Source organism: Xenopus laevis, chromosome 9_10S (assembly GCF_017654675.1).
Source record: "Xenopus laevis strain J_2021 chromosome 9_10S, Xenopus_laevis_v10.1, whole genome shotgun sequence".
Taxonomy (NCBI): domain Eukaryota; kingdom Metazoa; phylum Chordata; class Amphibia; order Anura; family Pipidae; genus Xenopus; species Xenopus laevis.
In genome coordinates this window covers 16,502,786-16,642,325 of record NC_054388.1, presented here as the reverse complement: position 1 = coordinate 16,642,325, position 139,540 = coordinate 16,502,786, and the positions used below count along the sequence as shown (strand labels likewise).

The window sequence follows — 139,540 nt, the reverse complement described above, 5'->3', positions numbered from 1 at the left end:
ACCCCTGCAGACTTCTGTCCCTCCAATAACAGAGCAGTATCAAAACGATTACTAGCCAGCAAACTTTCAACTGTCCCTGAAATCACTAACAGGCAGCAGCTCTCTCCCTACACTATCTCTTCAGCACACACAGGCAGAGTGAAAAAACGCTGCAGGGCTTCGGTTTTTATAGGGAAGGGGAGTGGTCCAGGGGAGAGCTTCCTGATTGGCTGCCATGTACCTGCTGGTCTGGGGTGAGAGGGCAAAAAAAAGCGCCAACAATGGCGAACCCAAAATGGCGAACGTCGCGCGACGTTCGCGAACTTCCGGCGAGCGCGAACACCTGATGTTCGCGCGAACAAGTTCGCCGGCGAACAGTTCGCGACATCTCTATCTACAATAAATCTCTAAGGATCATTTGCAGGAACAGGGATCAGTATTAGTTGGACCTTCTCTGATTAACTGGTTAATGGTTGACAACTTGCTTATCAAACTAGGCTACTGTAGTCTTATAGCTATAATGCAGTTTAATTACTCTCCATTCTCCTTATCTGTTAACAGCCCAATGGCTATATGGTCTCTCTGGGTAATAGTGTAGATAAATGATTAATTAGGTATACAACACTTAGGGGCAAGGCATACACTATGAACTTTGATTAATTGTTGTAATGGTAGCAAATGGTCCTGTTTCCTATTGACTTTAATTGGATATTGACATACAGATGCCCCACGCATAAGTTTCTAATAACATTAATCACTTAATTAGTACGTTAGGCTGTCCCAGACTGTTATTAAGATTTTCTAATTATCAGTCAATAAAACTGTCCTCTAATGAGCAACATGTGCTTTCATTATACTGTACATTACAAGAAGCTTTTGTTAGGAAGACAAATTAAACCAGCGTGTGTTTAATTAGCCCAGGCTTCAGGCCACATGCATACTTTCCCTTTATATGTGATATCGCCAATCATTTTTAGAGTGCTCACAGGGGAACACACCACTCAGATCTATAGCTATGCACTGAAATCAGTCTGAATGTTCTAATTCTGCATTTTAAAGAGCATCACCTGCTTTCAAACCAAATATTTCTTGCAACTTCTAAAAGGTATGAATCATTTTGTCCAGTCCATTGACCAATGGACTAGACAAAATTATTACCAAAACAATAAGCCACCAGCAGACACTGGTCTCTCATGCTGTACCCTATCAAACCCCATAAAGCAATACAATCTGCTGTTTTATCCTTTTATAAGTTGTAAGGAACTTGCGGGGTCTGTGGAACCTTAGTAACGCCACTGTATACACATGTGAATCAAATGTTTTTCGGAAGGGCTGTACAAGTCCCAAAACCTTTCATCCACATACATGTGCCTGGATGCACCTTGAATAAATATTGGGAGCACCCCACTTGTAAACTACAGGCACTGATCATTTCTGTTTAGTGAATTATATAGACTGGCGTTGAAGAGGCCAGGGACTGTACTGGCTCCCTTATTTTGTATATTATTGTCCACATAATGAGATGATATTAGTTATAGTAGAGTTGTTCTTCCAGCACCATTTAGAATTTTGAGAACTGCATGGTGTAACGGGCAGCTAAGAGGCTGTTTAAATGTCCCGAAACCTGTTCTAACATTCTGTAGGTTCTATGGAGGGCCTGACCCAGCCGCTGTTCCCCAAGGTTTCATAGAGAGCTTCATAAAGAGAATCTTCTCTTCCCTAATAGATACAGAGGTATTTATAGTAGAGTATCACAGCTCCATGAAGTGATACAGAGCAATGTGACAGAGAAGAGCTGGTTGCCTCAAACAACCAAAACAAATCAATAGTAAACAGAGTGTCCTCTTCGCTTACCCTTGGGCCAGGCGAACCAGCAAGCCCAGTAGTCCCCTACACTCCTTTTATACCCTGAAAGTACAAGGAAATTACTTGACCCATTCCTCAGAGAAGCCATGAATTTATTCCTTAATTTAGTTGTTTCTCTGTGGGTGCCCCGGGCTAGTTTCCCTTTTTACATTGTCCCCAACAGGGATAGCTCTGAGTGCAAAAGGAGCCTCCTGGCATTGTGACAAATAGTTGTGATTTGCTTGACACAGTTACACACTTCATGCACATACGCAGCACATACAGGACACACCAGGCAGCCCTGTTGCTCAGTTCTGCATACTTAGTTGCAACACTTGTTGAACTGACACAACAATTAATTGAAGAGCGGTGACTTTCTCTGCAGTAAGAAAAATTGAAGTGGATTTTGGAAAGGTCACATTTGTCTGGCAAATTCATAAGTCATAATGAGCTGTCGAGTCAGTGTGTTAGAATCTGGAGATAATGAATATTTCTGCTAAATTTTGAGCAGCTTCAGTATCAGACAGGTTTGTAGAAAAACTGAATTTGGATTGCAGGTGTCTCAGGGGATTATGGGAAAGACCGATATACTGTTGCCAGTGTGGGGAGTGCTTAATAAAGGGTTACAGTATGTGCAACAGGAATGATTATTTTACAATCCAAAGGACATGCCCATTTCTGTTCAAATAGGGTTACAGTATTCATATTACTGACTGCTCAGAGTCAGCAATAAGAATAAGTAAAAGATGGATAAATTAAGTAAACCAAGTTACAGAAAGACAAGATGGAGACAGCAGGGCAAGATGGAAACATCAGGACTAAATAGAGACAGTAGAGCAAGATGGAGAAAGTAGGGTAAAATGGTGACAGTAGGACAGTAGGACAAGATGGAGACAGTAGGACATGATGGAGACAGTAGGACATGATGGAGAAAGTAATGAAAAAGTGCAGCAAAATGTTGACAGTAGGGCATGATGGAGACTGTTGGACAGGATGGAGAGAGTAGAATAAGAAGGAAACTGCAGGGCAAGCATGACATGATGGAGACAGTAGGCCAAGATGGGGACAGAAGGGCAAGTATGTAACAGTAGGGCAAAAAAGTGATAGTAAAACATGGTGAGATAGTTGTACAAGATGAAGAGAGTGTGAGGGTGTGGGATTGGTAGTTTAACAATGAGGTGTCAAAGGAGACTAACAATATAAGCAGCATTGTAGTCATGGGTTAGCTCTGCTCTTCAAACAGAATGCAGATGCCTTTGGCAACAATTTAAATAAGGAAAGCAGTGTGCAGAGTCCAAAAATAAGGGTTCATTATTCCCCTTTTTTCCACTTTGCACACTGCTTCCTGATAATATATGACACCTATATTGTGGGACCACAAAGTTTATTACTGATAATGCAATGTAACAATCTACAGACAGATAATGACTGGGGCCTGAACCTTGGATACCATGATACCATCTCTCCCTGACATTCCCTCAGAACCAGGCAGGCCCTAAAGTAATAGGAAAATAGTTAATGGACTGGATGCACACAGTTGGCTAACAGGACCCTCAAGAGAAGAATTTACCTGAAGTCCAGGACTTTCTGTGTCCCCTTTTTCTTCTTTAATTCCCAGTGGGCCCTAAATGAAAAAAAAATAATAAAAAAATGAAGATAACAAGAGAAATACAGAAACAACCCATCATCCCTGGCATAAATACACATGCAAAGTGCCTGCCTTATGGATACCATTGGTCCAGTAACATCCCTTGCATGGCCAGGTGAGCCCATATGACCTCCAGTATCATCAAGTCCCCAGGGTCCATGATTCCCCAGTTCACCCTGAGAACAAGAATAAAACGAGGCGACAAGTTAAACTTGTACAGAGCAAAAATGAATCTAGGTCTGGCTACTTCCCCCTTACAGATCTGACAGAGTCTATTCCCCATGGTGGGCATTATGGTTCTCCAGTAGTGAAATGGAGAGTAAGTCACATCTCATTGCTTCCCCTCCCCTTCTCAGTGACTTACAGAGGGAATAAATCCACATCTCACTTTGTAGAACAATGAGTGCCAAAAATACCTGGTCTCTCTGGAAAATATCACATGATCTGTCATCTGCAATTACAATGGTCCGGCAGTGCTAGAGAATGGCAACAGGGTGCTGACATTACCTACACAGACGATGGGCTTTAACATATATACTAAATTGCAGTGTGAAGCATTCAACAGGCAGTTTGTGTCAGATGCTATCAAAGTGTATCTTCCGTGTTATCGATACTACATTTAGGGGGTTAAATTGGGACAAATGTCCAGTACACCACACCAGTTCTACGTAGGAAGATTGTAGTATAGCAGTGGTGTACAGCAAAATGGTGCAAGAAGCTCAAGTTGTCAACATTAAGGCAAAATAGAGACAGTAGGACTGGGTGGACAGTAGGGCCGAGTCAAAGCAGTAGAACTAAACAATAACAGTAGGACAAGTTGGAGACAGTGGAGGAAGATGAAGACAGTAGGACATCATGATAACAAAATAGGGCAAGATGGACAAAGTAGGTCTAAGTGGTAAAATAGGACATGATGGTGAGAGAATGGAGGCAGTAGGGCATGATAATATCAGTAGGACAAACCTGGAGACAGGTAATACTGTGTCACCCAACCTATATCAACCTATCCTCCACCTTTGGTCCAGGATGTCCCTGTTCACCTTTAGCACCTCTCAGTCCTGTAGGTCCCTGTGGAACAGAAGATGAATAAGAAAAAACATAATTCCAGAGCTTCCAGCCCATTAAGCTTACACTATGATGAGCCCCAGAGCCCAGACTCCACCGACACACAGATATACTGCCTAAAATCCAACTTCTATAGAACGTTTACTGGGGTCCAGGGCATATCTTTCATCTCTCTGTAAAGGTGAGGGAATAATTGAGAAACGGGACAATAGCATGAGATGTCTGGAAGTGGGTGTATGGGAAAAGTGGTTTTATATCATTTCCAGTTTCCAGCACAGATAAGGCAGAAGGCTATTAGAAAAGTACGGATGAGGACATCACAGCAGTTGTCTCTTTCTGGCCAGTCCTCATTGCAGATGGTCCAGAAGGACTGGAGCTGGATCTAGGAGAGAAGCAAAGGAACCTAATAAATGATCACTATCCAACGCTATTTGCCATAGTTCCTCATATTAACATTGGCAGGACGAGCAACAACCTCCAGTCGCCTGCTGCTCTGGAGCAGTTGTGTTAAGTTGTGTTAAGCCTGGTTGCTTCATTTCTGTAAAGCAGATTTTGGTCAAATATTACGTACATTTGTACCTGGTCTGGCAGGATGAGCGATGTCACTAGAATCTGGTAGTGGTTGGGGTACTTCCCTATCATGCATACTCAAATTGCACCTTCATACATTTTGAAGCATCATCTATGTCCACAGTGAAAGATTCTGAACTATTATATTTCTGCCAAAGGGGAGAAATGTGGGGCTATGAATTGTATAGGAGAAAAACTGGGGAGCAGCAAACCCAGCAGTTGTTGAGGGGCCCCAGGTTTTGATGCCCAATGAGAGTCCTAAGTGATGCACAATTTTAATATATGTATTTGACCAGTTTCCCCAAGGTTTAGAGGTTGGGGTGTTTAAATATCAACTTTTAATCTGGGAAGCAACAGATTCAAGTCACTCAGGGGAAAGAAATTCCTTGTTGATCGAAATCTAATATGAGCTGTCAGCACCACGGAAGGAAGGGAGGCCAAGCCAAGAAACACCAGAGCTAGGAAGATTATTCCTGCGAGTAGGAGGGCAGAACATATGTTACTGACTGCACAAAATGATTTCCCCCTCACCCCTCAAGTGAGGTGTTCCATCTCAGCAGGATTTGAGCCAAGCAGGAAAAGGAAAGACCCATACTGAACTCATCTCTAACATTTGTTTCGGTGAGCATTTAGGGAATAGTGATCATAACATGGTCTCCTTTGAGATTCTGTTGCAGAAGCAATTCTATAAGGGAGGAACTAAAACACTAAATTTCAGACGTGCAAACTTTGACAGTATAAGGGCATCTCTGCAACATATTAAGTGGGAAATGCTTTTCACATGGTTAAACACAGAACAAAAATGGGAAGTCTTTAAAATTCTGCTTAATAAATATACTTGTCAGTATATTCCACTTATAAGCAAGGAACTCGTATTTTTCATCTGTCTACACAAATGAGGAACCAGTAAGTGAAGGTTTTCTTCTTAACAGTCCCAATTCTAGTAATACAACTAATGATGCATGGTTCACACATGAAGAAATTCAAAAGAACTAGAACATGTTAAGATTAACAAAGGTCCGGGGCCAGATGGTATTCATCCCAGGGTAATTAGCGAGTTTAGCTCTGTGATTGCCAAATCTCTTTATTTAATTTTTCAGGATTCATTGAGATCTGGCATAGATCTTATATTACCTGAGACGATGTCACAATTTACATTGCACTGGGTCTCATACCTTTGCGCACTCTCGTCTCAGGTAATATAAGATCAGAATATGTTTACATAACTATATAATATTTGATTGTCCTAAGAAGATTGTTATGGACTCAACATATGGACTAATAATCACGAATACACAATATAGCATGTCAATTAATGATGTCACTGAGGAAGGGGAGGAGATTGTGACCACACCCCCCATGATGAAGGTAGAGCACTCCTAATAACCATTATCAACAGAGGCATCAGGCACACATTATTATTATTAGAATTAACATGTATTTTTAGAGCGCCATCATATTGCACAGCGCTGTAGTGCTGTATGTTAGTAAGTATGCCTCCACAGCTTTATGTGCCCCACTCAGTTGTCTGGTCATGTGGACCCCGACTTCATTGATCTCATCTTGTGGGACTAGTTTTAATCAGAGATTATTTCAGATTATGGCAGAGACTGCACTATAGCTCCTTTCTGAGTTAATAATGAAATATGTTTATATATATGAGATATATATATAGCAGGTCCCTCTTATCTTGCCCCCCAGAGTACCCCCCCCCCCCTGCACACTGGGCTCTGCTGAACCACACAGCTATAAATAGAGAGATGTTATCACCTCTTTATAGAAATTGGCTTTTTGTCAAGCTCTACCAAAAGATTCCGCATGAGTTGGAATGAGAAGATACTCCAAATGAGATCCATTGATCATTGGGAATTTAAAATGTCTCAAGTTAAATAAAGTCTGAAGACAGGGAAAAATGAGCCACTCTATCTTGTGCCTAATGGGCAGGGAGAAGGTGGTGGTGACACCACGGTGACATTGTAATATGAAGACAAAAAGAAAGTTGGGAAAGAGGCTAGCTACTGTGCATTTATGATATGGGGGTTACACTGTGACAGTGGTTGGAGGAAAGATGGGGGTATATCATTGTCTATATATTATACAGTTACATTATGTGCATATATGATATGGGGGTTACACTGTGACAGTGGTTGGGGGAAAGATAGGGGTATATCTGTGCCTATATATTATACAGTTACATTATGTACATATATGATATGGGGGTTACACTGTGACAGTGGTTGGAGGAAAGATGGGGGTATATCTGTGCCTATATATTATACAGTTACATTATGTGCATATATGATATGGGGGTTACACTGTGACAGTGGTTGGAGGAAAGATGGGGGTATATCTGTGCCTATATATTATACAGTTACATTATGTGCATATATGATATGGGGGTTACACTGTGACAGTGGTTGGGGGAAAGATGGGGGTATATCTGTGCCTATATATTATACAGTTACATTATGTGCATATATGATATGGGGGTTACACTGTGACAGTGGTTGGAGGAAAGATGGGGGTATATCTGTGTCTATATATTATACAGTTGCATTATTATGTGCATATATGATATGGGGGTTACACTGTGACAGTGGTTGGAGGAAAGATGGGGGTATATCTGTGCCTATATATTATACAGTTACATTATGTGCATATATGATATGGGGGTTACACTGTGACAGTGGTTGGAGGAAAGATGGGGGTATATCTGTGCCTATATATTATACAGTTACATTATGTGCATATATGATATGGGGGTTACACTGTGACAGTGGTTGGGGCTGTGGGAAAGATGGGGCTATATTTGTGCATTATACAGAGCATGATGTCCCTCCACCCCTTGGTTACAGAAACTTCCTACTGTATTTGTGGTCGGTAGAGTGTGGGTCTTGGTGAAAGAGAGGACTAGTTAGTGGATCTTACAGTACCTTATGAAAAAAATGTGCTGTAGCTGAGAGAGCAATAATCCGGCAAGGGGCAGCGTGGGGCAAGTACAGATGAGAGAGGAGGGATATCACAGGAATGGCAGAGGGAACAATGGCAGCCTTACAAGATGAAACCAAATCAAAGGGGCATTAATGTTAATTTCACACTAAGGATAGGAGTGTTGGGATACAAAGGGTTTGGAGATGATATTGGGGGTATATTTAGCAATAGCAATGCAGAAATGTTTCTTTTATATAAATATTGAGGTTAAGGGTTGAGCAATTGCAAAGCTTTCCTATAAACAATGGAGGCACCCAAAAAAACTTTGGGACAAAACCCTCATTATGCAAAGCTGAAATCAAGTAAAGTTAAAGGAGAACTAAACCCTAAAAATGAATATTGCTAAAAATACCATATTTTATTTAATGACTTTATTGCACCAGTTTAAAGTTTCAGCCTCTCAATAGCAACCAGGGCCGCTTCTGCCATGAGGCAAGGTGAAACCCTTGCCTCAGACGGCAGCTAGCGGCCAGTTACAAGGGGCGGCAAAAAGCCGCCTCTTGTAACTTTAAGAGCCGAACTTCCGGGTTTTAACCCGGAAATTCGGCTCCGCTAGTGCAAAGAGCACTATTGCGCTCAATGCACTAGCGATACTGCCCCCTGAAACCCGCTCCGACGCAATTTTTTAAGCGCGGAGCGGGAGAGGAGGGGGGCGGCATCTGGGCCTCAGGCAGCAGCAGCCCCAGAATCGGTGCTGATAGCAGCAATGATCCAGGACTTCAAACTTGTCAGAGGGGGTCACCATCTTGGAAAGTGTCTGTGACACTCACATGCTCAGTGGTCTCTGAGTAGCTGTTGAGAAAATGAGGCTGGTCTGTAATATAAGCTGATGCTACAGGGCTGATTATTAAATTCTGGTGCTAATTGCACTGGTTTCTGTGCTAATTATTTGTATTAATTACTCAGCCTTATATTATGACATTTTCTATTCTATGTAAACTGTATATTTTGAGTGGGTGCCTAAGCTCTGTAAGTGGTAGCAGCACAGAACATGTGCAGTAAACCAGCAGAAAAGAAGATGGGGAGCTACTGGGGCATCTTTGGAGACACAGATCTTTACTGCTAAAGGGCTGTGGTTGCCTTTGGTTGGTACAGAAGCCCAAAACATAATGTATAATATTTCTACCTACTTCCTTTAGTTAGGCTTTATTTCTCCTTTAAAAGGTTAGTCAATTTAGTTTAAGCATAAGCCAAATCATAACAACAGCAACTGAACCCATCCCCACCTGTACTCCCAACATCTCCCCTCCCATTGCCCTCCCAGTGGTGGCAATTGGAAGAATTGCAAAGGAGGTGAGCGGGTGATGGGGTGAGCTGGTTGGTGGTGGGGGGATGAGCGGGTAGGGGGGGTGAGCAGCCTAGGGGCGCACATTTTAGAAATCCGGCGCTGTTCATACAGTATGTAGTCTGATGCAGGCCCGGGCTGGTAATATGTCCATACGGGCAGTTGCCCGAGGGGCCGCTGCATAGTTAGTTCAAGTGGGCCGCTCGCACAGGGTCGCATTGGGTCGGTGGACCCAGGCTCTTTTGGGCCCCACCAGCCCAGACCGCTCCTGCACTACCTCTTGTACCGAAAAACTTGCAAGCGTGGATGCGCGTGTATGCGCGCGCATGCACGCACAGGAGATGCTCAATAGTTTGCCACTGGGGGGCCCGGACCTGCTCCTGCAGAAAAAACTCACAAGCGTGTATGCGCGCACATGCAGAGGGAGTACAGGAGATATCGGCGGCACCTAGCGCTGGGCCCTCAGTTGTGCGTATTTTCTATCTATGCGTGTCCCAAGCACGTCCCTGCACTGAAAGGAAACCATGTCTCATAGACTTATGGATCCCAATCCGGCCCAAACACGGCTCGCGCTGCAACCTTCTATTACCAGAATAGTGAAAGAACAAGTGAGTAAGCCACACGTAAACGATATATCCACTATATTTTCTCTGCTCTGGTGCCACAGAACCGCCACAATACAGAAACAGTTAATGTAAAAATACCTTGCCAGTTTAAATAAAAGTACGTCAAATAAGGAGTATAGTGCCATAGAACTTAGAATACCCCAATCTAAATTATAAGCAATGTAAGCAAGAGGCTAAGCATGAGGAGCATAAAGTCACAAATGACCCTCACCCCACTTAAGTGTATATGCTCATCATTCATGTCATACAAATAATGTGAGTCTCCCAAAATGTCATAAGCAATAGTTATAACAACAGAATCATTTTATTTTAGCCTTATGTCCAAATAAATATTTCAGATATGGGATCCTTTATCCAGAAAGCTCCGAATTATGGCATGGTCGTCTCCTATAGACTCAATTTTATCCATTTTATCCAAATAATCCAAATTTTTAAAAATGATTTCCTTTTCTCTGTAATAATAAAACAGTAGCTTGTACTTGATCCCAACTAAGATATAATTAATCCTTATTGGAGGCAAAACCAGCCTTTTGGGTTTATTTAATGTTTATATGATTAGTAGATTTAAGGTATCAAGATCCAGATTATGGAAAGTTCCATTACCCAGGTCCCGAGCATTCTGAATAACAGGTCCCATACCTGTAATGCTTTTGACCAGGCCCAGACTGGCAATCTGTACGTACGGGCAAATGCCCAAGGGGCCGCTTTATATTTAGTTCAAGGGGGAGCTGCTCCCAAGATAATTAAGAAGGTGAACACGCTCAAGTACCTAGGCTTACTAGTGACCAAACCTTAGTGTCATTGAACTTCCCGAAAAGAAGTCACTGAGGGGTTGTTCTGTGACCATATAAAGACACAAGGCTGCAGGCTGAGTTATACAGGGAACTCTGAGTATCACTCATGTATTATAAGGAATAATGTACCCCCTACTGTAAATGATAAGGATATTAGAAGTCACTGAGGGATTGTTCTGTGACCATATAAAGACACAAGGCTGCAGGCTGAGTTATACAGGGAACTCTGAGTATCACTCATGTATTATAAGGGATAATGTACCCCCTACTGTAAATGATAAGGATATTAGAAGTCACTGAGGGATTGTTCTGTGACCATATAAAGGCACAAGGCTGCAGGCTGAGTTATACAGGGAACTCTGAGTATCACTCATGTATTATAAGGGATAATGTACCCCCTACTGTAAATGATAAGGATATTAGAAGTCACTGAGGGGTTGTTCTGTGACCATATAAAGGCACAAGGCTACAGGCTGAGTTATACAGGGAACTCTGAGTATTACTCATGTATTATAAGGTATAATGTACCCCCTATTGTAAATGATAAGGATATTAGAAGTCACCGAGGGGTTCTTTGACCACATAAAGGCTCAGGCAGCAGAATCTTTAACATATTTTACATTAATTACACTTAAGTTAGAAAGGCAGCTTTTTTGCAGTTGTACCCCAATATATGAGTGGAGGACCATCACATGTTTACATGTGGGCTGCTTTGATTTTTTTGCCCGGGCTGCTTTTTATTCCCAGTCCGGCCCTGGTGGGGTTCGACAAATCCACAAAATCATTTGAAGTATACATAAACAGGTATACTTCAAATGATTTTGTCCTTGGGGTACACTAGTTGTGGCTTCTCAGGTCATGCCTAATTCCCATCGATACACTAGTCTAACAGTGTGCTGAATACTGAGGTTTATGCCCCATCTAATTGGCTCTTTGTTGAGTTAAACAATCTTGGAACCTAAAACTGGGTTAACTTCTACTTTAACAGTCCATTGCCCTATATTTGGGGCAGTGCTGATGCCAGGGCATCTGAGATATTATGGAATAAGGTGGCAGGGCAGGTTGCTAGGCAACTGTTTGCTCTGTAGATTTATGGAAATTAAATATAACCTCATCTTTTATACTGTGTCTTGCTTGCCCATCAGATATACCCTTACAACCCCTCCAGCAGAGCATATAGTACAGGGTACCCCAGGGATTCTGTATGAAAGTTCCAGCCTCTCTGAGCTAGGTGTTCCCTTAGGAAAGCCTAAAGATGGAGGAATTGGGAAACCAGCCTGGTTGAGGGTTGGTTGGGTGCTAATTGGAAACTGGTAGAACTATAGGAAAGTGTCTCAAGGCACTAAAACAAGGAGGCGACACAGGCCAAACATTGGACCACAAAGGAAAGACTGTAGTCTTTAAATGAGACATAGGATAGATGAAAAGCCCTCACTGTGTGGGCAACAATGTGGTGCCGCTTTTACTTTTGGTTGTAAATGAATATTGAATTCAAAAATGGCCCCTTCATTGGAGCTCCCTATAGATGTCCTCTAGTCCCTGTCTGTGTTTCAAATGAGGGGTGGGTGTGTCCTATTGGTCACTGCCAGAAGAAGTAGGAGGGGAACCGCCAATCACAGCCTTGCAGTCACACAAGCAAACACAAGCTTCAGTTCCCTATCAGGTCAGCCTAGCTGCTGATTGGTTCCTGTCCAACAGTGCAATGTGCTGAGTGCCACCAGCTCCCCTGCACAGCCAAAGAATTCAGGGAGCAGGAAGTTGAAGAGAAGGGAGGGATTTATTAGGGTTTTTGAAGAAATATCCAATAAATCAGCCTGAAACACTACTTGGTAAAGCACACTTCTTCTATACTGTATTTTAAAGAGTATAATGCACTGGTACATTCTTGTGTTTTACACAAAATGTCTCCTTTAAGCCTATTTCAAATGAATATACAGAGCCATGTATCAATTGGATGAATCCTTGCACAATGTCCCATGTATTCTAGCAGGGTTTGGGACACATTCCTTACGGTTTACACCTCCCAGAATTGACTGTATACAATGACCATGTTTCCACCAGCCACCATGACCTATGCTAGAGTAACGTGAAATGGCATTTTCTGATTGGCCACTTCTGGAAGTGACCATTGGATTGTTGACCTGTTTGGACTGTCAGTCAGTCTGGTGATTATTTAAGTACTAAATCAGTAATCCCCAACCATTGCTCATTAACCCCTTGGATGTTGCTCCCAGTGGCCTCAAAGTAGGTGCTAATTTTTGAATTCCTGGTGAAAAAAAAGGTTGGGGACCCCTGCTCTAGAGGGTCCTGAGAGGGGACTTAACCTACTTGAATGTACCTTAGCAACAGTCACTTTGTATCCAGTCTGTGACTGGCTAACACTTTATCAATCAATAAGATTATCAAATGCTCATGAATTAAATATGACCCAGTCTCATTTCGATTGAGCTCTTGCAGAAGGCACGTGTTTGGGGGGTAGATAATAAGCCCACCCTCAGATCAAAGAAACTGACTTATTGAAATCTAATCCCCAAGGCAATAACTCCCTTGAAGTAAGTGTAAGGCTTCTAGTCAAGGGTTCAAAAGATATACAGATGCAAGCACTCCGTGGTCGATGGTTGACCTACTGCTTCCACTCTAGATATTGTGAACCCCAAAGCAAATTGGTGCATAAGGTCACCCCCTCCAAGTGTCATGTAGAAAGGTCAGATACTGGCTTGTAGAGCAGAAACCTTGTTTTCCTTTCAGCGGCCGTGTTTATAGCAGATTTGTCTGTATAAACAAGACTGTGCTTGGTCTGTGCTTTGTGGGATTAAGTGCTGAGAGTGAAAGACATGAAAAGGAGCAGCCTATTCCCTTCCCAGCAACTCATACATCCCACGCTCCTAATTAGTCCCATCCAGAAGAGGAACATTGTGGCCGGACCAAGAAATGAAACGTTCCTATCACACAGAACTTGAAAAGGGAAATGGATATTGAGTTGAAATGAACAGAGAACAGGCAACAGGTTTGTGAGAAGGGGGTAGGGAGAGAGATTGTGATGGAGGAAGGAGAAGAATGGAATGGAGATTGAGAGTTGTCGTTCAATAACAACTGGAGGGTTGGTAATGATGAGATACGTGAAGAGCACTCTCTGTACCTGGTCCAGATCAGCAGATTTAGACAGGGTATAAATTCTAGGGCCTCCCGAGACAAAGGCACCAATGGAGACTCCGCTGACAGATGCATAACGCTTCTCATCCAGGCTGAATGCTGCCATTATTTTGTACCCTGGCACAGAGAGGGCATTGAGCAAGTTAAGGTGATGGTAACCCAACTAATGAACTGCTCTCATACACCCTCAAATGCACCCCCCCCGCACAGAGACTTCACTCTCAAGCAGGGTATATTTGCCCCACCCCTGTATATAAATATTCTATATATCATGGTATCATGCATATGGGAACAGAAAAAAAATTTCCTGTCTGCCTTGCATCAGACGTGCCAAACAAGCATTAATTGGTTCATAAATGATACATTGGCAGTTTGCCCTTCCTAATGAGTTTGCCCTGCAGTTGGAGTCAGGGCAATGCTGTCAGCTGATCTATTATCCAGAATCCCATTATTCAGACGGCTTATATATTTTGCATAGATTCCCTGTCCAACAAATGATAATGAGGAACAAATGATAATGAGAAATACACAAGCAGGAGAGTTTTCATTTCTGCAGATCGTTAGTTAATGAGTCAAATTTGTGGCTCTCAGCCCCCCCCCCCCAATCAGACAGATATTACTGTGTTTCCTTGAACCAGAGGAGGCACATATAGCATCAAAACTATGTGCCATTTCATTATTGAATTTCCCCATCTCTTGCCTGGGATCCTACAGCTCTGCAAATGGCATTCTCACTACAAAGCCCATTCTGCTCCTCAGGAAGCCATCGTGCTATTGTCGCAATTACTCAGATAGTTACTTACCCACTGCGCCGTCTGGTTACTCTAAGATGCCGTGTATTATTAAACCCAAACTCCCACATACTGTACAACTCAAATCTGATGCAGAAACCTTTATAACAATGATTAACTTATTGTATATGCCTCCTTCTTATTTAACAACTAGCTGACGAAGGCAGCTAGGGGCCCATGATAAACCTTACACCAAAGGAACCCTCTCCAAAATATTCCTCCTCCCCTCTCCCGCCTTTCTTTCCCAATTTTTTTCTGGCTGCATCTTTCCTCCATTTGTACACTTATAGGGAATGCCCATGGCATGGCCAAATGGCTTGGAAAGCAAGAGGTTCTCCTGAAACCGTCACCAACTTGTGCTACAGCTGCCATTTTGCTTTAATGTTCCCAACTTGCTCTACTGTCTTCATTATATTGTCTTTCCCTACTGTGGTTATTGTGCCCTTTCGTCTCCACCTTGCCTCACTGTCATCATTAATTATATCATCTGTTCCTTCTGTGCCCATCTTACCCTTTTCCTCCACCTTTTCATGCTGTCTCCATCTTGTTTTGCTGCCCATATCTTGCCCTAATGTCTCCATTGTATCCTGCTAAATCCAGCTTGTCCTACTGTATCCATATTGTCCTACTGTCTCCATCTTGCCCTTCTGTCTCCATCTTACCCAATTGTTGCCATCTTGTCTTACAGTCTCCATCTTGCCCTACTGTCTCCATCTTGTCCTACTGTCTTTATCTTGTCCTAATGCTATCATCTTTTCCTTTAATTTCCATATTGTCCTGCTGTCAACATTTTTTTCTAATGAGTCAAATTTTTGTCCTGCTATTGTCATCTTGTTCTACTGTCTCCATCTTGCCCTACTGACTTTATATTGTCCTACTATTGTCATCTTGTCTTAACATTTCCATCTTGTCTATTCTTTTGCCAACATTTTTTTTGTCTGTATTTTGTCCTGTTTTCTCCATTTTACCCAAATATTGCCATCTTTCTCAAAGTCTCCATCTTGTCTTACTGTCTTCTTCTTGCCCTACTGTCTCCATCTTGCCTTGCTGTGTCCATCTTGTCCTGCTGTCTCCATCTTGTCCTGCAGTCTCCATCTTGTTCTGCTGTCTCCATCTTGTCCTGCTGTCTGGATCTTGTTCTGTTGTCTCCAACTTGGCCTACTGTGTCCATCTTGGCCTGCTGTGTCCATCTTGGCCTGCTGTGTCCATCTTGTCCTGCAGTCTCTATCTTGTTCTGCTGTCTCCATCTTGTCCTGCTGTCTCCATTTTGCCTAACTGTCTCCATCTTGACCTACTGTCTTCATCAGTGTTCATCTTGCCCTGCTGTTCCTTTATGTTTTCTGCACTTATAAGGCACCAAAAAAATGTAGGGCTACTGTAGTGCCAAAATATTTCCAATCGCAGTTTTAAGAGGTTGAGTATACTGTATAAATGGTGCATGAATTTGTGCAAATAACCGCTCAACATCAGCTGCAGCCTGCTCCCATATGCTTGTCCCTTCACTGGCTCCCAATCTCCTCTAGAATCAAATTCAAATTACTAACACTCACGTTCAAGGCCCTTAATAATGAAGCCCCTCCCTATATTTCATCTCTGATCTCCAAATACATTCCTTCACAAAACCTTCGCCCTGCTTCTTCTCTCATCACTTCTGCCCATTCTCGTCTACAAGACTTCTCTCTGACTTCTGCTTTTCTCTGGAACTCTCTGCCTCGAGCTGTCAGACTTTCTCCTTCTTTCCAAACTTTCTTAAAGACCCACCTGTTTAAAGAAGCTTATTCAATGTACCTTAATTAACCAATCATTGCTGTATCATAAATCACAAAATTGTTTGAATAAAATCCTAATGTCTCAATGGAACCCTATCCTTTAGTTTGTAAACTCTAATTTGTAGGGCCCTTTAATCCTATTGTACTCTGTAACCCTTGTTTGTTATCCACCAATTATCCCCTGTTTGTTATAACTAAGGTAAAGCACTGCGTATCTTGTCGGCACTATATAAATAAATGATGATGATGATGACGAAATGTCCCTATTTGGACTCCTCTAAAGTCCTTTTTTTGCAGCCAGGGCAAAGTTCCAGGCAGCACATATTACATTCCTCCCTTAATCCCACCACTGGGGGTGCTTTCCTATCCCTGAGCTCCTGCTCCATTCTGTGCCTTATAAAATTAGAGAATATTCTGTTTTACTTTTCCCTAAAGCAATCCCCATGCTGTTAGTCAGCACAGATCATTAATCTTTCATTAGGATAAAGTGACTGGCACCCCTCACTCCTGAAATAAACATGTTTTCTCCACTAAGAGCTTCCAGTCATGTGCTTGTGCCTCGCTCCTTCCCGGCGTGGGTGAACGACTCAGTATCATTTGCCTCGGCTTTGGCAGAAAATAGCAGAAAATCAGCATCTGTGGAGCCAATGTGCCTGTAGCGCTGCTGACTGTGAGAAAATATCAACTAATTGTTGCAATTTCCCCTCTTTGTTTCAGTGCAAGGCTGCGAGGCAGCTGCATTGGATAATGTAGTGCTATAGGAAGGGGGGATAGAGGGGCCCTTCCCCCAATCTTCAAAGCATCTATTAAGCAGAGCTACTGAGAGTAATGACCATGTAGGCCACTTGGGTTGGGCACAGCTGTATGGTTTATCTGGGTACAGGTAGGAGCAAACTTAGGGGCTGCTACTGATGAATTGTGCTTAGTACGGGGAATACTTATGCTGCCATAGTTTTATTATATCTCTCTGTACAGACTATGAGAAAACTTAGGGGCTGCTCCTGCTGAATTATGCTTATTACAGGGGAATACCTATGCTGCCATAGTTTTATGGGATCTCTCTGTATAGGCTATAAGCAAACCTAGGGGGCTGTTCCTGCTGAATTGTGCTTGATACAGGGGAATACCTATGCTGCTATAGTTTTATGGGATCTCTCTGTATAGGCTATAAGCAAACCTAGGGGGCTGTTCCTACTGAATTGTGCTTAATACAGGGTAATACCTATGCTGCTATAATTGTATGGTATCTCTCTGTACAGACTATGAGCAAACTTAGGGGGATGTTCCTGATGAATTGTGCTTAGTGCAGGGGAATACCTATGCTGCTATAGTTTTATGGTACCTCTCTGTACAGGCTATGATCAAACTTAGGGGACTGTTCCTGCTTAGTACAGGGAAATACCTATGCTGCTATAGTTTTATGGGATCTCTCTGTACAGACTATGAGCAAACTTAGGGGGCTGTTCCTGCTGAATTGTGCTTAATACAGGGGAATACCTATGCTGCTATAATTGTATGGTATCTCTCGGTACAGGCTATGAGCAAACTTAGGGGGGTGTTCCTGATGAATTGTGCTTAGTACAGGGGAATATCTATGCTGCTGTAGTTGTATGGTATCTCTCTGTACAGGCTAGAAGCAACCCTAGGGGGCTGTTCCTGCTGAATCGAGGTTAGTGCAGGGGAATACCTAGGCTGCCATATTTTTATAGTATATATCTATTTAGGCTATAAGGCTATGCAAGTGTTGGGCAAAGGGATGCTGTTTGGGGGCTCTTCACACTGTAGCACTTGTTCCTACAGTACAGAGGAATACCTATGAGGCCCTAGTTTTATGGTACAGGGTATGAGCAAACTAAGAGGGCTGTTCCTACTGAACTGTGCTTAGTACAGGGGAATACCCATGCTGCCATAGTTTTATGGTATCTCTCTGCACAGGCTTTAAGCAAACCTAGGGGGCTGTTCCTGCTGAATTGAGGTTAGTGCAGGGGAATAGCTAGGCTGCCATATTTTTATAGTATATGTCTATTTAGGCTACAAGGCTATGCAAGTGTTGGGCAAAGGGCTGCCGTTTGGGGGCTCTTCGCACTGTAGCACTTGTTCCTACCCATTTATAAATGTTAATTTCAGATATAAATAATCCAATTTTATTCTGGTATCAGTCTCCCTTTAAACACATAAGAGTGAATCTTGGCTTTCATGAGAAGCGGGGGACGTTAGTAAGTGGCGGGGTGAGTTAATTGGTGTCGCTGACACTCTCCTTGTTGGGAAATGAGGCAAAGACATCAGTGCCCATAGATTGTATTTAAAATGCAATAAAAGTGCTTACAGTCTAGAAATAAACCCTTTTCATGTGCCACATCCAACATTGGGGAGGGGGGGCAAGAAAAGCAATTATAACATTGGTGTGAGCCATGTAGGAAAGGGAATCTTTGATAGCACGTGTGGGGGGTGGACAAACTGGCTTTTTACCCATTACAGCGTCAGCGCAATCCTCCGTCTGCACATGGGGGCACATCCCTGCAGAGCCAAAGCCAAGAGAGAACAAAGGAATTCATTTTGAAGCATAAATACTGAGCGTTGCCTTCCATGTTCACCCGCAGTGTAAATGCACCCCAGTGTTGCTTCTTATATAGAATAACTCATAACTTCTTGGCTGGACAGTAGGTAGGGCACATCCCACCAGTGCAAAGGTCAGAGGAACAATAAGTTATACCCTCTTGTTGAATGTTTATTACATAGCCAAGATAAGCTGAAGCAAGGGGAAATTTGTTTACTGGGCATATGGCAGGACAAGGCAGCCCGGGTCAAGTACTGGGCTGATAAGGACAATGTACAGACTGAATGGATGTGTTCTGATCATGAGAGGGGCATGAGGAGTGACTATGAACTGGCCGGGGGTTGGGGGTGAATAAGCAAACACTGGATTTTACTCTATGTCAGATCAATGCAGATTTGGGAAATGTTTTGTGACACTAAATCAATTGTTGTCACTGTTTTGAACCATCGGGCGGTCTCAGAGGGTTTATAGGGGGGGGGGTTTATAACCATGTCAATAAAGCACTCAACCCCTCTCTAAAGCCATACTGGATTATTTCCTCCTACTGTGAGGTCTGGGGGGTGGCACAGTGGGGGTCTCAGAGCACATGACATGAACAATTTAAAATACATTTTTGATGTTTGTCACTTTTAATGATTTTCCACCTTTCCTCATCAGCCTGAAGAGTGGCACCCCCCCCCCCCCCCAGTGGCTGCATAAATAAGTTCTCCTTTCATGGTTAAAATGCTGGATACAAAAAAACATTATTTTTCTTCTTAAAAAAAATTAAAATCACAGAAATGTCTTCCTTCCTCTGCCCCACACTATCATACGCATGCAAATATCAACATATGGGCCAATGAGATGTTGGCTGTCATTGTGCCCATAGTTGTAACCTTCTTATGTTGCTATTCTTCTGCCATTGGTCAAAGAAGGATTTCTCCAAATCTACTCCAACCTGCTCAACAAACTGAGTGACTTACCATCCAACGTAACACGGAACAACGAGCCATGTTCTGCCGGCAGCCTCCAAGGAAGAACCTCTGCACCAAAAATACAAAAAGATTTGGATTAATTCAATGGAAATCATAGGCACTGTGAGGAGCACAAGATTGTTATCTCACTCCCCATCCCCATGTCTCTCGCACGTTCCCTGCTCTTTCCCTTGTCGTCTGGGGATCAGTACCCCAAGAAACTACTTTCAGGATATTTTGCTGAAAGACCAAAGCTGATGGTTAAACTGGGTACCAAATGGAGAGGTGATGGTTAACCTGGATACCAGGGGAAGAGATGACAGTAAAGTTGGGTACCAGAGTGAGAGCCAATGGTTAAGCTGGGTACCAGAGGGAGAGCTGCTAGTTGAGCTGGTTACCAGTGGAAGAGGTGATAGTTAAGCTGCGTACCAAGGGGCAAGATCATCATTAAGGGGGGGGTACGAGAGGGAAAGATGACAGGTAAATTCTGTACCAGAGAGTGATCTGATGGTTAAACTGGGTACCAGAGTGTGAGTTGATGGTTAAACTGGGTACCAGAGAGTGAGTTGATGATTAAGGTGGGTAGGAGACAGATTGGATAGTGAAGCGGCACATTCCCAGTCCCTCAGGTACCAGCGCAGATCCTCATCTATCTAATTAGTTCAGAACCTCTTATTCCTTTGTTCTGCCCTTTGCTCCTCATACTTTCCATGAAAAATCAATCTCTAATGCTGGAGTCAATATTTATTTCCCAGTCAGGGCTGCAGTTTCCTTTTCTAGAGGAGGAAGAGGGGTGTTCTATCTGGGTTCTAAACACATTGGCCCTCACCCTCCCTCCTGTCTAAGAGCCCCAACAGATCTAGCAATTTTATCAGCAGTAATGAAAAAAGGTGATGGGTCTGGGGCCACTAATTGACACCTGGGCTATTGCCTGGAGCTGCCTCTTGGCATCAGTTGAAAGTTACTGATTGATTAGAGTTATATTGGGCTCTAGGGGAAAGAAACAGGTTAATTAGAAGGAAGGGGTATGTACCCAATACATATATAGAGAATGCAGGCATGGGAGGCAGCTAGGGGTCTGTGATTCCTACTGTACATGTACTGATCCATACACATGCTTCACACAAGCAGTAGGCCCCATACTAAGTTGGAAGTTGGACATTAATTATAAGCCTATTGAGCATCTAGGCTCCCTGGGCAGTGGGTCCTGACAAGTACAACTGAGCCCCAATGAATAACCAAATGTCCCAACCCCACCCACTCCACCAGCAAATCCTGCCCCTTGTGACTCTCAAATCACGTTTGCATTTCTTGGGGTCCCTGACTGTATAGGACCCTTTACAGAAGTTTAAGGCTGGCGCACAGAAAACAAAAACATCCTCTACCGCTTATTCCAACCTACCAACATATATGTGGCTCTCCCACTGCACAGGGACCACTTACCTGTACGGTACCTCCCTGAAGAGGCATCACTGAGGGCCCCATCCAAATACAGTGCTGAAATGGAGACCTGATACTCCGTGTTGTACTCTATCTGGGACAGTAAAGCTGTTTTCTGCCCACCAAGCACAGACACCTGGTAGGGTAGAGAAGAGGGGCAAATTGCATTTAATCTCTGAATTCTGTACTGCTTAGAAGAACAGAACCCAAAGCACATACATCAAACTGAAGGACTAATCCGTTGTGTGGGGCATTGTATCAGCAGTGCCACTCAGATTCAGGGGCATCCACTTGATCAAATAAGAGGCGACATCAGTTTCCCCTTGATCCCATGTTGCTTTGGATCAGTCTCCGGAGAGATGAGTCACACTTAGCCCAGTTGGGGGTGGAACCTTCAATGTAAAGCTCCCCATAGACACGACAATTCTTCTTGCAGAACGACCGATTTTAGGGAAGTCCGACCAATCCTTCAAAATTATCATGCAGTTAGTGGGATTCGAACGATCGTACATCTTACGATTTTTCGGCCGACATCTGTCAGGAAATTGATCGGCCAGGTCAAAAAATCTTTTTCGGCCCCAATGCAATCTACCTATATTTGCAGGGCCAAGCAGGCAGCTCCCCTTTGTTTCCCTGGCAAATTGGTCTTTTTAGTTGATGGTAAATTCGTACGATCGTACGATCGTTCCGAGAAAATTGTAGTCTCACGATGAGGATCTGATCTTTTAAAAATCTCAACATCTATGGCCATCTTAAAAGGGGATTCTTGGTAATAAATAGCTGCACAGCCTAAACATTAAGGATCAGGGTGCAGGGCACATGCGTCCCACAGATATTACACAAATATACACCTTTGAGTTAACTTTTAGCATGATGTATTGTAGAGAGTGATATTCTGAGACAATTTAATTGGTTTTCATTTTTTATTATTTGTGGTTTTTGAGTTATTCAGCAGCTCTCCAGTTTGCAATTTCAATCATCTGGTCGGTAGCGTCCAAATTATCCTAGCAACCAAGCATTGATTTTAATAAGAGACTGGAATATAATTATTCTGAATAGTAATATAAGTAATAAAAAGTAGCAATAACAATACATTTGTAACCTTACAAAACATTTGTTTTTTAGATGGGGTCAGTGATCCCCATTTGAAAGGTGGAAAGAGTCAGAAGGAAAATAATTAAAAAACTATAAAAAAATAAAATAAAAAAGACCAGTTGAAAATTTACTTAGAATGCGCCATTCTATAACATAATAAAAGTTAATATAAAGGCGGACCACCCCTACACAATCACTCAAATGTGCCCCCCCCAACACACACAGCCTAGCCTCACACAAACTACTCCCACACACACAACCTACCCCCACTCATTCTACCAGCACAAACACAAAATAATGGGAATATTTAGAAGCCGATACAGCCCTAGTCCGGCTCATTTACAAAACCGCGCACCAACATCCGAGCTCGGCAGACAGGCCACCATATGTCTGTGCACCTCCCAGACAGCTGCCTGTATGTCTTGCTACCCAAGGGGCATGCCATTTAAATGTGACATTCTGTTGCTTTTAACTAACTAATTGGCCCCAACACAGGAGACTAAGGTACAAGAGCAGCCCAGTGGCACAGGTAGAAGCCCCATTTATCAACACTGGGCAAATTTGCCCAAGGGCAAAAACCCATGGCAACCAATCAGATTGTTGCATTCATTGTTCTACTTTCAGTTGGCTTTAAAAAGCCTGACACAGTGTGACCTCTTAGCAGCACAATTGTATTCCCCCATCCCTATACTGTATATCCAGTAACTGATATGCACTCAAGCAACTGACTATAATCCAAAGGCTTAGTTACCCTTTATCTAAAAGCTCCATGTATAGTTAAAGTTACAGCAGCTCCATAGAGAAGAGCTCAGGGGAGCCAGTTCTATATTTGCCCGCACATGGGTTAAGTGCTCGGGTATAAATGGAAGCTGTTCCCCTCTGGGAACCCCCAATGTGCCTGAGGATTCAGAATATAAATAGAGATCCCATGGGGGTGGATAATTTAAGGAAACTCAGTCATCACAAGGATCTGATGTGACAGGGGCCCCCAGGATGCTGGAGTCGCCCCCCAGAGGGAATCTGCATGGAATTGACAGGATTTCCCACTTGAATTTAGACTGATAAAGGCAAAGTATAAATAGTTCAGCCTTTATCCTCCAGTGCAGGATAATGGCACATATTACTAGCACATATCATTGGCATGTATTCTCGGCACATCCCTGGTAAATATTACCGACACAGGTAGTAACTATTACTTCAAAGGGGATGCCATGCCACAGAGCTGACAATCTATATACAAACCTCTTGGTGGACTGAACCACCTGTGTGAGGAAATTAGGAGACACAGTGGGACTTCCTCTCAGATGATGGTAACTGCCAGTGCACAGTGACACTGCTGTGAGTGACTTCAGAGAAGCACAGATCATGGGGTGGGATGGGAGGCTCTAGGCAAATGAATGAAAGCAAAGAGCAGAATAAACTGAACAGAATATGTCACTTTTATTAAGATTGGACGCCCAAGAGTGTTATTCATGCTATGGGACTGGCAGGCACATTAGACAGGTACAAGGAAGGGCTGGATGCTACCAATATATATACTGCAAATAGAACAGTTTTACCTGTGATTTGCTGTAAGGAGGAGTCTCTGGTTTCATCTCCAAACACTGCATAGACTGTCAGACTATAGAGGCTGCTGGGCTCAGTCAGTAGGACCTCAGTGCCTTCAACCTTTACCTGAAGGGAAATTCATATTATTGCGGTAATTACTATTGTACATTTGCTGCGCTATAATATAGGGCAGTTTTCATAGAAACAGAACCCCAAGCTATGAACTTTGGAACACAGGAAAAAAAGCAATAAGGGGAAATAAACAGATACAGTACCTGATTCACCTTTTCTCCTGGGTCAGGCTGAGCAGTGCAGATAACCAGGTACTGTGCAGCTAGCAGAGCTATGGTGGTGTCTGTAACGTGCTCCACCAACAGGGTGCGGGCAGAGGCACAGGTGAGAATCAAATGAAAGAAACTGGCCTTATAGAGTGGTTAGAGGTTTTCCTCATCCTATTAAGATGGAACAGATTTGGTGCAGTCCCAGATTTAAACACCTTCTTTGCTACTCTTGATAGTTCAGCAGGGATAAATGACAGAAGAGATGTGCTCCCTCTAGGACAAGAGATGGGAGCAACAACATGGAAGTGCAAATAGGATGGCACAGGGGTGTTTGGGAGAATATACCCACATGTGGAAGTGATGCCCCTCAGAACAGAGCCAATGCCACAGCCACAAATGGAGAAGACAGACATTAGGTAATCTGTAAGAGAGCTCAGGTTTGTAAGGAAGGCAGAAGATGCCGAACCATCTAGCACCACCTGGGGGTAGAGAGGGAAATGGGAGAGAGACAGGTTATTGGGGTTACTACTGTAACATAGTGGCAGTGAGGAACATAGAGAGAGTAACAAAAGAGGGGGGAGCGGGAAAACAATGGAAGGTTAGTGGAGTAGGTAGAACAGGATAGCAAAACAGGGGTAACTGGGGCTTATTGAAGATAAGATTAGAGGGGTGATTGTAGCAAATAATGGGAGATAGCATGAGTAAGGTCACTGGGGCATATAGAGGATGATAACAAGAGGGGGGTGATTGGGGTAGAGTTTATACATGAGGTTGGTAACGGGTTCAGATATAGGAATATAAGTGGGGTTACAATACAGAATGGGGTGAGGAAAGGGGACTAAGAAGTCTTGGGCAATAAGAGCAGGAATGAGCTGTAATAATTTCCAGATACCATTGCCCCTCTTTTTCTGGAGTGTGACACAAATTTACCTCCTGGGGTGTCCCTCCCCATGATGGGTAATACACAATACGATATTTGCGGACTTGGTGGTGTGGAGGGGTCCAGGAGAGGCACATGCTCTTGGCTGTCACAATGAGCTTCTGAAGGGCCACACTATGGGCCCCTGTGAGATATGAGAAATGACATGGAAAGATAGGACAAAGTACAGTTTGCACAGTTGAGTACAGGAGCGATAGGAGTAGAGAGTAAATTATTGGCACATTGATTACATTAAACTAATCCTCTATCCACTATGGAGACCAATCAGATACCAATCAAGTACGTACCATAAGAACATACCAGCAGGTTAATTGGGTTCTGATAAAACTAACCATAGTGAGTGTAAATGGGGTAGGGATCTTTTATTGTAAGCTCCACTTGGGGTAGGGCCTTATGGGAATGGCATAGGGACTTGATAGATTGTAAGCCCACTGTGAAAGGGACTGATGAGAGTAATGCATAATCTCTGTAAAGAGCTGTGAAATATGTTGGTGCTTTATAATAACCTTGAACTAAATTTTTTCCCTACTTGCAATTCATTTGGGCACTGTGGTGCAGTTTGTAGGTGGGGCTCAGCCAAGAGCAGGAAGCAGAGTAGGAATACAGAGCTGGATAATTGTGAGCACTGCTGCCAACTGCTCTTATTTTTCTGGACTAACTGCAGTTATTAAGTGTGTCTTACCTACCTCCTCTTCACCTTCACCTTCACGCCTCACAGTGAGACGTGTCCCACCAGGGATCTGAGCAGGGGGAAGTCAGCCTCTATTTGTAAGATCCGTGGGCCCCGATGCCATTTCTCTCAGCTCTGCCTCATCAGCATTCTTGACACCTGTGTAACAGCACCAGTAATTGAGATGGGGGAGCTGCAATGGGGAGCACAAGAGCCCAGGCAAGTAACGCCCACAGCAGGATACCCCCTGGCATTACCAATAGTGAAGATATACAGTAGATTCCAGCCTCTTTCAAGATTTGTGCCGCTGTGATGGCATCATCTTGGGACTTCCCATCTGTAAGTAGGATCAGCACTTTGCCAGCTTGTTCCCTGGCACCAGTCACAGCCCTGATATTCTCCGCTAAATCATGAATGAAAGCCAAACCTGTACACATACAGTAATAATACTGTGTTACCTTAGGGCAACTGTACAGACACATTACTTTTCCTAAGTATCCAAGAACCTAAATGACTATTCCAGAACCCCAACATGAGAATCACAGCACCCTTCCTCAGTGCTGCAGAAATCTACTGCGTACCACAGTAACCTTCCCCTACTACTGAATGCCACCCTTCACCCTACTCCTGAATGCCACCCTACTACTGAATGCCACCCATCACCCTACTCCTTAATGCCACTCTTCACCCTACTATTGAATGCCACACATAACCATTCTCCCGAGTTCCACAGGGCACTGATCTCCTGAATGCACCACAGCATCATTCTCCTGAGCTCCCAGAGCACCTATGAACGTCAGTCATTATACCAGTGAAAGTATTTCCTCCTCCTGTATTTCAGTCTCTTCACTGCCTTCAACACTTCAACCTTAGATGAATAGGTGTTTAGATCCCATTCTGTCTGTGGCTCCCCGCTGTATTGGGAGACACCTGTATGGGAACAAGGGGAGAGAGATGGTAAGAAATATCATGAATAGAAATCTAAGCTCTACCCGGCTTTCCTGTGCATTATAGATACTAACGTTAATGTTCTAGGTCTGTCTCTGAAGGATTCTAGGTGTAGCTTGCTATGAATGCTCCATACACAGAGATGTATCTGAAAACCTAATGATGTTTGATCTCTATATACTAAATACATGTTCCCTGCATATTGCACATTCTGGTTCTGTTGTAGTAATTTTCACAACACAGCATTGCAATGGGCTGAGTATTCCCCCTAGGAAGTTCTTGACCAGCCTGAATTTAGTTCTGCCCACACTCCATGAACTGTAGCACTATGTCCTACTCCGAAACAATGTCACAATGGTACTGATGCCCCCAGCCTGGGAAGACACAAAAAATTATGACACTGTAGGCTGCCCGAGGATTCTAAGAGACGTAGTTTAACAATATAGAAGAAATATTGCAGCAATGGTCTACATCTACATTATCTGTTACCTTTCTTTGGGGTGCTGGGGGTTGCTGGGCAGGGCCGAATTTACATAGTGGGCACCCCTAGGCCCTTTGCCATTCGTTGCCCCTGTCCCCTCCCTTTTATCCATGCAAATTTTCATCTTCAATGGGGATTGGCGCATGGGAAATTTAAAAAATTATTATCTCCAGCGCATCCCCAGTGTTTTTGAACCAATGTGGGTGTGGTTGGGAAGCATGCCACTCCCCTAAAATCCTGCCGCCCTAGGCCCGGGCCTTGGTGCCATTTCCGCAAATCCGGGCCTGTTTCTGGGATCGCCCTCTTGGCCTTGGATTGATTCCTCTGGGCTATTCTGGGTGGAATTGGTCTCTTCCCATCTGGGCTCTGGGACCCTTTGGCTGAGGTCACTAGCTGCTTCTTCTCGGCTTCCCTATATAGCAGAAAGTACTAATGAGTATTGGAATGTTCCATCCTGTCCTTACCATTCCCCTTCCTGGGGCATTAGTTTGTGAGCAGCATAGACCCGCAGCCCCCCATCTGATCCAAGTCACAGACCCAAAGCTCCAAAGCTCCACTTGGGGTGTAGTTCTCAGTTTCATCGGCCCTGGTAACAGTAGGCTCCTCCTCATTTGTCTTCTTGATGCTCCTCACCTGTGTCTTTAAAGGGATCCTGTCATCCGAAAACATGTTTTTTTCAAAACACATCAGTTAATAGTGCTGCTCCAGCAGACTTCTGCAATGAAATCCATTTCTCAAAAGAGCAAACAGATTTTTTTTATATTCAATTTTGAAATCTGACATGGGGCTAGACATTTTGTCAATTTCCCAGCTGCCCCTGGTCATGTGACTTGTGCTTTCTGTCAGGCTGCTGTTTTTACTTCTCAATGTAACTGAATGTGTCTCAGTGGGACATGGGTTTTTACTATTGAGTGTTGTTCTTCGATCTGCTAGGCAGCTGTTATCTTGTGTTTGGGAGCTGTTATCTGGTTACCTTCCCATTGTTCTTTTGTTTGGCTGCTGGGGGGGGAAGGGAGGGGGTGATATCACTCCAACTTGCAGTACAGCAGTAAAGAGTAATTGAAGTTTATCAGAGCACATGACTGGGGGCAGCTGGGAAATTGACAATATGTCTAGCCCCATGTCAGATTTCAAAATGGAATATAAAAAAATCGGTGCTGCTCTTTTGAGAAATGGATTTCAGTGCAGAATTCTTCTGGATCAGCACTATTAACTGATTACTTTTTCCCATGACAGTATCCCTTTAAATCTTCTACTTTAAAGAGAAAGCAGAGGTTGGGTGTAAAAGTTGGGGTCCTGGATCAGGGCAGGTAGGCAAATCCAACTACAAATCCAATTTACTGCAAGTGATTAGTTCATAAGCAAAGAGATAAGTGCCAGTAATTGTCAAGTCTGGGACACACATTTTTAACAATTATATTATATACCCAGTGCTAGGTGTCACTGTGTGTTACTATGTGTGACTATGTGGTTTTGTATGACACTGTGTTATAATGTGTGACTATCTGCTATCTATGTGTTATTGTGTTACTATGTGTTATAGAGTGTGACTATGTGTGACTGTGTCTCTAAGTGTGACTATGCGTTGCTATATGTTACTGTGTGTTACTTGTTATGACTATATGTTACTAAGTTTCTGTGTGTTACTCTATATTACTATATGATACTCAGTGGTACTGTGTGTTACGATGTGTTACTGCAAATTCAGACTATAGCAGCTGAGCATTAATAGGCCATAGGTACCGGGCGGCTAATGAAGCAAACAGACAGTAAAAGGGAAAGGAAAGTGACCAGTGAGATGTAATATTTGGCTTCCCAGGACTAATGAGAGGCTGTTGGCAGTGTTTAATTAGGGAGAACGAATGTGCTGCCTTTCCATGGAATAAGAGCAATAATGATGAGTTCAGAGAGTTGCCCTGAGCACCAAGGAACCAAGTGCTGACCCGTCTCTCCCATAATAAAGACACAAACTGCTCAGATAATGATCCCAGCACGGTGCTGCCGTAATAACAATCCAATAAAGTGACAAAGTTCTGAGCCGAGAAAAATCTCACTGCAATAAAATAAACATCAAAGGAAACAGTTTCATGTACAAGATGCAAATATCTGGGGTGTCGGATTAAACGGATCATTTGTAGAGTTCAGCAGTGCTGATCCAGTAGAGGAGAATGAGGTACTGGCATCTTGGGCATGTGCCAGCCAACAGTGTGCTGCCCAAGCAATTTTCATTCATACCCTCTCTATGTACAGGCCTACAGTCTGCTGCCCATGCAATTTCCATCCACAACCTGCATCTGTGTCAGTCTATAGCCTGTTGCCCATGCAATTTACATTTATAGCCAGTTTTGCAACCATCTGTATATGGTTCTTACCATAGGTCTCCCTTGGCCAAGCAGTGACCGTTCTCCATGGATATTGGAATTTGCCACATTGGATTAAAGGGATGCCCCACTCTGCCTGCCTGCATGTCCTTTTAGCCAGCAGCACTTCCTGCCCACCCTGAATCACATGGATCTGTAGGGTGTATTCCTTCTCTGGTGCCAGGCCCCCCACTGTCACTCTAGTGGTTTTGGTTTTCAGCATCACTTCTTGTTCAAGGTCCCCTGAAATCAGAGTTTGTGTTGGGGTGTGTTATAGAGCTTTGAGGGTGCGTGTGCAGCCCTTCTTCTCCTTTCCTCAGTCCCTCCACACCAGTCACAGGTTTCAACAGCACCGTGTAACCACTGCCGAGTCCCTCAGCTTTCACTTCATCTGCAGTCGGTCCTCAGAGAGCACAGCAAGGCGTAACCAGGCACAGCCTGCGGGATAAGAGGGTCAGTGCTGTAACCTTAGTCTTTTGAAGGCCCCCAAGAACCTCCAGGTGGATGCACTGACATCCCATACTCTGCTTCAGTTTAACCTCATGTAACACGAAAAAGGCCATCTACACAAAGGAGTACAGTGCACAAACCTTCAGCGAACTTCCAGAATCCTACTAAACTCAATGGGGCAAATTCCCTAAAGGACGAAGCGCCTAACGCTAGAGTTAATTCGCTAGCATAGCGCATTTTCATTAATTCGCTGATTCACTAACGGACACTGGCGTAAATTCACTAGTGTTACTTCGCACTTACGCCTGTGCAATGGACGTAACTACACAAATTCCCTGACGCGCGCATTTTTCTGAACGCTACCTTTTACGCTAGACTTCCTTCGCCACCTCAGACCAGGCGAAGTGCAATAGAGTAGATAGGGATTGCTTCAAAAAAAGTTGACATTTTTTCGAAGTCCCAAAAAACACTGGCGTTTTGGGTGATAGGCTGAAAAAGATCGAAAATGTTTTTTGGGGCTCCCCTCCTTCCCCCCCTACTTTTCCTAACTCATAGCACCTTAACTATACAGTGGGCACATGTGTAGGGCAAAATAAAAATTTTATTTTTGATGTTTTGAAGGTTTCCCAGGCTTGTGTAGTGCTGCTACGAATACTTCCATTGTAAATTCAATTTGGCGCCGTATGCAAATTAAGCATCGCTAGCGTAACTTCGTTTTGCCTGGCGAATTAACGCTAGTGCAACTTCGCAACCTTTCGTTTCCCCTGAGCGCAACTTCGGATTTTGGTGAATTTGCTAAGTGCTGGCGAAAATTCGCCTGGCGAAGTGCGGCAAAGCAGACGCTGGCGCAACTACGAATCTTAGTGAATTTGCCCCAATGAGTTGCAGTTAATAGTAGTTCCCCAACTAGTGAACAGTCCTAGGCTATCATTAGTTATTATACAGCACCACTCTGACATCTTGTGGCCAGAAAGCAGAATGCTGGCATTTATATGGTGTTAGTCAAAACTTCCCAGGAATTCGGATATTTTGTCCCTTGTCGCATGTAGGTAGGTGAAAGTGTAACTGTGTTTTCCTGTCTTCTGGTGTCCTGGTGTAAGGCTACTTCAAATTATTTTAGAATCAGGCAGTTCCCAGTGTAAAAGAAAACTCTTCCTGCCAGGTCTGGACTGAGAATTAAAATAGGCCCTGCCATTTCAGGTACACAGAGGCCCAATCAGCCCACACGGAGGCCCAAACAGCCCAGTAAATACTGACTTTCTATGGCACCTTATAGCAGCACTCTGTCATTTGACAGAACCCACAGATTGCCAGTCCGGGCCTGCTTCCCGCTCTTGAGTGAAAATGTTGCATAAAAGAATTGAATGAACACGGGAGTTTTCAGTCTGTCTGTGCTCTAAGCAGGTGTCGGTCATCACAATGCATTTTAGTGCCAGGCCAGCTGCAGGGGTTACCTTCTTATCAAGATCCAATAGCAAAGGATTTCTAAGAATCTGCTGATGGTGGCATTCTCGCCCTCTTAACTGCATATTAATGCTAATGATAGGCTAGAGCAGTGGTCCCCAACCAGTAGCTCGCGAGCAACATGTTGCTCTCCAACCCCTTGGATGTTGCTCCCAGTGGCCTCAAAGCAGGAGCTTATTTTTGAATTCCTGGCTTAGAGGCAAGTTTTGGTTGTATAAAAACCACGTGTACTGCCAAACAGACTCTCCTGTAGGCTGTCAGTCCATATAGGGGCTACCAAACAGCCAATCAAAGGCCTTATTTGACATCCCCCTGGACTTTCTCATGCTAGTGTTGCTCTCCAACTCTTTTTACATTTAAATGTGGCTCACGAGTAAAAAAGGTTGGGGACCCCTGGGCTAGAGATAATACTTCTTGATCTTAACAAGACATGTATGATTCTGCTTTAAGGGGATGCTGGGACTTGTATTTAAAGTGATGCTGGGCATTGCAGTACAAAACATAGGCATCATGACAATACTGCAGAAATAACCAAATGCTGTGTAAGACATTAACAGAGAGACAACCATAGTAATATAGTAAGTAAGGTTGAAAAAAGACACGTCCATCGAGTTCCACCTTTTTTTTTTTTTTTTATTAACTACCTATCTGTCAGTTGATCCAGAGGACGGCAAAAAACCCATCTGAAGTCTCTCCAATTTGCCTCAGAGGGGGAAAAATTCCTTCCTGACTCCAAAATGGCAATCGGACTAGTCCCTGGATCAACTTGGACTATGAGCTATTTCCCATAATCCTGTATTCCCTCACTTAGCTAAAAAGCTATCCAACCCCTTCTTAAAGCTATCTAATGTATCAGCCTGTACAACTGATTCAGGGAGAGAATTCCACATCTTCACAGCTGTCACTGTAAAAAACCCCTTCCCAACATTTAGGCGGAACCTCCTACTTCTAATCGGAATGGGTGACCTTGTGTCAGCTGGAAAGACCTACTGGTAAATAAAGCATTAGAGAGATTATTATATGATCCCCTTATATATTTATACATAGTTATCATATCACACTCCATGAACTGCCCACACTCCATGAACTGTAGCACTATGTCCTACTCCGAAACAATGTCACAATGGTACTGATGCCCCCAGCCTGGGAAGACACAAAAAATTATGACACTGTAGGCTGCCCGAGGATTCTAAGAGACGTAGTTTAACAATATAGAAGAAATATTGCAGCAATGGTCTACATCTACATTATCTGTTACCTTTCTTTGGGGTGCTGGGGGTTGCTGGGCAGGGCCGAATTTACATAGTGGGCACCCCTAGGCCCTTTGCCATTCGTTGCCCCTGTCCCCTCCCTTTTATCCATGCAAATTTTCATCTTCAATGGGGATTGGCGCATGGGAAATTTAAAAAATTATTATCTCCAGCGCATCCCCAGTGTTTTTGAACCAATGTGGGTGTGGTTGGGAAGCATGCCACTCCCCTAAAATCCTGCCGCCCTAGGCCCGGGCCTTGGTGCCATTTCCGCAAATCCGGGCCTGTTTCTGGGATCGCCCTCTTGGCCTTGGATTGATTCCTCTGGGCTATTCTGGGTGGAATTGGTCTCTTCCCATCTGGGCTTAAGCGCCTCTTCTCCAGCGTGAACATCCCCAATTTGGCCAGTCTTTCCTCATAGCTAAGATTTTCCATACCTTTTACCAGCTTAGTTGCCCTTCTCTGTACCCTCTCTAATACAATAATGTCCTGTTTGAGTGATGGAGACCAAAACTGTACGGCATATTCTAGATGGGGCCTTACAAGTGCTCTATACAGTGGAAGAATGACCCCCTCCTCCCTTGACTCTATGCCCCTTTTAATACAGCTCAAGACCTTATTTGCCCTTGATGCTGCCGACTGGCATTGCTTGCTACAGCCAAGTTTATCATCTACAAGGACTCCAAGGTCCTTTTCCATAATGGATTTGCCTAGTGCAGTCCCATTAAGGGTATAAGTGGCTTGGATATTTTTACATCCCAGGTGCATGACTTTACATTTATCAACATTGAATCTCATTTGCCACTTAGGTGCCATGTCGCTCTCTCTCTCCCTCCGTCCCTTTCACGGTTTCGGGTGCTGATTTCTCGTCTCAATCTGTACTGCACTGTGAGGCTGCCATAAGGAATTAATCACACCCCACTGCCCTGCAGCTGCACAGACCCAGCTTGAGAGCCCTGTCTGTGGCTCTGAATTAGCCTTGTACCCATGGGGCTTCCTAAATGAACCGTATCTCTGTATCCATGCATAGCAAATATGCAGGTGCCCCGAATAATAAGCAGCTCAGATGCACTTTTACATTCTGCCTCCGTGTAACGAGGAATCACTTCTCTGATCTGCAACATAGCCGAGAGACTGTGAGCCAGCACCGCCGCCTCTGATCTGTCAGTCTGTCTGTCCCACCAGGGGATATTAACATGCACTGTAAATACAAATATGCTGCCGGCTCTGAGAGATCAGTGTAACCTCCATATCATTTATGCACATAATGTAACTGTATAATATATAGGAACAGATATACCCCCATCTTTCCCCCAACCACTGTCACAGTGTAACCCCCATATCATATATGCACATAATATAACTGTATAATATATAGGCACAGATATACCCCCATCTTTCCTCCAACCACTGTCACAGTGTAACCCCCATATCATATATGCACATAATGTAACTGTATAATATATAGACACAGATATACCCCCATCTTTCCTCCCACCACTGTCACAGTGTAACCCCCATATCATATATGCACATAATGTAACTGTATAATATATAGGCACAGATATACCCCCATCTTTCCTCCAACCACTGTCACAGTGTAAACCCCATATCATATATGCACATAATGTAACTTTATAATATATAGGCACAGATATACCCCCATCTTTCCTCCAACCACTGTCACAGTGTAACCCCCATATCATATATGCACATAATAATGTAACTGTATACATACAAATCTGGACATTGCTGCCATCATGTGGTGTAAAACAGAACACTTCTAGGTTTAAAGGGGTATTTGCAAATGTGTAAAAATGTTAGCATTCATCTTAGTTAAGCCAAGGTAAAAGATTCAACAAGCAGTATCCAACAGCTACAGCTCTTTGCAGAGGCTATTACTACTGCTATTAAAGGTGCCATCTCTCCCTACTATACCTGCTATCCCACAGTCACACTCCCTTCCCAGAGACTATTATCCCAATGTTACTATAGGCACCATCTCTCCTTACTATACCTGCTATCCCACAGTCACACTCCCTTCCCAGAGACTATTATCCACGGTTACTATAGGCACCATCTCTCCCTACTATACCTGCTATCCCACAGTCACACTCCCTTCCCAGAGACTATTATCCCACTGTTACTATAGGCACCATCTCTCCCTACTATACCTGCTATCCCACAGTCACACTCCCTTCCCAGAGACTATTATCCACGGTTACTATAGGCACCATCTCTCCCTACTATACCTGCTATCCCACAGTCACACTCCCTTCCCAGAGACTATTATCCCACTGTTACTATAGGCACCATCTCTCCCTACTATACCTGCTATCCCACAGTCACACTCCCTTCCCAGAGACTATTATCCCACTGTTACTTACTGCTATAGGCACCATCTCGTCTTAGTATGTCTGACAATGTGGCATCTTTGGATAGAAAATGTATAATTTGCCCAGGTTACGGACAATCCTGGAAAAGTCACATTGCAGGAAACAGTTTGGTACAGACAGAGCCATTACACATATGTACAAAAGCAAATCTCTTTATTTCAGCAGCACCAAGAGTCCCACCCCGTTACACAAGTCCGGATACACGACTATAGGTTTGGCATGAATGACATGTGAAGAATTCTTTGGTACAAGCCAAAAACCTGTTCATGGATACAGACACTCAAAATATTGTTACAGTCAGCATCCACATATTCGGATGAAATACACCTGCATAGTCAGAGATCTATGGTGATATAACACCAATGGCTGATTATTGCACTTTTTCCTCACTTGTAGCAAAGAGGACTGACAATGGCAGTGATCGCTGTTTAACCCCACACAAGTGAGAGCTCCTGAGGGAAGGCAAATTCAGCTGAATGGCTCCAAAACTTCAAGGATAAGGGCCCGTGGTCCAGCCACGATGAGTCGGTTGATTGTTTGGCAGTCGTAGCGCAAGCAGCAGTTCCCATTCACGGCATAAATAAACTGACATACCTGTTGGGAATAGAGAGGTTAATTTAATACTAAGATATAGCCCAATAGCAGGATCTTAAAGCAGCCCATGAGCCATTAATTATAGGTGCTTGATAATTGTTCAGGTGGATTGGTCTGGGTGCATTGAGCCAATTGGATGCTCCAGGCCAACAACTGGATCATAATGAAGTTCTAGGCAGGTCCACTGGGACATCATCACCAGTCCCATGTTTTTCTCACCCCTATTGGATTTTCAAACCCACCTGATAGATATCTCTGCCCAGTAGTTGACCATATAAGGGTCAGGGAGGTTGTTGGGAGACCTCCATATACCGGCTAATAAGCTGCCGACTGGGTCTGGTCTATAGTCATGTGCCCAGCTTTAGAGCCCTCTTCAGATCCAGGGAGGAAACGAGGAAAGCCAGAGCAACCCACATCCAAATACAGAAAATCTCAGCACATAAGTCCCCAGCATTGCAGTTTTCAGAGTGTTCCATAACTTGGGCTGCAGATTTGCTAAGATCAAATAAGTTGCACAGAGAAAATATCCATGAGACATTACCTTCATGCCAGCAGCAGCAGCGGGTCCTCCGGGGTCAACAGCTTGAATGTGACAGGGACCAGACCCACGGATCACAAACCCCCAACCAACATCATCCCCCATAATCTGGGAGAAGCAACAGGAAATAAAGGACAGCATTAAAGATAAATTACTTCCACGCAATCCTCATGCACAGTGTAAGGACAAGTCCCCAAATCCCCCACACACCCTCACTCGTCTTACATTCAAAATCTTCTTGGTGTAAGGTGCTCCTGGGGACAGCAACTCCTCCACCGTTACAGGTTTTTTCAGCACTTGGGGAGAGGGAAAAAAATAACATAACATTTTCTAAACCCACCATATACACAACATATATATCTATATCTCTATATCTCTATCTATCTATCTATCTATCTATCTATCTATCTATCTATCTATCTATCTATCTATCTATCTATCTATCTATCTATCTATACACTCCAGCTTTTCCAAGGCTGTAAAACAAAACAGGACCTTCCTAGGTCTAGCAACCTATAGCAACCAATCTATTAGCTATTTATTTGTCCCCTGTTGTTTCTCAAGCTGTAGTTATTTACCCAGCCGGGCCTCTATCCCTCTATTAGTTGCATTTAATCTGTATGTTGAAGGAGACACCCTTCTCCTCTAGGGCAGTCGGCTTACTAATATTACTGTATAGGGAAAACACCATCAAGACACAACATTTAAACTGGGTGTTGTATCAAACATAGATAATTGTAGCTATAACACATTATAATCATTAACAGTAATGTGTAGAATCACTTAAATGATCATATGAATTTGGCCTAAGTAGTATACAGGCAATGAGCAAACCAAACTTAAATATCAGCATTCACAGAACAGCATTTTCTTATTGACAATGACAGAATTCGGGCAGACTCACCTGATGGGGGTGTCATAAGAGGTACAGATGGGGAAAGGTATGTGTAGCTGGATCCAGAACCTGGAGAATGGTAACCACACCTCCGTGGTGCAGGAACAATCTTTGGCTCATTATGCTGAACTGTAACACAAGGGAGAATTCATAACGCGTAATAATCATTATAGAATATATCTATCTCTTAAAGTGGATTAATGTTATAGGGTCTAAATATACAGACACATAGTAACAAGCACATAAAACATTCATTAGCTGCACAAAACATTTTACTATTCTCATACCGAGCAACAGAGGAGATATTTCAGTGTTCCATTAACCCATGGCTCCTCCCTCCTAATGTGTTTCCCACCATATTGGTTTCCCTTTATTTGCATTCTGGGGAAATACAAGCAGACTTACCGCAGACAAAGCTGTTAGGAGGGAGATCCGAGCTAAGCTTGCGAAGGCAGAAAGGGCTGTCGGGAGATTCTTGCTTGGGATCCATGAAGGGATCTGGCTCACTCAGAACCTCAATCAGTTTCCTCCTACGTTGGAAATTAATTGTGAACTGGAACAACATTTCAGAGTCGGAAAAGTGTTGGTGTCCGGACACTGGGATGGGAAAGACAGAGGTCAAGGTAGAGAGAGACTGGTCGATATTGTGTGTGCTTTAACCACCTTATTTAAAGGGAGTCTGTCTATTTTTATGATGTTGTTTTTTATTTCTAAATTACACAGTTTACACTGCAAATAATTCACTCTACAATATAAAATTTTATTCCTGAACCAGCAAGTGTAATTTTTTTTTTAGGTGTATTATTGGTGTGTAGGCAGCCATCTCTGGTCATTTTACCTGGTCATGTGCTTTTCAGAAAGAGCCAGCACTTTATGATGGAACTGCTTTCTGGCAGGCTGTGGTTTCTCCTACTCAATGTAACTGAATGTGTCGCAGTGGGACCTCAATTTTACTATTGAGTGCTGTTCTTAGATCTACCAGGCAGCTGTTATCTTGTGTCAGGGAGCTGCTATCTGGTTACCTTCCCATTGTTCTTTTGTTAGGCTGCTGGGGGGGGGGGGTGGATGATATCACTCCAACTTGCAGTTCAGCAGTAAAGAGTGACTGAAGTTTATCAGAACACAAGTCACATGACTGGGGGCAGCAGAGAAACTGACAATATGTCTAGCCCCATGTCAGATTTTAAAATATTATACATTATATATATATATATATATATATATATATATATATATATATATATATATATATATATATATATATATATATATATATATATATATATATATATATATATATATATATATATATATATATATATATAAAACTGTTTATTCTGGTAATTCTGCTATATCCATATACTGCCATATCCATATACTGTACTGCAACTGTTTATTCTGGTAATTCTGCTATATCCATATACTGCAACTGTTTATTCTGGTAATTCTGCTATATCCATATACTGCCATATCCATATACTGTACTGCAACTGTTTATTCTGGTAATTCTGCTATATCCCTACTTGTATTTGTTAACCCCAATAACTTTTGTCTGTCAGGCCTATTCTACTTTAGTTCTTTGATAAATATCTCAAGCACACATCTGTGTCCCCTCCTCTGTGAACAAGAGATACTTTTATAGCCCCAAACCTGGTTCTGGTGTCTGTAAAACTCTGCCCTTTGCTAGCTATTTAATTGATTAATTGATTAATTAGGCTCTGGTTTTCCCAATCAGCTACATATAAATTCAGACCCAGTATTGGGGATGGCACTTGTGTCTGGGGCATGGCACGAGTGCTAACCTTTCCTAAGTGCTAAAATTTCACAAGTGCTTAGAAATGACAGTTAAACAAGGCAGTTTGGACAAGGCTTTGACAAGGCAAAAGGAACCAGATTCCCCTGCAGTCAACAGCGAACCATCTGGGATAAGAAGAAAACAGATGTGTTTGTACCTACTAGTTTGTAACTTCTTACTCCAAACATACTTTATCCTGCATTTCTCCTACTTTCACTCTCATGCTTCATAAAACATTTTTCACTACCTCCTCCATCAAATCCCAGTTCTATACAAATCTCAGCCTCTCTACTCTCCTCCCCTCTCCACACATGAAGTTTATAAAGTGCTCTGTTCAGCTATTCCACAAAACTCTTCTTTTTCATACAAACTAAGGACTTATAAATCCCACTCTCAGTCTATCTTTCCTTTCTATTGCTGGCAGCTGGGGACATTTCCCCAAACCCTGGCCCTTACCCCATCCCAGTTATATCACGGCCACGAGCTCCTTCTCTCCGGGGCAAATTCAAACAGTACAGAACACTTACTCCTATACCCAAAAACCCAGTTAATCTTTCATGTGCTCTCTGGAATGCCAGATCTGTCTGCAACAAACTCACCGCTATACACGACCATTTCATTGCAAATTCCTTTAACCTACTCGCACTTACTGACACCTGTCTCTCTCCTACTGACACTGCCTCACCTGCTGCCCTGTCCTATGGGGGCCTACACCTTACTCATACTCCCAGACCTGGTAACAGACCTGGAGGTGGGGTACGTTTGCTTCTCTCTCCTCGCTGTACCTTTAAAGTTCTTCCACCTGTTCCCTCTTTATCATTCTCCTCATTTGAGGCTCACTGCATTAGGCTCTTTTCTCCTGTTTCACTCTGCATTGCTCTTATATATCCACCACCAGGACCAACTGCACAATTTCTGGACAACTTTGCTGCCTGGCTTCCTTACTTTCTTTCATCTAACATCCCATCCATCATATTAGGTGACTTTAATATACCCGTTAACAACATTAACAACTCTTCTGTCTCTAAACTTCTTTCACTAACCTCCTCCCTAGGCTTATCTCTGTGCTCAGACTCCCCCTCTCACTCCAATGGTAATGCTCTGGATCTCATATTTACCAGACTCTGTTCAACCTCCAATTTTACTAACTCCCCATTTCCCCTCTCTGATCACAATATGGTCACATTTCAACTCTCACTAACTCCCTCCTCACCCCCTGCTATTCCCCAAACACGTACTTACTGTGACTTGCAAGCTGTAGACGTGTCACATCTCTCTTCTTCCTTTGACTCTCTTCACTCTAATATCTCAGCCATCTCATGTCCTAATGTGGCTACCTCTGTCTACTATAGTACTCTCACCACTGCCCTAAATGAGCTTGCTCCTATAAAAACTAAACGTTCTCGACCCAAACCACTTCAACCATGGCATACTGCTCATACAAAAGCGCTCCAAAGACACTCAAGTGCACTTTAGCGTCGCTGGCGCAAATCCCGTTCAGAATCAGACTTTTGGAGCTACAAATCTGCCCTGCGCTCCTTTAACACCAGCCTCTTCCAAGCCAAACAAACATACTTTACTTCACTCATTAACTCCCTTTCTAAAAAACCAGCACAACTTTTCTCCACCTTTAACACTCTCCTTTCCCCTTCTCCACCCCCTCCATGCACATCTGTCTCTGCTCAAGATATTGCTGAGCACTTCAAAAACAAAATTGACACTATCAGAAGGGACATTACACTACTCAACCCCCCTAGACTTCCACCACCCTCCCTGCACACTGCCCAGTCTCTCCTGTGCTCCTTCACCCCTGTCACTGATGAGGAAGTCTCAAAGCTTCTGGCATCTTCTCACCTTACCACCTGCCCGCTTGATCCAATTCCCTCAAAACTTCTCCGCAATACCAATCCTTGTCTAATCAAAGCCTTAACTCACCTATTTAATCTTTCGCTCTCAACTGGACTGTTTCCTTCTCAACTAAAACATGCTCTTGTCACCCCCATTCTGAAAAAACCCTCTCTTGATCCCTCCAATCTTGACAACCTCCGACCTATCTCTCTGCTACCTTTCATCTCTAAACTACTTGAGCGCCTAGTCTACAACCGACTTAACTCATTCCTCTCTGACAATAACCTGCTGGACCCCCTACAATCTGGTTTTAAGCCACAACACTCCACGGAAACTGCCCTGACTCGACTAACTAATGACCTCTTAACCGCTAAAGCCAACAATCATTTCTCACTACTAATACTGCTTGATCTCTCAGCCGCATTTGACACCGTAGATCACCCTCTCCTCCTCCAGTCCCTCCAGTCGCTTGGCCTTCGTGACACAGCCCTGTCCTGGTTCTCTTCTTACATCACCAATCGTTCCTTCAGTGTCTCCTACAATGGAGTATCATCTTCTCCCCTACCTCTTTCTGTTGGAGTTCCTCAAGGCTCTGTCCTGGGACCATTACTATTCTCCCTCTATACTTCCTCCCTTGGCAAATTAATAAATTCGTATGGTTTTCACTACCACCTCTATGCTGACGATACTCAGATCTATCTCTCATCTCCTGATCTCAACCCAGAACTCCTAACTCGCGTCTCCTCCTGCCTGTCCGCTATCTCTACCTGGATGTCGCAACGCTACCTTAAATTAAACCTCTCTAAAAGTGAAATGGTTCTCTTTCCTCCAACTAACACCAGTAGCATCCCGTAAGTATCCATCATAGTTAACAATTCCACTATCACCCCCTCTCCCCAGGCCCGGTGCCTTGGGGTTATCCTAGATTCTGCCCTGTCTTTCACTCCTCATATCCAGTCACTTATTAAATCATGTCACTTCCACCTAAGGAACATATCCAAAATACGATCATTTATCACCCAAGACGCTGCCAAAATTCTTATTCACTCTCTCATCATATCGCGTCTAGACTACTGTAACTCTTTTAATTGGCCTCCCCCTCCAGAGACTGTCACCTCTCCCGTCCATAATGAACACTGCTGTGAGGCTCATACACCTCAGCAACCGCTCCTCCTCTGCCTCGCCATTCTGTCAATCCACTTCACAACTCTGCAACACCCTACATCTCTGAACTCATCTCTATATACTCACCCACTCGCTTACTACGCTCCTCTACTGACCTGCTACTCAACTCTTCTCTCATTACCTCCTCACATGCTCGCATTCAAGACTTTTCAAGGGCTGCACCCCTCCTCTGGAACGCTCTTCCGCGGTCTGTCCGACTTTTTCCCAACCTTTCTGCTTTCAAAAAATCTCTGAAAACGCACTTCTTTCGAGAAGCCTACCCTCACTCTGCTTAACTACCAAACGCATTACCACATTTCTCACCCACTTAATTCAATCTTGCCCACTCCCACACCTTGTGTATTAATCCCTTCCCTTTAGACTGTATGCCTATGCATAGGGCCTTCCTCACCTTTTTGTACCTGTATTGATTGTGATGTTTGTTACTCCATATATTCTATATATGTAATTCATGTGATGTAGTTGTATAATCACATTTACTTTACAGTGCTATGCAATATGTTGGCGCTATATAAATGCAACGTTTCGGGTTTACAGTCACCCCTTTTCAAGCCTTGAAAAAGGGTGAGGGTAAGCCCGAAACGATACCAGGTTGCAAACGTTGCTTTTTGCAACAAAGGGGTGCTGCAGCGGTATTATTTTCTTAGAGGTCAAGGTAAAGAACCCAAGTACAAGGGAACAAGCAGCACAACATGAAGGATGCACACAGGTCCCTTCTAGAACCCAGCAGCAAAGAACAGAAGCCGACGGCTCACCATGCTGTATGATGCCATATTCCAGCAATTCCCGGCACAGCTTCACTCCTTCCTCCCTGCTGGATACCTCCCCGTGATCTAGCAGCCAGTCCAAAATCTGCCGACCATGAAAGGTCCGGCGATACCTCTCAGAGCCTTGCTCCCGAACCTGCAGTATGGATCCCTCCTGGCTGGTTATCCTGAGGGAGTGGCAGAAATTAGGAGATGGGTACCAAAGTCACTGGATAGCATTGCCACATACAGCTGGGTTATAATGAGACAAAGGATTAAACACAGGGAAAGGAGATTAACCAATAAACTTTTCATTTCAGCAACATGTGACAAAACTATATTCAAATTTCAGATATTTTTTGTCTCCCGATGCCACCCTATACAGTTTTCTCTTTCCTTAGCTAAAAAAAGGTGCCAGGTGTGACAAATGCTGAGATATAAAAGGACACGTGGTTTGGCTATTAGACTGCGCTTGCACCTTTTTTCCCATAATTCCCCCATTTTAATATAGAAAGGACAGGGAAATGTACAAAACAGTACCCAGCCCCCACCCTACTAAAGCTACATAGTTAACATACCAGTTCATACCAGGGGGGTCTGGCAAAATCCCTCCCTCAACAAAAACAAAGTTGTGTTGGTCAGTGAAGTGGGGGTTGTTGTTTTGGGGCGGAGTAAGCTGCATGTGTAGCTCCTGGCTTGGGGCATCTTCTTCAGAGACATTGGGGAGCACCCTGGATGCAACAGGGCACCCCACCTTGGCACCTCCCTGGAATTTACCCTAGCCGTGACAGGAAGATTCCCTCCATCAGTTTGGATCCCACAGAGGGCTGTTTATTTCTGGATTCTGCATACTTGAGGTATTGTTATTTTGTGGACTTACCCAAAGGAACTGTGCCACTTACCCTTGGAATTGCCTGAAGGAACTCCCTGTCTTTGTGTTGCTTGTGGTCTGTATCTTGGAGACTGTGTAAGGAGGACTTTGGGGTTGGACACCTGTGGACTGACATCTGGGGAAGCTCTGTATTTCTGGCCGGGGAGTGTGGGGATCTCACATTCTACTGTTGTGTCCCTGATTTCTGTTTATCATATCTGTAATAAAGCCCCTGTGTAATCCCTGGTTACAGAGTGTGGTATGTCCCTGTTTTGTGCCAGTCTCCGATACATCACACATTCTGTGACACCGGGAAGGAAGAAGAGAACTGTGCAGAGAAGCTGCCGGAGACCCTAGAGGTGAATCGGACACTTAGCCCTCTGGTAGTGAGCTGGAACAGCAGCATTGCTGCTGGAAATTGTGATATAAGCAGAGTAAAAACTGCTAACCACAAATGCCCCTTTGTGTCACCGTGCAGGATCTGCCACACTGCTTTCCTCCTGCTAACATTTAGTGATAGAGAACCCGCAGTGCCCTTATGTGCGACATACATAACCTCTCCCGCAACATACAGCTTTTCTGCGACACTCACATCTCGTATAAGCGATGGCCCCGCACGCATATCTTCACCTGCTTGCTGGGAGACAGGGTGCCATCATCGTTCCGAAAGCGATACAGGAGCCTGGCGTCTTTAAATGCCACGTGTTCATCACATACTGTTGGGAGAGGTGGGGGTGAGACAGGGAAGAGAACCTGCTGCACTAAGCAGTATAATATGCCAGCCTGTTAATGGTACCCAGCCCATCTCACTGTCTCCCACAAGGGAGGGCTACATAATGTGCCCCAATCTCTTATCCCAGGCTGCAATACCCTGATGTGCCCCCTAGATCCTACTCGGTCAGTTCACAGCCTCTGACTCCATCACATATTAAAGTGGTAGCATCTCTGCCCAAATATCCTGCCCAGGCCTGTGAACAATACCCTGAGTAACCCTAATATGCGACTTTGAAAGTTGGACTCACTTCGCCCCACCCTACTCACCATGGTGCACCACATTGTAGTCCATAAGTCTTTGTATGATGCTCACGGCTGTCGCTCTGTCAGGGGCCTCGCTGTGCTCTACCAGCCAATCAACAAGTTCCTTGCCCACCAGGCAGTTTGGGTATGTGCGTGTGTCCTGGCACCGGTCCTTTATCAGCTTGGCATTGTGCAGCCGCAGCCTGAAATAAAGGATTGCCCTGCCTTATAAATCAGTATGGCATTGCCCCAGAGTGGGGGTTATTGTATTATTGCCCCAGGGTGGGAGGAGTTATATACCTATAGATATTCAATGTATTATTGCCCCAGGGTGGGAGGAGTTATATACCTATAGCTATACAATGTATTATTGCCCCAGGGTGGGAGGAGTTATATACCTCTAGATATTCAATGTATTATTGCCCCAGGGTGGTGGGAGGAGTTATATACCTATAGCTATACAATGTATTATTGCCCCAGGGTAGGAGGAGTTATATACCTATAGATATTCAATGTATTATTGCCCCAGGGTGGGAGGAGTTATATACCTATAGCTATACAATGTATTATTGCCCCAGGGTGGGAGGAGTTATATACCTCTAGATATTCAATGTATTATTGCCCCAGGGTGGTGGGAGGAGTTATATACCTATAGCTATACAATGTATTATTGCCCCAGGGTAGGAGGAGTTATATACCTATAGATATTCAATGTATTATTGCCCCAGGGTGGGAGGAGTTATATACCTATAGCTATACAATGTATTATTGCCCCAGGGTGGGAGGAGTTATATAACTCTAGATATTCAATGTATTATTGCCCCAGGGTGGGAGGAGTTATATACCTACAGATATTCAATGTATTATTGCCCCAGGGTGGGAGGAGTTATATATCTCTAGATATTCAATGTATTATTGCCCCAGGGTGGGAAGGTAGGGGGATTATATACATCAAGGGGATCAGTGAGTATTGACCAAAGGAGGGTCATTTTATTAATTCTACAGGGTGGTTGTATAAATTAAAGGAGGTCAGGGGTATTGAGCCAAGGGGGCCCGGACTGGCAATCTGTGGGTTCTGGCAAATGACAGAGGGGCTGCTATAAGGAGCCATTGAAAGTTACTGTTTAGTGGGCTGGTGGGGGGGGGCTGTTTGGGCCTCTGTGCAGCTGAAATGCCAGGGCCTATATTGACTCTCAATCCAGACCTGGGTGATTGTATTATTGCCCCAGGGAGGGGGGGAGCTCTGGGGGAAGGAGGTCAGTACAATTCTGCCATTCTCCGGCGCTGATGTTCAATTTATCAGAAAAAGGACAAACTTTTATTTTACTTTTGTTTTGGCGGGGGGAGGGGCCGGGAAGGGTAGTTGCACTTATACCGCGGAGGGGATATTATCATCTGATAGTACGTGGGCCGCGGGTCATTATGACAAGAGGCCGCATGGGGTCGGTACGTACCTGAGTTGCTCCCCCGCAAGTCCGATCTCCGCGCGCCTCTGGTTCTCCCCCGCCCGCTCTCCTTGACTCCTGCTCAGCGTCTCCATCCCCGGCTCAGTGCAAGGGAATCCCTGGGGAACCCGACGGGCCGGAACCATCAGAACACCCTCTCCATGCTGGGGGTTGGTACCGCCTGGGTAACGCCCACTTCCTTATCAGCCTCGCCCCCTCCTTCCAGTGATCAACGGGAATGATACTCCCGCCCCTCCTCCCAATATACTCTCCTACCCCCACCCCCACATAATGCTGTCCTACTAACTTGCTCCTCCAATAATACTGTCCTACTATCCTAATCCCCAATAATACTGTCATACCCCCACCCCATCCTCCTAATAATACTGTCTAACTAACTTCCTTCACCAAAAATACAGTCCAACCCTCACCCCCCCAATAATTCTGTCCAACCCCCACCCCCATATAATACTGTCCTACTATCTTCACCCCCCCAATAATACTGTCCTACCCCCACCCCATCCTCCCAATAATACTGTCCAACCCCCGCCCCATATAATACTGTCCTACTATCTTCACCCCCCCCAATAATACTGTCCAACCCCCGCCCCATATAATACTGTCCTACTATCTTCATCCCCCAATAATACTGTCCTACCCCCACAATAATACTGTCCAACCCCCGCCCCATATAATACTCTCCCACTATCTTCATCCCCCAATAATACTGTCCAACCCCCACCCCATCCTCCAAATAATACTGTCCTACTAACTTCCTCCTCCCAATAATACTGTCCTACTAACTTCCTCCTCCCAATAATACTGTCCAACCCCCATATAATACTGTCCAACCCCACCCCCCACAATAATACTGTCCAACCCCCACCCCCATATAATACTGTCCTATCTTAATCCCCCAATACTGTCCTACCCCCATCCTCCCAATAATACTGTCCAACTGCCTTCCTCCTCCAATAATACTGTCCTACCCCCACCCCATTCTCTCAATACTGTCCAACCCCCACCCCCTGCCCTGATCCCCCAAATGTATGTAGAATAGTCCGCTTCTGTTTATGGGGACCATTTCCCCTCACTTTTTTGGTGAAGCAATGGATTCTTTTCTTTGAAGAGAACCTGTGCACTAGCCACTAAGGAAAGCAGAGGGACTTTAGGTAACAGAGTTGGCCAAGCTTTGCAGATCCCAAGCCCATTGTATCAATAAGACATGGAACTGGTTGCTTTGTCTCTAGTGCAGCACAATAAGCACCTGGGGGGGGGGTATTGCAACACCCCAAAATCAACAAAATGTCAACTTGGCCATCAACAAGACTCAACTCCAGTTTCCAATGACAAAACACAGAACACACTGGGAATTTGTTCTATTGAATTTTATTTTCCACAATATAATTTCTGAAAATCGCTACTCGTCATGAGACATGGCAGCACAGAGATCACAAGGAGCGTGGATATGAGAACATCAGGGTACACGACTCCAGCAAATGATACGACGCAGCCACCAGCTGGGATGCCTGCACAATCGCATGTGTAACTCTCAGGGGGCACATGCTACTGAAGTCAATCAATCAATAAATAATAATAAAAGGACAGTCTTTAAAAACCTCTCAGCTGCAGCCACACGCATGGGAAAAGGTCACAGAAATGGTGCCCACGATGGAGGCACTGGCCAACACCCGAATTTTTAGATTTCACAAACATCTTCAGAATAAAAGGTAACTATTTTTTTCCCCACTGTTTTGTTTAAAAGTCAGCGGGTCCCAAAGTATTCAGGGTGCCCACTTGTGCCAGGGGGCTTTGTATTCTACGGACAATCTCTGATAGTGAAAGGATAAGCTCTGCTCATAAGCCCAGGACCCTTTTTGTTAAAGCCAATGGGATATTTCAGTCAAAATATTGTGTTCTCTGGCCAAAATCTACCCGTCACTGCTAATGAATGAAACCACCAACATAGAACACCCTGTGAGACTTTTCGGGTCAGGACGATTCGATCAAATATTAAACGTTCAAAATATTTCTTAAATGTTCGAGTATATTCGAAAAATAATTTGCATAAATTTGAAATTCGATCTTTGATAAGTCTGCCCATTAGTCTCGGAATGTGAGTTACTATTATGAGCAATTTTTAAAAAGGCACTTAAAAACAAATTAAATAAAATGCCAAAGGGCCCTCCCTTCGGCCCTTAAAAACCTCAGAGAGCAGCCCCTGTTTTAGTAAGAATTTAATATGCTTTCATCTAAAAATGCATAAGAATTTTGGAAAAATAAATCCTTTTTTGATGTGTCAACCCCTAAATGCAGGGACCCCATGTAGATAAATGGTTAAAATATTAAATATAGGCCTTTCACTACCAGAGAAGCCAGGTGCCACTGCTAAAATTTCTTAAAAAACATGAATTTCGATGCCTCCTCCCCAAGTCCTTCTTTTGTATCCGTAGTAACAAGCCCAGCTCATAAAGCAGATCATCGCTATAAATTTGGGGAAGGAATGTTCTACAGACAATCTCTATAATAAAGGGTGATCTATACTCAACACAGACAATGACTGCCAATCACTGTCTCTGTAAACAAGAATAATAATTATACCTGTATTAAAATATGTCTCGAATATATCCTATGTAACCCCTAGGGGATTCCCAGATGTCTCCAGCTGAGATTCCAGGGGGTTAAAACCTCTCTTCATAGTAAATATAACAGGCAATTTGCTCACCTGTAGTAAGACAGCATTCATAAGAATCTGCTCTGGTTCCGCAGGTCAAAGCTAAAGGGTACAGCCCCACCCAATGAAGAGGAGAAGCTTAGCTTTCAACTAGTAATTTATGAGTACCCTGCACTCAATATTCATGGCTGTTCCTGCATCCAACTTTTGTTGGACTGCAATTCCCATCAGCCTGCAAGAACCTTCAGCTGGAGGCAGAAGGTTGGATAATCCTTATCTGCTGCGTTGTTCAATAGAAAGGGCAGGAGTGCTCTGTAACCACCTGGGTAAAGGTAATAGCCAGTAAGGAAAGAGAAGCTGATTCAGCAGCGAATTGAAGGCTGTACCGAGGTATACAGGGAGAGAGGGGTTCAGGTTATTCAAAGCTGAAGGCACACACTGGTATTTCCCAGCCAGTGTATTCCAACTATTGGCTCCAGAAGCTTGTACCTCCCATTGGCTGTAATGCAGACTGAAAGCGCTTGGCCTGGAAGTAGTGGCCCCCGTGTAGCTTCAGCTTTAGGACTACTCAGCCCAGCATCCAAACAATGAATCATCAATATATAAAACAGCTACATCAAAGGCTAAAACACACTTTCCAGCAAGAGTTTAAAAATAAAAAGAGATGCTTCATTAGGTTTGGAGGTAAGGAGTGTGCCAAGTCATTTTTTTCCTTCCATACAAACACTGTGGGGTTAATTATGAGGCAGTGAGATGACACATAAGATTACAGATGAGCTATTTAGGGGGCTGCCCATACTCCGGTCCTCCCAGACAGTTCTGAACTTGTAATTGCTGTTATTGTGTCAGTGATTTTTTACACTGAGCAGACTGTGTGTGTGTGTGTTTGGAGATGGCAGGGGAAACCCAGCATAAAACTATTTTTAGAGATTTGTATCGGTGCCAGATTAATTCCCTTCATTCAGTTTAATATACCGCCCCCCCACAAGGGCCAGGTGAGCTCCATTGGGCCAAGGGGTCAAACTTTGCTATACTGGTGCAATTGTTGGGTGGCTGTTCAGCTTCACCCCATCAAACACACACACACACCAGCCTGAAGAAGCACATGCGCTGTTCCCTACCAGCTGTTGTCCCACCCATCCTCTGCAGCAGGTGCTTTCTCCCCCTTCTTCCCCTTGCCCTCAGTACTATCCCAGTGGCTGTCCCAGTTCTCCCAGCTATCACTGTTGCTGTTCTTGTTGTTGGAGGTGGTCCCAGACCCCCAGACTTCCCAGCTATCCGAGCTCTTCCTCCCTGTGGAGTTTTCTGGAAAGGTCCAGCTGTCCCCACTTGGAGATTTCGAAGGTTTCTTGATCTCCTCAGAGCTGCCAAAGGTCTCCCAGAAGGATTTGCCGTAGCTAGCGTTTTGGTATCTGTCCCCAGTGCCCTGCTGATAGCCACCCTCAGGTTCAGAGCTGCAAGTAGGAGAAAAGAGAGATGGTAAGGATAGAGCAGGGGGCAATAGTGTACACTTAGAGGATTACTTTGTGTTTAGTGCAATATGATGCATAGCAGATAAAGAAGAGAGGAGTAGTAACACATCTGATAGTAATGATACGGATAGATCATCCCTACGGTCTTACTCATCAGCACAGTACATCAGTCAAACGCACACATGATTACAGTAATTTCTGATACAGTGAAACCTCGATTTTAAGTTTTCCCGCATTTTACATTTTTTTTATTTGTGGTCCCACCAATTTATAATGCATTTCTATGGGTGCATTTCCCTGATTTAAAGTAATGTTTTCCCGGATTTTACATCAAAATCTTGTCCTGTGCTTATATCCTTTCAGTACTTGAAGAAAACAAGTTACTTTAACACATTTGCCTGATTTTACATTTTCCTGGAATTTACATAATTTTTTCCTGGTCCCCTGAAAAACTTAAAAGGAGGTTCTACTGTATAATTTACCCAGGCAACACTTACCTCTGTCCCATATCCTCTGATTTCCCTGAGAAGAATGATGTGACGTCCTTCCAACCCTTACTGCTCACTCCCTGTACCTGAGTGGGAGAAGAAACAGTTATATCTGCACCCAGAGAACCAATAGGGAGAATAAGCAATCATAATGTAACAACTGCACCTAGTCACTCAAAATAAGCAAACGATTGTGCCAAGAGTATTCGATATTGGCAAATGAACTATGACTGGGCCTTGCTCCATTCTCTCTCTTGTCTATGTGTAATGTAATTATCTACAAAGCAACACAGTAGCTGATGCCAAAAGTGTTTATTGCACCGGGCAAAGTTTTAGCTTTTTATGTGTATAAAAACCAGTGCTCGTTTGGTATAATGGCATCTTTACCTTTTAATGAAACTACCTACTGTTAGTCAGGCCTGCATGAACGAATGTCAATCTCTTTAGCACTTCTGCCTTGAGGCGTGGAGTCCCTAGTTCAATTCTGCCCTGTCCATCTGCAAGGACTCTGTATGTTCCACTAGTGTCTGGTACTCTGGTTTCCTCCCACAATCCCAAAACATAATGGATATCTGATAAAGCTGACCCTAGTGTGTGTGTGTGTGTGTGAAAGGGACCTTACTGTAAGCTGCACTCAGACAGGGACTAATGTGACGGTGCTATGTAAATGAAAGGAACGTTGGCTCTGCTGCTATCAGCCTGCGAGATGCAGATCCCCTCCCTTACGCACCTCAGTGAAACTGAACAGACAAGAACAGCCTCCACTCAGCTACAAAAAGCAGAGCTGTGCAGGGATCAGACCAAAAAAAAAAAAAGCATAAAGCAGGCAGAAGCTGTATTTGTCAGTGCAGGGAGTGCATCTGCTTTTCTCAGTCTGCAAAAAACACAGGCTGAGAGCAGCAGAGCCAACACAAGTCTTAAGGGCATGTGACACACTGGTGCCTCATAAAAAGTTTCCAGAGAGAACCAGAAACTCACCACAATATCCAGGAAGAGCAGCATGTGGGAAGAGAGTACAAAATACAAATCGGTTACACAAGGATTTTTACAGGTACAAATGGCACAGCAGCAGTCTCCATAACACAAGCTCTGGGCAACCAAGAATACCAGGAGGGAGGTTACCTTCTGTTTAAAGACTCACAGAGCTACTAATAGCAGCTACAATATAGACAATCATAATAATCTGATTTGCTAAGATTTAGCAAAGGCAAATCTCAGTATTGTCTATGCCATTTTGTAGCCACAAGTAGCTTCTATTAGTAGCTCTGTGTGTCTTCACCCTAAAGCTCACTCTTATCCAAATAAATGGTGCAAGTTGTAGCAGAACAGAAAGGCACCACAACCTAAATGTACTGTTATTTGGCTCTGACTGCTATCAGCATTGTGGGGAGCATCTGGATATGGAGACTAGCTGCTATGTGCCAATGAATTCTCCCTACCTTTGATGCTAGGTGGGACATTCCACTGGAGACATCTTCCAAGACTCGTCCCTCTTTCACCTAAATAAGGAAGGGAAAGGTACGGAGAGCAGGGGATGTGATCAGGCTGGGTGATGGGGTAGAGTATAGGGTTTGAGTGGTGTGTAATCACAGTAGGTGTTTAGTTTGTCCAGTAAGCAAAGAGTGTAGAGTCTTGTTAGCTATAGCAGAGCAATGTGCAGAGCGAATATCACAGCAGACAGAACACGAGACTGTGACTGGAAGAGCTCAGTTTGTCATTAGCATGCATAAGCAAGGGATAACTCACTAGCAAGAGGACCAGAAACTTCCAGTAATGACCCTTGGCAGTAAGAGCTGGAACAGAGTAGTGATGGTAAGAAGATGGATGGAAGTTAGGAGATGTCAGCAGGCAGAGGCATATGCAGTGATAGCTAATGTTAAAGATACATTTATAGTGATTTGCACATTAGGGGGTTAATCACAATACTGTGCCAAATAACCAGCGAAATCACCAGAAAAGCCAATGAACGTTACCTTCTCATGGGCTGGTTTGACAACATTCTCATTTATAGTCTGGCCTAGCTCAGAGGCCTATCCAGGAGAAAAAGAACAGGATCAGGATGGAGGGAGGGAGAGGCCCCAATGGTTTATCACAACACATGACAGCCCCCTCCACAGGGTGGGAACAGAGAACATGCACAGTACATGTGTGTGCAATATATGGACAGTGAGCAAGAAGACAGGAAACATGAGAATTGGGATTGTCATGCAGGAGGAGATACAGTCAGGAGGAGAGACTCAGACTGGGTTAACAAACGAAGATTCTATAATACATTTATCTCTATAAAAGGGTATATGTAGGAGCTTCGATATAAATCAAGTTAGCTAATGGGTTTCTGCCATTCACACCCCTTTTCTGTCTGAGGAGAAGAGAGAGAGCAGAAAAAAGGAAAATGTGGAAATCAGACAGTTATGTGGGAGCATGGAAGAGGAGAAGAATCTCGCAAAGATACCATGTTTGTCTGTGATCACTAGGGATGAACCAAATCCAGGATTCGGTTCAGGTTTCTGCCAGGATTCAGCCTTTTTCAGCAGGATCTTCCGAATCCTGCCAGGCCGAACCGAATCCCAATTTGCATCTCGTGACTTTTTGACACAAAACAACGAAGTAAAAAATGTTTTCCCCTTCACATCCCTAATTTGCATATGCATATTAGGATTCGAATTTGATTCGGTATTCAACCGAATCTTTCACAAAGGATTCGGGGGTTCGGCCGAATCCAAAATAGTGGATTCGGTGCATCCCTAGTGATCACTGATCTTTCAGGAGTCATTTCTAGTGTGACCCACTGGGATACACTCCTCTGTACAGAGGGCGCTGGGAAGGATCCCTTTTGGCTCCCAGCTCAGGAAGCAGATGGGGTGAAACTGTAGCAGGCAACACACAGACATAACCACAGACATAGAGGGGCCACATGACAACCGACCAATCACACAGTGACCATGCACACAAATATGCCGCTGGAATTACCGAATCCGCCGGAAGCTTGTTCCCTCCCCAAAACTGCACATGTGCAGCGTGTGGGGAGAAGAAGTGGCCATTGGTGAGAGTCAGATAATCATGGGGATTTTATTCAAACACTGCAGAGCTTGGTAGTGACCCAAGGCTATATCTAATTCTATGAAGAGAGAAAAGAACCCCAATTGCCTCTCACTCGTTCAGCGGTTCCTCAATTATTAGATTACCTATTAAGTGTTTATTGTGATTGTCAAATGGCAACCACTAACTAATTAATATAAGTGCTTAATTTTACCAAAAATAAATTATATTAAAGTGCAAGTGCAATATAATTCATTCTATTAAATATAACTAAAGATTAATAAATACTTAATTAATTACTTTCACACAAATTAATGACCTTATGATACAATGTGTTGTCTGGTACGTTGGTTTTGCATCCACAATCAATCTGATCAAAGATTCAATAAAGTGCTTCAAGTGCTGATATGATTGCTATTAAAAGGCAATTACCAAAAATTCATCATTGCTTCAAAATTAATTTATTGTAAAGTGCTTAACAGTGCTAAGTAATAAATATTGATAAATAGGTAAAAATTCAATAGTTGATATAGTGAGGACCACAATTAATGGGATAAATTACTTTTAAAAAATACACATGATGCTCAGGTTAAAAAGTTTTAGCAAGAAAAGGAAATTAGAAGAGGTGGAGTTGTCCCAAAACTACTACCTAATTGTTTGCTATCCCTGAGACACCACAAAGACAAAGGAGGCAGAGTATCCGGGACTGTGGTCTCGTAATTAATCTAAATCCTATTCTGAGAAAGAGCTGAATAACCCTAAAAAACCACAAATCCACGGGCTCTTGTGACTTTAGTAGCAGAGAAAAGAGAGATTACCGAGCATTGGTTGAAGTGAGTATCTTCCCCACCCCTTCTATTCCATTAGCCCAAGAGATTCTAATCCTTCTAAAATTAAGTTTAAAGAGGAATCCTCTTTAAACTTAATTTTAGAAGGATTAGAATCTATTGGGCTAATAGAAGCACTTTATTGAATCTTTGATCAGATTGATTGTGGATGCAAAACCAACGTACCAGACAACACATTGTATCATAAGGTCATTAATTTGTGTGAAAGTAATTAATTAAGTATTTATTAATCTTTAGTTATATTTAATAGAATGAATTATATTGCACTTGCACTTTAATATAATTTATTTTTGGTAAAATTAAGCACTTATTTTAATTAGTGAGTGGTTGCCATTTGACAATCACAATAAACACTTAATAGGTAATCTAATAATTGAGGAACCGCTGAACGAGTGAGAGGCAATTGGGGTTCTTTTCTCTCTTCATAGAATTAATTGAAAGTTACTGACTTAGGTCAGACCTCTGCCGTGGGACGAATTTAAGTTTATTTGGGATCACTTCGTTTTTGCCAAGGCTATATCTACACATAAGAATGACATTTCTCTAATATCCCTACCTAGTCCAGCAGGCGAACCAAAATCTTTTTAACAAAAGACCTGGGTAGCAACACTCTACAGAAAATTCATGAACTATGTGCATAACTCCATTAGTGTGGACAAGTCATGATCTGTGAAACTGAAACTACAACTCCAATGTGCCCTATGTCAGAGATACCAAGACTTCTGTTCCACAACATCATGATAGCTGCAGGCTGGACATCTTGCACTTGGGCTTAGATAAAAACTCTTGCTGCTAACCCCCCCTACCCCACGCTAATCTTTCTTTACCAATATCCCCTACCACACAGCCTACCTTACCATTTTTCGGCAAATGTGAGAGATCAAACTGTGCTGCAGCAGGATATTAAAGGAACAGTTCAGTTTTAAAATAAAACTAGGTACCATTTATTCTGGGATGCTGTAGGCCTCCACCTCCAAAATTGATAACCCTTTTTGACTGGTTTGCCCAGATATTACACTCCAAACTCTGCTGTAGGGTGGGTCTGCACCTTGTGAAACCTTATAAAGCTATGACATTGCATTGTATTTAGTCAATCATATCCACAACTATGCATACTTCAGTTTCTCAACTGTGTAATTTTTTTCTTTTTTCCTTTATGTTTTTTGTTTTCTGTTTTCTTATGTCTTTTATTATGTCTTACTTATTATTTGTGTAAAACTCATAAAACAACTGAGTTATAAAAAAAAAATAAAAACTGAGTAAAAAGATAGGCTGTGCATAATAAAACAATGTTTCTAATATGGTTAGCCAAAAATGTAATGTATGAAGGCTGGAGTGAGTGGATGTCTAGCTGGATGTCTAGAACACTACTTCTTGCTTTTCAGCTCTCTAAATCTGAGTTAGTCAGTGACTTGAAGGGGGGGCCACAAGAGACATAACTGTTCAGTGAATTTGCAATTGATCCTCAGCATACAGCTCAGATTCAAAAGCAAACAGTGATGACCAATGTGCTCCCTCTCAAGTCACTGATTGGTTACTGCCTGGTAACCAATCAGTGGAAACCAAGAGAGCTGCAAAGCAGGAAGTAGTGTTCTGGCTGTTATGTTAGACATTCAGTCACTCCAGCCTTTATACATTACATGTTTGGCTAACTAGCTATATTAGAAATTTTTTTTTTATTATGCACAGCCTATGTATCCAGTTTATTTCTACACTGAACAACTCCTTTAAGACCTTTACAGTGGTTTCCATTTATTGCCAAAGCAGAGATCTTTTAGCAGATTTTTGCAGCTGGCAGCTAATAGGTTTACTAAGTAAGTGGCAATTGCCATAAAAAGCATAGTTTTATCAGCTAAAAATCTCCATGTGTGACAGCTGCACCCTATCCTTTCTTTTCATGCATTTTGATCTCTATTTCCTTTTATGAATACAGTGTAAATAATAGGGTTCCAGTAAGAAAAAAAAAATCACTCAAACTAGTGTTTGCTTCAAACACACTTCATTAAACACAATAAGCAACAGACCCCCCTGCCACGCTCTGTACCCAGCTGATGCCTACAGACTGGCAGTGTGAGTGTTACCTTCTGTGTGGCTTGGGTTCCCAGCTTGCTTGCCTGTCAGACAAGAAAAAACTCATATGAGACATTACACAGGTTTCACCTTCTCAGTAATACCAAGCATGTACTCCGCAACTAAGCAATTAACAGGCACTTACGCTCTCTTTGGCGGCTGAGGCAAATTTGCTGGCTCCGACAGTAAAATTGCTCCAGCCCTGTAACAAGCAAAATACAAAGTGTTTGTTAGCCCTCTCAGCACAGCACTGTAAAACGAACATAGTGCAGAACAAGAGAAACAAGCAACAACCAGCGATTCTGTATGTGTACTGTTTGGATTATTAAAGGAACCCACCGAGTACAGTGAGGTCATTGCATTGTTCAGGAAATCATCTTCTTTTTTCGGAGGATCCACTGTGTTACCAAATCCAACATATCTGTTCTCCTGGTGTCCTGAACCCCCACCGCTGCAAGACAGAAAGGCCAGAACTCAGGTTGGAGGGTTAATGGTTTTCATTTTAGTCTTAAATAGAAGGCAATTCATTACCTCTGATAGGAAGTCATGTCATCATTCAGCCAGTCCTCAAATGGTTTGTCTCCTGAGGAGGATCCTGTCTGAGCTGATCCAGCACTGGAGCTGTGTGCAGGCAGAGAGGGAATGGGCGTTAAGCGCTTGTCAGAGGGAAAAGTACAAACATCAATATACCAAAAACATCAATATGCAAAACACTTTCACGGACACAGACTTGTTCACACTCACACACTGAAATTATAGAAAATCCAAAGAGCAGTTTCCTACCGTATAGAGGAACCTCCCATCATCTTAGGCTGAGGGGGGGTCCAGTTTCGTGCTGATGAAGTCTCTACAGACCATTCCTGTCCTTCAGCTAAAGTAGCAACCTATGGGGGAATCATGATATAATGTAATAAGAGTGCAACAGGGCCCCACCATAAACAGATTTCTCATAATCAGACCATAATTACAGCGGGCCCGGGCAGCCCCTCTTCTACAAATAGACCTCACCTTGTCGCGATACAGAGCAGCTGCCCTGCTGTTGTACTTCTCCTGCATGCTCCAGCATGGATCATAGTCATCCTGCATCTCCAGAAACTGCCTGAACTTTCCATTTCCCCCAGCTTTCATCTTCTCCAACTCGACATCCTTCCACTTGTCCATGGTGACTGAGCGCACAAAGCTGGGGCAAGGAGACATGGATTAGCATTTATATACTCTATGGGGCAGATTTATTAAGGGTCGAAGTGAAAAATTGAATTTGAATTTTCACATTTTTGTTTTTGGTCAAAACTCTCAAATTCAAATTGTGAATTATCCAAACTCGATTCGAGTTTTAATTCGAATTTCGAGATTTATCATACTCTGGCCCCTTAAGAACTAAAATTCGACTATTCACCACCTTAACCCTGCTGGATCAGTTTGGTGATGTTTGCAGCCTTCCTGACATTCGAGTTTTTTCGGGAGAAAAAAACTCAAATCAAGTTTTTTCTAGTTCGAATGGAGTCTTTCTAGTTCGAATAAAATTTTATTCGCGTTTTTAGGTCGATTCAATTCGTCCGAGCTGAGAATATTCGATTTTATTAATAAATTTCGAAACTCAAATGAATTCGAAATTCGACCCTTGATAAATGTGCCTCCAAGTCTCATACATCCCTAACAGACACAAGGGCCTCTGTTACAGAAAATAATTTGAATGTTCAGTATAAATACACTGCATCTTACTGGCCACTGAGGTTCGAAGGCCATAGTTCCTCTACATTCAGCTGCTAATTGGATGTCCCTCTGTGCACTTGAATGCAATACAAGAGACAGGGGGAAGTATGATTGACTTATACAGGGAAATAACCAAATAAACCCTAGGACCGCTGGGTAAGGACAGCATAACTCAATATTTTTTGTCTGATGACCAGTCCGTACCTGAGATGGACTCCAAGCCCCCGGTGTTTTCCAGAACATTCCAGGCAAATCCAGATACCATATGTCACACTGACCCATTGGGGATTAAAGGCTCCACATTCAAAGCAGGTCTGAGAGAGATAATCAAATTATAAACTGGTGGCACACTTGCAGGAATCCCAGGCAGGACCAATGGCATACATTATTCTCTATCTCCAGGCATTAGTGCCCACATACCTATCCTCTGACTCTAAGTATTAATGTCAGCATAATTATACTCTGGTCACCATGCATAAGTGCCAGCATACACATACCCCGGTCTCCAGATATAAGTGCCAGCATATCTACCTACACATGAGCCATAGTCAAATGTAAAAGGAGTTGGGGAGCAACACAAGCATAAAAGAAGTTCCTGGGGATGGAAATAAGGGCTGTGATTTGCTATGTGGACTGGCAGCCTATGGGAGGCTCTATTAAGCCAGAAAAATCTGTTTTTTATGCAACTAAATTTTACCTCCAAGCCTGGAATTCATAAATAAATACCAACACTAACCCATAGGCATTAGTGCCAGCATACCTATCCTCTGCTCTCTAGGCATTAGTGTTCATATACCTATCCTCTTACTCTAAGCATTAATGTCAGCAAAACTATACTCTGGTCACCATGCATTAGTGCCAGCATACACATACCCCGGTCTCCAGGTAATAGTACCAGCATATCTACGTACACGTGAGCCATAGTGAAATGTAAAAGGAGTTGGGGAGCAACACAAGCATAAAAGAAGTTCCTGGGGATTCAAATAAGCGCTGTGATTTGCTATTAGGTAGCCCCTATGTGGACTGGCAGCCTATAGGAGGCTCTATTAAGCCAGAAAAAAACATTTTTTTATGCAACTAAAACTTACCCCCAAGCCTAGAATTCATAAATAAATACCAACACTAACCGATAGGCATTAGTGTCCACATACCTATCCTCTAACACTAGGCATTAGTGCTATCCTCTGATCTCCAGACCATTAGTGCCCACGTACCTATCCTCTGGTCTCTAGGCCTTAGTACCAGCAAAACAATCATCCAGCCATTGTTACCAGCACACCATACACTGGAGGGATTTGGGAAGATTTCAGACATAAAACAGCTGTTTTGGAGTCCCATCTCACAGATTTTAGAGAAGAGTAACAAGAAGAAAGGGGGGACTTAGGCAGAATACATGGCGCTATATATCTATATACTTACATTATTTTCATCTTGTACCCGGACTTCTTTCAGAACCTTCCTGGTTCGAGGACTCGCCATGTCTGCAAAGCAAAACAACAGAACATTGTTTTATCTTCCATGCCACAGGCATGACACACTAGTGTGAATCATCATAAAGAACTGAAGCCACAGGATCAACAGTTTAGTCAGGCCATGCACAGGTATCACGCAGCACCAGTGCAAAAACAACACAATCACTACACTTCCGTCACACTCATACCAACATTTCAACCAAAAATAATATTTAGTTTGTTAAATAACATTTCAATAAAAAATGGCACAATATAAAAGGGACAATTTATATATCATGAATATTAGCTGGGCTTTAAGCTGCTATTTGGTTGCTTGGGTTTTTTTCTCTAGCAACTGGACATGGCTTTACGGTCTTGTTACTGATCATAAAGGTGCAATTTTTACTCTTTCTCTGCCCTGTTCCTTTAGATCTGACCTTAAAGGGGTATGAAAATAGGGCTAGAATTCCTGAGCAACCAGATGATTGGGTGTCAGGCAGGAAGGCATATTGGGCAGTTTTAGAAAAGGGGCAAATGCTGATGTAAAAAGGTGGGGAGGGCGATGGGGGGGCGCTTGGGCTGGTTACTGAGGAGGTATGGAAGAGTAGCTGGGGTAAGGTGGCAGAAAATGAAATGAGGAGTATATGGAGGTGTAATTGAGCACCTGGGGAGGGTAATTTGGCAGAAAATGAAATGAGGAGGATATGGAGGTGTAATTGAGCATCTGGGGAGGGTAATGTGGCAGAAAATGAAATGAGGAGGATATGGAGGGGTAAAAGAGTGCATGGGTGGGTAAGAGGGCAGATGATGAAATGAAAAATATATGGAGGGGTAAATAGGGCACCTGGGGGAGGGTAATGTGGCAGAAAATAAAATGAGGAGGATATGGAGGGGTAAGAGAGCAGATGATGACATTGGGTGTGAAATGAAAGGAAAATTGAGCACCTGGGGGAGAATATATGGCAAATAACAAAGATGCAAGAAGACATATGGGGAATGGAATGGAGTCAGAGGGGGTATGGGTTTGTATAAGGGGTATGGGGGTGTATAAGGGGTATAGGGGTGTATAAGGGGTATGGGGGGTGTATAAGGGGTATGGGGTATATAAGGAGTATATGGATGTATATAAGGGGTGTATAAGGAGTATATGGATGTATATAAGGGGTATATGGGTGTATATAAGGCGTATATGGGTGTATATAAGGGGTATGGGGGTATATAAGGGGTGTGTGTATGGGGGTATATAAGGGGTGTATGTATGGGTGTATATAAGGGGTGTATATAAGGGGTGTATATAAGGGGTGTATATAAGGGGTGTATATAAGGGGTGTATATAAGGGGTGTATATAAGGGGTGTATATAAGGGGTATGGGGTGTATATAAGGGGTATGGGGGTGTATATAAGGGGTATGGGGGTATATAAGGGGTGTATATAAGGGGTATGGGTGTATATAAGGGGTATGGGGGGGTATAAGGGAGTAGGGATATACCTGGTGGAAAATATGAGGACAGGTAATAAAGAAAAGGATAAAATGATACGTGTGGAAGAGTCGGGGAACAGATGACAATGCAGAGCCCGGGGTACCTGGAAGCGTGTAGGTTTGGGGCAGGAGGCGGGCGGTGCGTGTGAATCAGTCGGTGTCTGTGTCTCTCAGCCCCTCTCAGCCGCCATCTTCCGGCTACGTTGCAGCCTCGCACAGGATTGTGGGACGGGAAGAAGTTAACCCTGCGAGTGCCGTGCGTTCCACTGCGCTCTTGCTGCTTCTGGGAGGTGCAACGTGGAACTGGTCCCTTGACTCATCATTCAGAGCAGGGACCGTGCCATTTAGAACACAAAGGAACACGTGGTAACATTGTATTCAACATGAAGTGACAAGAGACACACGGGCAAAGATTCTTCTTCTGTCCCCTAGACAGTGATCCCCATCCAGTGTCTCTCCATGTTTGTTTCTCATCTTTAATGTTGCTTATCTTTAATGTTGCTCTCAGTGGCCTCAAAGCAGGTGGTTTTTTTTTTGGATTCCTGGATTGGAGGCAAGTTTTTGTTGCATTAAAACCGTGTAACTGTAATGAGAGTATTCTGTAATCTGCCAATAGCCAATCACAGCCCTTACTGGACACCCCTCAGAACTTTTTTCATGCTTGTGTTGCTCCCCAATTATTAATATATAATTGTATCTCACGAGTAAAAAAAAAAATGTTTAGGGACCCCTGCCCTAGAGCTTACACTCTAACACTGACCTCTCTCCTACAATTGGTCCCATCCTTCACCTGTCTCCTGCTATTGGCCACGACCTTGGCCTAGTTTTGGCCCCTAATCTCATATCTTTAATACTATTGGCCCAAACACTGACTTGATCTTATTCCCTACTAGTGACTGACCAATGAGCAAGTGTCCCATCTGGAATGAAACGCATAAGGCTGTCTATGTCCTAATAAATACTTTTTCATTTTATAATTACTAATACGACTGTTTGCACTTACTTGGATTGGACAGGCCAGGGTGGGAGCTCAGGTGTCTGTATGTCCTTTCTCCTACACAGCGTTCTGTATGATCATCTGTAATTGTCATTTGAAGGAACAATAACACCAAAAGCAGGCCCGGATTTGCGGCAAGGCCACATAGGCCCGGGCCTAGGGCGGCAAAAAATAGGGGCGGCATGCCTCCCAGCCGCATTATGGGGACGTTCGCGTCCCCGTTCAACTACACCAGCTGCACCAGCGTTTTTTCGCTGGCACACTGGGAAGGCGGGCGCCTGGTCGGACCGCGCGGCCTAGGGGCGGCCGGAAAAGAAATCCGGTGCTGACCAAAAGGTGATTCAAATATAATGCCCTGTACTTGGTTTTGTTGCATTATCCTCTTTTGTCAGCTCTGGCACAAACACACGCAGCTCCAACCCTAGAGAACTCTGATCTGGTCAGTGTCAGACTGGGATGCCAGGGGCCCACCAGAAAGCATTAGACTGTGGGCCCACTTTCCAAACTATTATTCCTCCCCTCCTCACTCAATCTCTTTATTCTCCTAGTCGTTTATATTTACTTAGTCTATTATTCCATTATTAAGCATTTTTTCCCATAAAGAAATAAGTAATGACCATGAAATTGGCTACATAGTAAGAAGCAAAACGGCCCACCTGGGCCCACCAGGAGTTTTCCTGGTATCCCAGTGGGCCAGTCCGACACTGAATCTGGTCAAGTTTGGCTGAGAAAATAGCTTCATCTTGAATGGGATCTCAGTCAGGACAGGAGAAGAAAGGTCTCCCAAGTTTTGTGCAGGGATCCCTCTCTATATCTGTACTGTATTGTTTATCTGCTGCAATTGAAAGAGACAGTTCCAGTTCTGGGGCAGCAGGGGGCAGCATAGTCTGAAAAGTATCTGTCCCCTGTATGTATCTGTGTGTTGACTCCAATCCTCCCATATGGGGCGTCATAGTGAATGGGATCATACTGTAATTTTATTAGCTATGTATGTGACAGCGCATCCTTGCTTTATGGTAGCTCTGGTACCTTAATTTAATGTGTAACGAATCAAGGGAATTCAGTTTTGGCTTCAAATCCAGCACACACGGGAGGTAGAGGGATGTACTAGAAAATAGAAATACAGGATCCCTTCCCCGAGTTTCTGGCAACCAAGAGAAGTAGCAGTGCTGTTAGCATCAGGGGATATACAGGTACTGGCTACAATAAGGAAAGAGAGATACAGAGATGAAATCCCGGACACCAAATGCTGTGGCTACTGAGGCTAGCAAGAGATACTCAGGATCTCTCAGTCACTGTGAGAGTGCAGATAATTGTCCTTGTAGATACAATGAGGCAAATACCAACTGGCTGGTGTACATGCAATATCCCAGTACAGACACTGCAACAAAAAAATTGTTGCTTGTCAAAATTGTTGTATGTCAAAATTATTAAGACGTCTATTGACTTTAATGCATTTGGACAAAAGAGTTGCGCGTGTAACAATTGACGCAAGCATAAAAATTGTCGCATGTCAAAATTATTCGGACTCCCATTGACTTTAATACATTTGGACAAAAGAGTCGCACGTGTAAAAATTGTCGCTCGTCAAAATTATCAGGACACCAATTGACTTTAATGCATTTGGACGAAAGAGTCTCGCTTATAAAATTTGTCACTTGTGGTCGCGCATCAAAATAATTTTGACGCCCATTGACTTCAATGAGTTTTGTGAATTTTTCTCTGTTTCGTGATTTTTTTAGAGTTTCGCGAATTTCTCAGTGAAGCAAAACGGGACAGATTTGCCCATCACTAGCCAGGGCATAATAGGAGACAGTCAGGCAAATTGTGGTGTGACCATGCACACGGGATATTTGTTTATTAGGGCCTCATTTTACCTGTTGGTAAGGACCCAGGGGTCCAAGGTGACCAATGGGCTAATAATTGGGGGCCCTGATAGCAGCCCTGTTTACTTGTATGAGCCTGTGCTATGCCAAGTTATAGTTAATGAACCAGTTTGAGTTTAGAATCACATCTTAATCCAGTAAGGGTTCTGCAAAGTTATTTTTCAGTTCCACAGATCTTGGCTATTTTAATCCCTCATACATATACTGCTTTGGCCTTTGGGGGTCCATTGTATTACTAGCCTGCTCTAGATATATACATAGCCACTTAAGAGCTTTCCCCATGGAACCTCTATAGGGCAATTCCCAAATTCCTTTTACATTATGTGTTTGGGACTGGCTCCCATTGGGTTGTTTTATCAGATGTGAGTCCATATGACTATGTTCCATAGATACTGGGAAATGTAGTTCAGCAGCAGCTGTGGGGCCACAGATTGAATATCCCTGTTTAATATAGCTAGCAGGGGCCCAGCACCCATTTGCAAAGCTCTGCATGGTGGCTGGATTTAACTATATAATATCTGGATGCAGCACCTGCTGTAAGAAAGCACTTCTGGCCAGACTCTTTTGTTTGGGATTCTGACGGCGTTACTCCTTTAAGAAATTCAATGCCCCCTCCCTCCCCTATCCAATGGTGAGCAGGGAGGTGAGGGGAGGAGAGAGCAGCATCCCACTATGGGACTGAGCATCTGTTCCTGCACATCACAGCTCCCCTTTGCCATACTCACATCCCAGGCAGCATGAGCCAGGAGGGAGACAGCTAGCCCAGGCGGTTGTGCTTAGAGAGGGATTCTTTGCCAAACCCATGCGCTCCATCTTAGAGGATGGCATGCTGTACTGGGAGATGCACCTTAATTCTACTCTGCACCCTTCAGCTGGTAAGTAAACCACTTACCTAATGGGGTTTCATTTATATTCAAGGGTTAACTAGCAACCCAGTCTTGCAGAGCTTGCACTCTACTTCCCTCTCCCATAGAGCTTGCAACACTGTCCTGCAGAGCTTCCACTCTGTATCAGTTACAGCCCTACTCCACAGAGCTTGCAGTTTAAATGGCTGGCAACATTGTTCCTTGAAGCTTCTACTCTAAGCCCACATTCCTGCACCACTTTGTATAGTTTTATCAAGTTTTCTCTCCAATTATCCTGTATCCCTGCCTCATGGAACATCCACTCTAATTAACCTGCACCCCTACCCAGCAGAGCTTGCCCTTTAATTAACCAATATGCCTGCTGTGCAAAACTTTCACTCATTGTTACCAACATTCCTACCTTGCACTTAAATCCACTATAAACTATCTGAATCCCATGCTCTAAATCCAACCCTGCAGAGCTTGCACTTTAATGGGGGTATGATAAAATAAAACTGCCAGTGTTGGTAAATTGGGCATGCTGGGAATGTCTACCAGCACATAGCTCTTTTGGGAGTTGTAGTTAAATATCAGAGCCAGCAGATTCCACATCCCAAAGACACTGGTTATTATTACCGGAATAAGCTACAAAGCGCTGGCCTATTAATTGTTAAATACAATGAATCAGCACCTATATATAATGTAATGTATGTATGTATGTAATGTAATGTAATGCTTTAACTGGACTACAATCACTCAATTTAACAATGCCACTGGCCCTTATAATCTCCCATATACTGAAGGGTGGGCATGTCCTTCTCTTAGTATAATGAAGCAGAACAGTTCTCCCCTCTGCCCCACCCTTATACCAGCCCTACATACAAGGTGGCAAGTGCCTATTATTGTGACACAATTCCATGTGATAAAGGAATGTGCTAATCGACTTAGTGGGTCTGCTAATTACATATGGGGATAGGGGGGTGTTCTGATCCAGTGAAGCTTTTAATAATTAATATTGCTGCAACAGATTTGCCGGGCAGAGGGCAGAGACCAACATCTAAATGTGCAAGGTATATGTAAATGTAATTGCTGTTGACCACAGTGTCCGTCTATCCTTTCCTGTTCTCTGAGTCTGAAACCATGTATCAGAAGTCGGCTCTCCTCTAGTTCATTTGGCTTCTGCTACAATGTTTCAGGAGTCAGAACCAGCAGTGCAGAGAATATAACCGGCTAGACAGCTTTCAGGAGCAGTTACATTTACACATACCTTTGGGAAGCTGCTTAGAATAATGTTTTTTTCATTGGGTGGATTCCCCTTTAATTTCTCTTTTTTAGTCCCAAGTAGGGTTGCCACCTGCCCGGTATTTTACCAGCCTGGCCGGTAAAAATTATGCTTGATAGGAAAAAACGTTAATTGGAAAAAACGGCAAGAATATACGAAGGCCGGTATTTTCTTTCCAGAAAAGGTGGCAACCCTAGTCCCAAGCAAGGTAATAGTTGCCTTGGGTTTGTATGTGTTTCTATAGGTTCCCTTTCTTCCATCAGTTACAAACAAGTTGATTGGCTCAATTGTAAGATAATAAATTCCACAAGCTGTGCTATATAAATAAAAATTACAGTATAATCATGATTTGTTTCTTTAGCCCCTACATAGTATACCCTGCTTTACAATGAGTTTATAACCCATCATAAATATCATCTCTAGAGGAGTTACAATCTAATTTGACTACTTAAGGCACACACACACATATAAGGACCAGTTATCCAAGTAGGGTGATATGGAGATAAAACCCACTTAGATGCCACTTTAGAACCATGGAAACTCTACACAGCTAGTGCCCTGGTTGTGATCAAACCCACCAGACTGTAAGAATGGCCAAAGGAGGGGGTTTGATCAGCCCACCAATAATCACATACACAGAGTAATGCCATCACTCTTTTAAGGAATAATGCTTTGGTTTTGGGGAATGAAGGATTATCAATCCTGCCGGAGAATTTCCATTGGTCAGGCCAAACTAAAAACAGTAGGAGCCACAACTATACAGTATTGGTCTGATACTGTACCTGGTTGGCCTATTTGATCATAAATCCGTTTATTAATCTTTATATATTTGTGACGTCAGCTGGTTGGTAAAGCCCTTCTTTCACTAGCAACCTGCCACTGGTTTGAATGAGAAAAATAACTCTAGCCCAGTGATCCCCAACCAGTAGCTTGTGAGCAACATGTTGCCCACCAACCCCTTGGATGTTGCTCTTAGTGGCCTCAAAGCAAGTGCTTCTTTTTGAATGCCAGGCTTGGAGGCAAGTTTTAATGGCATAAAAACTAAGTATAGTGACTAGCAGAGTATCCTGTAGGCTGCCAGTCCACATAAGGGTTACCAAATAGCCAATTACAGCCCTTATTTGGCACCCTAAGGGAGTTTTTTCATGCTTGTGTTACTCCCCAAATCCTTTTACATTTGAATGTGGCTCACGGGTAAAAAAGGTTGGGGACCCCTGCGTCTAGCCTTTGCTTTCCTCCTACTGGGTGCGATTTAGGAGCTTGCGATTATAAAAGAGGAACAGATATTGCAGATAAGATGAGAATGTCCCAGTCTGTTATTATTGAGCAACACATTCTAAGGTCAACTTTTACTGGTTATAATAACATGCTCAGCATTTTGCACCTCGCTGAGCATCTGGTGTCTCTTGCTCACTGCTGTGATAGGCTCCGCTCCTTCTGGGCTCTCAGTGGCACCAGCCCGGATAGAAATGATGAATGAGGATTTAATATAGAGGGAAGGTTTCAGCATCCCATACTGTGTAATAACATATATTGGCCTGTATTGTATAATTTGTTCTACCATTCACTGTACAGCCAATGTCATATAACCCCATCTTTCTCACAGCTCCAACCACTTCCACAGTGTAACCCCCATATCATATTTGCACATAATGTAACTATAATATATAGGCACAGATATACCCCCATCTTTCCCCCAACCACTGTCACAGTGTAACCCCCATATCATATATGCACATAATGTAACTGTATAATCTATAGGCACAGATATACCCCCATCTTTCCTACAACCACTGTCACAGTGTAACCCCCATATCATATATGCACATAATGTAACTGTATAATATATAGGCACAGATATAACCCCATCTTTCCTCCAACCACTGTCACAGTGTAACCCCCATATCATATATGCACATAATGTAACTGTATAATATATAGGCACAGATATACCCCCATCTTTCCTCCAACCACTGTCACAGTGTAACCCCCATATCATATATGCACATAATGTAACTGTATAATATATAGGCACAGATATACCCCCATCTTTCCTCCAACCACTGTCACAGTGTAACCCCCATATCATATATGCACATAATGTAACTGTATAATATATAGGGACAGATATACCCCATCTTTCCCCCAACCACAGTCACAGTGTAACCCCCATATCATATATGCACATAATGTAACTGTATAATATATAGGCACAGATATACCCCCATCTTTCCCCCAACCACTGTCACAGTGTAACCCCCATATCATACAGTATATGCACATAATGTAACGGTGTAATATATAGGCACAGATATACCCCCATCTTTCCTCCAACCACTGTCACAGTGTAACCCCCTTATCATATATGCACAAAATGTAACTATATAATATATAGGCACAGATTATTATATATATATAGATATATATATATGCCCAGAAACAAAGCTGTGTGTGCATAGACATGTTAATACACATGTGCTTATTTAAACACAGGAGCTTGGGGGTGGGGGTGGGGGGGCTGTCAGACACCAAGGTGCATTTGTACCCAGTGGCTTTGTTTGTTTAGCAGGGGTAGCAGCTACACAAAGCCAGGATCCTGGGTGGTCAGGTTGAAAGAAGGGGCTTGTGGGGGTTGGAAAATAGGAGTAGGTGGAAGGGGGATGTAGGGTCATGGTCCCCTGGGATTCCAGTTACTAAGCACCCTGGAAAGGAACTCAAAGCATGTATATCTGGTGTCTCTGATTAATAAATACAGGTTCACTTTAACCTCTGCATTACCAGGTGGTATCCTGGTTTAAGGTGCAAACTGCGACTGATATTGTATTGATTACTTGTATCTGTTTAGATTGTAAACTCATATGATCAGAGTAATATTCTAATGATCCAGGCAACCATAATGAAGACATTTGTTTACTCTGTTTATAGTGAATTTTTCTCTTCTCATTTCTCCCTCCATGCTGCCATTTCCACAATTGCCTAGCGATGGTTTCAGTGTAACTAGCGTAACTAGCAATAAATCAATTTCATTTCTAAATTAGAAGGGAAAAAAAATCAGACGATTTGAAAGTATAAAAAAATTAAGACCAATCGCAAATATCTAATTGTAATGAATGCTTACCTTCCCCTTTAAATATTTTAGCACTTGAGCATGTGCTTGTCTATTATGTTTGCCATAGACAAAAGAAAAAAGCCCCGGGGAAGTGGGAATTACCTGTGGGAATTTGGGGGTCCAGGGCCGGATCTACAGTTGCCACCTGGCCGGTATTTTAACGGCCTGGCCGGTAAAAATTATGGATGGTCCCAATGTTATTAATAGAGAAAAAAGATAAATATATAGGAAGGCCGGTATTTTTTTCCAGAAAAGGTGGCAACCCTAGCTGGATCAGATTTTGTTGGGAGTGACTGTGCATTTGGCTGCCAGGTTGGTGTCTGGGGGAGATTTTCCAATTACAAGAAGTGCTAATTTCCCTGCTTCAGGTTGCTATGGAGAATCCCTGTGTCACCCCCCTCCCTATCCATCCCTTGTCAGCCCCTCACCCCTTACATTGTTCCGCTGTGAGGAGTCTGGGAGAGAAGTGTTAGCTGCAATGGGATTAGTCACACTCTTCATTTATCTGATAATTGTATTGGGACCAGTACATGGGGCTGCTAACTGCCCCATATACATATATTTATTTGCTATATATATATATATATATATATAGTATATACTTACTGTACTACTGACAGTATAGTTGTTCACTCATCAGAGCACAAATGTTACTTCTGCTTGAATACAGTATGTAACAATGTGTAAAGTAGGAACACTGCACTTTCCTGCTTTTCTGGTATGGGGGAATCTATTTCCTGGTGCGCATCTGGCTATTTCCTTTCTGGGTAACAGCGTCTCGCCAGTATCCCACAAGGCAAACTAGATTGTTAGCTCTTTAGCTCAGTGATTTGTTCCATGGCCCAGTTTGTGCCCCTCTCCCCAACTGTTATTGTACTTCAACTTCCAGTTCTGCAGTTTGTAGTTCAATATCCATGTAATGGCAACAGTTTAGTGTCCCTTTTACAATCAAAGGCAAATGTGTGTATTTGCTCCCACCTGATTTAGGGTTAGTTCACACGAGGAGATTCGGGGAGATTTTGTTGCCTGGTGACTAATCGCCTCTTCTTCTGTGTGACAATCTCCCCGAACTGCCTCATCGTGTCTTCCCGGCACTGCGTTTTCAGAAGTAGCCCAAAGTCGCCTCACGTGGAAACTTCACACGACTTCAGAAAACGCAGCGATGCGTGTGTTTTAGCGCTTGCGTGTGCTTTAGTGCAGGCAACTTTTCATTATTGTGGACAGGTCCAGACTGAGAATTAAAATAGACCCTGCCATTTCAGGTACACAGAAGCCCAATCAGCCCACACAGAGGCCCAAACAGCCCCCACCAGCCCACTAAATACTGACTTTCTATGGGACCTTATAGCAGCCCCTCTGGCATTTGCCAGAACCCACAGATTGCCAGTCCGGGCCTGATAGGGGATGGGAAGACACGAGGAGTCAGTTCTGGGAGATTGCCGGCCAGAAGAAGAGGCGATTAGTTGCCAGGCGACAAAATCTCCTCGTGTGAACTAACCCTTATGGTTAGAAGATATAAATAAAAGTGCAGCTCTGACTGTAAGGGTAAATACACTATAGCATGGCTGGTTAAACAAACATCAGCTGTACGGGCAGCAGCAGGCAATTTGTTCTGCAACAACAGAGAAAATAACCAGTTTGGGCTGCACAATAGACCCACCAGATGGTCCTGCTGCCTTGCTTGTAATTTTTTTATGTTTTGCAATTAAAAATATTCTGGATTATATCCCAGTTTAGGATAGGGACCCCAGCAAAGCACAAAGCCTGGGGACCCATCTGTGAGAAAAATGCGATGCCTTCCAGCTGTTGTTTCAGGGCAACTCTCTGGTGACACAAAGACTAGAAATATCTGTGCGTTATTACACTGTATAGTAATATATCATTATCCATTGCTTTAGATGACTAGTGCTGCTTCACAGTGTTTTATAAACAGCAGCACAGTCAGCCCCTGCTTAGTGGTTAATACCACCAGACAGACCAATAATACAGTATATGAGCATTGCAGCCCCTATTGTGGTTAATACACCCAGACAGACGAACAATACAGCATACACCCCAACTGTACCGTTTATAGCGGGACAGTCCTGATTTTTGATAGCTCAGCCCACAGTCATGAATTATTTACTGAAATGTCCCGACTTTCTCTTTGATCTGCTGCACTGGTCATCCAGAAAAAGAAACAAAGTTTCCGACTTAATTGACTTTTGGCAGAGAGCCCAGAATAGATACTTAGATATTTTTGTAACAGTTTAAGATAAGAAAGTCCCTTGGTAGAACTTAGACTCACAGCTTAAAGGGCAAGTCACCTTAATTTGCAAAACTGTAATAACATGTAAAAACCGCAGAAATGTGTTCAAACTTTCATAACCTGCCAAATTTTGTAAAATGAGCATGGTAATTAGGGGGTGTGGCCACACAAATGGGCATGGTCGAAAAAATTTAGCGGCAATTCTTTTTGGCCCTATTTCTGTTCCCAAAATGTTGCGAGGTATACAGTATATGAGCATTGCAGCCCCTGCTTTGTGGTTAATACCCCCAGATAGACCAACAATACAGTATATGAGCATTGCAGCCCCTGCTTTATGTTTAATACCCCCAGATAGACCAACAATACAGTATATGAGCATTGCAGCCCCTGCTATGTGGTTAATACTCTTAAGACAGACAAACAATACAGTATACAAGCACTGAGGCCCCTGCTTTGTGGATAATATCCTGAGACAGACCAAACATACAGTATATGAGCATTGCAGCCCTTGCTTTGTGGTTAATACAACCAGACAGACCAACCATACAATATATAAGCCCCTGTTTTGTGGTTAATACCCCAAGACAGACCAACAATACAGTATATGAGCATTAAGGGCTCTGCTTTGTGGTTAATACCCCCAGACTGACTATTAATGCAGTAAATGAGAATTGTAGCCCCTGCATTGTGGTTAATACCCCCAGACTGACTATTAATACAGTAAATGAGAATTGTAGCCCTTGCGTTGTGGTTAATACCCCCAGACATACCAGCAATACAGTATATAAGCACTGAAGCCCCTGCTTTGTGGTATCTACCCCCAGACAGACCAACAATACAGTATATGAGCATTAAGGCCCCTGCTTGTGGTTAATACCCCCAGACAGACCAACAATACAGTATATGAGTATTAAGGCCCCTGAAGAAATGATGGTTGATCCCAATGTTATTAATATGAAGATAAATATATAGGAAGGCCGTTATTTTTTTCCAGAAAAGGAGCCAACCCTAGCTGGCACAGAAGCCCAAAACATAATGTACAACATTCCTAGCCTACTTCTTTAGTTAAGCTTTAGGTATCCTTTAAGACAGACAAATAATACAATATACAAGCGCTGAGGCCCCTGCTTTGTGGATAATACCTTGAGACTGACCAACCATACAGTATATAAGCATTGAGGCCCCTGCTTTGTGGATAATACCCCAAGTCAGACCAACAATAGAGCATATGCATTGTGCATATAAGCCACATACGGGGCAGTAGTACAGGACAGAAGTTTTGTGCATTATACCCGTCTCCTGCTTAAAGGGATGGTTCACCTTTAAGTACATTTTTAGTATAATATAGAATGACCAATTCTAAAAAACTTTTCAATTGGGCTTTATTTTTCATAGTTTTTTAATGATGTGCCTTCTGCTTCTGACTCTTTCCAGGTTTCAAATGGGGGTCACTGACTCCATCTAAAAACAAATGCTCTGTAAGACAACAAATGTATTGTTATTGCTATTTTTATTACTCATCTTTCCATTCAGACCCTCTTCTATTCATATTCCAGTCTCTTATTCAAATCAATGCATGGTTGCTCGGGTAATTTGGACCTAATACATTTCTTTACATGATAGAGAGCTGTCCCAAAATATCACTCTCATACATCATATTAAAAGTTAACTCAAATGTGAACAACCCCTTTAAGTTGCTGGTTCTATATGAATAAGCGATGATAATATGAGATTGCTTTAAAGGGCATGTAAAGGCAAAAAAATTAAATCCAATTTTTACTTTCTTTAATGAAATAGAAACCTATCTCCAATATACTTTAATTAAAAAATGTGTACCGTTTTTATAAGAAACCTGTTGATAGGAATTGTCAACAGGTTGTGCTGTGGATAGGAATTGTCAGTGTCACGATCGCCGCCCAGAGCAGGTCCTGGAGCTCCGGGTGGCGCGTCCTCCCCTGCCGGCGTTGCTCCCAAAATGGCGGCACCCATGGCCGCCACATGGGTAGCGGCGCCGGCGCGATGACGTCAGCGCGCCGACGTTGGCGCAAGGACGCCAATGACGTCACAATGGCGCCAAATTCAAAATAAAAACGCCATCTAGACGCCAGAATGGCGCCCAAGTATAGGAATACATTTCTTAAGTGTTGCCTAGGTTTCCTGTGAGCTGATATTGCTAATCCTGTTCCTGATTACTTATCTTGACCCCTGCCTGGACTTTGGACTTTGCTGTTATCTGCCTGCCCCTGAACTCTTGCCTGGATTCTGACTACTCTTTGGATTAACCCTTTGGACACCGCGACCTTGCTCCCTCAAGAGGGCTTCCTCCTCGATCCTGACTACCTCCCTGGAGGGATCTCCCGGCTCCCTGACAGTCAGATGGTCCCTAACTGCTGAGCAGAGAAACAATCATACTTATGAACAGCAGGGGGAGCCCCCACCTTACTTCCCAGCCATGCAGAACTCAAGCAGCTTTGTCAATGACGATCCCTAAGCAGCCCAGACCACACTGAGCATGTGCACAGTCTTAGTCTTGCAAAGATGTTTAACAAAGTTACAAGATGGTGACCCCCTGTAGCCATCTTTGAAAGCATAAATTATTTGTTTGATTAGGCTTGTGGTGCAGTAAGTTCATGTTTATATTTACTATACAAAATACAGCATTTCTAGCCTTATTTTATTTTAGACTTTACATGCCCTTTAAGCATATTACTCCTGATAGACAGCAGTGAAGTTTATGTGCCTGTATATGGAAATACCAGGCACATAACCAGCAATACTGATTTGTTCGTATAACTCCCAGGCATAGATGCAATTGAGTAAATGTGCACTAATTTGAATATTTTATCGCCACATTTTACCCTCAGAGAGTTCAGGAATATAGGGCATTGTTTTGTGCATATTACCTATACCCAGGCCAACAATACAGTGTATGATGGTTCCCTTGTGTCAGTATAAGTGTCACAGTCTGCGTTCATTGCCCCTTAACAGCCATTATCCCTAAATCTGCATTTGATTTCTCTTTAGACTTCCTGTGATCCATGCATCATGCGTGATTTGTCTATAGGGGCCCTGTTACCCGTAGTCATGCAGAACTAGTGGCCTTTCTGTCCTGTATGGATATTTCCCAGGGGAATGGAGCAAGCAGATTGCATTGTTGCCTTTGCCAGCATGTTTCAGAGCTGGGGGATCCCGCTGCTCATTTAATATGGCTAATTTCTTTGTTTAATTCTTCTAATGATCCCTGGGATATAAACTAGAATTAGCTGCAAGGCTAGAATTACTGGCTCTTAATGCCTCTACTCATCTTAAATTTATAGCACAATAAATGTAGGGTTAGTGAACTTAAATAACGCATAGCCTTTTTTAGGTGTGCAGAATAGTAGCACTTGGCAATCTAAAGGGCAACACCACATTATACCTCCCAACATTTTCGGAAATAAAAGAGGGACAAAAAATTTGTCATGCATACATTTTTTGACCACACCCCTTAATTACCATGTTCATTTTACAAAATTTGGCAGGTTATGAAAGCTTTAACATATTTATGTGTTTTTTTTTCAGTTATTATAGTTTGTTATTGTTTGTAGTTTGCAAATTAAGGTGAATTGCCCTTTAAGCTAGAGTCTAACTTCTCCCAAGGGACATGTTATCTTATATTGCTACAAATACTTATTTGCTTATCTCAAAATTGTTACAAAGTATCTTAGCTGAACCTTGGGGCTGTTCTGGGCTCTCAGCCAAAAGCAAATTACGTTAGAAACATTGTATCTTTTTATTGCTGTTCAGTGCAGAGAAAATCAGGACTTTCCAGTACAAACCAGAGACTACGGGTTGAGCTGTCAAAAGAGGGACTGTCCTGCTGAAAACGGGACAGTTGGGATGTATGCGCATATTCCCAGGGATTTCAAGGATAATTAGTAATTTGGGATGTAATGCTACTCCATAATTGCAGGCAATTGTGAGCTTCTGTAAGCAGTTTTCAGTCTGAAAACTTTATATGTTTGGGTTATTCCCAGGCTAGGGAATAGAGCGGCAGGATTTTAGGGGGGCGGCATGCTACCCAACCACACCCACATTGGTTCAAAAACACTGGGAATGTGCTGGAGATACAATCATTTTTTAAATTTCCTATGCGCCAATCCCCATTGATGATGAACATTTGCACAAATAAAGGGGAAGGGACAGGGGCGACGAAAGACAGTGGGCCTAGGGGCACCCACTATGTAAATCCGGCCCTGGTTATTCCATATATTTTCCCTTTAAATAAACAGCGAAGATATCAGTTATTGTGTGCCCAGAACATTCCTTCCCTGTATATTTGTAATTACACATATGGGAGGGAGGTGCCATATTGTTTCCCTTACACAGTGCAGTTTGGGCCGCCATCAGGGGGTACTCCTGTACCGGGCCTGAAGGGGGGCCCGGCTGTGCTGTACTTTTTTAAATAGCCAGGCCCCCCTTGAAAGCGTCAAAGCCATGCCGCCTCTTCCGCAGTCCTGAAACGCAGACCAACCAAAGCCGTGAAAAGACCCGAAGCCATGAAACGTGCCAAAGTTGAAATCCCGAAGCCGCAAAAAGACCCAAAGTCATGAAAATAGCTGAACTTGAAGTCCTGAAGCTGCGTAAAGACCCAAAGCCACGAAAAAAGCCTAAGTCTCCTGAAGCCGCTAAAAGACCAGAAGCCACAAAAAGACCGAAGTTGAAGTCCTGAAGCCGCAAAAAGACCCGAAGTCATGAAAGGAGTATTAAGTTCAGTTCTACTGCACGCCAATGTGTGTTGTTTTATCTTTTTAAACCCCTAGCCAGCAGTGTATTATTTGAATACTCTATAGGCCCCTGCCACCAATGTTTTTTTTTTAAAAAATATCCTTTGGGGCCCTCAGTGTTTTTTTAACTTGTAAGGGGGTCCCTGGCGCCAATGTTTTTTTTAAAAAAACTTTTATGGGAGGACCTGGCTCCAACTTGTTTTTTAACTTATGGGGGGCCCTGAACACCAATGATTTTTGAAAAACTTTTATGGGAAGCCCTGGTGCCAATGTTTTTTTTAACTTGTAGGGGGGTGCTGACCACCAATTTAAAAAGAGAAGTTTTATGGGGGGCCCTGGCGCCACAGTTTTTTTAACTTATAGGGGGGGCCCTGACCATTAATGGCTTTTTATAACTTGTGTGTGGGGGGGGTTAGCACTGATGTCTGTGTGGTCTTTTAACTGTGGGTTGGGCATGATCTGGGGTGGGGCTCGGGGGCTGGGATGGGCAGCCATGGGCGGACCTCGTGATTTCTAATGATTTTCCTGAGTGCAGCACAAACATACTTCCATGCCAAAATCCAGTCTGTGTGCCTGCACTCGGGCCAGTGTAATGGCTTTGGGTGCAGGCACATTGCAGGGGCTGATTTCTGGCCTCTGTTTATTTGCAGACAGAGATTCAGCCATGTCTGGCATAAGCCTAAAGGACTGCTCAGTGTATGGCCATCTTAATTGGTGCATCAGTGCAGGGACATGAACGCCCCATGTACTATGGTACTGTAGGTATCAGTAACCCCCAGGAGTGTCATGGTAAGTTAGAATTTACACACAGAAAATTGTGCCAGGGAGCTTTGGGTTTAACTGCAGCTATAAAGATAAAATAATGATTGACATCCCTGGTACCACAACATTTTGGCACTGAGCCCTAAGAGGAACAACTGGCTTGATGGATTAATATTGGCACAGAATATTGCACCCTGTAACCTTCCTGCAGCTCCCATCTCATTATATGGAAACCCCTAATTTCATGCTGGAGTTAATATATTGGTTGCCAGGCTGTAAAACTGCACTTAACATCTCTGGTCCAGAAATGCATCCAAACGGGTGGGGGTGGGAATGTTAGTCCTAAAGCATCAATCACACATGACCTTTGGTGCCATGCAATGGATGCTGGGACATTGAGGGACCCCCAAGGAGTGTTACCATAGCAACCCCAGCAGGTTGCAAACCAATTAAATACAGCAGTGGATAGCTGCAGGTATCTGCAGGGTGAGAGAGAGAGAGAGAGAGAGAGAGGCATGTGGAATCTGGGACAGTGATTAGCTCCCCCCCAGAGAAACTATTTAACTGTATAATATGCATATAGGCACAGATATACCCCCATCTTCCCCCCAACCACTGTCACAGTGTAACCCCCATATCATATATGCACACACTGTAACTATATAATATATAGGCACAGATATACCCCCATCTTTCCCCAACCACTGTCACAGTGTAACCCCCATATCATATATGCACATAATGTAACTGTATAATATATAGGCACAGATATACCCCCATCCTTCCCCCAACCACTGTCACAGTGTAACCCCCATATCATATATGCACATAATGTAACTGTATAATATATAGGCACAGATATACCCCCATCTTTCCTCCAACCACTGTCACAGTGTAACCCCCATATCATATATGCACATAATGTAACTGTATAATATATAGGCACAGATATACCCCCATCTTTCCCCCAACCACTGTCAGAGTGTAACCCCCATATCATATATGCACATAATGTAACTGTATAATATATAGGCACAGATATACCCCCATCTTTCCCCAACCACTGTCACAGTGTAACCCCCATATCATATATGCACATAATGTAACTGTATAATATATAGGCACAGATATACCCCCATCTTTCCCCCAACCACTGTCAGAGTGTAACCCCCATATCATATATGCACATAATGTAACTGTATAATATATAGGCACAGATATACCCCCATCTTTCCTCCAACCACTGTCACAGTGTAACCCCCATATCATATATGCACATAATGTAACTGTATAATATATAGGCACAGATATACCCCCATCTTTCCCCCAACCACTGTCAGAGTGTAACCCCCATATCATATATGCACATAATGTAACTGTATAATATATAGGCACAGATATACCCCCATCTTTCCTCCAACCACTGTCACAGTGTAACCCCCATATCATATATGCACATAATGTAACTGTATAATATATAGGCACAGATATACCCCCATCTTTCCCCAACCACTGTCACAGTGTAACCCCCATATCATATATGCACATAATGTAACTGTATAATATATAGGCACAGATATACCCCCATCTTTCCTCCAACCACTGTCACAGTGTAACCCCCATATCATATATGCACATAATGTAACTGTATAATATATAGGCACAGATATACCCCCATCTTTCCCCAACCACTGTCACAGTGTAACCCCCATATTATATATGCACATAATATAACTGTATAATATATACAAAACATAGTATATAATATAATTCCCCCAGCCACGCATACTGTAACATTATAACCCATGTAGCATAAATGCACAAAATGTGACAATAATATAAACCCTATTTGTATAATATATTTGATATATATGCTTGCTCCTTAGCACTGCTTCCTTGCCAGGATTGATGCTGGTAAGGATTGACAGAATAGTGATGAAATCACCCTGTATTAGGCACAAGGGCATGCAGACAGGATGATTGATCTGGCAACAGTAGAACATTGAGGACACAGATATAAATCATGTTTTAGTGTCTAGACATTTCAGGACACAACCTTCAGCTGAACCCTCTGGCAGTGATTCCTGGCTACAAGCTCATCCTAAGAGACATAGCTCAGCATCATGGGAAGATTAATAAAGTGTAATACCACCATGACCCTTCTCTTTCTATCTTTCCAGGTAGCTGCACTTGAGCGCCAAGTTTTTGATTTTCTTGGCTACCAATGGGGTCCTATTTTGGCCAACTTTCTACACATCGTTGTCACCATCCTAGGCTTGTTTGGGACTCTGCAGTACAGACCCCGTTATGTTATTGCTGTAAGTACCTCTCTCTCCCAATTGCCTTCCTCACATAGGCCACAGTGGTGTAGTGTTGGTGAATTAAAACCCCCTCCCATTAGAACCATTTGTTACCCTCTCCATTATTACTAGGCAGCAGGGATAGTAGGATTCAGTAGAGATGGTATCCCAATACCCAAATAAAAATTGACCCTTCTGTATGACATAATGTATTATGGGAAAATGAAAGGGTATGAAATCTGTCCCTTTTTTTTCATCTACCAGTATACCATATGGGCCGCCATCTGGGTGACATGGAACGTTTTCCTTATCTGCTTCTACCTGGAAGTAGGAGATTTGAATAAGGTAAGAATAGGCATCATCAGAGATGCTGGAAGTTAAGGGCCACAAAACACAGGGTATATATGGGAGAAAGAGAAGTGTTCTAGGGAGGGGCCCTATGATTGTAATAGGGAGGATTCATATGGGCAATGGGAGCATAGAAAGAGGAATTATTGGGAGGGTTATATGGACCATTTGGGGGAATTCTATGGGCAATAGGAGGAGTAATAGGTAGGGTTATATGGAGCAATAGGAGGAGTTGTAGAGTGGATTATATGGAGCAGTGGGCAGGGCTGGATTTGGGTTCAATGGCAGACCTAAACACGCCCCCTTACGTCTCAGGTGTGATGTCAACACTTTGTGCGTGTGATGTCACTTCCATGTGATTCCTCAGCTCCCCCTACCCCCCCACTCCCCAAGCTCCGTCACCGGATTTCCTATGGAAATTCGCAGCAGAGGGTGGGGGGATTTTAAAAAAATAAAAAAAAACTGGAAAAAATAGGCACCCAACGGCTGGCCCTCAAAACCGTGCCACCCTAGGCACAGACCCTTGGGTGCCTTAGTATAAATATGCCCTGTTGTAGAGCAGGTTATATGGAGCAGTGGGAGAACTTATATGGTGGGTTATATGGAGCAGTGGGAGGAGTTATATGGAGCAATATGAGGGGTTATGTGGATCTATAGTAGGAAATATAGAGAGGATTATATGGAGCAATAGGAGGGGCTAGAAGAAAGGTAATACAAAAGAAAGAGTGAACAGGTGGTGAAGTGCAAATGTTGTGTGAGTTTGTGTGGAATCGCCTAGATAATGTTTATAGATTTAGAATATACACATTATAGTATAGAGACTATGCCTGTTAAATGACTTGTGTTCCTCTTCCCAGGAGAGTGATCTCCTCTCATTCCACGTGTCCCAGCACCAGTCCTGGTGGAGTGAACATGGGCCTGGTTGTGTGAGGAAGGAAGCCCCCGTGGCTGGAGTGGCTGGACTGGAGAGCCACTCCTATGTTTCTGTAATCGGCTGCTCAGTCGAGTACCAGTACATCGAGGTGATGCATAGTGCCCTGCAGATTCTGCTGGCGGTGAGTTCAGAAGCCTATAGAGAAGGAAAGCAATGTAGGAGCTCCCACTTCATATACAGAATATTCCATAAGTGCAACAAGCTATACCTTCATACTATACCCATGGGGAAGGAAATGGCAGCTCTCTCCCATATGTATAAATACAAATAGACAGAAAAGTAATGTTTCATAATGGTTTGTACATACAGTACATGAAATAATTGCCTATGCATTTGTCTAATTAAGGTGCAGATATCAAACAGACACTTTGTACTAGCTGGTTCTTTATCTAATGGTTTCTGTGATACTCTGGATGTGGGGAATTCTTCTATGCCCTGCATTTGCCTATAAACCTGCTGAATTATTCACAGATAATTGGCCTAGTGCTGCCAGCTATATCTACACCCCCAGCCTCCTCTTGGCTTTGTGAGTCTCCCTGCCCCCATCCCTTCTACCATTTTTGTGCCAGTGTGCAGCATCTATCAGATCATCACAGCAATACTCCAATTAGCATGTAACTTCCACCGTCAGCCCCAGAGCTATCCGAAAGCTAGCAATCAGACCTGTAACTATAAAGTTAGCCGACCTCGAAACTGGGGGACAGACTGGCCGGATCATGGGTATTGCTGGCCAAAAATCCTTCCTCCCCAGCTAAAGTCAAAAATCTGTGTACCCGCCACATCAGGCTTTGTCGAGTCATGAAATAACATCACTAAGCACTATTAATCATAATTAATAAAACTATGAGACTATGCACCCAATATAAGCATATAATATACAGTACATTCATGTCTATAGTGAATAAGTACCCCTTATTGTAAAATAAGGATACTAGGTAGGGTTATATGGAGCCAGTTAAATGATGAGACCATTTTTGAGTCCTTTGTTATTCCTATGTAGAGATAAGCAGGGACTGATGAGACTAGAGGCATTGGGTTCTGATTACTGGAAGGAGGCTGCTGATATCTGATCTCCCTTTGGGCCCCAGTGTGGGGGAGACTGAGCCTCAAGCAGTTTCGCTGCCCTTCTGTCTGCACTTCCAGTTCCTGCAATCCTTTCCTAGGGCAGGAATTTCTCTCCCCACCCTGCCTGACACTGACTGATACTTGCACATTCCTCAGCCCCTGCCCACTCTCCTAACGGTGGGGTCAGGAATTCTGGGAAGAGGTATGTGTCCCTGGGGTGCTTGATTAGCATTATTTGATCAAGACAATGCCCTTGAAAAACACAGGCAATAGTTTCCACTATCAGGACCCCATTTCCCTTTGCTGCAAGGAGATTCAGCAGTCTGCTGGCCTCCTGGTGCTGAACTGTAACTACCATTATTCCTACTAAAGGCTGCTGGGGGTTCTAGAGTGAGGCACCAAGAAGCACATGAGTCCTACTGAGAGTCTGATCTTTACATATTTTGTCAACCAATCAGCTGACACTTTTCTATCTCTTGCAGCTCCTGGGATTTGTGTATGCCTGCTATGTCACCAGTGTCTTCACAGAAGAAGAGGACAGCTGTAAGTACCAGGGTCTTTTGTGATGTGATATGCCCTCCTTAGAGGGAGAACCTCTGATGATTGGGTGTTTCTCTATTATGGGAATTCAGGGAGTCCAAGGAGGGGCAACTGGGATTAGAGGAACAGTAACACCAAGTATTTTAAATGAATGACAATATAATGTAGTGTTGCCCTGCACTGGTAAAACTGGAGTGTTTGGTTTAAAAGCACAAATATAGAACAAAACGTTCTGAAGAATCCCATTGTGTACTACAGAATTTATCTGGTATCTGCAGGCCTGGATTAGTTGCAAGGCCACATAGGCCTGGGCCTAGAGCGGCATGCTGCCCAGACGCTTTCTGGGGAGCACTGGGGACGCGCAGCTCCTGCAATTGCTCACTTGCGCTCGGGAAGAGGGGGTAGTGCGGGCACTCGGACCACACAACCCATGGGTGCAAGGACCGTACGGCTTAGGGGCAGCTGACAAGGAAATCCGGCCCTTTTAATTTTTCCAGCTTGAATGGCTGCCACCATGGCTACACCTCAGCTTGTTTATATAAACCATAGAAGAGTTTCTGAAGCAAACACACCAGTTTTACCAGTGCAACACTACATTGTGTGGGACATTCACTAAGATTCGTGGTTGCGCCAGGCGTAACTTCGTTGCACTTCGCCAGGCATAGTTTCGCCAGCACTCCGCAAATTCACTAAAATCCGAAGTTGCACTCAGGGGTAGCGTAAGATTGCGAAGTTGCGCTAGCGTTGATTCGCTAAGCGAAGCGAAGTTAAGCTAGCGATGGTTAATTTGCATACGGCGCCAAATTCTAATTTCAATGGAGGTATATGTAGCAGCACTACAAATGGCTGGGAAACCTTCAAAACATCAAATAAAATTTTTATTTTGCCCTACACATGTGCCCACTGTATAGTTAAGTTGCCATGAGTTAGGAAATGTAGAGGCGAGGGAGGGGAGCCCCAAACATTTTTTCGATCTTTTTCAGCCTATCACCCATAATATAGAAAAAACTTTTTTTGAAGAAATCCCTATCTACTCTATTGTGCTTCGCCTGGTCTGAGGTGGCGAAGGAAGTCTAGCGTAAAAGGTAGCGTTCAGAACAATGCGCGCGTTAGTGAATTTGCGTAGTTACGTCCGTTGCGCAAATTCGCCAAGCGTAAGGGTGCGAAGTTACACTAGCAAAGTTACGCCAGCGTCCGTTAGTGAATTTGCGAAGTAACGAAAATGCCCAACGCTAGCGAATTGACGCTAGCGTTAGGCGCTTCGGCGCATAGTGAATTTGCCCCTATATTTCTATTACTTTAAAACATTTCCATTTTTTATTGTTACTGTTCCTTTAATACCTGGCTGGGGAATATCAAGCAAATATAACAGGGCACCAAGAAGGAAAGATGGTAACACTAGGGAAAGCTGGAATCAGAATGGCAAGATGGAGACAGTTGGACTGTCACTTGGACAAGATGGAGAGACCATAGGAAAGTATGGAAACAGTAGAGCAAGATGGAGGCAGTAAGACAATGTGGAAACTATAGGGCAAGAAGGTGAAAGTAGGATGTAATGGTGAGACCAAAAGAAGGTTTAGACAGTAGGACAGGATTGATACTTTAGAGCAAGATGGAGTCAGTAGGATAAGTTGGAGACAGCAGGGCAAGATGGAGACTGTATGGCAAAATGGGGAAAGTCAGATGTGATGTGACACCAGAAGTAGATTACCAGTAGCTGAAAGAAAAAAGGTTGAACAATACTATTGTAAATAAAAAATACAGCACACTAAATCCTTTTTCTTCCAAGGCCATACCACAGCTAAAAAGAGCCCACACGTAGGCTCAGACAAAGATGTTCCACACTGAATCCATATCTCAAGGATTCTCACACTTGTCTCCCTAAATTAAATATTACAGGTTATTTGTGGTGCCACTATTTCTCCTCATACCAGGGAACAAAGGCAACTCCTATACCCAGTTCCTTTCATTAGCAACCCTCCTCCAAACTGTCTTTCCGTTTCACCCACCATTCCTGGCACACAGGGCTGGGAGTGGAATCTGGGTCAGTCAGCTGACACCCAGAGCACCGTGTAATCCTCTCACCACCATGAATGACTTTCCTGTTGGCTCAGCACTCATCAGCACACAAGGGGTTAATGCACAAGGACCCCCCCAACCATTTTTATACACAGTATTAGTGTTTGTAAGATTTCCATTTATTCATTTTGGTTTCAGTTTATTTTCACAAATTATTTTTATTGTAAAAGAAGTTTTGATCATTTTTCGTTGTATTTGTCTGGCATTTGTTTTGTCATGTTCCATAACCCCCTTCTTTATATATATTCTTCCTGCACATCCTGTATCCTCCCCTCCTACACTTTCTGTACCCTTCTCACCTGCACTCCATTCCGGTTTTTTTTTTTTTTTTTGGTTTCTTTCAGTTGATTTCATTGGTGGATTTGACCCATTCCCTCTGTACCATGTCAATGAAAAGTCCAACCACCTGCTAGTCAAACAGACTTCCCTGTAAGTATGAGTGTGCCCTAGTTCTCTGCTACTGGGATCCGGCACCATTAGCCCCTGAGAAGGAAAAGGCATTAGTTTATATACAGTGTTGTGAAACTGTCCCCTCCCAATCTGAGCTATGTGTAGCAGCACCAGGATTCCAGGCATCATAGATTCTGTTCTTCCCTCATTTATAGTGACAATTCCCTCCCTTCACTTGTGATGCCCCTTACAGCATGTAGTGGCATCTGCCCCTGCCTTGGGCCTCCTGCTGTACCCACAAAATAAATAATGAAATTTAAACATATTGGACCAGGTGCTCCCTGTGCCAAATGCCAGTCACTGTCACCGACCCTGCATTTCTTGGCCTAGAATAACCATTAAAAAAAACTGGCATGGGTGTAGCCTTTGGAACAGTAGTTACTACTAAATAAAATATCCCAGTCCCCCCAAGTATTCTGCACATCTTTGTTTGGGGCCCCTGTGAGATTCTGTCTCTGGGTTGTTGGCTGGAAAATAAATGTCCTAGAAGCAAAAGCCAGCAAGAAAGGATTTATCGAGCTTCTAAATGAACTGACCTCTGCTCATTAGTGTAATTAATGAGGATTGATCTCCGGTTTAGAGCAGGCTGGTATTATGGGTGGTGAAGTCATTAGATAAAACAAGGGAGCTATTGAATGGCCTGATGGTAGGACTTATGAATGGGGAAATAACCCACCATGCCCAAAAAGGGAGGGCGGAAGAACACTTGGCAGCAATTCAGGCATATGGAAACCAGAAACTGATCACCCATCAGATGGGTCACAGAAGGATAAATGCACTCATGAAGAGTGGGGAGCAGTTGGTTATGGGTTTAGGACTTGCTGAAGTCAGCAGGGTTCCATGCATCAGGTACTCATGAAGCTCAGCTGTGCAGCAGTCCTAATGTCTTTCTCTTCCCCCAGGCCGGCGTAAGTGACCAATGCCGTAAACGAGGAAGAGGATTCCTTCTGCCGATGTCCATGGACCCACAGCAATAATTAATCTTTACAGCAATTGTGTTAAAGTATGGGTTACAAGTAGCACCAAAGATCTGTGCCCATATCAACAAGCATCTGTGCCACTCCCAGCAAAGATACTGTGTCCTGCCTTTAGTTCGAATTCCACCATAAAGTGTGACCAACTGAAGGTGACCGCCAAAACCGGTTTGTTGTGATCTACTTCACCAGACCTGTTTTTAGTGTTAATACAATCGCTGGGCTCCAGGCCCTTACTGCAGAGGAGTGGGACGTTAGAAGTTAAATGTAGTGACATAAGTAGCAGCAACAGCAAGTGGAGCAGTGCAACCTTACATCGATCTATGGCTGAATGGCCCAGTTCCCTACAGAGAACCAAGGGCTGGAAGAATCTGGCTGATACCACATGGCCAGAGCAAGGATTAACATGACTTTTCAGACAGCCCCTGTGCCAAGTTATATATGTTCTACACTATGTTGTCCATAGGATGTCTGCTCTGTGGTTTATGGAGACGCTGTGGTGCTATTGGGGAGGGTAATGTTTGTGTATCCATGTGCAGGGTCTGTACCTGCGGTAAGCAACACATTTTTTCTGTGTTAGTTTGATTTTATTCCAAATACAATTTTTATAAAGTGCTTTCCCACGCTTGTCTTTATCTTCATACTTATTTGGTATAGCAAGGGGCTGGCCCTTGGGGTACCCCTAATCCATTGACCCAGGTCTGTTTACAGCATCTGCAGAAAACTTTAAAGCCGACAACCCCCTCTAGTGGACACAGTCTAATAACAGCAGGAAGGAGTAGAAAAGAATATACTTTATTGCACAATATTACACAGCAACACATTCACCTTTATTATAATAAATTAATTTTTAAATAACTGGATAAATATTCTCAGCGCAAAAAGAAAACTTGGCAGAAATGAGCCCCTGGTTAGGGAAGGGATGACCAACACAGGCAAAGGTCAGTCTGATCTGTGCAAAGAGGAGGGTAAAAAGGCACTTGGTGAAGCCTCTCCTGTGTGGGAAGAGAAAGAAATTTGAGGGTTGATAATGCATCCAAGCACTGCATCTCACATGACTCCACTCACCTGCTTGTAGCATCAGGACATGAAGGCTCTAACACTGCCCCTGATTGCAGCCCGGCAGATTGGACAGTGCCTGAGGTTGGGGGCACACTCTGTACAGACCACTAGATGCCCACAGGGCACAAATAGCATGGAAACATCTTTATCCATGCACACTTTGCACATTCGCTCTTCCTTCAGGCGCCGCAACTGCTCCTCTGTGCTGAGTGGGGGCGCTGCCGAGAGAGTAAGAGTCACAAGGTAAAAAGTAATTTTACTCTACACACACACCACAATAACCCCCCCCCCCCCAGTGTCAGACTGGGACACCAGGGGCCCACTCTCAGTACTATTCTTCCTCTCCTCACTCAACCTCTATTGTCCTAATCTCTTTAGTTATAAATACTATAACCTATTATTCCATCTATTTAGCCTCTTTGTTCTCATAGATAGAGAATGGCCATGAAATAGGCCAAACGTTTAGGAGCACAAGGGCCAGCTGACACCTGGGCCCACCGGGAGTTTTCCTGGTATCCCTGTGGACCAGTCCAACACTGCACACACACACACATCTTGCCTTACTAAACACAACTCGCTTATTTAGACCTATACCCACACCATCCCCCAGGCCCCCCCATCTGCAAAGTCCTCAGTCTCTGCACCTCTTTCCAGTGAGCACCGACCAGGGAGGGAGGTAACAAAAGGGAGTTGCAGGGACAGAGTCTGGGCCCAAAAGAGCAGGGGCTCACTGGGTATTTTTTTTTTTTTACTGGTGTCCTGCCAGTCTGACCCTAATCATACCACCCCCCCCCCTTGCCCCAAGATGCTTTGTGCAAGTCCCCTCACCTGACTCCTTGGGTGGTTCAGACCTTTCCATCCGAGTTGGAGCCCTTGAGACACTCACTGACTCTGGAGGAGAAACCACAGCAGTACTTGAAATGGGTCACTAGGGGGCAGTAATGCAAGACTGCTGAGCTACATGGCAGGGAATAAGTGAGATTTACTAATACAGAGTATTGTTACTTCTGCCCGCTCACTGGATCAGCACAGATATGTATATAGGAAAAAAAAATAGGAAAAAAAGGTGGACCCTTATCAGATGGGGCCCATTTTGTTGATGAGAGCAGAGAAAAAGCTGAAATTCCAAACTTATTTTTATTCAGTCTACATAACTGATGCACCAGCTTAATAAGGATTCATTTTTAAATCGACCCAGTTTTAATAATAAGTATTGATAGTTGGGTCAATCAGGAGGAAATTCAAACGAGAAAGTGATACCGACACATTCCTATAAAAATAATAATGTTACTATTTTTTATAGGAATGTGTTAGTATCACTTTAAACATGTATAGTTAAACAAAGGTTCAGTGCCAAATTGTATTAATGCCAGGGTTCTAATCAAACTTAGCTCCATCCGACAAACTTTTTTGCTTAAAGGGGAAGGAAACCTCCTCGGCGCTAACCCCCCACCCCCCTCCCGTGTATTGCCCCCCCCTCCCTCCTCCCCCCTGGCCTACCCCTCCCGCTGGGCAAATGCCCCTAACTTGTTACTTACCCTTCTGCGCAGGTCCAGTCCAGGGAGTTCACAGGCGACATCTTCCACGCGATCTTCTTCCCGCTTTGACCGGCGCATGCGCAGTAGGATCATTTCGCCGGTACGATCTACTGTGCATGCGCGCGACTTTTGGCGCATGCGCAGTAGATCCGTACCGGCGAAATGCTCCTACTGCGCATGCGCCAAAACGCCGGTCAAAGGAGGAAGAAGATCGCGTGGAAGAAGATGTCGCATGTGAACTCCCTGGACTGGACCTGCGCAGAAGGGTAAGTAACAAGTTAGGGGCATTTGCCCAGCGGGAGGGGTAGGCCAGGGGGGAGGAGGGAGGCGGGCAATACACGGGAGGGGGGGTGGGGGTTAGCGCCGAGGAGGTTTCCTTCCCCTTTAATCATTCAGGATTCATTGACGTCTGGACTAGTGCAGATAGACTGGCGAATTGCTAATGTGGTGCCAAAGGCATCCCGTTTTCAGCCTGGGAACTTTAGCCCTATTAGTCTGACGTAAGTGGTAGGAAAGCTTTTGGAATGGGTAATAAAGGATAAGATACTGGACATTAAAATTTTGTGCCTGCATGGTTTTATGGGGCAAACTAATTTGTCTATTAGATGTGCGAGCAGGAACCTTGACTCTGGGATGACAGAGGATTTGATTTTAGCCTTTGCTAAAACATTTGAAGTACCTGGAGCTACTGCCTGGAGTACAGATTTGTACTTGGATAGAGAACTGGCTGAAGGATATATTAAATATATTTTCTAAATGGGACTAGTTTTGGTCTATTTAAATTATTAGTGACCTGACCTGCAAAAAGGTTCATGCAGGATGCTACCACTTTTGCAGAGATTTGGTTAAATTGGAATTGAGCAGCAAACTGGGAAGAGGTTTGGAATTAACTGCAAAGGTATATGGACCTTGGTCTTCTGCAACCCAAATTAACTATGTAACAGGCCCAACGCTCATATTACCTCTGTCAGACCCAATCAGCTGTTATCTGTCCAGTGCAGAACAGCTGAAAGCAAGGCTCAGATTGGTGACTAGCCTGGTTGATCTGTTTGCCAAACTCATTTGTGGCAGCCCTGTTGCTATACCTGTGCTGTGTGTCTCCTCTTCTGCCACTAGCAGGTCTGTGACCAAATCAGACACGGAGCTGTAAGAAGACCCGGTCAACAGGAACTTGCTCTGAATTAGACTTGCCACCAGGCTCTGCTTGAAGCCCATCTGCAGGGCATCCTGAGCCACAGAGGACTGGAGGTACCGCCAGCTTTCGGGGGAACCTGAAAGCAACCAGGGTTCAAGGCCCCTTTGTTAAATACCCCAGAGCATCACTGGGTTGCAATAGTTTCCAACACCAAAGTGTACAGATAAGTCCCCTCTGTCAGATGAAATCAGTCCCCAGAAGCCCCTATTAACCAAAAGGCAAGGCCTTCAGTCTGTACCAGCACCAAGAACTTGCATTCCCAACAACCCCAAGCCCCCACCCCATGATGTTAAAGGGGTTGTTCACCTTTTTAGTATGTTATACCATGGCCAATTTAAACAACTTTTCAATTGGTCTTTTTTATATTGCAGATTGTCTCAAAAGATCACGCTCTACATTATACTAAAGTTAACTCATAAAGGTGTACAATCCCTTATAAACTCTTAAAACTCTTAGCACCCTAGCATGTGACATCACCTCAGTGCAGGAGAAAAGCAGAAATAAATGGTGCCCACAGGAATTCAAATGGGTGGTGGCCTTACTCACCTGGGGAAGAGGCAGGACTCCTGTCATAGATATAGGACCCCAGAGAGTCAGGCTGGAAAGAGATATTTGGGGGGTTAGAAAACCCTGATCCCAAGCGTAAAACAAAGGAGATACTGGTAACTGTGGCCTATAAAATTGGATTCAGGGGTGGTCCAAGACAGACACTGGACATCAGCCCCACCCCACCCCCAGCAATTCAAGGCCTCCCCTATTTCCCCATGTGGGGTACAACTCACCGAGGACTCTGGGCTTCTAAAGAGAGACTCCTGAACCCTGCGAATAAAGGCCTCACCCTTGACGTGAAGCAGAAAGTCGCACCTGTAGGGAAAAAGAGCAGACTGGTTACAAGTCTCCCAAGTCGCTGCTCATCAGGCAATCAGATTTACTGACTTACATTGGAAACCATTTTGCATGTTCTGTCCAGGGTTCGTCACCTTGTTCCCAGTTTCGTAGACCCCCATCACAGTGAAAACACTTGACATTGTCTCTGTGCCCTGTAGGAGGAGTAAAATGCATCATGTAATCATGGTGCAAGTAAGAGTAGCGAGTAAGTGCGCTTAAGAGTAGCCCCCATATGTACCCGTCAATATTACATGCGGATCAGTTAGGACACAATAACCTTCTACCTCTGCCAGGGGCTAACTACAGAGGAAGCAGACCCTGAGGTTGCAGGGGGCCAGGAAATTAATGATAAGTAATGAGCAATTCTATTATATCTTGGTAAATTATTAAATTTACCAGCAAGTTTAGACACGCCGGCGACCTCACTTTTGTGGGCTAGGCGGGCCAGTGCAGGAGTGTCGGCGGCCCGGTTCTGGGCCGCAGCCCGGCAGTTGGAGACTCCTGGATCAAGCTGCCATGTCATTAATTCAACTTTTTTTGCAAGGACAGGGGGTGGGGTCATGGGTGGGGGCTGTGTCCAATTTGGGTGCGCCGGCGTACCAATTCGGCATGGCTCGTTTTTGTGGGCTGGGCGGCCCAGTGCAGGAGTGTCCCTAGAGACTTTGAGGTTTATGCTCTACATCAGGGGTCCCCAACCGCCGGGCCACGACCCAGAACCAGGCAGCGGCCTGGTGGTTGGGGACTCCTGATGTAGAGCATAAACCTCAAAGTCTCTAGGGACCTCCATTTTTAGGCTTTGTAGTCTGACTGGTAGGTGCGTAACTATAGAGGAGGGGACCAGGAGGTATAGGGGCCCCACAAGGTCCTAATCCATATACAATTTAAATAAATATTGGTAAAGCTGGCCATAGATGCAAAGATCCGATCATACGAATCATCGTACGATCGGACATTCCCATCTCCAGACCCGCCACTAACCATTCAGATCAAAGTCTTACCATTCAGATTAGTAAAAGAACAGATCAGCAATGTTCCGCCCCTGACAGCAATCGGACGATATCTATGTCCAACCAGAGCTAGTGACAGTCTCCCACTGAAAATCGTATGATCGGCAATACACACAGAGATATTATCGGCAGCCGACAGAAATTTTCTAACCTGTCCGATCGACCAAACGACCGATCTCCGCCGGACGAAAAATGACGGGACTCTCCACACAGGTTCCGAAAATTGTACGAATCCTCGATTCGTACGATCAGATCTTTGCGTCTATGGCCAGCTTAAGACTGGTCAACCTGGAGGCCTGAAAAATAATCTGCTGGGGGGCCCCAGTATTATCTAGTTACACCACTGGGCAGGTACATGGTATGGCCCTGTAGGGGCCCCAAGATAATGCCACAGAGAGTCCAGCTTTCTGAAGGGGGCCAGTCTCTTTTTTTGCCAAATGCCCGATGTGTATTAATTCTGCGCTCAAATGAGATTTAGCTTCTCTTAAAAAGGAGAACTAAACCCTAAAAATGAATGTGGCTTAAAATAAATTATATAGTGAATTTATTGCACCAGCCTAAAGTTTCAGCTTGTCGATAGCAGCAATGATCCAGGAGTTCAAACTTGTCACAGGGGGTCACCATCTTGGAAAGTGTCTGTGACACTCACATGCTCAGTGGGCTCTGAGCAGCTGTTGAGAAGCTGAGCTTAGGGGTCGTCACACATTATCCAGCAGAAAATAAGGTTGGTCTGTAATATAAGACAATGCTACAGGGCTGATTATTAAATTCTGATGCTAATTGTACTGGTTTCTGTGCGGTCATGTAGTAATTATCTCTTAATTATCAATCAGCCTTATATTGTGACATTTCTATTCTAGGTGTACTGTATATTGGGAGAGGGTCCCTAAGCTCAGTAAGTGACAGCAGCACAGAGCATGTGCAGTGAATCAGCAGAAAAGAAGATGGGGAGCTACTGGGGCATCTTTGTAGACACAGATCTTTACTGCTAAAGGGCTGTGGTTGCCTTGTGCTGGTACAGAAGCAGAAAACAATGTACAACATTTCTAGCTACTTCTTTAGTTAAGCTTTAGTTCTCCTTTAACACTGGGCCCAAAGGTTAGAGATCCATACTTCTACAGTACAGTTATATCCCCTCTAGAAGTAGCCAGGGGCTAACAGTTGGCCAATTCCCTTCCCCATTGCTAGTGACTCCCCTGCATTGTATCCCAGGCAGGAGCCAGAACCTGCTTCACTCAGCTGACTGGCCCATGTGAGCCTGGGGGGGGGGGGGATTCTGGGGGCAATAGAAGCTGAAAAAGTTCATAGGATGAAGGAACAAGACACCAGGGCTACAGCAGCACAGTCAGTCCAATCCCCAAAAGCTCATAACTAGTAACAAACAGGTTTCCTACCAGACCATTTAACCCTTGTCTATATAAATGCCACTGTCTGCTGTTTCTATAGCCACCAACTCTGTAATCAGATCACAATTAACCCTTAGGGTTAGTCCACACAAGGAGATTCAGTCGCCTGGCGACCAATTGCCTCTTCTGGGCGACAATCTAAGGGACTAATCGCCTCTTGTTCTGGGCAACAATTCTGCTATAATGAAAAGTCGCCTGTGCTAAAGCACACGCAGTGCTTCGTTTTCCGAAGTCGCCCGAAGTTTCCTCATGAGGCAACTTTGGGAAACGCAGCACCACGTGTGCTTTAGTGCAGATGACTTTTCTTTATAGTGGATGGGAAGACACGCGACTGCAGTTCGGGGAGGTTGTCGCCCAGAAGAAGAGGTGATTACGGACTAAGTCTCCCCGAATCTCCTCCTGTGGACTAACCCTAAGGGTAGGGAGACACCAGGAGATTAATCGCTAGCGATAAACCGCTGCTTCTCTGGGCAACTAATCTGCACTCTCCAGTAAAAAGCTTTCCCATAGGAATAATGTGAATCGCTGGTGGTAAAACTCATGTGTCGCTCCAGTCTCCCAAAATCGCTTGAGGTTTCCTCTTGTAGCGATTTTGGGAGACTGGAACGACACATGGAATTAATCTCCTGGTGTGTCACTGCCCTAAGAGCTCACATTTAGGCTTTAGGGTAAGTCCACACTGGGCGTTTTGGTCACCTGACGACTAATCGTCTTGTTTTTGCGGCGACCAATCTCCCCAAACGCCTTCTCTCACTCTATACTGGCTAAAATGAAAAAACGCCGGCGCTAATCGCATGCGGCGATTCGTTTCCCGAAGTCGCCCGAAGTTTCCACAATGACGGAGTTTTGAAGCCAAGTATATGTATTGCTACTTTAGTTGTACCTTTAGTATCATTTTGTAAGTCTGGTTAAGCATCATATATAATTAAGACTTTTAGTGGTTTCTGGATAACGGCTTTTCGGATAGCAAGTTCCAAACTACAGAGGAAGCAGACCCAGGATGCAGGGGGCCCAGGGGTGCGAGGTCCTAATTGATGAGTAATTTTATTTTATCTTGGGAGGCAACTTCGGAAAACTAATCGCAACCAAATACTTCCCAAAACGCCCAGTGTGGCCGGACCCTACCCTGCCTTGTACACAAGTGTGTCCCAAGAGCTGACACTCACCGGTGTAGAAGAAGCCTGACCCAGCCAGGTGCTCGGGGTTCCCGTGGGCATACATGGGCCAGTTTCGGAATGAGTCCAGCCGGTCCCGTTCCTCCGCCATCTCGGGGTACACCGACTCCCAGGTGCGGTCCGGTTCTTCCCCAGAATGCTGCCCCAATATTTGTGAATCTGTGGCCCCGGGGTCCCGTTGCTGCTGCTGGAGGAAAGTGCATGATGGAAAGAACTTGCGGTGCTCGGTGTCCGGCCGGTCTCCCGGCTCCCAACTTCTCAGGACCCCCCCACAGGAGAAACACTGAACTCTGTCCCCGGGTCCCAGGTAATAGAAGCCTGATCGGGCCATTTCCACAGGGGAGGGCTGGGGGCAAGTGCGGGGCCAAGCGCTAAAACTCCGCAGCCTCTCTGCCTCGCTCCTCATACTGGGGCGTACCATCCCCCATCCGCGGAACAGCTGCTCCCCATGTCCAGCCATTGTGAGCGCTTTGTGGCTGTTCCCGCAGCCTTGGGATACGGACCAGCGACTCATTCTCCCGACCGTGCGATTTCTGGAACAGACAGCGGGCTGACAAAGCGGTACCTGGGGCAGTAATAATAAGCACAGGGTCACTGGCAGCAGAAACACCCACTCACCCGGCTCCCAGCGCAACACCCATGGGCACTGCGCATGGTTGCCAGGTCTTATTTTCAAAGCCAGCCAATGAGTCACTTCAAAGGTAGCCCAAAAATAGTACATGTGCAGTGAAAAAAAAAAAAAAAAAAATCAGTGTTTTTCAATTTTCACTGTTTTGCAAATTCTCATTAAATGGGTGGTTCATTCTTGCCCATAAGGCCCTAATACATATATACAATTTCAATAAACAGTGGTAAGACAAGTCAACCTCTAGACATTTTGGTGGCCAACACATTCTTGCCCCAAAATTGTCTGAAATGGAGGAAAGTCACCTGAAAATGTGTGAATGCTTAAGAGTGATGGGAGAATGGGGTACAAAACCCAAAATCTGGTAACTTTGGACTTCTACACAAGTCAGTCCCATTGCCTGCTGGGTATTTTAGTCTTACATTAAACTTGGCAAATTGTTAAACAAAAACTACATTACTCAACGTTGGGACACGCAGACTTGACACATTAGGGCAGCGGTCCCCAACTTTTTTTTACTTGTGAGCCACATGAATGTAAAAAAGAGTTGGAGAGCAAACAAGCATGAAAAATTCCATGGGGATGTCAATTAAGGGCTGTTGTTGGCTGTTTGGTAGCCCCTTCATGGACTGGTAGTCTACAGAAGGCTCTATTTGGCAGAACACCTGTTTTCAACCAAAACTTGCCTCCACGCCGTGAATTCAAAAATAAGCACCTGCTTTGAGGCAACTGGGAGCAACATCCAAGGGGTTGGTGAGCAACATGTTGCTCGCGAGCTACTGGTTGGGGATCACTGCATTAGGGCAAGAAAAAAAAAATCTTTGGCTGGTACAAACCAGCCCAAAAAGTAGCCTAAATCCGTACCTTGGCTAGTTTGTACTTTCAAAACCCGCCTGGGCTTTAGTAGCCCAATGTGGCTGGAAAATCGCCAACCAGGAAACCCTGGTACTGCTTTAAAAGTAGGGGGACCAGGTATGGCCATTATATAAACAAGTTAGGAGTTTTTGCATTGCATCCATTTAAAGGAAAACTATACCCCCAAAATGAACACTTAAGCAACAGTTCATAACATATTAAGTAGCATATTAAAGAATCTTACCAAACTGGAATATATATTTAAGTAAATATTGCCCTTTTACATCTCTTGCCTTGAGCCACCATTTCGTGATGGTCTCTGTGCTGCCTCAGAGATCACCTGACCAGAAATACTACAACTCTAACTGTAACAGGAAGAAGTGAAGAAGCAAGACACAACTCTGTCTGTTAATTGGCTCATGTGACCTAACATGTATGGTTTGTTGGTATGTTTGTGAGTACAGTGAATCCTACAATCCCAGGGGGCGGCCCTTATTTTTTAAAATGGCAATTTTCTATTTGTGATTACCCAATGGCACATACTACTAGAAAAGTGTATTATTATGAAAATGGTTTATTTACATGAAGCAGGATTTTACATATGAGCTGTTTTATGCAATATCTTTTTATAGAGACCTACATTGTTTGGGGGGGGTATAGTTTTCCTTTAAGTATCCTGAGCCTTTTCTCCTTTTCCAGATTGAATGGCTGCCCCCATGGCTACACAGCAGCTTTTTTATATAAACTATAGTCATCTTTCTGAAGCAAACAGAACTTTTACCAATGCACAGTAACATAACTTTGATCAAGGGGCTGTTGGGGCAGCAACAGCAAAGCTCATGTGGCTGTATGATCACTTTAAATATACCATAGATCATTTTAAAGCAGCAGTTCACTTAGGATATTATAGAATGCCCTGATTCTTAGCAACTTTTCAACAGGTCTTTAAATTATTATTTTTTTTACATTTTTGGCTCATTCTAACTTTCAAGTGGGGGGGGGGGTCATCAACATGCCAAAAAAAAAACAAATGAATGCGCTGTGAGGATACCTTTTTCATTGTTCCTTATTTATTCAGGAGCATTTGTCAGTCTATTAAACACCACTGTCTGTTGCTAGGGAAATGTAGACCTCAGCAACCCAATAGCTGCTGAAATTCCAAGCTTTAAAAAAAAAAATGAAGACAATTTGCAAGTTGTCTCAGAATAGCATTCTAACCAAATCTAACAAGCTCATTGAGCACCAGATAAAAACAATTAACCAGAAGCAATTTTTCGTGGTATTCAAGCTGCACAAAAAAAAAAAATTATGTTTGTGTGTATATATATATATATATATATATATATATATATATATATATATATATATATATATATATATATATATATATATATATATATATATATATATATATATATATATATATATATATGCATAGAATGGACCAGCACACCATTTTCTTCAATCAAACGTGTTTATTCAATACACACTGTGCATCCAACGTTTCGGCCCGCATCCGGGCCTTTATCAAGGATAATCCTTGATAAAGGCCCGGATGCGGGCCGAAACGTTGGATGCACAGTGTGTATTGAATAAACACGTTTGATTGAAGAAAACGGTGTGCTGGTCCATTCTATGCATATATAAAGACTTTGACCGAGCACCCGGCTTGGAGAAAAAAAGAGGACAGAGTGCAGGTGTTTGTACTATATATATATATATATATATATATATATATATATTTATATTTGAGTGTTTCTATAGCTTATAGATAATCAGCCACAATTGTTAATTTAGAGAAAAAAAAAGCCAAAAAAAAATATATGTGTTCTTAAACATTTATATTGAGAGCCTTATTGGATAGTTTAAAAACCAACTACCAATTAGAAGACAAAGCCAGGACACAATATGGGGATGGATAATATAGGAACTTCAAGCCTCCCCTAACACCAATAACGGGCTGTAGCCAGATCTGGACTGGCATTTGAAATAGGCCCTGGCATTTTAAGTACACAGAGGCCCAAACAGCCCACCACCAGTCCACTAAACAGTGACTACTTATGGCATCCTACAGCAGCCCCTCTGGCATTTGCCAGTCCAGGCCTGGCTGTAAGTCACCCTCACACCTCTCTGCAGACAGAATGGGGAGACCTTCACCCTACACCCAAGACAAAGACAAACTGCCATATTCTCTTAAACAGTATATACACACACCCTAATCCCACTTGTACATGAACCCACAAACAGAGGGCCCTTAACCTACTAGGCAGCCTACAAAGAAAAGTGGTTTGTACTCCCATATACAAGTGTGCAGTGGCAGTACTAACCTGTGGGCAGGTAAATAGCAATCACAATCACGTTCCCCAGCAGAACCTTTTTACGTACTTAGATGTATAACCCACTCCCAAGTTCACATAAATCCTATTATCTGTGGAACCCCCTCCCTAATAAAGGATTTGTAGCCCCACCCTCTACCCACTTCACAGCTGGGGCTCATCTTCAGATTGTTCACATTGAACCCATTCCTGACCAGAGTATAATGACTGTCCCAAGCATCCACCAAAGCAATTTGTAACAGACTGCAAATCCTTTGTATTTATTTATGTATGTATTTTACACCTGCTACAGGTTGCTTATGACTATCTTAGCCCTTCCAGTAGTGGCACAATTGCCAATTAATTCCTGCACAGCTTAGAGCAGTGATCACCAACATGTTGCTCACCAAACCCTTGGATGTTGCTCCCAGTGGCCTCAAAGCAGATGCTTATTTTTTAATTCCTGGCTTGGAGGCAAGGTTTGGTTGCATAAAAACTATTATTATATTATTAGTATATTATTATATTAATTATACTGCCAAACAGAGCCTCCTGTTATGCTTTATTGGAGCTACCAGTATACAATCACAGCCCTCTTATGGTACCCCCTGCAACGTTTTTCATGCTTGCGTTGCTCCCCAACATTTTTTACAATTAATTGTGGTTCAGAGGTTAAAAAAAATTGGGGAGCCCTATCTTAAAGTCATGCCAAGGGGATGTAGGGTAGGGAGTGTGTACCTCCTTGTCTTGTTAATAAGTGCTATTCCCTAAATGTAAGCGTGGGGTTTAGTTCTGATACCCACCAAACCAGGGGTCAGAATCGGCCCCCCCACGTCTGCAGACTCCAGATTTACTTGCTGCTTCTCTACTGCCATACATCTGAATACCTCAAGCAAAACTGAACCTGGACCCCCAACAAATACAGTGCTACCCAATGACACATCTTATTTTAAGCAACTCCCCAACATATTTGTGATTTCCATTGATTTGACAGCTATATCTATCTGATATTCAAAGCAGCGTATGTCTGTCTGTTCCTGCACTGCTGGTTCTGACTAGTGCACTGATGTTCACTTTCCTCCAGCCATGACTCGTCTGTCATACATTATTTCACATAAGTTCTTCACACATGGCTTCAATGTTATTTCAAGTCGGAGCCAGCAGTACTGATGGTTCACATACCATTTATGCCAGTGATCCCCAACCAGTGGCTCGTGAGCAACATGTTGCTCTCTGACCCCTTGGATGTTGCTCCCAGTGGCCTCCAGGCTTAAAAATAAGCATTAATTGCATAAAAATCATGTGTACTGCCACACACAGCCTTCTGTTGGCTTTAAGTCCACATAGGAGCTACCAATACCTAATCACAACCCTTATTTGGAAGCCCCAGGAACTGTTTGTATGTTTATGTTGCTCCGAACATTATTTTACACTTGAATGTGGCTCACAAGTAAAAAAAGGTTGGGAACCCCTGCTTTAGGACAATGGCAGACATAGCAGTTTGGTGGCCCCCGCTGGACATTGCCTCACCCATGGGCAAAAGGTGCCCAAAAATGCCTTGCAATGCAGAAAGTTATAATTTCCATATCAGCTCTGGCCCAACGGTTTGCATGGTACTTTAGAACCAGATACAGGGCCTATTTTCGCTTCCCCCACTATTAGTCCAGTGCTGAAAATGAGGGGCTGCAGCCTCTATTACTTTCAGACTCCACAAATTTCTACAAGGAGAAATTTGTGGCAGTTATACCCAATAGCAAACAGGAAGCATATAGACGTGTAAAACCACGCCAGCAATGAGTTCTGTTGTTCCCAAGGACATCGCAACCAAGGGACTTGTCTTGTGAAGAGCTCAAGGGGGCAGGTGAGCTTACAATCTACGGTTTGGATGAGGTTATTGGACAGAATTATGGGATGTTGTCTTCAGAGAATCCAGGGGGGATAAGCCTGCCCTCTGAATAGAGTTTAGCAAGTGACGGAATTAGGGATGCGCCGAATCCAGGATTTGGGTCGGGATTCGGCCTTTTTCAGCAGGATTCGGATTCGGCTGAATCCGTGTGTCTGGCTGAAACGAATACTAATTTGCATATGCAAATTGTGGGCAGAGGGGGATTTCTTGTGACTTTTCGTCACAAAACAAGGAAGTAAACACATTTCCTTCCGCTTTTTGCATACACAAATTAGGATTGGGTTCAGTATTCGGCCAAATCTTCCACGAAGGATTCGGTGCATCCCTAGATGGAATATTTGGAGGGGGTAAGGCAGATGTATTATGGGATGGGGTCGGTAGGAAGGGGCCATTGTTCAGGGTCATGGGGGGGGTGAGTTCCAGCAATTAAGTCTATTAAGATAATGCAGAATAAAGGTGGCCATAGACTCAAAGATCATCTCGTTTGGCGACATCACCAAACGAGCGGATCTTTCCCCGATATGCCACTAACAACATGGCTATATCGGGGGTAATTCGAATGTTCGGCCGAACGATCGAATTACGATGCGCCAAGGGGCGACAGGTCGGTCGGTTAAAAACCCAATCTTCCGGATCGATATCGTTGCCAGATATCGATCGGGAAGACCCGTCGGAAGCCCCCATACACGGGCAGATAAGTTGTCAAATTGGTCCAAATGACCTTTAGCTGCCCGTGTATGGCCACCTTAAGGCAGTGAGGTGTGTGGTGAGCCCAGCAGCAGCGCAGCTCTCTATGTATACGTGTGGAGAATGCTACAGAAGCACCAGTCTTACTATCCATACCACTACTAAAAGCAATTTGATATCGTCTGAACGGAGATGCCAGGGGGTTATGGGTGTTGTAGTCCCCAGTCAAAATCTCATTCTCTAAAGGAGGCGCAGAAAGCAATAACTCAGCCTGCAACACAAAAGCTATCGATTCCAGTTTATTGGGAGGTCACATGACATTAGCCGCCCCACCTACTCCCCTACACTAAAGACCAACACCAAGCCCTTCCCGAATAATCCATCCGCTTTGCACATGCTCTTGCTTTATACCGGTAATATGGAACCTTCCAATCACGTGGCTCGCTACAGCCAATTACACACTTCCGGTGATACCCTAAAGTCTGTCGTAGTTTCCGCTCAGCTGCTTCTCAGACCGCCACTGGCTTGTTTGGCGCATGCGTAGTCATTTTTTTCTTTCTTCCCGACGTGCACTGCGTGGTAGCTGACGTCAGCCGCACTCTGCCCAGTCTTCGCCGCCATTGGTGAGTGTGAAGCCTGTTCCCACCAGGGCCAAAACCAAAGACGGGGCCCCCACAGCCTGAGCAGAACTGAGACACTACACTACGGCCTGTACCGCCGTGACTTACCGGGCTCGCGCCTGCCTCTCCCACTCGTAGGCCTACACCTGTTCCTGGGCCTCGGCCTACAGTGAGGCCCCGGCCTGCCCAGACCCGTGCGTCTCCCGCACCCGCTCTTCATGAAGGATGTCTGCCACTAGTGTGGATCCACAGGTGAGTCTACCCGGGCCTCATTACACTGCTCCCCTCCACTATCATTGCCGTAATCTGACCCGGGATATACCCCCTCCTCCCCGGCACCTGCCCCACTATCCCGGCATCGCCTGCTCCTCGTACAACCTGTCCTCCAATCCTCCCTCCCCCCGTTCTTCTGTCCTACGTGTATCTGGATCTGTCCCCTATTTCCTGTTGTGTCCCGGTGTCTCTGAGCCAGTTCTACCCACCCGGGATCCATCCCTTCTGCTCCTTCTTGCCCACATCTACCCCCGCCTCCCTCCTCTTTCTGCCGCCCTGACACACCCATCTGATCCCTCTTGTCCTGGTTCCACCCCCTCCTTCTCTTTAACCCGATGCCCAGATGGCACCAGTCACCCTCAAGTTTCAGCCCTAAATGTCAGACTCCTTCCCACCTCTTCTGTCTCCACTTTATCCCTTACCCCTTACCCTCCCACATTACATTCTCCACCTCCCTCCCAGCAACTTGCTACCCTCTTTCCAGCCCACATCAACTTTCTTTTTTTGGACTAATTTAACTGCCCTGGCACTGGTACAGTCCTACAGCTGAGCTTGTCCTGGGATCTCCAGTACTTGCTCCAGGAAAACCTCCCTCCCCTATTTACTAATGCCTCTGTGCCAGCTCTTGCCCTCCACTCCCAATCTCCATTTAAAGGAATAGTTCAGAGTGAAAATTAAAACTAGGTAAATGGGCTGTGCAAAATAAAAAATGTTTCTAATGTTTCATCGTTCACGAAGGATTCGGCCGAATACAAAATAGTGGATTCGGTGCATCCCTAATTATGGGATGGAATGCATGAAGGGGGAATGGCATGAGTGGAAGGCAGTCAGGCAGGTTAAAGGACTTGTTCAGTATAATATTAAAAACTGGGTACATAGGCTGTGCAAAATGTTTCTAATACAGTTCATTAGCCAAAAATGTAATGTATAAAGGCTGGAGTGACTGGAGTGTAACATAATAGCCAGATCACTACTTCCTGCTTTTCAGCTCTCTAACTCTGAGTTAGTCAGTGACTTGAAGGGGGGCCACATGGGACATAACTGTTCAGTGAGTTTGCAATTAATCCTCCGCATTCAGCTCAGATTCAAAAGCAACAGATATGACCCATGTGGCCCCCCTCAAGTCTCTGATTGGTAACCAATCAGTGTAAACTAGGGATGCACCGATTCTGCTGAATACTGAACCAATTCCGAACCCTAATTTGCTTATGCAAATTATGTGCGGGAAGAGGAAAACATTTTTACTTCCTTGTTTTCTGACATAGTCACGCAATTTTCCTCCCTTAATGTGCATATGCAGAAGGATTCAGCCGAATCCAAATCCTGCTGGAAAAGGCCGAATCCTGGATTCGGTGCATCCCTAGTGTAAACCAAGAGAGCTGCAAAGCAGGAAGTAGTGTTCTGGCTATTATGTTAGACATCTATTCACTCCAGCCTTTATACTTTATTACATTTTTGGCTAACTATATTAGAAACATTTTTCATTTTGCACAGCCTATCTATTTACCCAGTTTTTATTATTATACTGAACAAGTCCTTTAACCTGCCTGATTGCCTTCCACTCATGCCATTCCCCCTTCATGCATTCCATCCCATAGCCCCCCCCCTTATAATTAGGGATGCACTGAATACACTATTTTGCATTCAGCCGAATCCTTGGTGAACGATGCGAATACCAATCTGAATCCTAATTTGCATATGCAGATTGGGGGTGGAAAGGGGAAAACATTTTTTACTTCCTTGTTTTGTGAAAAAAAGTCATGCGGTTTCCCTCCCCGTCCCTAATTTCCATATGCAAATTAGGATTTGGCTGGGCAGTAGGATTCGGCAGAATACCGAACTGAATCCTGGATTTGGTGCATCCCTACTTATAATCAATAGCAGAGTGGTTTGTGTGTGGTACAGACATGTTAGCATTTTGTGCTCTATAATTATGTGCTCAATCCACTTATGGTTTCCATCTTTTTTTCTCTTGCGGCTCCTAGCGACCAAAGGGACAAGACAGTAAAGGTAAGTCATTATATTATAAATGATAATTATGTCCTGTATAGTGCTGCATCCTAGCCTGGAGAGACTTCCGCAATTCCCACTGTAGCTCTGAGTTCTATAGTGTTACTTTTTTATACATTTCATGTTGGTGGATTTATGCACAGACTTTCCTGGGACTGAGCCGCTACCTGTAGGGTTAAGTGTCAGCAATTGACCTAAATGGGCCTTTTTTGTGGTGATAGCAGTACCTTGTTCACTTACTCTCTTATTTTTAGGGATGCACCGAATCCACTATTTTGGATTCTGCCAAACCCCCCAAATCCATCGCGAAACATTTGACCGAATCCTAATTTGCATAAGCAAATTAGGGGTGGGAAGGGGAAGAGATTTTTTTACTTCCTTGTTTTGTGACAAGTCTCGTGATTTCCCTCCCCATCCCTAATTTGCATATGTAAATTAGGATTAGGTTCAGCAGGGCAGAAGGTTTTGTCCGAATTCTGCTGAAAAAGGCCGAATCCCGAACCCAATGCTGGATTCGCTGCATCCCTACTTATTTTCCTAGGTAGCTCAGCAGGTTAAATTCCAATAATCTCAGTTGTGCATGAGGTAAAGGGATACTTTAAATTGCAGCAGTGTTAAAGTTGCAATGTAAAACAAATGTGTCAGGGTCTGAATAGAAATATAAGCAGCAAGGTATAAGAATCAAATGTGCTGAGCCCAACAATGGGAATATAACTTGCAGTTTTCATGGTGGGGTTACCCAAACAGAGGCTGGCAGGGTCTGTACCCAACAAAGCAAGTTGCCAATGAGGTATCAAGAGATCTTTAAGGGTTCATAGGTAGTACAAGAGACTGATTCTTGATCTGTTTTTAGCCGCAGGCAAAAAAAATCAGCTCCTTGTGGTAGCCTAATGAGGGTCAGGTCTCCCCTAGGTCACCTTGCTTTTGCTACATAGTTTTAGGCATCAGAACCAGGGGTACAAGCAATACAGATAGACACTGCTTTCAATAAAAATTAGGTTTAAACATAACCTTAAAGTCAGTGAAAATGTGTGATGAAAGGATATTAGGAGGAAGTTTAAAATTATTTTTTTTCACTGTCTGGAGTCCACCTTAAAGGAGAAGGAAAGGTTAAAACTAAGTAAGCTTTATCAGAAAGGTCTATTTAAATAGAGCAACATTACTTTTAGGGTTTACTGGTATGAGTCCTCTGTCAAAAGAAACACTGAATTTCTTACCAATTATTGTGTACTCATGGGCTTCTGTATCAGACTTCCTGTTTTCAGCTTAATCCTCTAGGGTTTGAGCTTGAGCATGCTCAGTTTGCTGCTCTCTACCTCTCCCTTTTCCCCCCTCCCTGCTATAATCGGAGGCCAGAGCTATGAATGAGCAGTGAGAGACTCAGGCAGGAAGTGATGTCACACCAAGCAAATATGGCAGCTGCTATCCTAAACAGAGAGCTTATAGAGCTGGTTGCTCAGGTACTGTAAAGCATTCTACAGAATAAATATAGCATTCTATCTTGCACTAAGCTATTGGCAATAAACTGCCTCTGCAGCTTTCCTTCTCCTTTAACACTTGCAATGGTTTGGTAAATTCAGGTGTTTTCATTTGATTTTGGCTCGTGATTCCCAAATTCTACGATTGATAGTGATAATTCATTGCTTTGTGTGTGTGACCAGATTGATCAGACAAACCATACTTTTCCACAATACTGTCTTTATATTTATGGTAATTGGCTAGCCTGAATGTCCTGGGCTGGTTAGATGAAACTGCCCAAACTGTAACCATTTCCTTGGCAGAACTTGAGAGCAAAGTTACTGCGTGTGCTCCTCTGTTACCCAACCTATAGTCTTTCTCCATGTAGCTTCTCTAATATTGTAAGTTACCGTAGGTTGTTTTCCCTTTCACCGAGATAGTTGTAAACTCAATTTTTCCCCAAAGTTTTTCCACTAGGGCGCTCAAACAATGATCTTATTTCAGTTCAAAACGGATCCCTGCACCAGAAGGACAGCGTGCACGATAATGACTTCGAGCAGTACCTGTCGGGACAGTCTAATCAGGTGAGCAATCCACCAATAACCAGATCCTCTCGGCACAAACAAGACGCATCATGAAGCTGTGCAGCAGTAGCAGGGCTGAGTTATCTATTATTCATCACTCCTGTGAATATAGAAACCCTTCCCAGTAACTGGTATTCCCTGCAGGCAGGTGCAATGATGAGCAGCCACTGCAATTTTTTTCCTGTTCATGGTGCTAGGATGTAGGGAGTTGTGCATTCAGTACATATTAAAGGAACAGTAACACCAAAAAATGAAAAGTAATGAAAATATCATGTAGTGTTGCCCTGCACTGGTAAAACTGATGTTTGCTTCAGAAACACTACTATAGTTCATATAAACAAGCTGCTGTGTAGCAATGGCGGAAATTTTAAAAAAAGGCTGTATGGCACAGGTTAAATAGTGGATAACACCATTATGTTCTACAGAACTTATCTGCTGTCTGTTGTGTAACCTGAGTCTTTTCCGCTTTGAATGGCTGCCCCTATTGCTACACAGCAGCTTATTTATATAAACAATAGTAGTGTTTCTGAAGCAAACACAGCAGTTTTACCAGTGCAGGGCAACACTGCATTATATTTTTTATTACATTTAAACACTTTTATGTGTTGCTTTTACTGTTCCTTTATAACCACTTAGTAGCTGTATAAATGCACCCCACATTTGTTTATTTTGCTATTCGCCCCCTCTGCCTGATTATGTATTGTTCTCCCTGAATTCCCTTTGTTCTCCCTGACACCTAATTTTTTGATTGCACAGGAGAAGGTGGGGAAGATAAGAAAACCAACAAAATCATATGCTCATAGTATCCCTTTACCTTTTCTTCTCTAAATCAATAATAAGTGTTTAACAGGTTGGGGAGATAAAGGCCCCTCAACAGGCAGCTGTAATCCTGAGTGGCAGATGAAAAAAATCTTTTATGGCCATAGACATGCAGATTTTAGCCTCATATCAGACAGAGCGATCATACGTCACAATCTTCTGACCTACCACTAACCATTCAGATTAAATAAAGTAGTAAAAGAACAAATCAGACGATGATGTCTTCATTGATTTTGTCAGATAGGCAATACATGCAGAGATACTGTTGCCGACAAATCTTCTAATCAGTCCGATCAACTAAACGACTGATCGACATGGTCCGAAAAATGTCAGGACATTATTGAAACTCATTTTCGTGTTAGTCTATGGCCAACTTTAGACTAGTGCTTCATGGGGGCTTAAATCAACATGCTGAAATACACAGTAGCCACCTCCTACCATTTGCAACTGGGACCATAGTGTATGCTCCGTCACAGACACACTCAGTTGGCTTCAGTGTGATAATACTGCGTCTCGTGTTTTATCGGTGAGATCAGCGGAGTGTGTTCACTCAGGACCCGATGCAACTGTTCCAGATGTGAAAATAGGAGGCTTGCTGATATTGGCCTACTTATTTAAGCAGACTCATTTCGGCCCCCATGCGGCAACCCCGCTTAATGCTTTAACCTAGTATGTGTGCAAATAGAGGTTTTAAGGACTGGACCTGCAAGCTTCATAGAACTTGAAGGGGAAGTATTGTGAAAATGAAAATTTTATATTAGCTTCCGCATACTGAAATAAGCATTTTTCTAAATACAAACAATAAAAAAATGTGCACCCTTTCTGAAATAATTAAAAGGATACTGTCATGGGAAAACATGGTGTTTTTTTTTTTTCCCCAAAACACATCGCTTAATAGTACTGCTCCAGCAGAATTCTGCACTGAAATCCATTTTTCAAAAGAGCAAAAAGATTTTTTTTATATTCAATTTTGAAATCTGACATGGGGCTAGACATATTGTCAGTTTCCCATCTGCTTCAGTCATGTGACTTGTGCTCTGATAAACTTCAGTCACTCTTTACTGCTGTACTGCAATTTGGAGTGATATCACCCCCTCCCTTCCCTCCCAGAAGCCTAACAAAAGAACAATGGGAAGGTAACCCGATAGCAGCTCCCTAACACAAGATATCAGCTGCCTGGTAGATCTAAGAACAACACTCAATAGTGTAAGCCAAGTCCCACTGAGACTGATTCAGTTACATTAAGTAGGAGAAATAACAGCCTGCCAGAAAGTAGTTCCAGTGCTTGCACAAGTCACATGACTGGGGACAGCTGGGAAACTGACAATATGTCAAGCCCCATGTCAGATTTCAAAATTGAATATAAAAAAAATCTGTTTGCTCTTATGAGAATTGGATTTCAGTGCAGAAATCTGCTGGAGTAGCACTTATTAACTGATGCGTTTTGAAAAAAAAAACATGTTTTCCAATGACAGTATCCTTTAAGTTAATCTTCACTATTCCTCTCTCAGTATCTGTTTCTCTTCATTCAGGAGGTGGGTGTCAGAGGAATGATCCAAAATATCTTAATGGGGAGCTCCTTTTACCTAGAAGATGTATTAGAGTTCATTCTATTTTAAAATCACCAGACATCATGTAGGATTTGTGCAAAAGGCATTTGTTTTGTTAGATTTAGTTTGTACTGGAATCCGTTATTTGAGTGAGCTGCTAGGAAAAGAAGCCCCCCTATGATATATATTAGATCATTCATCTGACACCCAGCTGCTGCATGAAGACAGAATGAAGAGAAACAGATGCTGAGGGAGGGATAGTGAATATAAACTTGATGATATCAGAGACCATGCAGAATTTTAATTAATTGTATTGAGAAAGTTTCTTCAGAATGAGAAAGCTTATGTAAAATTTACATTTTTGCCATAGTTCCCCTTTAAATGGAAATAATTGTATGTTTATTTCTCAATATTTTCATTCCCTCTAAAGCCCTGTGGGCCTTTGCCTACTGATACTTTCTGCCCTGTGAGTCCCTGTGCATAGAAGTAGATACTAGGGATGGACCGAATCCAGGATTCGGTTCGGGATTTGGCCAGTATTCAGCCTTTTTCAGCAGGATTCAGCCGAATCCTCCTGCCAGGCCCAACCGAAACCTAATTTGCAATTGCAAATTAGGATTAAGTTCGGCCTGGCAGGAGGATTCTGGGGGGGGAAATCATGACTTTTTGTCACAAAACAAGGGAGTAAAAAATGTTTTCCCCCTTCCCACCCCTATTTTGCATATGCAAATTTGGTTCGGTATTCGGCCAAATCTTTTGCGTAGGATTCGTGTGTGTTCGGCCATATCCAAAATAGTGGATTTGGTGCATCCCTAGTAGATATTAACACAAAATTATGCAATCCAGGGTATCACCATTTGGCAGTTGTGTCCCCTTTTATAAGTACAGACCTTCAGGACAGAGAGATAAGAATTAACACTTGCATTGCCGAGCAGTGGAAAACTACTGCATGGTAAATGCAGGTTAAAACACCCATTACTGCAGAGCCTTATGAGTTGCAATATTGTTTGTGACCTGGTTATATCATTTGAGCCTTTGGGATGAGTGATATCTGCCTTAATACTAGTTTCCAGGCTGCTTGCATGTTGCCATAAGCAACCTTTATTTTGTAGTATCCGCTTACTTGCCATAAACCTGTCTGTTACAGAGACAATGGGAAGTTAATGTATGTACACTTGAATCCTCATTGCGATGCATGATGGGAGTTGTCAGTATCTTCAGACATGAGCTGCAGAGCTTAGAATCCTGTTCCTTTTCAATGCTTCTGACTTGCAGATGCTGTACAACTCCCAGCATCCTATAGCTAAATGACTTTGCTGATGACTAAGTCAAGGAAATAAAGAATTTGATTTTAGCATGTGTCCATTTTTATAATTCTCCTTATGGGAAACAGAGTGACTGATCCATCTCTTTCTCCTTCTAGAGTAACAGCTACCCTTCCATGTCAGACCCTTATATGTCCAGTTACTACCCTCCTTCTATTGGCTTTCCGTATTCCCTCAGCGAGGCTCCTTGGTCAACTGGTGGGGACCCCCCCATTCCTTACCTCACCCCGTATGGACAGCTCAGCAACGGAGATCACCATTTCATGCATGATGCAGTCTTTGGGCAGCCTGGAGGCCTGGGGAATAACATTTATCAGCACCGCTTCAACTTCTTCCCAGAAAACCCAGCCTTTTCTGCTTGGGGGACAAGTGGCTCCCAGGGCCAGCAGACCCAGAACTCTGCCTATGGGGGCAGTTACAGTTATCCACCAAGTTCCTTAGGTGGTACTATAGTTGATGGACAGACCGGATTTCACAATGAAACTCTGAATAAAGCCCCAGGTATGAACAGCATTGAGCAGGGCATGGTGGGCCTAAAGATTGGAAGTAATGTCACCGCTTCTGCTGTAAAGCCGATGGGATCTGTGGTTAACAGTGTAGGGATGCCAAGCGCACTGTCTGGTAATGGCGGCAACAGCATAAGCATGCCTCCCTCCAAACCAACATCATGGGCAGCCATAGCCAGTAAACCTGCCAAGCCGCAGCCCAAAGCAAAAACTAAACCTGTCACCATAATTGGAGGGGCCCTACCACCTCCCCCGATCAAGCATAACATGGACATTGGTACTTGGGACAATAAAGGGCCTGTGGCTAAGCCCCCTGTTCCACAACAGATCCCGTCCCCTCAGTCCATGCCTCAGCCTCAACTTCAGCAACAGCTGCTGCAGCCGATCCCCGCTCAGCCTCCACCGATGTCTCAGCCTCCATATCAAAATCCACCGCCCCCTCAGCAGCCACAGGTCCCTCAGAATCGTTGGGTTGCCCCAAGGAATAGGAACGCTGCTTACGGTCAGGGTGGAGGCCCAGACGGGAACCCTTTGGGAGGAGTCCAGCCTCATGCTGCCCCTGGAAACGAATCTCACCCTGTGCTAGAGAAACTGAAGGCCGTCCACAGCTACAACCCCAAGGACTTTGACTGGAACCTGAAAAATGGACGTGTGTTTATAATAAAGAGCTATTCTGAGGATGATATCCACCGTTCCATCAAATACTCCATTTGGTGCAGCACAGAGCATGGGAATAAACGTCTGGATAGCGCTATCCGCTCCATGAATGGAAAAGGCCCGGTCTACCTTCTGTTCAGCGTCAACGGCAGTGGACACTTCTGCGGCGTAGCCGAGATGAAGTCCCCCGTGGACTATGGCACCAGTGCAGGTGTCTGGTCACAGGACAAATGGAAGGGCAAGTTTGACGTCAAGTGGCTCTTTGTCAAAGACGTTCCCAACAACCAGCTGAGGCACATCCGTCTGGAGAACAACGACAACAAACCGGTCACAAACTCCCGAGACACGCAGGAGGTGCCCTTAGAAAAAGCAAAACTGGTGCTTAAAATCATTGCCACTTACAAGCACACGACCTCCATCTTTGATGACTTTTCTCATTACGAGAAGCGGCAGGAAGAGGAAGAGGTTGTGCGCAAGGTAACGGCTAAACCTGACTCATGCTAAACGTAAATGCTTCCCTCCTGTCTGGCTGCTCAGCACCTAAATCTGGGAGCCAGGGGAGGAAGTCATGGTTAAATAAAGGAGAAGTTCACATTTGAACAAACTTGTTCTATGATGTAGACATTGATATTCTAAGACGATTTGCCATTCTGTCCTGGTTTTTTTTGGCTAATTTTCTGTCCGCTTATATCTGGTTGCCCTTTCTTATTCATCTCCCTTCCTGTTCTCTATACCACTGCCTGGTTGCAAGGGCAAAGTGTTAACCCTAGCAACCAAATACATTTATATTGCTAACTGCAGATTAAAAATTTGAATCAAAGATCATTGTAAGTTGCCTTAGAATACCACTCTCTACAGCGGCTGCAAGTTAATTTCAAGGTGAACTTTACCAACATGAAATCACTATGTGTGTATGTAATAACTCAATATTCATGCAGTTTGGGATGCCAGCTTTCTAATACCCCCCCCCCCCCACACACTCCAAATAATTACAGGATGGCATGTGGCAACAGTGTTCCAGTAGCATCTAGTTTAGCCAATGTGGCATTCGCCCTGTTTATCACAAGGTGCAATTGTATCAGATTCTATTACACCCTAGACTGTAAATTACTATACAGGGGAATAGGAAGCTGTGAAATCTGTGCGTATCATAAGAGGTCCTGCAGCCTAACTGGGGAGCCTCTGGCTGGGTGCTGTCATCAAGAGATATTCTGGTTATTGGTTAAGTGCATAAGGAAGGCCTCTACGGAAGGGATCACAATTAAAACTTAAACACTTGTCATCTGCTGGGGGGGTCGACACACAGCTTCCTGTTAGGTACTTAATCATAAAAGGAAACGTTCATTGTAAAAAATAAAAACTGGGTAAATAGATAGTAATGTGCAAAATAAAAAATGTTTCTAATATAGTTAGCCAAAAATGTAATGTGTAAAAGCTGTAGTGACTGGATATCTAACATAATAACCAGAACACTACTTCCTGCTTTTCAGCTCTCTAACTCTGAGTTAGTCAGCGACTTTAAGGGCGGCCACATGGGACATAACTGTTTAGTCAGTTTGCAATTGATCCTTGGCATGCAGCTCAGATTCAAAAGCAACAGTTATGACCCATGTGGCTTCTCTCAAGTCTCTCATTGGTTACTGCCTGGTAACCAATAAGTGGAAACCAAGTGTTCTGGCTATTCTGTTGGACATCAAGTCAATCTAACCTTTATAGATGGCATTATTTGCTAACTAACTATATTAGAAACATTGGGCTATCTATTTACCCAGATGCCAGCGTCTGCTGCTTGAACTACAGTTCCAAGTGTGTTAGCACAGGCATGCAGTTAGTTGTAGTTCATCAGCAAGACCGCTGCCACAACTTGCCTATGTGTTATGTTTGAGGAGATCTAGTTTGCCTTCTAAAGTGGTCTGGTGGCTCCCATTTCTTCCTGCACTTAGAGTGAAACAAAAGCTGGCTTTCCTGTTCACTGTTGCGCCACCTAGTGAATCTGGTAAATGTAAATTAGCTCCCTTTAGGGCCGCAGCGCTGGCAGGAGGGGTTAGTAAAGCAACTGATTGGATTATTTAAATGTCTATGCTGATTTTTGTCCAAAATATTCTGTGGATTTATGTGCCCGGGGGCGATGCCATGAGCATACGCCTGGCTAAACTGTAACTGAGAAGCTGGCAAACTGTAGCAAATGTTTGAGATTGAATACATTTTATTAAGGCGCCTGAAACCTCTACGTCTCCTATTTCATTGTGAATGTGTGAGTGTCCTATGCTTGTTATCTTTAGATTGCTAATAAACGACTAGCCATGTAGCAACTAAAAATAAAAAAAAAAGGTAATTCATGTGATTCTGGGAAAAGCGGAGCCTGCATTGTCCTGCTACTTGTTACTAATAAGCAACCTTGGGGGATTTAAAACAATTGCTCCTATTAGTGTGAGACCAGGACTCTATTTGCCCTCCACTCACTATGACAGACTCCTTTCCTTGTTGTATGCAGGGCTGAAGTCACATGACCATATTGGGTTACTTTCTGGGCAGTAGCAGCTGCCCCAGGGGTACGTTTACCTGCATAGGAGAGAGAACGGAGGCTTTTGTTAAAGGTTTTGCTCGCTAGAAGCAGATCTGAGGGGTTATTTTGGCCACTAGATATCAACTATAGCAGGATTCCTTGTGCAGGTATTTTCCTAAGGCAGGGATCCCCAACCTTTTCAACCCATGAGCAACATTCAGAAGTAAAAGGAGTTGGGGAGCAACACTAGCATGAATAATGTTCATGGGCTGCCATATAAGGGTTGTGATTGGCCATTTGGTAACCCCTATTTGTATTGTCAACCTACATTGAGGCTTTGTTTGACAGTACACCTGGTTTTTATACAACCAAAACCTGGTTCCAAGCCAGGAATTCAAAAATAAGCAGCTGCTTTGAGGCCACTGGGAGCAACATCCAAGGGGTTGGAGAGCAACATGTTGCTCACGAGCTACTGGTTGGGGATCACTGTCCTAAGGGATGGAGCTATAGCAGCCCCGGGTGATTTTGTTCTATCAATCTGTCGGAATTCTCGCAGAGAGCATATGTGGCCATGTAACAGGAAAGCTGAATGCAGGTGATCACAATAGCTTTGTATAATCGGTGACCCTCCCTCAGAATCTCCTCAGAATCTCCTCATCTAATGGGAGACTGCACCCTGAGGGCTCACTGTTTCACAGGACTAATGCCATATGTATAAGGGTAGGACTACACGGGCGTTTTCGGTGCGATGTGCAAAAACGCTGGCGTCAAGTCGGATGCGACAGAAATAAGGTAATAGCTTTGTCGGATGGTGTCGCCGTGTTGATCTGACGCTACACGACTGTCTGATGCAGACACGCTGCAACTTCATCCAACATTTGTATATCTTACCTTATTTCCGTTGCATCCGACTTGACGGCTGCGTTTTTGCCGCGTCCGAGCGCACCGAAAACACCCGTGTAGTCCTACCCTAACACTCCTTCCTGGCAACCACATGGGGCAGTGCTGTATCAATGGGGAAATAATACTCTACAATAGTAAGCTAGGGTAGCGGCTTACCGGTAAAGATAACTTAAAGGAGAAATAAAGCTTAACTAAAGATGCAGCTAGAAATGTTGTACAGCAACCACCGCCCTTTAGCAGTAAAGATCTGTGTCTCCAAGGATGCCCCAGTAGCTCCCCATCTTTTTTCTGCTGGTTCACTGCACATGCTCTGTGTAATTGAGCTTAGGGACCTACTCAAAATATACAGTACAATGTATAAATGTCACAATATAAGGCTAATTATTAATTAATACAGATAATTACTACATGGCAGCACAGAAAACAGTGTTAACATCAGAATTTAATAATCTGCAAACCTGTAGCATCAGCTTATATTACAGGGGAAGCTCATTTTCTGCTGGATAATTTGCAACGACCCCTTAACTTAGCTTCTCAACAGCTGCTCAGAGCCCACTGAGCATGTGAGTGTCACAGACACTTTGCAAGATGGTGACCCCCTGTGACAAGTTTGAAGTCCTGGATCATTGCTGCTATTGACAAGCTGAAACTTTAGCCTCGTGCAATAAGTTCAGTATATAAAATTTTGCATTTTTAGCCATATTATTTTTTAGGGTTTAGTTCTCCTTTAAGGCACAGCAAAACCTTGCCCTACGATTATAATCTAATGCAAGGCAAACACCCTCACTGCTATATAAATATTCTGGTCAATGGGTCCCAAACTCTTGGGACTATAACAGGGTGACTTGCCTCATACGTTGTTCTTTGTTATGAGCTAAGGGGGCCCAGCCTAAACGTTAGTTAGGGGGTGAGTGCTTATTTGTGCCCTGGGTACCCCTGCAGGTGACTGTTACCCCAATGTGTCTCTATATTTGTAACCTTGTTTTGAGCTAAGGGGGCCCAGTTTGAAGGCCAGTTAGGGGGAGATTTGGGGCGAGTGCTTATTTGTGCCCTGGGTACCCCTGGAACTATAGCAGGGTGACACCCCAATGTTTCTATATATCTGTAACCTTATGAGCTAAGGGGCCCAGTCTGAAGGCCAGTTAGGGGAGATTTGGGGTGAGTGCTTATTTGTGCCCTGGGTACCCCTGGAACTGTAACAGGGTGACTGTTACCCCAATTTTTCTATGCATATAGCTCTAACTTTGTGTGGGGGGGTATAAGCCAAAGCTTCTGGCCAGGGCAGGGGAATAAGAGGGAAAGGGTATTATAGGGCAGGGGTTTTGCTAATATGAAACCAGGAAACTATAAATAGATGTGATACCAATACAGACTTCTATTTCTGTGAGGGCATTTATTCAAAGGTTATTCTGTTTCTTGGACCTTTCACCTTTTGATAAGACTTCGGCCATCTTATTTCTAATTAACTTCCTATATTCTATAAAAATTTTTTTAAAAAAAACGGCTGTCTGTACTGCTCTTATGGAATCTCCCTGCACCGTTGACTGTGCCTCTCCTCAGTATCGCTTGCATTTTTACTCTGTGATGGACTTGCAGCCACCCCGGTTATTGAATAGGAACTGCTGTACCTACTGCACTGGGAGGAAGTGATTGTGTCCCCACCAACTCCTCCCCCTACATAGAGATTATCTTCCCCAGCTACGCAGGGGACCTACTGCACTTGGAGGAAGTGACCCTGTATCCTCACCCCTCTTCCATCTTTACATAATGTACAGTCCCTAAACCTCCAGGGAACCCACCAGGTCCACCATTAGAAATCATGGGTGGCTTCAGGACTTCAACGTCGGCTCCTTTTGTGAATTTGGGTCTTTTCCCCACTTCAAGACTTCAACTTCGGGACATCGGCAGATGCGGCTTGGCAGTCAAGGGGGGCCCGGTTTTCCTTTGTGCCACTGCCCCTTGGTTGGCAGCATTCCTTGCCTCTACTGGGCACCTTATAAGTATCTGTAGATAATTCATTATTACACATGACCCGCCTACCAGTGGATTGTGCATTAGAAGCCATTGCCTTGATCAGGGTCAGCAAATGGTCTCCACACTGAGATCCAAGTTGAGAATGGAGGTGACGTGGGCCAAGAATGGGACAACTAGAAACTGTGCAGCTCTGTGTGTCACTCAGCAATATGGGGGCACAGTTAGCTGTGCTGTTAAGCAGGGAGCCCAGGGCCAGTGTAATGGTGTTGGATCAAAGCCTGTAACACATTGACACTTTGTTGCCATAGTCTTTTGAGCAGCAGTAGTTTCCACATCAAGGGCCCTTTTTCGGTCTAACCTTTTCTCAGGGCCCTCATGGGGAGGGGTAAAAATTGTACCTCCCCAATCTGCCTTCACTTTTTTTTAATATATGTTGATAGAACTTCAGCAAACACAGCGCACGTTCCTCCCAGCTGGGCGCCAGGGGAAAAAACAGCTGGGTGCCAGGGAAAAAAACAGCTGGGCACCTGGGAAAAACAGCTGTGCACCAGGGAAAAAACAGCTGTGCGCCAGGGAAAAAACAGCTGGGCGCCAGGGAAAAAAAAGCTGGGCGAGGGGGGGGGGAAACAGCTGTGCGTCAGGGAAAAAAAGCAGCTGGGCGAGGGGGGAAAAAACAGCTGGGCGCCAGGGAAAAAAACAGCTGGGCGAGGGGGGAAAAAAACAGCTGGGCGCCAGGAAAAAAAAAAGCAGCTGGGTGAGGGGGGAAAAAACAGCTGGGCGCCAGGGAAAAAAACAGCTGGGCGCCAGGAAAACAAAGCAGCTAGGCGAGGGGGGAAAAAACAGCTGGGCACCAGGGAAAAAAACAGCTGGGTGCCAGGGAAAAAACAGCTCGGCACCAGGGAAAAAAACAGCTGGGCACCTGGGAAAAAACAGCTGGGCACCAGGGAAAAAACAGCTGGGCGAGGGGGGGAAAACAGCTGGGCACCAGGGAAAAAAACAGCTGGGTGCCAGGGAAAAAACAGCTGGGCACCAGGGAAAAAAACAGCTGGGCACCTGGGAAAAAACAGCTGGGCGCCAGGGAAAAAAACAGCTGGGCGAGGGGGGGGGAAAAACAGCTGGGCACCAGGGAAAAAAACAGTTGGGCGCCTGGAAAAAAAACAGCTGGGTGCCAGGAAAAAAAAGCCGCTGGGTGAGGGGGGAAAAAACAGCTGGGCGCCTGGAAAACAAAGCAGCTAGGCGAGGGGGAAAAAACAGCTGGGCGCCAGGGGAAAAAAAACAGCTGGGCGCCAGGGAAAAAAACAGCTGGGTGCCAGGGAAAAAAACAGCTGGGCAGCTGGGAAAAACAGCTGTGCGCCAGTGAAAAAACAGCTGGGTGCAGGGAAAAAAACAGCTGGGCGCCAGGGAAAAACAGCTGTGCACCAGTGGAAAAACAGCTGGGCGCCAGGGGAAAAAAAACAGCTGGGCACCAGGGAAAAAACAGTTGGGCACCAGGGAAAAAAACAGCTGGGCGAGGGGAGAAAAAACAGCTGTTTGCCAGGGAAAAAACAGCTGGGCGTCAGGAAAAAAAGCAACTGGGCACCAGGGATAAAACAGCTGGGGGAGAACACAGATGTTTTGTTCAGATCTCCTAGTTGATCTTCAGGCTGGGCTTTTAGGTGTCTGGTGGTGCCTATTTGAATGGAAAAACACCTGTCATAAACCAGGTATGGTCAGATTTAGGGCATTGTTACCCTTTGAGGTTGCCTGATATAAGTTTTAATGGCTTGTATGGTTTCTTGCCCTGTAGCAGTCACTTCCTGTAAAGACAGATGGAGCTACTAGTAGCGGCTACAAAAATAGACAATAGTGATAATTGGCTTAGCTAAGACCCAGAGGCAGTTCTCAGAATTGACTGGCAGGGCATTTTTTTGGCATTATGTAGCCGTAACAAGTAGCTGCTATTAGTCGCTTTGTGTGTCTCCTAGGGCAGTGGTGTCTAGGCAAACTACCCGCGACTATTTATGAGCGACTGTCGCCTGAAAACACCTCTCTATTTGAAATACAGTGAAAATGTTTTCCCGGATTTTACATCAAAATTTTAACCTGATGTTACCAAAAACTGCTTTTTCCCTCTATGAATGTTATTACTTGTGAAATAAAGAGGTTTAAAATACTAACTAGATGTATATTTTGTCATGGTTCTGCCTGTAAATGGTCCATTCCAATTAGTCTGCCCCTTATACAGTCCTGCACCAATCACTTATTGCTTTCGACTTTCCACTGTTTGCCCCAGTCTTCCATTTATAGCCCCTCCCCACCAATGACGTCACAAAAGGGGCGGGTCGATCAGGCGTGCGTCTATAAAAAAGGAAGTCGGAAGCCGAACCGACCTCGCACAGAGAATCGGGTGCAAGTAATGCCCTTTACCTTCACCTATTTTATACCATATCACATACCAATACAAAGATGGGTAAGTGGGTGGCATTTGCTGCATGTAAATGCAGAAACCTACTTTTAATTTAAATTTTTTCTATACTTGCTTAGAGGGGAACTAAAGCTTAAAAAAATGACTGGCATGAAATTAGGGATGCCCGAATTCGGCCAGGATTTAGCCGTTTTCAGCAGGATTCGGATTCGGCCGAATCCTTCTGCCCAGCCGAACCAAAACCTAATTTGCAAATGCAAATTAGGGACGGGTAGGGAAATTGCGTGACTTTTTGTCAGAAAAGAAGGAAGAAAAAATTTTTTCCCCTTCCCACCCCTAATTTGCAGATGCAGATGCATATGCAAATTAGGGCTTGGTTCGGTATTCGTGAAGGATTCGGGGGTTCGGCCGAATCCAAAAAAGTGGATTCGGTGCATACCTACTTGAAATGCTGTATTTTTTATTCTGAACTTGCAGTGCAGCTCAAAGGTTCAGCAGCTCTATACCAGTAATGATTGGGCTGGTACAGAACCCCAAAATGTGCAACGTTTGTACTCTAATTACACTTTAGTTCTCCTTAAGGTGACCATAGATGTAGAGATCCGCTCGTTTGGCATCGCTAAACGAGCGGATCTCTTCCTGATATGCTCACATTGAAGAGGGGGATATCAGGCTGATCCGATTGTGGGCCCTAGGGCCCAACGATCGGATCAAAATGGATCCGATACGGGCGGTCGGATTTGGGACCGTATAGACTCACAGATGTGGACGCGATCCGACTGGATATTTTAACCTGTCCGATCAGCCAGATATCGAACGGGGAAGCCTGGCGATGACCCCACACACTGGCCAATAAGCTGCCGGCTCTGTCTGTCGACAGCTTTTATCGGCCTGTGTTTGGGGGCCTTTAGAGAAGAGCACAGCATCTTTCATCTGATCGACGCCCGCCGACACAATGCACGAGACAAGTCGGATGGAGTCGCATGCGGGAATATATAATTGAACTGAATGAAAAGTCGGAGGTAACAACTACATTACATCCGATGCCACGCGACTGTCGGGTGTGGACACAGAAAGCAGCGTCTTCATCCGACAGTCGCACCCTGTAGTTGTTAGCTCTGACTTCAATCAGTCCCATTATATTTTCACGCCTTCCGACTCCATCTGACTTGCCGTCTGTGTTTTGTCGGCGGGCGTCTCTTATAGAAAGAGATGGATTGTCAGGAAATTGGCTCCAGGTGCCCACTACTTGCCCCAGTTAATTGTAATGGGAAGAGTGACTTGTCACCCGCTAATAGTGCAAAAATATTTACTAGTGGTGGGAGTCTCCACTGCTCCCATCCAGCGGAATGAGGCATGATCTGGGGCCATTAGTGCAGTTTTGATGAGGCTGTGGCCCTTAGATGTTCCAAGGTATTTCTCTAGAGGGGTGACTTGAAAATGTAGAGACCTGGCTTCATTGTGGAGACTTTACAGCAATACCATATTGCGAGGAAATACATCATTATAATAAATTATGGATACAAGTAACTTCCTGTCCATGGCTCTGTCCAGCCCCTCTGTGCTACTCTGCCTTTTATGATCAGATGATCAGAGTTTTGCTGGGCCCTATGATGTGTGTGTGTGTGTGTGTATATATATATATATATATATATATATATATATATATATATATATATATATATATATATATATATTTTATATTTGTATGTATCTGCAATATATACAACTTTTCCTTTTGCTTTTTCCTTCCCCATTATTGTGTGCCCTGATTTGTTGTCTTTTTGTCTCTCCCTGCAGGAACGCCATACTCGGAGCAAACAATAAGGAGCACCCGGGTACCTCTAGGACTGATCTTGAAAACAAAGTAACTTTGGGGAGGGATCATAAAGAAAAAAAAAAACTTAAAAACAATTTGTGGTGCAGCCCGTAGGCTTTGGGGACTGATTTGGCGCTTTCAGCATCTATGTATCTTCTAACGCAAGCTACAAATAACCATTCACCCCCCTGTCTTCTCATTTTTTTCAGTTCTCCACCTCTCTATATATCTATATATGGTTTTTTTATCGGCCAGTTCGATTTCCTGCATCATTAAACACCTGTAGTTTTTATATAGCGCCCCTTACTTGTCACTCTCTCTCTCTCTCTCTCCCCCCTTTCCAAGGAAAAGTCCTCCGCCTGTGCAGCTGCGTGAATTCCAAAGATTCTGTGACCGTTGGGAGAAAATATTGAATTCTGTTTGTATTTTTGGATTCTGACTTCCTGTGCTAGATAATGAAATGAACACTCATGAGATTAATTAGGGCTGAAATGGTGCCTCCTGGTGGGCACTAACAAATCCTTTCCACTCTGTTTCCCTGTAATTTTTTTATTTAAAAAGGTAAGTTGTGGGTTGTTGTAGGATGGGGAGAAGGAGAAACACAATTGTCCAGTGGGTTTGTGTTTAATTGACTAACTCCCTGCTCTTCCTTGACTCACAAAGATGATGTCCAACCAATCATGTCTGCAGATAAACTACAATTCCCAGCACCCCCTGATAGCTACTGTATCTCTGGCCAGCAGCTTGCTGGAAACTGTAGCTCAGTAGCCCAACTGCTTTCCTTCATGCCTATGACTTGCAGGTAGGGTTGCCACCTGGCCGGAATTTTACCGGCCTGGCTGGTAAAAATGATGGTTCATCCCAATGTTATTAATAGGAAATAAAGATAAATATATAGGAAGGCCGGTATTTTTTTCCAGAAACGGTGGCAACCCTACTTGCAGGCCTGTTGGAGAAGTTGCTGTGATTTATAGGTTATGTAGTAACATAGGCCATGGCCCACACTCCACTGACTGCTAGCAGCCAATCATATTCATTCTGTGGCTGCATGGATAGGGCAACTTTCCTATGTTACTACATACTACACTACCGTTCCTGTTTTTGAATGACACAGCGGGGGTTGCTTAATTGGTGGCGGGGTTTGGGTTTACCCATTAAGACAATTTGCATTTAGACATCTGTGACTTTTAAATTATTTGTGGTTCTGTATCAGTTCGTAAGTATTCCTGTTCTAATTCCTGCCTTTGATTCACATCACTGCCTGGTTGCTAGAGTAAGTGAGACCCTAGCAACCACATAAGTGATAGTTACAAACTCGCGAGTAATTCAGAGACCCCAAACATTGAGAGCAGTAATCGAATTTAAAAAAACCCAACTCAAAGTTTCCCTACTTGCCCTTTATCTGCCCACAGTGTACTGCAAGTTGCCCCCTTTATAATGCCAGTTAATGGGCCGGCAGACTCTGGCAGTAACCAGGCCTCATTCATAGTGTTAACACTTCAGGGAAGTCTCTGGGGTTTTTTAGGAAAATGAGTAGCCCCTCTGTATCTGCCATACACTGCTTAGGGCCCCTGTTTCCCACCCACTTCCTCCCGCACCTTTGCACCTTCAGTCGGTCACACCCTGCATGTTACCCAATTGGGTCTTGGTTCTGAACCAGGCAAAGCTGTGGCCGGTGGCTAGCTGACCTGCTTACCCATATGACACTGGAGGGGCACGGGGTGGGCAGTCCATGCTGGTGGCACTGTCTGGTTGTAACAAAGGCCCTTTGCCCCCTCATCCCTGCCTTCTCTCAGGGCTTATACTAATGCCATGTTCTTCTAAATCAAGCTTTCTCTATTCTGTATTAAACCATGAAGCAATCTCCTCTGTGTCTGTCTCTTTCAAGGTGGCACCCCTGTTCAATTTATGTGTGTTGTGTCCTCTCACACTGCTGCCAATGCCCCGACGCTGTGGTAAATGAAATTCAAGAGCCATGCTGGCACTTGTAGGGCAGGCAGTTGAGGGTATGACATACCTGTTGATAGTTAGCAAGGCTAAAACAGAAGGGGACCTGTGTATAAATTTATATATATATATATATATTAGGGATGCTCCAAATCCACTATTTCGGATTCAGGCCGAACCCCTGAATCCTTTGTGAAAGCCAAATCCTAATTTGCATATGCTAATTAGGGGTGGGAAGGGGAATTTTTTTTACCTCAGTTTGTCACAAAAATTCACGTGATTTCCCTTCCTGCCCCTAATTTGCATATGCAAATTAGGATTCGGTTTGCCAGGCAGAAGAATTGGGCCGAATCCTGGATTCGGTGCATCCCCAATATATATGTAACCCTATTTTGGTTACTGTCTCTTTAAATGGCAATTAACCCTTGGCAATTCAGGGGCCCTGAGTCCCTTTTGCGTATGAAAAGTACTGGGAGCTGGGGTTTACAGCGCAGTGCCTCCACCTAGGGAACACTGAGGAGCACACCTCAGGGAACTTCCACTAGGACAAATAAAACACAGTTTGCAAATGAAACAGATATAAACTTTATATAAACACAATAGTGAATTTGGGCAATCTAATATACGTGGGACATTATCTAACTCACTATTAGGTTCCTTACTGTTTCTCCAACACAGTTAAAGTCCCAATCCTCTGGAAGGGGTTAATAACCACACAATTCAGTTTAAATAGAATGTCCTTTCCCCAGGTAGCGCTTCCTTTCCCAAAAGTACCTCTCACTTTGGAACGTAGCAGGTAAATGCACAAGATATGTCTTCAAGTTGAGGCCCCACGCTTGTATCCTTGCCAGTATCCTCCCTTGGGTGCAGTAGCGTAACTAGAGGGGGGTGCGTGACGCACAGTCGGGCCCCACACCCTTCCGTACCGCCTGCATTTTCAGTGGAGCGCGGACTGCCGGGAGGCCCCCCCCGGTAGTTCCGCCACTGCTTGGGTGGCTCACTCACCGGGGTGCTCTCAGAGGCAGTCACACTGGAGATTACAGGTAGCTCTGCAGCAGGATCAATCTCACCAGTGGCACCTTTCTCCTCTAGCAGCTTGGCAGGGAACAGGATAGGCTCTTTCTGTATTTCCATAGATTCAACAGCTTGGACAGTTTCACAAGACTTGGTTCTGGCTGGATCTTTTCACTTTTTCAACCCCTATTAAACTCTGTCAGAGACCCTGTACAAAAGGCTCAAAAGTCAGGCACACCCTCTTACCCAGGGATCGGATAGTGAGAGTACCCACTGTTTGCTGTGTGCTATTATGTCAATTTTCTACACACCGCCTGCCACCAGCCTTTTTTATCTCTACCTGCACTTCATCCAAGGTCACCTACCCCAGGGTTGATCTGTAGGTGGGGTTATGCCCAAAAGATGGGGATTGTGGTGCACTTAGGTAACTGAGGATATTATGAATACCAACTATTACATACAGTTATATACTGTATATTAATCAATACTGTGTCTCCTTACACCGAAGAATGGGACCCTCGGCAGCTTCTATTTATTTGGGGGGGGCACAGAGGTATTCCCATTAGTCCCTAATAATGTAGAAATAAATTCTAGTAATAATTCGCTCCCAAACATGACTGTTTAGGAAAGGATTATTTTAGCACCCAGATTGGTGAAGATAAGAATGTGTTAACTCTAAACTCTAGTGCTGGAGGTGGTACTTATATAGCGAATAAAGTAACCCCATTTGTAAAATATAAGGATATTATAAGTCACTGAGGAGTTCCATTACCATATAAATTTTTATACAGGTCATGGAACGCCGAGGTTAATTCTAATATCCTCATATTTTCCCCAAGGGGTACTTTATTTATTATAATACACAAGTTTTAGTGAGTCATGTGACAAAAATGATATCACTACTCACCGTTTATAACTGATGACATCACTAGTCACCGTTTATAAGGATATAATTTACAAGATATTTATGGCTTTTGTTTGTTAGATATATATATATATATATATATATATATATATATATATATATTTTTTTTATTATTAATGCTGCCCACTTGCACCCCCACCTGGGGCCACTGCCAGGATGGGGCTACATGTATCTTCTGATCTGTTCTGATTCTTACTGCAAGGTTCAGAATTCTCTCACACTGACTAGTCCCCTTCTCCTACCACCCCCTCTCTCTGAAGTCAGTATGACCCTATGCATAGGCTGGGCACCTCCCAGAGCATGACTGGTGTTGTATGTGCCCTAGCGTTAATTATACATTCTAACACACAATTCTGTATAACCACTGCCAAGCTGCCAAAAGCCTTCTAAATAGGCACTGCCAGGCCCTTGTGAGGAATGGAAATCTTGAGTAAAACATTGAACCAGCCAGAAGTGTTGTACTTGCAATGCCTCTGGCCTCCAGAAGAGGGAGTACTAGCCCTTTCACTGTTCTGTCACTGATTGGATAGGGGCTGAGGATCAAGTTTACAAGAAAGCGTGAACAGAATTTATATTGGGCAGGGGAAAACTTGCTTATTAATCAATCAGGTGAGTAACCAGGAAAACATTTGGGTAGGCAAAAAGTAAATGTATTGTGTGTTTTAATGGTTTGAATTGTGGAACTCTGTACCAATGAAGGATAGAGCTGTAAAGGATGGAGCGCTCTGTACTGAAGGAGAGATCAGTAAGTGTTGTTGAGCTCTGTACTCATGAAGGAGAGACTGTAAGGTTAGGGAGTTCTGTACCTATGAAGGAGAGACCTGTGAAGGGTTGGTGAGCTCTGTATCCATGAAGGTTAGACATGTGAGTGTCGGGGAGCTCTGTACCCATGATGAAGGAAAGACCTGTGAGAATTGGAGAACTCTGTACCCATGAATGCGTGATTTGTAAGGGTTTTTGAGCTCTGTACATATAAAGGAGAAACCAGTAAGGGTTGGGGAGCTCTGTACCCATGAAGGAGAGACTTGTGAGAGCTGGTGAGCTCTGTACCAAAGAAGAACATATTTGTGGCGGTTGAGAAACATGTATACATGAGGGAAAGACCCGTGATGGTTGGGGAGCTCAGTCTGTACCCATAAAGCAAAGAAATATGTGAGAATTGAAAAAATCTGGAACCAAGAATAAGAGACCTGTGAGTTGGGGAGCACTGTATCTATGAAGGAGAAACTTGGAAGGGTTGGTGAGCTTGGAAGGATAGAGAGCTCTATATCCATAGGGCACTCTGTACCCATGAAATGGGAGACCTGTAAAGGTTGTGGAGCTCTGTACTGATGAAGGAGAGATCTGTAAATGTTATGGGGCCCAGATGGATGGAGAGCTTTATACCTATGAAGCAGAGATCTGAGTGTGTTAAGACACTACAAGTACTGGTAAAGTGTCTGAAAGGCATTCTGTCATTTGACCAGGAGATGGAGCCAGTGGGCTGTTCATGGTGCTTGTAGGGTCCCTGGGGTCACCATGCAATGTTTTTGTGTTTAGTAGAGGCGAAAGCATCATATTAGATTGTAAGGGTCATGGACACCCATAGTTTTAAGCATATTTAGTTGTATTTGTTGGTGGAATTCAGGTTTACAAGTGTACATAATGCAGCTCAATGATATTAATTTCCTTTGTCAAAATCCTTTCAACTTCATTATTCCCATTCTCCCTTTCCCCAGTCCTTTGTGCTCCCCAGTCCTCTGCCCCCTCTAACTGACTGCCCCCTTCCCCTCAATGTTCCTGCCCTGTTTTTGCTAGTGTTGACTCCCAGTTGGTGCAATGTACATACCCACGATGGTACCATATGGTATGAAGTGGGTATGGCACCCTCCTGGGCCTTGTTCTTACATTTATTCTTGTGCTGGAGTTGCTATGCAGTATAAAACTCTGGTTAAAGCTTTTCCAGACTGGTGCAATTGATGGTGTCCTGTGCATCCCTGTTTTACTGGTTGATTTTTATTTGGGGGGGGCTGTTCTGCCTGGGGGATGGGGGGATAATACTCAAAGCACCAGCTCTAAGTGTGCTATATGCTGGGATTATAATGCTCAGAATCCAATCTGTCAACCTATATGCTAATGATCATGTACCATTCTCTAGCTGGGCGATTATACCTTTATATTGCTCAAAGGGCACTTTCCCTGATAATCTAGGGGACGCTTAGGCCTTTAAACATCTTTAATCCCAACTGTTGAGGCTGGTAATACTTATTCTCTTATGTGAGGTTCCTTCTTGACTGTGCCAGTTATTGCAGCAGGCAGTGGGAGAAAATGCATATAGGATAATGGTTAGAGGACTCTACAAGTTGGACTTCATTCATAATTAAAGTGGTTGTTTACCTTTGAGTAAAATTTGAGTACGATGTAAAGAATGTTATTCTGAGAAAAATTGAAATTGGTTCTAATTTTTTATTGTTTATGTTTTTTATAGTTTTTTATTCAGGAGCTCTCCAGTTTGCAATCTGGTTGCTCAGGTCCAAATTACCATAGCAACATTACATTACATTAAATTGAATAAGAGTAGAGGACCTGAATGGAAAAAGAAAATAATAAAAATGTAGCAATAACAATAAATGTGTAGCATTTGTTTTTAGATGGGGGTCAGTGACCCCCCATTTGAAAGCTGGAAAGAATCAGAAGGAGAAGAGGAATAATTAAACAACTATAAAAAAAATAAACAATGAAGAGCTTTTGAACAGTTGCTTAGAACTGGCCATTCTATGACATACTAACTTACTAAAACCCCTTTAAATATACAAAGAACTACCTTGTAACAATATAAAATTTACAAGACAAACTCTCCTTCAATAAAAGCTGCTTGAAAATAATGTAAGTATTAGGCAAGGTTGGCTCTTTTTTGGGGGTACTGGCAGTGGCGCAGAGAGAGTAACATAGTAAGTTAGGTTGAAAAAGGACACACGTCCATCAAGTTCAATATTTTAAGTCTATATGTAACCTGCCTATCTGCTAGAAAGGGTACAGAGAAGGGCAACTAAGCTGGTAAAAGATATGGAAAATCTTAGCTATGAGGAAAGACTGGCCAAATTAGGGATGTTCACACTGGAGAAGAGGCATTTAAGGGGGTGATATGATGACTATGTATAAATATAAAAGGGGATCATATAATAATATCTCTAATGCTTTATTTACCAGTAGTTCTTTCCAGCTGACAAGAGGGCAACCTTTCCGATTAGAACAAAAGAGGTTCCCCCTAAATATTCGGAAGGGGTTTGTTACAGTGAGAGCTGTGAAGATGTGGAATTGTCTCCCTGAATCAGTGGTACAGGCTGATACATTAGATAGCTTTAAGAAGGGGTTGGATGGTGTTTAGCAATTGAGGGAATACAGGGTTATGGGAAATAGCTCCTAGTACAAGTTGATCCAGGGACTAATCCATTGCCATTTTGGAGTCAAAAGGCAAAAAAACTATTTAAGGCCTCTCCGATTTGCCTCAGAGGGGGAAAAAATTCCTTCCTGACTTCAAAATGGCAATGGGACTAGTCCCTGGATCAATGGTACTAGGAGCTATCTTCCATAACTCTGTATTCCCTTCATATATATTAGGGATGCACCGAAGAGGGATTCGGCCAGGATTCAGTCTTTATCAGGAGCATTCTGGTTCGGCTGAATCATTCTGCCCATCTGAACCAAATCCTAATTTGCAGATGCAAATTAGGGCCAGGGAGGGAAATTGCGTGACTTTTTGTCACAAAACAAGAAGTCGGAAATGTTTTCACCTTCGCAATGCAAATTAGTATTCGGTTCAGTATTCGTCCAAATCTTACACGAAGGATTCAGGGGTTTGGCCGAATCAAAAATAGTGGATTTGGTGCAATATATATATATATATATATATATATATATATATATATATATATATATATATAGCTGTCTAGATGCTGGCACAACTCATGTAGAGGTGTAAGTTGCCTGAGTGCAAATAAAGCCCAGAAAGATAAGTATATACCAGAAGGAGGCTCGCACTCACAGGTCTTACCAAGAAATTAAAAGGTTACTGTTTGTTGTTTTGTGCGCTTTGAGAAAGGCTAGAGTGGTAGCCGAAACGTTACTTCTTATTTTTGACTAATAAACACTGTTATTTCTTGGTAAGACGTGTGAGTGCGGGCCTCCTGAAGACGGCTCATGTGACTGGGCCGAAACGTTGAATAAACGATTAATTTTTTCTTCACTCAAGTCCTGTGTGTGCGGGCTCTTCTTGTTACCTCCATTATATATATATATATATATATATATATATATATATATATATATATACATTTAGATAATATAGGAATGAAGATCAGAGCCAGGGTGGGGCAGTGCCAGGAGATGCTCTGCTAATCAATAGATTTGTGGGGCAAGGAGGGAAGTGCATATGTAGCATGGGGGCACCAGTACAGATCATGCTGACACAGACTTCATATATATCTATCTATATATATATATATATATATATATATATATATATATATATATATGTAATGTCCTGAGAAAGGTCCAGACTGGACCGAAACATAGACAAATAAACTTCACTTTGCTTGATCTCATTAAGAAGTCCTGGAGTGCGTCATTCCTTGGAACACGACTATCTGCACTATATATGACAGCACCCAGGCAGTAAAGCTCTGCTGGATTGAAGTGCACCACAGCCTGAACTATATATAGATAGATAGATAGATAGATAGATAGATAGATAGATAGATAGATAGATAGATAGATATTGTGGTTGTGGACCGCACTCCGTTTTGAAACAATACCTGGGTGCACGGTAAAGAAAATATATATAGAAAGAAAGACCAGCAACACCAGGATGCATGTAGTTGAAAAAGTGTTATTGCATATGTATCCGACGTGACGTTTTGATATATATATACCCCCACACACCCCCACAAAAAAAAGTGCAGCCAATAAGAAATGACATGGAACATCGCCAGTTCATTTGAATAATAGATTTATTGATACAAGTAACAAGGCAAGAGAGATATTAGAAGGTACAGAGAGGAATAGAGCGTCAGATGACACCCACATGCACCATCACACGCATCTGCTCACCTACTATATACATACAGGGGGGATGTATATGTATACAACAGTCTACCCCACCCATCTAGTTGGTGTTAGTAAGGGGGTAAAAAGATGTGCTGGGGCCCACCGCATTATACAGGGTCCCTTGGCCAGAATATCTGGTTAAAAAAAAAACAAAAAAACAGTCAAATTATTCCACTTTATGGAGGTGTCTTTTAGCAACCTCAACTACTGTTTTGCAATTATTATATATGATAGTTCAGCTGCTGTTGACATGACATGACAAGTCCCCTTCAAAGGAAGTGTGGAGTAGTTGGTATATTAGTTTTATATTAACAAGGGCTGAAATTCCCCTTTAGATTGTAAGCTCTATTGCACGGGTCCTTCCTCACCTTTTGTACCGGTACTGGTTGTTATGTCTATGTAATTCATGTGATTTCTTCGTATAAGCACATTTATTTTACAGCACTGCACAATATGTTGGCGCTTTAAAAATAGATGTTAATAATAATGTTAATAATAATTGCTCCATTGTGACATCAGTACAAAAAATACCAGTGAATAGTGAAGGCTTAGAGAGGCTGAACATTCGCCAACAGAGACCAACCGCCATCTATAAGTATATATTTACAATCTCTACCATTAAAAGCCTCCCATTGGTACCCCCAAACACAAATATCACCCCCCCCCACTAGATAGGATTAATTGATGTCACAATGGGGAGGAGCAGGCCTCAGCAGCAATGACACTTTTTATTTTTTTTTTAAATGATTTTTGGCCCCATATTCTCTTATTCGCTTAGCTGATTCCCTAATAAATGGTAACAGACAGACCCCACAATACTGGAAAATGGAATCAGACTGGACACAAGTCTTTGGCTCCTTCAGCAGAAGCAATAAAGCCCCTCTCTTGGCATTCACCGCGTGCCTTAATTGTATGGACATTAAATCAAGGTCCACTGTGAACACGCAGAGGGGGGCTCAGTGAGGCTGGGGAGGGGAGGACACTAATGTGTCTCTGATGGGTGGCAGTGAAAACATATATATGAGGCTCAAGAACGGGAAGGTACAGGGGTTCAAGGGGGAGGTATAGTGGCACTAACCAGGGAACTCAAGAGCATAACCCCCTAATTCATGGACTGGAGAGTTCATCTTGGGCAATAACTGGATGGGGTGAGGGGGATTCTAGTCGCTCTATAGCTATTCTGCATAGGGACAACAATTCTATGTGTATATCTGTCTGACTGTCTCTTGTCTGTGCATTATATATAAATAAAATGGAAGCAGACTCAGTCCTACTTATGCACTCACATACCCGCCTCACACAGACTGGATACAGACTCACAGGTTCTATATATTCCAGTGTATTAAAATCAGTGTAATGTGATCTGTCCAAATTTCCTCCCAATGACCCAGTCGTTAAACTCAGAACTGCAACTCAGCATCAAAGGAAATTTATCCTGCGCTGAAATTGCGTCACAATTTTGAACAGTGACGTCATCACACCTGCGGCCATCAATAAGCGTCAATAAGCGTCTCAATCCTAACGTGCCCATCGCTCCCTGTTACTGTTACACTGAGCCTGACCCTGAGGAACCAAGAACCCCGACATACATAGCAATAAAGCAGACAGCCCCCAGGGGTCAATACATGGGGAGGGGGTCATTGTCAAGGAGAATCAATGGAAAAGCAGGTAGCCAGACATAAATAGAAGGGGTGCAGCAGTACTAGAGGGTTGGGACAGGCTGAGAGAATGGAACTAATATACGTTATGAAATGACGTAACTGAGAAAGAGGACCCAGGTGGGGGCAAGGGAGGATGCAGGAGGAAAAGGCCAGTTTTAGAGAAGTCCCCTGTAGGTGTATGTAAGGGCGCAGAATGGATAGAAAAGGGAGGAGACCCCAAAGGGGGAGAACACCCATTCGGGGGAGGAGAGAGAGCAAAATGGGTAAGTAGCAAAGATGACCCTGTAAGAGAAGATGTCTGTTAAAGGTTTGATTTAGCAAGGGCAGCTGAGGGAAGGTAAGGAATAAGTCGGAAACATTTGGGGCAGGTAAAGATGGGACTGAGCAGAGGAGAAGGTGACAGTTGCTCAATGTTAAGATATGAGGGGGGCAGCAGGAGGTTGAGATTGATTTTGGTGAGTAGAAAGGGGGACACCAAAGGGTCGGGCAGAAAAAAAAACAGGGTTAAGGTAGATCATGAAAGAGGCTGATGGGTGAGAGAAGAGAAGGGGACACAGTGGGATGAGGAAAGAAGAAGACACGGGGGTATGGTAGGAATGAGGGCATGGGTTTAGTAGAGCTTGAAAGGGGTATGATGGGGAGAGAGAAAGGGGCATCATGGGGGAAAACAGAGAGGAGAACACGGTTTTAGGGCCACCAGTGTAATAAACCATTGAATAAAACTATGGAGGGCAGAAAGGAAGATTCGCCTCTGGGGACATTAGTGGAAACGAAGAGAAGGGGTACCATGGAGGAGAGCAGGGAAAAGGACACGATTTGGGAAGAACGGAGAGGAGCTAAGGGAATAAGCAGTGGAGGGAAAAGAAGGGAATACAAGGGGAAATAGGACACGCTTTGGGAGTGATTGAAAGAGGAAAGAGAAAAGGAACCAAGAGGAAGAAGGGAAGGGGAACAATGGGGACAATATCAGGAGAGGTAAGATTGGGCCACCATGGCGATAGACAAGGAGGAGGACACGGTTTGAGGAAAATCAAACAAGAAAAGATGGGGAGAGAAGAGAAGGGACATAGTTTGGGGGCAGAAGGGAAGAGGTACGTTTAGGGAATAAAAGGCTAAACCTGGACCTGTAGAAGGAGCAAGAGGTCCTGCAGTGCTGTCCATTGTTTCCGGTGTGGGTTTGGTTCCTTGGGTGTGCAGCTTTCTTTCTCCCACCATCAGATATTGGGGAACTGAGCGCAGAATGAAGCCCGAAATTCCATCAAACACAAGGGGTTCCATCACCCTGCTCCAGAGAGATCTTGCATCCTCAGCATCCTCTCCTTAATCCTTCCTCCTCACTCCAAGCGCCTCTATAAAGGGGCTGGGAGGGGTCTGACAGAATTTATCCCTCTCCTCCTGATCTTCCTTCCAGTGGGGGCCTCCAGCTTGCACCGGACCTCATCTGATCCTGTCTATGAGATAAGAGCCTGTGTCTCTCTAGCCTGCCGGCCCTTCAGCACCCACTCACTGACTCCCACAAGAGGATTAGCTGGGTACCCAGTGACATCACCTCCAGGAGGCCTGATCCCCTTCCATTTCCCAAATCTCATTTGCGTTATGCGTCCTTGAGCCTGCTGGGGGTATGAGGCACGAGTTTAATCCCTCCCTCTGCAACCCCCCAGGAACTGTGACAGTCCCAGGCTGTTTCAAACAGGACTTCGTAGCCAGTATCCCCAGAACAGAGACCTTGTAGCCAGTACACCCCATAACAGGGACCTTGTAGCCAGTACACCCCAGAACAGGGACCTTGTAGCTAGTACCCCCAAGCACAGAGACTATATAGCCAGTAAACCCCAGAACAGGGACCTTGTAGCCAATACACCCTAGAACAGGGACCTTGTAGCCAGTGCACCCCATAACAGGGACCTTGTAGCCTGTACACTCCAAACAGGGACCTTGTAGCTTGCACTGCCCAGAACAGGGATATTGTAGCCAGTACACCCCTAACAGGGACCTTGTAGCTTGTACACCCCAGAACAGGGACATTCTATAGACGGATCCCTGGATAAAAGTCATTACATTCTCCAAACCGACTGATACTTTGCCATACCCTGCTGTTACGCTGCTAAATATTAGTTATTACACCGTTATACTGTTACACTGATACACTAATAGGGGTGCAGGCAGTGGAGATCGAGGGCAATTTGGAAGCGAAACGATGCACAGTTTATATTACATTTGAGTCTCTTTTAAGATGAATAGAAAATTGTGCCCCCAGAAGCCAGTGCCGCACATCATCATCATCATCCTCTGGCTACTTCTCTGGCACATTTCATTCATTAAAGAACCAATATTCATCAAAATAATATGTAAATACATATATATCGTTTCAGTATGGGATCATTAATGGGGTGCTAAGCATAGTACAATGGGGTGTTCAGTGATATGAAGGGTAGGTCATTCTAGTTCAACCCCCCCCCTCTTCAGTTCCAGGAATTAGAATTATCCAGGCATAAATAGATGGTGATATAGACATTTCAGGCTGAACTTCCCAGGGGGTTGATTGATTAACCAGTAACCCTACCAGGGGTGAATGGGTCCCCAATACTGACTGGGGAGGGGATAGTCCAGTGCACCATGTGTTCCCCAGTTCTTGTACATCTGGGCCCATTCTGACTGGCTGACGCTATAGATGTTGCCATCCTTATATACCAAAGGAGAACCCTACCAATGTACCCAGTGCTGAATATTCCTTTAAATACACTAATAATAGGGGCTCTCTCTAACTCTTGTCTGGCTGCCAGTAGACCAGACATTTAACCCTATAAATCCTGAAACCTTTTAAATCCACATATGTCTTCCCATGCACACAGTTCCCTTTCTCTGCCCAAGGGACCAACAGCTTCCAGTCCCAGGGTATTAGATTCCTTAAGAGACGTAGGGTAGTTATACTGACAGGTGGTAGTAATGTTGGTATTATTTGGGAGATGGGGGGCTAACAGGAGCACGTGGTACAGTGTTAGTGGGTATGGAGGGTAATGGAAACACGTGGTAACAGTATCCAGGGGTACGGGAGGCAGGCCACATGGTATAGGGAGTGTGGGGGGTAAAAGGAGCACATGGTACAGAAGATATGTTTAAGGGGAAACAGGAGAACATGGTACAGTATAGGGGTATGTGGATCACATGCTAAAGTGTCGGGATAATACGATTACAGACACATATTGAACAGTATCAGGAGTTGGGGTATGAGCAGCACATGGTACAGAGTCAGAGTGTATAGGGGGTTACAGACACACATAGTCATATATATGGGGGTATTGGGGCAGAAGGAGCACTTGATATAGGGTTAGGGCTATAGAAGTAACAGGTCCAGGTGGCACAGAAGCAAAATTAGGGTTAATTGTATATGGATCAATGCACAGCCTGGTCAGTTTATAGCGAATGGTGCATCTCCCCCCTGAATTGCTGTCACCTCTCCTTGAAAGCAATTAACAGTCTCAAAAATTACAGAAAAGCAGGAATTTCTAATTAGGCAGCCTGATATGGCAGGGCAGTTATTATTACATCACATTTTAACAAGCAGCTATACACACTCATATACACATTCGCACACAAATACCCCCAACCCCCATCCTATACAAAGAGATCAGTAAGGAAGGAAAGTTCCCACCCAAGGACCCAGGACACCAACCTCCAGCCAAGGGCCCACAACTCTCTCTGCGTTGCAGCACAGACAGGGCAGGTGTGAGAGCCGCATCCAGACTGTGCCCGGGGGTCCTGTCTTGGCCCCCACATCTTCTAGAGGAAAAGGAAAGGGGGAGGTGGGAGAGAGGGAGGGGTTGCAGGGGCTCCACTGATTTGTTCCCATTCATTCCTCCTTCCAACCAACACCAAACCCACAGAATGGGGAGCCTCCCCCGCCCCTACCCTACCCCCCACACAAAGGAAAGCAGGGACCAGTAAAGACTACTCCTGAGGGGCCCCTGGCCTGTACCAAGTATGGGAGTTTGAGTCAAGTGCCAATATAGGGGGAGCAGGTACCCATTTCTTGGGACTTGGCAGTTCAATATCCGGGGAGTAGCGCCAGGCTCTGAGCAGGTGCACCGACTGTCCCACTGGGAATCATGGATGTTATCCCCCCAACACACAGTAATGTTCAGGGTGGCACTGGACCTGTGGCCTCTGGTCTATACTTTACACACTCATCTGGGCAATAAGAATAGGCACAAGTGACACACGGATACAAGTAGTTTGCTACATTGTGCTGTCTGCCAGAAAGTAGCAGTTGCCAAACAAATCCCACCAATATCTGAGTTGTTGCGGAAACAGAGGCACGACCTGCAGGGGGTCTGTGGGTTCAGTCACCCATGAGTAATGAGGGTCAGACGCTGCCTCCCCCAGCTCTGCACTCGGCATCTGCACTCATCTGGCACTAACGCAGGTGCACAACACTGTGTAACACTCCCATTCAGTATGAGATGCAGCGCAATCACTGTGCAACTAGGGTTACCACCTTCTCTGGAACAAAAATACCAGCCTTCCTATATATTTAGCTTTTTTCCCTATTAATAACATTGGGATCAGCCATCATTTTTACTGGCCAGGCCAGGTGGCAACCCTATGTGCAACACATCCAAACAACAACGATGCAACAATGCACATTCTCAGTCTCTAATATTTATTGCTACACGGAGATTATGACAAAAGCCATGTCATACACACAAGCACATTCATGCACACAGAATGTTCACATATTATGAAGATGGGAGGAGGGTGTCAGGCGATAATATCACTCGCAATAGTGATTATTTAATAGATCACTTCCAAAAATAGGTTGTATTAGTTTGGCTGAAACTCAAAGCCTGGAACTGGCAGCAGGAGTGAGTCCTTCCCAACAGGAGGGAGTCCCTTGCAGCAGGAGGGAGTTTCTCACAGCAGGAAGAAGGATGTTCCAGTAAATAACCTAAAAACTAAATGTATCAATAAGCTGTATTGTTATAAACATATTGACAGATCCCATTTAAAGGCTTTTACAAGCCTTATAAAACATTGGTCTCATTTCTATCTATCCTACTGCTTTTAATTCCAACCAGCTCACTGCCTCCCTGCCCCCACACACTACCTCTCTCTCTTTTCCACTTTCACCCTCTCATTCTCGATTTACCTTTCTAGTCTTCCCATATTTCTACCCTCTACATCTCTGCATCATCTCCATCCAGTACTTTACACTAGTGATCCCCAACCAGTGGCTCCTGAGCAATATTTTGCTCTCAGACCCATTGGATGTTGCTCCCAGTAGCCTCAAAGCAGGTGCTTATTTTTGAATTCCAGACTTGGAGGTAAGTTTAGTTGCATAAAAACCATGTATGCGGCCAAACAGGGTCTCTATAGGCTGCAAGTCAACAAAGGGGATACTAATTGCCAATGAAATCCCATATTTTGGGGAATTTTTTGCATGATTTTGTTGTTTTTCCACATTTGAATGTGGCTCAGGGGTAAAAAAGGTTGGGAACCCCTGCCTTACACCAAACGTTTTCTCTCTCCAACGTCTTTGTATCACTATGTCTCCCCTACTCTCAATTCACTATTCTCTAACCTACTGACCCCAACCCCCAAATCCCCTCCATCCCCATTAACCCCCTTTTCACTCTGCTCCTTCATTCCTTCTCTATCACACCTGATTAAAGATAGAGACCCCACTCACTGACACCTCCACTCCCCCTTCTCTGTCTCACCCATTAGGAGATCCTTAGGATTTATTTGTGAAACAAATTTCATGAATGCAAATTTAATTTCTATATATGCTGCTTCCTCCCTCTCTCATATCTCATAACTCATTGCCTCACTTACTCAAATTAGAAAGTCTTTATTATCAGGGCAGAATGAGGTTCCACCAGAGAAGGGTTCATGGACTAATACTGTGAGTATGAGGGAAGGGCATGGATTATGGTAGATATTATTTGCAGCAGTAATTGGGAGTTTTTTGATGATGGATGGAGTCACTAGAGTTGAGGGCTTTTGTAGGCCCCCTTAGTCTATAGCAAGTGTTCACATAGTCATTTGATCCTATGTGAGTTCTTCTCCAGACATTTTTTGCTCAGTCAGGGAACAACTTACACGGAGATATTGGTATTTTATGACACTTAATCATAGGCTGTCTATGATTAAAGGGATACTGTCATGGGAAAAAAACATTTTTTTTCAAAATGAATCAGTTAATAGTGCTGCTCCAGCAGAATTCTGCACTGAAATCCATTTCTCAAAAGAGCAAACAGATTTTTTTATATTCAATTTTGAAATCTGACATGGGGCTAGACATATTGTCAATTTCCCAGCTGCCCCAAGTCATGTGACTTGTGCTCTGATAAACTTCAATCACTCTTTACTGCTGTACTGCAAGTTGGAGTGATATCACCCCCTCCCTTTCCCCCCCCCAGCAGCCAAACAAAAGAACAATGGGAAGGTAACCAGATAGCAGCTCCCTAACACAAGATAACAGCTGACTGGTAGATCTAAGAACAACACTCAATAGTAAAAACCCATGTCTCACTGAGACACATTCAGTTACATTGAGAAGGAAAAACAGAAGCCTGCCAGAAAGCATTTCTCTCCTAAAGTGCAGGCACAAGTCACATGACTTGGGGCAGCTGGGAAATTGAGAATATGTCTAGCCCCATGTCAGATTTCAAAATTGAATATTAAAAAATCTGTTTGCTCTTTTGAGAAATGGATTTCAGTGCAGAATTCTGCTGGAGCAGCAATATTAACTGATTCATTTTGAAAACATGTTTTTTTCCCATGACAGTATCCCTTTAAGTGTCCGTGAGATACAAAATGCATTAGGCTGTGTCCTTGTGTCCTTGTGTACCAAATAAACTTTAATCTTCTTTTACGTCTGTGTGGAAGACTGCTCTTCGGGTGCCTGCTCTACTGAATTTCTGTTCTGATCCACTCCCTTAGCTGAAGGTCCAGGGTGGTGAACATTGGACCTCTTTCTATACTCGGCGAGTTAATACTTTGAGACCTTGTTTGGTGAATATTTGCACCAGGTTGTTGTAAACTTGGTATCCTAGTTTGCATGACCCCACAACTCTCTGCAAACAGAAGGATTGAAATAACAACACAATAAAACGCTCTTAGTACTTTGATTGGTGGTACTAAGGGTCCAGCATGCCTCCTTATTTCATAGGGGGCCCTATAAGACAGTTTGGGCCCATCTGTTCATCTGTCTCCTCTAATGCATTCCATCTCTCACCCCCACTCGCTGACACTTCCTCTCCCTCTACTCGCTCCTTCTCCCACTCACTAGTAGAAGGCTTTCCACTGGAGAACTCCAATTCATTTCATTTTATTATTTCCCACTAATGCTCTCATTTACCTGCCCCCCACTCACTCCACTACTCACTCAATCTCCCATTGTCATTTTAATTCATCTCTCCCCTCATTCACTCCCTCTCTCACCTCCCTAACTCCCTCAGCCACCTCCAGCCCTCCAAATGTATAAGGTGGGTGCACAGTTGTTGCTTGCTGAGGGATAACAGAAAGTATAATTTAACAAACAGTTGGTGAAGAACTAAGCCTGAAGGGCCCTTAGCAATGTGTGGGACAGAGAGGGAAAACACCTCCACAAAAGCCGGATTGTTAGTGAAGGGGAGTCCGGAGGGGGCTGCAGGGTCTGTCCTGTACAATGAGCAACGAGAGGCTGATGTGAAAAGAGAAAGCAACTCTCTCACAAGGGGACAAACAGAATGGTAATAGGCTCTGAATAGCTTTCAGCTCTCTCTCCTTCCACCTAAACACCCCCACCCCCATCTTTAGCTTCACAGGGTGTCAACCTTCAAGCCCCTTATACTGAGGAACTGTTAAAAGCAACTAAATGTGTGTGGAGAGGGGAGTAGTAATACATCCAATGTGCAGGTAACGCTCACTCCCCCGTGGAGTTTGTATTTATCTCCTTTTCATACATAGAGAAAGAAACGACTCTACAATGAGCCAGATTCTGATTCCCTACTCTATTTAAATATATGTAAATGGAATAAGCTATAACCAAATACTGTGCTGTCCATGGAAAATATTGTGGCACCTTCCTTCCATATGTATAAATACAAATATACGGAGATAGAAAGTTCTGGGCACGCAAAAAGCTATACCCTCATACTGTACTGTCTAAGGGAAACAATATGGCACCTCCTTCCTGTATGTATAAATACAAATATACAGAAAAGGAATGTTCTGGGCACACAATAAGCTATACCCTCATAATGTACTGTCTAAGGGAAACAATATGGCACCTCCTTCCCATATGTATAAATACAAATATACAGAGAAGGAATGTTCTGGGCACACAATAAGATATACCTTCATAGTGTACTGTCTAAGGGAAACAATATTGCACCTCCTTCCCATATGTATAAATACAAATATACAGAGAAGGAATGTTCTGGGCACACAATAAGCTATACCCTCATACTGTACTGTCTAAGGAAAACAATATGGCACCTTCCTCCCATACTGTATGTATAAATACAAATTTACGGAGAAGGAATGTTCTGGGCACACAATAAGCTATACCTTCATACTGTACAGTCTAAGGGAAACAATATGGCACCTCCTTCCCATATGTATAAATACAAATATATAGAGAAGGAATGTTTTGGGCACACAATAAGCTATACCCTCATACTGTACTGTCTAAGGGAAACAATATGGCACCTCCTTCCCATATGTATAAATACAAATATACAGAGAAGGAATG

The 139,540-nt window shown here is 43.8% G+C and overlaps 5 protein-coding genes and 1 long non-coding RNA gene across 19 annotated transcripts; 3 read left to right on the top strand and 3 right to left on the bottom strand.

The window, feature by feature from the left end:
* Window positions 1–35,485: 35,485 nt before the first annotated feature.
* On the bottom strand, window positions 35,486–46,539 carry deptorl.S (DEP domain containing MTOR interacting protein like S homeolog; the record flags this gene model as incomplete). Its single annotated transcript, NM_001095503.1, is given in 10 exon segments — window positions 35,486–35,820; window positions 35,822–35,943; window positions 36,485–36,589; window positions 36,707–36,777; window positions 37,386–37,505; window positions 37,782–37,973; window positions 42,960–43,138; window positions 44,414–44,537; window positions 44,863–45,041; window positions 46,293–46,539. Coding segments are annotated over 10 exon segments (1,221 nt in total). The 3' UTR covers window positions 35,486–35,777.
* Window positions 46,540–47,656: 1,117 nt separating this feature from the next.
* Window positions 47,657–61,817, bottom strand: arfgap1.S (ADP ribosylation factor GTPase activating protein 1 S homeolog). 12 transcript variants are annotated; one of them, XM_041577921.1, is made up of 14 exons: window positions 61,624–61,817; window positions 60,007–60,068; window positions 58,792–58,901; window positions 57,883–58,054; window positions 57,658–57,758; window positions 57,406–57,495; window positions 57,214–57,325; window positions 57,020–57,076; window positions 56,886–56,918; window positions 53,888–53,920; window positions 52,891–52,947; window positions 52,357–52,416; window positions 50,927–50,997; window positions 47,657–50,411 (listed from the first exon to the last, which is right to left on the bottom strand). In XM_041577921.1, exons 2-14 carry the CDS (start codon window positions 60,064–60,066, stop codon window positions 50,075–50,077), a joined length of 1,293 nt encoding a protein of 430 aa, XP_041433855.1. In that variant the 5' UTR covers window positions 60,067–60,068; window positions 61,624–61,817; the 3' UTR covers window positions 47,657–50,074. The 12 variants fall into 12 exon arrangements, with proteins under 12 accessions (XP_041433855.1, XP_041433853.1, XP_041433854.1 ...); XM_041577919.1 differs by having other exon boundaries at window positions 50,927–51,003; window positions 61,624–61,815; XM_041577920.1 differs by lacking the exon at window positions 61,624–61,817 and adding an exon at window positions 61,529–61,597 and having other exon boundaries at window positions 50,927–51,003.
* Window positions 61,818–65,064: 3,247 nt separating this feature from the next.
* Window positions 65,065–86,727, top strand: nkain4.S (Sodium/potassium transporting ATPase interacting 4 S homeolog). Of its 2 annotated transcripts, NM_001096659.1 has the most exon segments (7): window positions 65,123–65,277; window positions 79,595–79,732; window positions 79,979–80,059; window positions 80,920–81,117; window positions 82,544–82,604; window positions 85,025–85,109; window positions 86,033–86,727. In NM_001096659.1, coding segments are annotated over 7 exon segments (627 nt in total). In that variant the 5' UTR covers window positions 65,123–65,223; the 3' UTR covers window positions 86,043–86,727.
* A 153-nt stretch (window positions 86,728–86,880) lies between these two features.
* birc7.S (baculoviral IAP repeat containing 7 S homeolog) lies at window positions 86,881–98,267 on the bottom strand (the record flags this gene model as incomplete). The annotated part of the gene is given in 9 exon segments (NM_001088821.1): window positions 86,881–87,099; window positions 87,173–87,384; window positions 87,995–88,057; window positions 89,790–89,975; window positions 90,446–90,497; window positions 90,682–90,763; window positions 90,840–90,939; window positions 94,367–94,940; window positions 98,183–98,267. Coding segments are annotated over 7 exon segments (1,206 nt in total). The 3' UTR covers window positions 86,881–87,099; window positions 87,173–87,184.
* A 3,002-nt stretch (window positions 98,268–101,269) lies between these two features.
* ythdf1.S (YTH N(6)-methyladenosine RNA binding protein 1 S homeolog) lies at window positions 101,270–112,789 on the top strand. 2 transcript variants are annotated; one of them, XM_018238260.2, is made up of 4 exons: window positions 101,270–101,635; window positions 103,642–103,666; window positions 105,629–105,708; window positions 109,501–112,789. In XM_018238260.2, the coding sequence occupies exons 1-4, from the start codon at window positions 101,609–101,611 to the stop codon at window positions 111,067–111,069; spliced, it is 1,701 nt and encodes a 566-aa protein (XP_018093749.1). In that variant the 5' UTR covers window positions 101,270–101,608; the 3' UTR covers window positions 111,070–112,789. The 2 variants fall into 2 exon arrangements, with proteins under 2 accessions (XP_018093749.1, XP_018093748.1); XM_018238259.2 differs by having other exon boundaries at window positions 101,271–101,635; window positions 105,590–105,708.
* A 7,325-nt stretch (window positions 112,790–120,114) lies between these two features.
* LOC121398753 lies at window positions 120,115–122,034 on the top strand. Its single transcript, XR_005964502.1, has 2 exons — window positions 120,115–120,219; window positions 120,517–122,034. It is a non-coding gene; the product is annotated as an uncharacterized LOC121398753 (long non-coding RNA).
* The last annotated feature ends 17,506 nt before the right edge of the window (window positions 122,035–139,540 follow it).

What these genes read in the sequence shown, in the direction of transcription:
- arfgap1.S (XM_041577919.1), bottom strand. Translation starts at nt 60,066, where the DNA reads ATGGCGAGTCCTCGAACCAGGAAGGTTCTGAAAGAAGTCCGGGTACAA. An exon ending in ACAAGCTTCCGGCGGATTCG is followed by an intron (nt 52,948 to 53,887) that starts GTAATTCCAGCG and finishes TCTCCTGGATAG; the next exon opens with GCCTCTGAGCTAGGCCAGAC. An exon ending in TGTCCCACCTAGCATCAAAG is followed by an intron (nt 51,004 to 52,356) that starts GTAGGGAGAATT and finishes TCTCCCACTCAG; the next exon opens with GTACAGGGAGTGAGCAGTAA.
- nkain4.S (XM_018237626.2), top strand. Translation starts at nt 65,224, where the DNA reads ATGGCATGCTGTACTGGGAGATGCACCTTAATTCTACTCTGCACCCTT. An exon ending in AAGTAGGAGATTTGAATAAG is followed by an intron (nt 80,060 to 80,919) that starts GTAAGAATAGGC and finishes TCCTCTTCCCAG; the next exon opens with GAGAGTGATCTCCTCTCATT. An exon ending in CCCTGCAGATTCTGCTGGCG is followed by an intron (nt 81,118 to 82,543) that starts GTGAGTTCAGAA and finishes TATCTCTTGCAG; the next exon opens with CTCCTGGGATTTGTGTATGC.
- ythdf1.S (XM_018238259.2), top strand. Translation starts at nt 101,609, where the DNA reads ATGTCTGCCACTAGTGTGGATCCACAG. An exon ending in CCACTAGTGTGGATCCACAG is followed by an intron (nt 101,636 to 103,641) that starts GTGAGTCTACCC and finishes TGCGGCTCCTAG; the next exon opens with CGACCAAAGGGACAAGACAG. An exon ending in AAAGGGACAAGACAGTAAAG is followed by an intron (nt 103,667 to 105,589) that starts GTAAGTCATTAT and finishes TTTTCCCCAAAG; the next exon opens with TTTTTCCACTAGGGCGCTCA.